Source organism: Oenanthe melanoleuca, chromosome 13, assembly GCF_029582105.1.
Source record: "Oenanthe melanoleuca isolate GR-GAL-2019-014 chromosome 13, OMel1.0, whole genome shotgun sequence".
Taxonomy (NCBI): Eukaryota; Metazoa; Chordata; class Aves; order Passeriformes; family Muscicapidae; genus Oenanthe; species Oenanthe melanoleuca.
In genome coordinates, this window is record NC_079347.1 from 3,908,858 (window position 1) to 4,049,326 (window position 140,469).

At 47.0% G+C, this 140,469-nt stretch overlaps 5 protein-coding genes across 11 annotated transcripts in view; 3 read left to right on the top strand and 2 right to left on the bottom strand.

Moving 5' to 3' along the window:
- The window catches only part of IL12B (interleukin 12B), a 9,628-nt gene extending 2,361 nt beyond the window's left edge, over positions 1–7,267 (top strand). Inside the window, exons 2-7 of the mRNA XM_056502459.1 lie at positions 718–802; positions 2,347–2,622; positions 3,231–3,348; positions 4,301–4,494; positions 5,144–5,289; positions 7,145–7,267. Of these exons, the coding sequence (XP_056358434.1) occupies positions 718–802; positions 2,347–2,622; positions 3,231–3,348; positions 4,301–4,494; positions 5,144–5,289; positions 7,145–7,267 (942 nt within the window). The remainder of the gene's footprint in view (positions 1–717; positions 803–2,346; positions 2,623–3,230; positions 3,349–4,300; positions 4,495–5,143; positions 5,290–7,144) is intronic.
- Positions 7,268–15,166: 7,899 nt separating this feature from the next.
- Positions 15,167–19,857, top strand: LOC130258762 (ovomucoid-like). The gene is made up of 4 exons (XM_056502435.1): positions 15,167–15,256; positions 17,234–17,265; positions 17,940–18,067; positions 18,801–19,857. Exons 1-4 carry the CDS (start codon positions 15,202–15,204, stop codon positions 18,844–18,846), a joined length of 261 nt encoding a protein of 86 aa, XP_056358410.1. The 5' UTR covers positions 15,167–15,201; the 3' UTR covers positions 18,847–19,857.
- Positions 19,858–24,296: 4,439 nt separating this feature from the next.
- On the top strand, positions 24,297–43,379 carry FBXO38 (F-box protein 38). 5 transcript variants are annotated; one of them, XM_056502243.1, is made up of 22 exons: positions 24,297–24,379; positions 26,469–26,610; positions 27,571–27,704; positions 29,396–29,559; positions 29,898–30,063; positions 30,384–30,521; positions 30,788–30,925; positions 31,258–31,351; positions 31,600–31,730; positions 31,991–32,161; positions 32,390–32,532; positions 33,385–33,607; positions 33,949–34,065; positions 34,798–34,977; positions 35,730–36,419; positions 37,960–38,060; positions 38,222–38,324; positions 39,247–39,413; positions 40,454–40,599; positions 41,306–41,409; positions 41,605–41,718; positions 42,734–43,379. In XM_056502243.1, the coding sequence occupies exons 2-22, from the start codon at positions 26,483–26,485 to the stop codon at positions 42,910–42,912; spliced, it is 3,531 nt and encodes a 1,176-aa protein (XP_056358218.1). In that variant the 5' UTR covers positions 24,297–24,379; positions 26,469–26,482; the 3' UTR covers positions 42,913–43,379. The 5 variants fall into 5 exon arrangements, with proteins under 5 accessions (XP_056358218.1, XP_056358220.1, XP_056358219.1 ...); XM_056502245.1 differs by lacking the exon at positions 42,734–43,379 and adding an exon at positions 42,605–42,721; XM_056502244.1 differs by having other exon boundaries at positions 24,314–24,379; positions 26,466–26,610.
- A 6,597-nt stretch (positions 43,380–49,976) lies between these two features.
- HTR4 (5-hydroxytryptamine receptor 4) lies at positions 49,977–112,191 on the bottom strand. Its single transcript, XM_056502248.1, has 7 exons — positions 111,814–112,191; positions 92,458–92,539; positions 81,909–82,034; positions 80,231–80,431; positions 72,602–72,755; positions 70,793–71,631; positions 49,977–50,138 (listed from the first exon to the last, which is right to left on the bottom strand). The coding sequence occupies exons 2-7, from the start codon at positions 92,481–92,483 to the stop codon at positions 50,117–50,119; spliced, it is 1,368 nt and encodes a 455-aa protein (XP_056358223.1). The 5' UTR covers positions 92,484–92,539; positions 111,814–112,191; the 3' UTR covers positions 49,977–50,116.
- A 13,872-nt stretch (positions 112,192–126,063) lies between these two features.
- The window catches only part of SLC26A2 (solute carrier family 26 member 2), a 16,305-nt gene continuing 1,899 nt past the window's right edge, over positions 126,064–140,469 (bottom strand). For 2 of the 3 annotated variants that reach the window (XM_056502439.1, XM_056502436.1), the window contains exons 3-4: positions 136,409–137,032; positions 126,064–133,582 (exon numbers count right to left, since the gene is read on the bottom strand). In XM_056502439.1, coding sequence (XP_056358414.1) covers positions 132,092–133,582; positions 136,409–137,020 — 2,103 coding nt within the window. In that variant the 5' untranslated portion in view covers positions 137,021–137,032 and the 3' untranslated portion in view covers positions 126,064–132,091. Of the gene's footprint in view, positions 133,583–136,408; positions 137,033–140,272 lie in introns of all 3 variants that reach the window. The other variant, XM_056502438.1, reaches the window with a different exon arrangement.

Here is a 140,469-nt window from a genome sequence, read left to right on the forward strand (position 1 = left end):
TTTGATGGAACTGCTGCTGAGGCTTTGTGGGGTGGAACTTGATGCCCATTGATCCTTTAGTGCCCTGGTCAGGGGGAATTGTGGAACCACTGAGGACCAGCCCAGACTCACTCACACAATTCCCTCTTATTTAATTGTTAATATTTATATTCTTTATACTTTTGATTCAATAACCAAACACTTGTGACCTGCACTGCAAGATTTTTTATTTAGCTAAAAACTACTACTTGAAATGATGAAGAAGGAAGAAGAAGGAGGAAAGAGACAATGCCCAAGAATGTTCATCTTGTCTCATACCTATTACTAGATTCTAAAACTTTAAATTTAATTTTTTTTAAATTCTAACTACACACTTGTGGTTTTAATTTTATCACTCAAATTTGGAAGGTTTCTTTAAGGCTTCAAGTCCAAAGCAGTGTTCCTTTGGGGTTAGTGTCAGAAAGCACAGAAAGTACAAAACTCCCAGGCTTTTGGGTTTCAACACCTTCCCTAAAAATGCCTTGGGGTGAGAATCCCAAGTGGATCAAAATCACGGCTCCAGCTCCAGCACAAAGCTGAGATTCCACTTTTCTGGAGCCCCAGAGTTCCCAGGATGGGAGGATGTTCCTCAGCTCACTGGGACTGATTTTGTGTCCTTGTCACCCTGATTTTGGAGCACATTCAGCCAACCTCAGCCAAGTTTAATAAGGTTTTGTTTTGTTTTTTTTTTCCCTACAGATGTCTCATCTCCTCTGTGCCTTACTGTCCTTGCTTTCCTTTGCTGCCCTGCTGGAAAGTGCCCAGTGGAAACTGCAGGAAAATGGTAAGGAAGTCTCAGATTTTTGGAATTATTATTGTTAATTTAATTTAATTTGTTGTAATTTGTTAACTCCAGCATCCTAGGCCAAGGCTGTATGTTTATTTGTATGACAATAATTATTGGAACTAATTGAAAAATATTTAAAAGTACTAAAATGTCATCCAACAGCATATTTGCAATATTTGCATTAGCAACTGTTTTATTTCCTATTTCTTCTCCTTGTGTTCAAAGTCTCAGTCTCAGCCTGGATGCAAAAACTGACTTAGGGAACAGCCCTAAAAATACAAGGGAAGAATTAACTGTGAACAAGAAAATATGTTTCTGAATATATATAAACTAGAAATAGTTTATCAATTTCTCTGGTAAAGAACTTAAATGTCAATCCATTTGTAAAAATGCAGGGTAGGTAATAAACAATTCTTTTGAATAATTTATCTGAAAATTGGGCTAAATTCAGATTGTCCACTCTTTCAATGACTTTCCCCCATATCTTTACATTAAAAAGAATATTTATCATTTATCCTGGTGGTTCCCTGGGGGGGATTTAGTGCTGAGAACAGCAAATGTTTGTCAACACGGAGAGCAAACTTTGAGTTTGAAAATTCACCTTGCCTGTGTCCATGGGGAGTTTGGGAGATTCCAACCTTCCTAGGGCTGAGTGTTTCTTAGATCCCACATTTGACAATTTCTCTGTGTGGTGACTGGGATTGGGCAGAGCTGAGGAACTGAAGGGAGGGGCTCAGCCCAAGCTGCCCTGTCCCTGTCCTGTCCTTGTCCCTGACTGTCCCTGTCCCTGTCCCTGTCCCTGTCCTGTCCTTGTCCCTGTCCCTGTACCTGTCCCTGTCCTTGTCCCTGTCCCTGTCCTTGTCCCTGACTGTCCCTACCTGTCCCTGTCCTTGTCCCTGACTGTCCCTGACTGTCCCTGTCCTTGTCCTTGTCCCTGCCTGTCCCTGACTATCCCTGTCCTTGTCCCTGTCCTTGTCCCTGTCCCTGACCTTGTCCCTGACTGTCCCTGTCCTTGTCCTTGTCCCTGTCCCTGTCCCTGTCCCTGTCCTTGTCCCTGTCCCTGTCCCTGACTGTCCCTGTCCCTGTCTGTCCCTGTCCTTGTCCCTGTCCCTGTCTGTCCTTGTCCCTGTCCCTGTCCCTGTCCCTGTCCCTGACTGTCCCTGTCCCTGTCCCTGTCCTTGTCCCTGTCCCTGTCCTTGTCCCTGACTGTCCCTGACTGTCCCTGTCTGTCCCTGTCCCTGTCCCTGTCCCTGTCCTTGTCCCTGTCCCTGTCCCTGTCCCTGTCCCTGTCCCTGACTGTCCCTAACTGTCCCTGTCCCTGTCCCTGTCCCTGTGTCCCTGTCCCTGTCCCTGACTGTCCCTGTCCCTGACTGTCCCCCTGTCCCTCCCTGTCCCTGATTGTGTCCCCTGTCCCTGTCCCTGACTGTCCCCATGTCCCTGTCCCTGTCCCTGACTGTCCCAGTGTCCCTGTCCCTGCCTGTCCCTGTCCCTGTCCCTGTCTGTCCCTGTCCCCGTCCCTGATTTCCCTTTGCCACTCCCAGTGATTGTCATCGAGTCCCAGTGGGATGCCGAGGCCCCGGCCAGCACTGTGCAGCTCACCTGTGACAGCTCAGAGGAACAGGTCTACTGGGAGAAGGACTCAGAGTGGAAGCAGGAAGGGAAGACTCTGACTGCTGCAGTGAAGGAGTTCCCAGATGCTGGGAATTACAGCTGCCTGAGCCAGCAGAGCCACCGAGTGCTCAGCTCCCACCTGCTCCTCATCGCCAAAATCAACTCCCAGGGCCACATGCTGAGGTGGATCCTGAAAAGCTTCAAAGGTACAAAAATGCTGGGCTTGTCCCACCCAGCTTTGTGCAGGCTCTGGGAAATGTCCCTGCTAAGGGACTTCCTTCCAAAGCTTTGCTGCCAGGGGCAGAGCAGCACAGGAATTGGTGCCGTGGGATTTATTTGGGATTTATTTGGGATTTTCTGGGCTGACAGGGTGAGGGGTGGGAGGAGATGGTTTGGAAAGCCAGGGCTATGTGATGGGACCCAGGGAAGGGCTGGAGGTGTGCCAGGGGAGGTCAAGGGTGGATTTTGGGGAAGGTTCTGCCCAGGGAATGCCAGAGCCCCAGGGATGCCCAGGCTGGGACTGTTGGGTTGGACTCCACCATCCTTGAGGGTCAGGAGATTCCAGGATTCTGGGATTTGACAGAAACAGGCCTGACCCAGGTTTGTAGTGCTGCCATTTGGGCCTCTCCATTCAGGACTCACCCTGGGACAAGCCTGGGATGTTTTGCATTTTCTGCATGAACCTCACTCATCTGAGTTTGATATCTGAGTCCCTCCTGCTACTGCCAGGGAATTTATCAATTCCTTCTCTCTGCCCTGGCCATTGTGGCAAAGAAGAGTAAATAACTCCTGGTTTCTTTCTCTCCCTGCCTAGGGTCCAGTGAGACATTTTTGAAGTGTGAGGCAAAGAACTACTCTGGAATTTTCACATGTTCCTGGATGACAGAAAATACCAGCCCAAATGTGAAGTTCACCATCAGAAGCCTGAAAGGGTAAGACTTGCACTTCCCTTCACAGCCTCCCAGAGCCCTTGGGCTGCTCTGTGTAGAATTTCAGCTCTTAGGGACATGCAGGTGGGGGTGATCTCTTTTCCAAGTCTGAGCATCCCCAAAATGTTTTGAGTCATTACTGGGACAAAGTTCATTTAATGAGGGAAATTGCTCAGAAATGAATAAAGCCTTGAAAAAGGAATGAGTCCCAGCAGGCTGGAGAAGCCCCTGAGTAACTTGAGCAATAGCAGAACAGAGAGGAAGTGGAGCCAGAAGGCAGCAGAGCTCCCAGTGCAGAATGGAGTGGGAGGCTGCCCCACTGCAGAGCACGTGGCCCCTGCCCTGCCTTCCACAGGAGCCCTGCAGAACCTGCAGGGAAATGGGAGCTGGGAGCCCTGGGGGGATTCCCTGCCTCCCACTGCTCTGGGGGCTCCAGCAAAGGTCACTGCTAGAGGAGACACAGCTGCCCAGGGGCTCAGCTGGCTGAGAGCAAGCACAGAGTCAGCCTCAGCTGCTGCTCTGGCAGCTCTTGGTGTTGTTTCCCATAGAAACTTCTCAGCCCTCACTTCTTCAGCAAGGTTTGGGAGAGGGCAAAGCACAAAGGGGGAAACTGGAGCTTGCCATGGGATGGTGGGAATGAGAAATGAGATCCTGGTTTAGGTTTAAATATTAATTCCTTGAGCTGAGGCTGTGATTTGATTAATGACATGAACACATCCCACAGGGCTGGGAATGTGACAGCTCCCACTGACCCTTTCCTGCAGCAAAGTGCAGGGAAACCAGAACATTTCCCCAGTTGTGGTTATGGCAGCACATTCCCAGCACAGAGCAGCATTCCCAGCACAATCCAGCATTCCCAGCACAATCCAGCATTCCCAGCACAATCCAGCATTCCCAGCACAAACCAGCATTCCCAGTACAATCCAGCATTCCCAGAGCCTGTCCCCCCTCCCAGCCCCCAGGGGAACGTGTCCTGCAGCAGCCCCGTGGCTGTCACCAAGGGGGCCCTGAGCACCTACACAGCCCAGTGCCACCTGGAGAGCTTCTGTCCCTTTGCTGAGGAGCACCAGCCCGTCCACATCTTCCTGGAGGTGATTGACCTGGTGGAGTATGAGAACTACAGCACCAGCTTCTTCATCAGGGACATCAGTGAGTACCCGAGGGGGGCTGTCAGGGCTCTGCCAGCCCTGGGAGCCCCTGCCCTGGCTCTGAAAATGCCACCAAGCCCCAGGAACAGGCTGGGAGAGGATGGGGAAGTGAAGCAGCAGCAGCATCTTCCTGGCTTGTGACCTCCAGTGGCCCAAGCTCCTGAGTGTCCCCAGAGGATGGACAAGGGTGGGAAGGGCTCTGTGGGACAAGGCAGAGGATAAATAACCAGCAGAGCATTGCAGCAGTTCTGTCTGAGAACTGCTCCCCTCTCCCATTCCCACGTGGGCAGCCAGGGCAGGCTCATGGAAAGGGACAGGAACAATAACTCTGAGCTGGCACAGGAACATGAGGCACATCCCAATGAAACAGAGGTTTTCCTAAATGCATTCCTGGCCAGACATGCTGAAGATATTCCTGTGTGTCCAGCAGAGCCCTCTGCAACCCTCCAGGCCAAATAAAGAAGGATCTTGTCCAGACTGAGCCCAGGAATGTGCTTAATTCTCCATAAAAAAACACCCAAGGCAGTTACTACTACTCTCCTCTCTCCCCGGAGTCCCAAAGCTCATTCCCATAAAACCAGCAGCAGTAACACACCAGTACTGACATTAAATTGTTAATATGAATTAATTCTCTGTGTTTTCTCTTGCAGTAAAGCCTGACCCCCCCCAGTGCCAGTATGTGGCCACCAATGGAACAGTGACCTGGACATATCCCAGAACCTGGAGCACCCCAAACTCCTACTTCCCTTTGACTTTCAAGGTCAAAGTTAAAAGACCAAGGAAACACAGATACCAGGTAGAAACACAACACTTGAGGCACAATTTTCTTGCCTGAATAGTATAAATAATTAAAGTTTTGTATGCAAGAATAATGAAGTAAAATTTTAAAAAAATTAAAAATATGATGCTGAGCCCCAAAAGCAGCAAATTCTATCCTGGCAGGAAAAGCCTTTTCCAGGTCCATGAGCAGGAAGATCCCTGAGGTAACTGAGGACAGAAAATCCTGTCCAGCATTGCATAGCTGTGTTTACTAATTCATTAGGAGGCTGAGGAGGGCCTCATGTGGGAAAATCCCAATTTCCAAACCCAGAACCCCAGGATCTGTGACACAAATTTCCTTGTATGTTGTTCACAGCTCAGACTTTACAGGTGAATTGGAAAGAAGAGATCAGTCACTCACCTGGAAGCATTTCTATGGAGAGTCTGGTCTTTCCTCCTCAATTCCCAATTAATTTATGGGATTAATTAACTGTGTCAGGGTTCAATCTCCAATGTGTGTCCAAACTGGACACACAACTTGGCTTGGAAAAGAACTGGGAAAACCACAGAGCCCCAGAGCTGCCCTTCCCCACCCAGCTCTGAGGAAAGCAGACACATGGATTGCTTATCCCAGTTCTCCAGGGGATCAAACCAAAGGGAATGTTCCTGCTGGGAATGATCCAGCCAGGACCAGCAGATGGGGCTCAGTCCCTGATTTCAGCAGTGTTGGCTCCTCCACCCTTCAGGAGGAAATTCCAGGGCTGGGGATGCTCCCTGTGCCACCACAGCCCCCAGTGGGGATTTCAGATACTGAGCAGGAGCAGCTGCTGGGTTTTAGGGTTCCTGCTCTGGGAGAAGGAGGAAAAGGAAAAAAAAACAGCTAAACAAACAATCCCATTGTTTAATGAGGATTTAGATTTGGGGTTTGGGTCATTTAGAACACCAAGCTCAGTGGGGTTGGGTCATTTAGAACACCAAGCTCAGGGGGTTTGGGAAATTTAGAACACCAGGCTCAGTGGGTTTGGATCTCTTTGGACACCTCTCAGTGGGTTTGGGTCATTTACAGCACCAAGCTGAGTGGATTTGGGTTATTTAGAACACTCCTCTCAGTGGGTTTGGGTTATTTACATCCTCTGTGGGTTTGGATCCTTTTGGGACACCTCTCAGTGGGTTTGGATCCCTTTGGGCACCCCTCTCAGTGGGTTTGGGTTATTTAGAACACCTCTCTCAGTAGGTTTGGATCCCTTTGGACACCCCTCTCAGTGGGTTTGGGAAATTTAGAACATCTTTCTCTGTGGGTTTGGGTCCCTTTGGGACCCTCTCAGAGGGTTTGGGTTATTTAGAACACCTCTCTCAGTGGGTTTGGGTTATTTAGAACACCTTTCTCAGTGGGTTTGGGTCACTTTGGGACACCTCTCAGTGGGTTTGGGTTATTTAGAACACCTCTCTCAGAGGGTTTGGGTTATTTAGAACACCTCTCTCAGAGGGTTTGGGTTATTTAGAACACCTCTCTCAGAGGGTTTGGGTTATTTAGAACACCTTTCTCAGTGGGTTTGGGTCCCTTTGGACACCTCTCTGTGGGTTTGGGTCTCTTTGGCCATCTCTCTCAGTGGGTTTTGGTCACTTTGGGACACCTCTCAGTGGGTTTGGGTTATTTAGAACACCTCTCTCAGTGGGTTTGGGACCCTCTCAGTGGCACCTGAGCTCTCCATGTCCCTGCTGAGCTCAGCTTGTCCCAGCCCAGCACTGGGCGCAGCTGCAGCTTTGGCACAGCAGGCTGGGCTGGGGCTCAGTGCCCTCCCTGCTGCTGGGTGCTGCCCTGTGCCCCGTGCCCTGTTCCCTGTGCCCTGTGCCCCGTGCCCCGTGCCCTGAGGCAGCTGTCCTGTCCCCAGGTGCTCGACACTGAGGAGCAGTCCCTGCAGCTGGCAGCCCCCGGGCCGGCAGAGGTGTGGCTGCAGGCCCGGGACTGCTGCTACCTGTCCTCCTGGAGCGAGTGGTCCTCGCCCTGCAGGTAAGGACACACCTGGGAGGGGCAGCAGCTCCTGCCCTGGGGGAACGGGAGAATCCTGATGTCAGTCGATGTGTAAATGGAATTTCTGACATGTTATTTACAGATAACCAGCGCTCCTAGAGAAAGCAAAGAATGAATTAGCACAAGGACAGAAGAACAATTAGAAGGGAAGTTTCCATTTGAGATTCTTAAGAAGCCATAACTTATTTTTTTATTGCAACACTTGAATGTGGTGCTGATTTTGGCAGCTCCTAAATTCCCCAGATTCAAGTTAACGCTTTTAGCATCCATTTTATGTTACATTAACCTGGTTTTGACAGGTTGCTGGCAGCTATTACTGTATGTCCTGCATATTATTATACTGCCTTAATTTATTTCTTATTTATTTGTTATTTATTTATATTTATATTTATTTATATATTTATATATTTATATATTTATATATTTATATATTTATATATTTATATATTCAGTATTATATTTTTATTTATTTATTTATGTATTTATTTATGTATGTATGTATTTATTTATTTATTTATTGAGACTTGCAAGGCCAGTGGATGGCAGCTGCTGTTCAAACCACTGCATGTGATAATTTATTTGGAGAGTCCCTGAGAGAACTGCTCAGATATTCCATTATTTAATGGTTTAATTATTTGTATTTATTTCTGTGGGTCTGTGCAAGCACACAGAGCCTTGGCTGCCTGAGCAGCTGGGTGTGGTGTGTCCAGCCATCCTCATCCTCCAGGATATTGGAGTAAAGAAAGAATTTGTTTCTTTAATATTTATTTGTATTTATTTTTGTGGGTCCGTGCAAGCACACAAAGCCTTGGCTGCCTGAGCAGCTGGGTGTGTCCAGGCCACCCTCATCCTCCAGGATATTGCAGTAAAAGGAATTGCAGAGCCTGGGGGTGTTTGCCCTGTGTCAGCTCTCTGTGCCCACAGCTGCTGATGCCCAGCTGAGAACAGTCCCTGAGAGGTGCATGGAGCTGACTGGGAGCACTGGGAGCACTGGGAGCACTGGGAGCACTGGGAGCACTGGTGTGGAGGCAGCTCTGAGCCTCCTCTCCTCCCTCAGGAACATTTCAGGATCTGGGAGCCAGGAGCTGCATTTATCACCTTCCCTCCTTCCACTCCTGGACCCTTTTTCTGTGATCCAGGGAATTTCCATGTGCCCAGGGACCCCCCAAGGGTCCCAGGGCAGCTGGAATTGCACCCCCAGTGCATCAAATCCCCCTGGGAACTGGGCTGATGGGAACATTGATGATCCCATGAAATCAGACTTTTGGAACAGAGATTTTTATAGCCCAGGTGTTCCCCAGCTGTGTTGGTGCATTCACAGAACCTCAGGGAAATCCTCCTGCTCTGGGCTCTGGGAGGAAGCAGAAGCACGAGTTGAAAACTTATTTTTCATGGCATCTTGGAGTTGTTTGGGTTGAAAGGACCTTAAAGCTCAAGTGTTCCAGCCCTGCCATGGGCAGGGACACCTCCCCTGTCCCAGGTGCTCAGAGCTCCCTCCAGCCTGGCCCTGGGCACTGCCAGGGATGGGTCCTTTGTCAAACACTGAGCCTTGACTCCCAGAAAGGCAAAATACTCTGAAATAACTTTGAGGCTTCAGGCCTCAACCTCTGATACAGAATCACTGACATTCATTTCATTGCAACCGTGCTTCCTTTTTCCCAGTCCTAGTGATGGGTGGTAATTTAAGATATTTAAACATTAGAATGTGTGAAATATCTGATATTTCAGAAAACTGCTGATTATTTATTTACAAGTCCTGTATTTATTAATATTAAGTTTGCATGTCTTACTTTTGGCTATAAAGGCAACTTGTGTGCTTGTTTACAAAGGAGCAAATTATAAATATACCTGAAAAAAAAGAAAATTTGGTTTATTTGTGACCTTTTAAGAATGGTTTGTGTCACTCTTCACTTTTGTACCAGAGGATCAGACACTATTTGTCTCAATGTCTGCAGAGCAAATTAATTATTATTAATTACTAATACTAAATTCCCAGCCTGTAAAACTGCACTCAGCCAAGGGATCAGGATCTGCTGAGCCCTGTCCTGCAGGACAGGAGAACTCTGGGGCTCTTTGTGGTCTCAGCTTTGAGCTGAACCCACCTGAGCCCGACCTTGGGGGCTCTGAGGTTCCTCCCTGGGTTCAGAGGCCACAGAACCTTCCTGAACCTCGGGGTTTAAACCTTGAAATCCCTGAAACCTCTCCTGAGCTTGGGCCCAGCCCAGTCTCCACCCTTGGAATATTCAGCCACATTTTGTATCCTGACAAAGCTGAAATTGTTCTTTGCCTTCAAAACTGTCACAATGGCATAAAATGAGAGAAGCCTCCCCACAGGACTCCTGCTGTGGGCTGGGAGCATCCACTGGGGGAAGCCAGGCTGAGTTTATTCAGGAAATAACAAAGCTCAGCTCTGCCCCTTTCTCTGCAGGAATCACTTCACTGTCAGCTGGCTGCTCTCTGAAGGTGGCTTTGATCCCCAATTTTCCATTTCCGTGGATCCAAGTGCCTGTGAATGTCTCCTCTGGGAATTGTCAGGCTCCCACCTCTGTCTACGTTGGATAAAAACCAAAAAATATTCACTGTGGTGGCTGCACACACACAGATCACTTTCTAACCTGCTCCATCCATCCAAGACCATCAGAATTGAGGTGCCAGGCAGTCCTTGGGCTTCTCTTCCTTCATTCCCCTCCTTGTAGCACTGTAAATAATCTGGAAACCTCTGCATAAATGTCAAATGCACAGACGCAGGCAGCACAATGTCCAAAATCCCACCCTCCCCCAAAAAACCCCTTTTAGATTGCAAAATCCAAGCTTCTGACATAAAATTTCAGATCCAATTTATTCCTGAGAGAGGAGAGTTGTTGACTGTATAAACCCAAGGTTTTTCTCTGCTGGGTTTGCTCCTTTTCCCACGGTTTCCTGGGAAGGGGCAGCTCCTGCAGCTTTCTGCTCATCCCCATCACTCAAGCCCTGGCTTTGGGCTCTGCCACCACACCTGCTGAAATCTGCTCTGAGCAGAGCCTGACTAATTCCCCCCGGGGTTTCTGTGGGTGCTGCTCAGCCCCAGCAGTGCCTGACACAAATTCTGTGTCTCTAATGAGGCACTAATTGGTCGCTGCAGGATTTGCTGCTCTCCAAGAGCCCCTGGAGCTGGGCAAGCAGGCACTTGCTGAGAGCAGAAGGGGGAGAAGCTGCTGGTTAATCAGGGTTTGGGGAGAACACAGATTTCAGGTCCAAATGTTTCATATCCACCCCTTCTCCAGCTGATCCTCCTCCCACCCCTCTTTGTCACAAGCTGCAGCTTCTCTTTTAGAAAAGTTTTTATTTTTAATGAAGGGAAAACCAGTGCACGTCCTCCAGCCTTGTGAGCCATGAAAAAACGTTTCTTGAAATGTCACTTGGATTGACTTTGGTGTGACAGAAAAGTCCAAACACCTGGAAACTGCATCTTAGGGCGATTTCAAACCAGTCCTATTCAAAGCCGTTGAGTGGAGGTGTTAAGCTATTAATGCTTTGTTTTTGTGAGGAATCGACTCAGAACCATCAATGGTCTGACACTGAGGAATCAAAGGAACCCGGAGCTGCCTGCAGGAACCACTCCTGGCACTGAGCCCCGAGGAGATCAGGAGGCACAGAGGAAAACAAAGATCAGCTCCAGCCTTTGCACAGCCTGTTGGGTTTATTTTTAATTTCTGGAACAACACACGAGACCTTCAGCAGGGCTCTGGCCTGGCCTGGCACCTGCAGTGCTGAGGAAAGGATGCTCTGATCTCCCAGGGGTGGAAAACAGGGAACCCATTCCTGGAGAGGCACCTGGGACAGAGGCTGGACAGAGGTAAAGGAATAAAGCAGGGATTTATTAAAATAATATAAAAAATAATAATATCCTTCAAAGGATTCACCTTGGGCAGTGCAAGAGCCTGGCTGAGATTACACTCAGGATGGACCCAAGGCAGGAGTTTCACACTTTTATCAGCTTTGGTCCATTCCCACATTGGGTTCATTGTCCAATCCCAGCTCCAGGTTCTGCAGTCCCACCCTCCCAGATTCTCTCCTCAATTCTCTCTCTTTGCACTTTTTGGGGCTGGAAAAGGATTGTTGTGTGTGGCTGAGCTGGGAGGAGAACTTGTGACACTTTCTATGGAGTTCAGAGTTTATCCTAACTCAGTGCAGAGCCTGGGAAACACAAAAGCTCAAACTGGAGGCATCACCACCTTCCCCAGGCAAAGAGCCAAAGGTTTGAACAAAGCAGCTCTTGCTTCTCCAGCCCTGCGTTGAGCAAGACTTCAAACCCTGATGCTTTAATTGCAGCTGGGTGGACAACCCTGAGGCACCCACCCTCCTGGGCCTGGGGATGAAAACACCTCGGATCCCAGGGAGGGGAGGTCCCACAGCAGTGACAAAGAGCATTTTTCACCTTTTCCAGGTGTTGTTCATCAGCTCTGTGGATGCCCTGCCTGGGAGGCTCTCCACGGATGAGTGGGAGCAGGTTCCTCCTCTGGAATGCAGCCAGGGAACATCCTCCCATGCACCTGACTAATGACCTGCTGCTGCAGCATTTTTGGCATCCCAGTGGTGCTACAAGAAAGGCTCCAAAACCAAAAGCAATCGAAAATTTGGAATAAATTATAATTGGGGAATTTTTCTTGCCCTCAGAAAAATGCACACTAGTATTTTACCACATGTGACACCATGGAATTGCTCTTTCATCTTCAAAAGATCAACTTGGAGGGATAAAAATTTGGGAAAACACCAAGATATAATGGCAAAGGTGGAAAACTATGGGAGTTCTACAATTAATTTACAGGTACTCATGGGTTTGCTGATGAGGTGAACACTGCACTCACAAATCTTCAATGTAAACTATTTATTTACCATATTTACCCCACATTTCAGCAGGAGTTCAGCAATTAGGCCAATCACTGACTAAATTTGGGAAGCAGCTGCTCCTGTACACATCCAAACATTCATTTTCCAATGAACTTCTTTTTTCCACAGGAGCTCCAATCACTCCCTTGTGCTACTTTACCTTTGTTTGTTTTATCAAATGTTAATTTATGAGGACAAAGACTCCACCAGAACCATGAAAATGCCAGCAATGCCCTCCTGGGAATGGCAGAACCAGTTCCATGGGATGGCCCACGGAGGTCACCTGCCCACGCCCTCCGTGGCCCCTTCAGACCCATTTCTGATATCTGAGTGATCTCTGGATAACCTGTCCCTGTGGCTGCCTCCTCTCGTTGTGAAATTTGTTTTGCTCCCATCTAATTGGGATTTCTCTCCCTGCAATTTGCTGTTCCCTCTTCCTTTCACTCTGCAGCTGCGGGAGGGCTCTGGCTCCCATTGTCTCGGTCCCTCTCCAAACAGAACCAGATTTTCTCCCAAATTTTCCTTCATGTTTCACCCCCCTCAAGCCTTGGTGCTCCCTCCCTGGTTCTGATCCAGCATTTCAGTGCCTTTCCCTGCCAGGGAGCCCAGAACTGTCCCAAACAGCAGCTCCAGCCTCACCAGTGGCACCTTGGGAATCATGGGCTGAAATTCAAGGGCAGAGCTGGAAAATCTTCCTGAGATTCCAGAGAGAGGGATGGGATGGGATGGGATGGGATGGGATGGGATGGGATGGGATGGGATGGGATGGGATGGGATGGGATGGGATGGGATGGGATGGGATGGGATGGGATGGGATGGGATGGGATGATGCTGGGGATACTGGGAGCACTGGGAGCGCTCGGAACACTGGGAGCACTGGGAACACTGGGAGCACTGGGAACACTGAGAACACTGGGAGCACTGGGAACACTGGGAGCACTGAGAACACTGGGAGCACTGGGAGCTCTGAGAACACTGGGAGCACTGGGAACACTGGGAACACTGGTAACACTGGGAACATTGGGAGCACTGGGAGCACTGGGAGCACTGGGAGCACTGGGAGCTCTGGACCCTTTCCAGTGCTTTTTCCTCATTCCAGGCTCAGGAAGCAGCAGCAGGTGCTGGCTGCAGTTTGACAGTGCCAGGACATCCCCAGAGCTCTGTGTGCTCACAGCTCTTCAGATCAGGAGGAACTTCCTGAATGTTTTGGGTTTTGCTCCTGTTGCCCAATTGCTCATAATTGTCCTTCAACCTGGGACGTGTCCTGAATCCTCCCCACGAGTTCCTGCATGTTCCTTGCCAGGCTTTTCTCCAAAAACCTTCCCAGAACACAAAGTCACCCACAGCCCCAAGCAGGGCATCCAGACCAACCCCAGTGCAAACCCCACCTGCCTTCTGTCCCCTCAGCCCCACAGAACAGATCTCCAAATTGAGGAAAAAGAACAAAAAATAGAACAAAAACACTGAAGGGCATTCAAAAGATAAAATTTCAAGCCTCCAGCTCCAACCAGATCTTTGCCCATCCTGGAACTTGGATTTGATGGCATTTATGTTTTTCACCCTGTTAAGTGATGAGAAATGAAACATTTATTAATCACCTATGTTTTTTAGAGACAAAATTATTTATAATTTGGGATGAGTTAGAGGGGCCCAAGGCTCACCTGACCTATTGAAATCTTTACTGCAGGAGCTTTCAGGCCCTTTTTTTATTGGAATGAGCACCTCTGACCCCAGTCCTGCACAGGGAGAATGCCCTGGGCTACCCTGCAGTGAGGGAAGGTGACCACTGAAATACTGGGAACTGTGCTGCTGTGCAGGGATTTTTCCTGTTTAGGTTGTAAATCACTGAGATAAGGCAGTTCTGGAAGGATGGGCTGAAACCAAACTATCACCTCCAAACTCCACATCACTCTGGATTTATGAGATCAGAGTGTCCCATTGGGACTCCCCCATGGCTCTGTGATAAAAAACAGAAATTGCTGCTTTTTGGTTAAGTCACCAACAAATGCAGGATTTGTTTAAGGAATCCCTCCTGTTGTGCTGGAACAGGGAAATGGGAGCAGAGGGGCAGGCAAAGGAATCCCCTGTGCCCATGGCTGGGCAGGAACTCAGGGGATGCTCAGGGGCTGGGAACTCGTCTCTGGTCTTGGCCAGGCAGTGCTGGGGGTGTCTTGGCTGCTCCTCTCCCAAAACATTGGTTCTGATCCCAAAATGGGCACATTTAAAAGGAAAAGGAACCCTGGGGTGTCTTGGCTGCTCCTCTCCCAAACCATTGGGTCTGATCCCAAACTGGGCACAACTGAAAGGAAAAGGAACATTGAGGTGTCTTGACTGCTCCTCTCCCAAAATATTGGTTCTGATCCCAAACTGGGCACAATTGAAAGGAAAAGGAACCCTGGGGTGTCTTGACTGCTCCTCTCCCAAACCATTGGGTCTGATCCTAAACTGGGCACAACTGAAAGGAAAAGGACCCCTGGGGGATGCTCTGGGCTGGCTGTGAAGGGCCCCAAGCAGAACCCAGATTTCCCAGAGCAGCTGAAGGGCTCAGTGATGCCCTTTTGCTCTGACTAAACTGTGAAGAGAACTTGCCAACACTTTATATAAAGCTCAGAGTCACACAATGCAGTGCAGAGCCTGGAAAATATCAAACTTAAGGCATGATTTGTGCATGGCCACAACCAGCTCAGCCCCCAGCACAGCTCAGGACCAGCTCCAAATGCCCAAAATAAGAAGAATTAAGCCCTGATGGGATGGAGATTTTGGCTCCCTGGGAATCCCTGTGGCAGCAGCAGCAGGCAGCCTGAGTCAGAGCTGCTGCTGGGCTGGAACAGTTAATCAGGCTGGGCTTGCGGAACAATCCCTGCTCCATCAGCACTGGGACACGCAGCCCTGCCCCGTGTCCTGAGCAGGACAATCCCATTGACTCTGCCCTGGGCAACTCCTTCCCAGTCACCTGCACTGGGATTTCATCACCTGCTGCTATAAATCTGCCATGGCCTCGCTGAGGGAGCAGAGCTGGCCCTGGCACAGCCCAGCCCAGCGTTGGCCATGAAGGTCTCGGGCACCCTGCTGCTCCTGGCGCTGGCAGCTCTGAGCTTGGCACGTGAGTAACCCTGGGGAGTTCTGCACAGACTCTGGGAGCTCCTCAGGGGCTTCCTGCACTGGGTGGGAGGGAGAAAATGGGATTTTCTATTGAAAATTCTGGTATTTATCACTGTAAGAGTTTAGTTCCCAGCTGGGGCTGGGTGGAACTCAGAGCTGGGTTCTGTGACCTCAGAACCTCTCCTGGTTTCATCTATTTATTTTTAAATTTCCATCTGAGAAGGGAGCTGGGAGCTGGTGAAATCCTTCCCCTGCCCAACTGACCAAGCAGGGACACCTGATGATGCTCAGGCCACATAAAACATCTTTTTAATCCTATTTTTCCATGCTGCAGAGAGATTTGAGGAACAGGTTGGTATAAAAAACAATTTCTTCAGCCTTTACTTGGCAATTTTATTGTTACTTAAAACTTGCAGTAAAAATATTTTTTTAGAGAAAAATAAGTGCACTTAAAATTACTGAAAGACTCCACACCCCTGCAGGCTGTATAGAAGTTTAAAAGCATTATGGACATTAAAGAAGCAAAATAATAAAAATGTTAAATGCAAAATTATGAAACAAAAAAATCTTTTGAGTAGCTCTGAAAAGGTTGCTTTGAAATTTGTCTCAACCCCAAAATTCTCATGAAAAGCAGCAGTTTAAATGAAATGTGATGGAAGGAATCCGTTCAGTGTTTCATTACCTGCAGGAAAAGAAATAATTATTAAATATTCCTTCCATGAGAATTCCAGGAAATCTCTTCTTTGAACTTTCTGGTTTATCTTGTCTGCTTGAAAACTTGATGAATCAGCACTTTCTGAGCCACACCTTTTTTGCATTCACTCCCGTGTGCAGAGTGGCTCCTAAAAAGTTACCAGAGGAAAAAAAAAACACCTGAAAGTTTGGGGGGAAGTGGAATAAATCAAATCCAGCTCCAGAATAATGAAATCTCATCAAACCTCTGGTGACAGAGGTGGAAACTTGACCTGGAGCTTTATTTCTGCTCATTTTCTTTATGCTGAACAACTGTATTGGATGTGAGGATGTAAACAGGTTTATGAAAGGAGGTTTTAGTGGAAAGTTTAACATTTGAAGACCAAAAAAAAATCCAAATTTATTCCAAAAGACAAATGCTAGAGCTCTGCTCCAGAACACATCTGGAAAGTTTAACCATTAAAGATCCAATAAATCCAAATTTAATCCAGAAAAGAAGAGCTGGAGCTCTGCCCCAGAACACTTTCCTGCTCCTCTGCACAGAAATCTCTCCCTGGTGCCTTTTAGCTGCTGGGTGAGATTCTGGCACAGCAGAGGGACAAACACATTCCTGAAGAAAGTCAGAAATGTGTCAGCAGCTGGAGCCAGGCCAGGCAGTGATTACTTTGTGGGAGGTGTAATTAGATTTGTTTGGGAGCAGCTCCTTGAAGCCCCACCTGGGGCCAGGGCTCTGCTGGGGAGGAATGTGGGAAAAGAGGAACCAGCTTAAAATCCACATTGAAACAGGGGAACACTTCCTAAAGTGGGATTATGAGCTAATGTTTGTTAGATTTTAACTGACAAATTATTGACATTTTTGACAGAAACCCCAAATATAAAAGGGACCTGTGGTTTGCTCACAGCCACACTCAGCCCTTGATAAACTCAGGAATTAAACCCCAGCAATGCTCAAGCACCAGCTAATCCCGGGCATTAAAAATAAAACAATATAAGGAACATTAAATAGAATATTGGCTGCTGGCTTGTCAATGGTTTGTGGTGAACAATGGAACAATGGCTGCTCCAAGAGGTGACAGAAGTTTCCAAGGTAAATAAAGCACCAAAATCCACCTGGTCAGTAAGTTCTGACACCTCATGAGCCCTGCAGAGCTCTGGCAGGATTGACACTGCAGGAGGTGAATGGCAATTGAAAAGGGAAAAGATTCAGAGCTGCTGAGTGCAGCCATCCTGCTTTGCACCCTGTGTTCATTAACTCTGAGTTTTCATTTTCTCTTTTGTCACTCAGTTTCCACCACACATGCTGCCACCCACAATGAGGTGAGTCCTTGCTTTTCTCCTGGACAAAAAGATAAAATATATTAAATACATAAAATAAAAATACATTAAAATAAATAAATAAGTATGCAATATTATAATATAATGATAAATAAAAGTGCATTAAAATACATAATATAATTATAACATAACATGAGGTCAGAAAATAAACTTTAATTTAATGTTGCTAATTTAAATGTTGAACTTTAATTAAATGCTGCCAATTTATTGAGATTTCAGTGAAAATTCCTGAGTCTGGGATATGGAGTTTCCATAGAGTTCCCCTGACAACTTCCAGATGTTCTCACCTGTTTGCCATTCTGGGCAAGAAATTGGGCAAGGACAAATTTTAAGCCAGAGAAATCTAGATTAAAAAAAAAAAATTATTTGATGATGACCCTATAAGGCTTTTAGATCCTAAATCAGGTACCTGGATAATTTTAATTCTTTCTGGAGTCAATGTCTGGAAGAAATGAGGCACTAAGGAATAAAAATCCAGGAAAGCCCTGGCAGGATGGGTAGTGGTGGGGAGAGAAAATTCACCCACACTCAGAGCTGTGCAGAATCTGGGAAATAGAAAAGCTGAAACTTCAGGCATCAAAAACATGCCCCAAAATTGGAGCTGCTGGTTATTTCTGTGAATGGAGGAGTGGGACTCAAGGCTGCCCTGCTTGCAGGTGGACTGCAGCGAGTACAGGAGGCTGGAGAGGGGGAGGCCCATTTACTGTGAGAGGCTCTACCAACCCTTCTGTGGCTCTGATGGCAAAACCTACAACAACAAATGTTCCTTCTGCAAGGCTGTGCTGTGAGTACTGCCATGGGCTGGGTTAGCTGGGATTTCCACTCCACAAAATTAATGGGATTTTTTTGGGTTGTTACTTCTCTGCTCCTTCACCTTCCCACAATAATTGTTCCTCCCATTGATAAAGTCCAACTGATCTAAAAAACAAAATATGGTGATATTTGGCAGGAATATCACTGGCAGAAACCATAAAATAGGGAGTTAAAAAATGGCCCAGATATTCAGGTCTGAACTTCCTATTCCTGCAGGAATTGTGAAGTTGGACACTAAAAAATTGCTTGGATATTTGTGTGAGCAGCTTCCTATTCCTGCAGGAATAAAATAGGAAACTAAAAAATGACCCAAATAATTGTGTGAGGAACTTACAGCAGGCACTGCAAAGTTGGACACTACAAAATTATTCCTATTTGTGTGAAGAACTTGATGCAGGCACTGTCACTAAAAAATGACCCTGGTATTTGTGTGAGCAGCTTCCCATTCCAGCAGAAACTGCAAATTTGGATGGGGAAGAGTCCAATGAGCAACACAAGCCTGAAAAATCAACTGCACCCAAAAATTCAGAAGTGGTACTGGCAATATCTTGGGTTTATGGACAAAAATTCATCATTTTGCAAGGAAAGATCATGAATGGCCTCATGCCTGCTGTGAATGTTTATGGTGTCTCCTCTGCTAGCAAAGGGTTTCAGGGGATTTTGGTGCACCAGGTGAAGCTTTCTGTCCATTCCTTTCCTTGCAGGAGGAGCAGAGGGGCCCTGCACATGAAGCAGGCAGGAGCCTGCTGAGGGAGCTCTGCAGAGAACAGCTCCCACTGCTCCATTCCTGAATTCCATCCCTCCATCCTGCAGAGAACAGCTCCCACTGCTCCATTCCTGAATTCCATCATCCTGCAGAGAACAGCTCCCACTGCCCCATTCCTGAATTCCCTCCCTCCATCCTGCAGAGAACAGCTCCCACTGCTCCATTCCTGAATTCCATCCCTCCATCCTGCTGAGAGCAGCTCCCACTGCCCCATTCCTGAATTCCTCCATCCTGCAGAGAACAGCTCCCACTGCTCCATTCCTGAATTCCATCCCTCCATCCTGCAGAGAACAGCTCCCACTGCCCCATTCCCAAATTCCATCCCTCCATCCTGCAGAGAACAGCTCCCACTGCTCCATTCCCAAATTCCATCCCTCCATCCTGCAGAGAACAGCTCCCACTGCCCCATTCCTGAATTCCATCATCCTGCAGAGAACAGCTCCCACTGCTCCATTCCTGAATTCCATCCCTCCATCCTGCTGAGAGCAGCTCCCACTGCCCCATTCCCGAATTCCATCCCTCCATCCTGCAGAGAACAGCTCCCACTGCCCATTCCCAAATTCCATCCCTTCATCCTGCTGAGAGCAGCTCCCACTGCCCCATTCCTGAATTCCTCCATCCTGCAGAGAACAGCTCCCACTGCCCCATTCCCAAATTCCCTCCTGCCATTGGCACTCCTGTTCTTGCACCAAAACTGCTCCTGTTGCTTTACACCAGCCCTTCTTTAGAATTTTCTCTCCATGGCTGAAGTCCAAATCCTCTGACAATGCCCCAAATCTCTCCCCCTTGTTGATGAAATGTTTTCTTTCCTTTACCCAGAAACTTTTCCCCAAATGGTTCAGGTTTCCCTGGCAGAGCTTTGACTCTCCCAGTTTTGTAGGTGAATTTTAAATGTTTGTTTTTCATCCCCCTCTGTACAATTCTGGTTCCTGTATGTTGTTCAGTTATTCATTGTGCTTGTTTATTAAAATAAACCTTCACTCTTTTTTTTTTTGTCCATGGTGAACTTTCTAGAGAATTTGTTGCATCCATTACTAACAAGTATTTCCCAAATTACAGAGAACTGTGGTGGAGCAGTGGCTGAATCCTGAGGCAAAAATCCAAAGCCTGGGATACAAAAGTTGTATCCCACTACATGCGATACTGAATTTACCTCCCAGTCTGGGTCTTTTTTTGCTTTAAATGAGACAAATCTGGTAAAATGTAGAAGTCTGTTAAATCCTTATTTAAATGTGAACATTCATTAATCTTTTCACTTGACAAATTTCAGAATTTAAAGAAGTTGATGTCCTGCTCTTACACCCTTATTATCTTCCCTGCTACACTAATTTGTGTCTTTTACTCAATACTGGTCATGGGAATGTATTTTCCCAGAATTAAAATTGTGAATGGCTGCCCTTACTGAGCTTCCAGGAGGAAAATTTTGGAACAGCTGGACACAGAACAAATCCAGCCCTTTCCTGAATTCTGTTTATGTGAAAACCAGGTCCCAGCAATTGGGCAGCAGGAATGAAAATGAGGAAGGTAATATAAAAGTTCAGGTAATAGAAAAGTTCCTTGTAGCTCAGAGGCTTCAACCTACAGAAGTTCCTAGAACAGATCAAAAAGATAAAAATGAGAAAACAAAGATCAAATTGAGAAAACAAAGGCAAACTCTGAGGTTTCATCCAGTCAGAAAATCCAAATTTGTGGATCTTTGCTGCCTTCCAGCCTCAGGGGATGTTCCCACCCTGGTTGGGGTGTTTAATGGGCTGTGCTTCTGCACCAAACCTAAAACAGCAAATTTCTCATGCAGCCCCAGGAGTGACTCAAGAACCTGCAAGTCAGAGATCTGAAGCACACCCCTGCATTTCCCCTGGGCCTGCAGCCTGTCCCTGACCATTTCTGACTGGAATGACTGGGGCAGGAGCAGCTGGACACTTTCCCACGTGGCTGCTTCTCCTCAGAGCTGGGGGATGAGAGGGAGGCACAGCAGCTCCTGCCACATACCAGGGCAGAGAACATCATTTGCAAATTGCTGCCAATGACACCTGAGGAAAATGCTGAAGTGGCTGGACAGGCTGGACAGTCGAGTCTGGGGGATGGAAAAATGGGGAAGGGAAAATGAGCAGAGCCTGGGTGAGCTGATGGAACAGGCTCAGATTCTGTGAGACAGAAAATAAAATATTGGTGTGGAATAGGAAAACAGAAGAGTTCTTGCACTCAGGGAAGGTTAGAGTGCAAAACTCTGCACTGGAAAGGTGAATCTTTATATCTGAGCTATTTACATGTGAATGACAAGGAAGGGTTTTCCTGAGGTCTCACAAAATATTTTCTTCATTCCAAGACAAGAGGTCATGAAATCCAGACCTGGAAAACAGACAAAAGCCAGTGCTAGAATTAACCTGGCTGGGGTTAAACCATGGCACCTGAGGGGTTTGGGTACTCAGAGATTAAAGCTCTTAAAAGCTTTTATTTGGAAATGTTGAGATTTTTCTCCCTGTTTCTTGTGTAATTAATGGTCATCAGGAGTGTCCCAGGCCAGGCTGGAGGGAGCTCTGGGCACTGCCCATGGCAGGGGCTGGAAGGAGATCTCTGAGTCCCTTCCAACCCAAACCATTCCATGATTTATGATCACTTGGCATGGAGAACATTCATCCCCTCAGAAGATAAAAGCTTAAAAACATCTCTTAGGGACAATGCAAAGTATATGGGGTTCAAATTTTTTGGTTTTTAAAGGAAGTCATTAATTCCCTCAGGCCTTTTATTTTTGTTTTATTTTGTTTTTTTTCAGTAATACCTGTGTTAGAGAACCAAGATTATGAAATCTCCCTAAAATATAAACTGTGTATGTCCAAATAGCTTCCACCAGCTGTACATGAGAAAGAAATGCAATGTGCTCTTTTATTCTGCAGCTGGTCAAGACCAGAACAGAATTTTTACTGATGACTGTTCAGCATCTCTGATTTCTGATTGGCTTTTAGTTCAGATATCCTTGGGTGCCTCAAATCCTAAATTTTCCCCCAGTGGAGGGATAGAGAAATGGAACAATCCAAAAACCTTCAAAGGTTCACATCCAGCTGATCTATGGGATAAATCACAGGGTTTCTGTTGAGGAAAACCAGGGTGGTTTTGGTTTCTGTTCTCTCTCTTGCAGCCACTTCACCATTCACATTCTCTGACTGCTTCAGTGACAGCTCAAGCCCAAGGCCCTGCCCAAATTCCTTAATTCCATTTAGTGTCCTTTAGACAACCTCCTGTGTCCCTGTGTCCCTGCCTGGGGAGGGAGGGCAGGACCAGCTCTGCTGCACCTCGACCTGCTCCTCCCAACAAACCTCACTTGGCTCATTTTTGGGTCTAGTTTTTGGGTGTTCTGTTGTTTTTGAGCTGTCACAGGTTGGATTCGGTGATCTCTGAGGCCTTTCCCAAGCTCAGTGATGCTGTTGGCACATCCAAAATCCACAGGGATTGCCAAGAATTTATTTATTTATTCCTACCCCAACACAGAGTGTTGTGGGTTCCTGAATCACTGAACCAGCAGCCGAGTCCTTGCATGTTGTCATTCACAAAAAATCACTCACAAACAGCCTGCTGGGTGATGAACCAGCCTTGTTACCAATCCTTGGGGTTTGTGTGAAACATGACCTTAAAATATTGAGGAAATTGTGATTTCTGCTGGGATCCACCCAAACACAGTGTGATAATTGATAAAAGATTTGTGTTAATCATAAAAGTATTGGGATTTGTATAAACCAGAATACTTAGGTCTGAATGAAGAATGACACTAAAGAAAGGAAAACATATGATTAAATAATTTTAAATCCTCCTGTTATGAATATGATATTTCTAAATAAGTTGTATCTATTGACAGCTTGCAAACAAGGCTTTCACAGATTCTGCAAGGCCCAACAGATCCTGCAAAATCAGATTTCTGCCTTTGTGTGATCAGTTGTAACCTATCCCTGAGACCAGACTGCCTGACTTCTGTCATTTATCTACCAAGAGCAGAGGTTATCCATGGGACTTGACAAATTGTCTAGAGACTCACATCATCCAGCCATCCCACTGACCACCACTGCTCACCTGGCAGAATAATAACATAAAAAAAAAAAAAAAAAAAAAAAAAAAAAAAAATAAAAAATTGATGCCTATAAGGAAACCATGCTGTAAAAGGGAGCTGCAAACCAAAGTCTGGTGGAGCATGGAGTGGGCTGTGACCTCCCATGTATCCCCAGCACTGCTTGCTCTGGCTATATAAAATAAAGCAATATAAATTTTGCTGAGTGCTGAGACTTTTATTTCTCATTTATAACAACAGTGATTAAAAACATGGTTTAAGTACAGCCCTGCACAATACTGTAAGTACACGTGGGAGGCAGCTGGCAGGACCTTTGGGGCCAGGGTATGGGAAAAATCACTTTTAAAGCTCCCAGAGAGCATCCAAAGGAGGGACACGGGGTTGGGGAGGAGACCCAGGGGAGGCTCCTTGGGCTCTGCAGCTCCAATCGCTGGGACACGGACAGTGACAGGGACAGCACCAGGGAAGGGCTGGAGCTGGGCCAGGTTTGGGTTGGATTTTGGGAAAGGTTCATCCCCCAGAGGTGCTGGCACTGCCCAGGCTCCCCAGGGAATGCCAGAGCTCCAGCAGTGTTTGGACACCGCTCCAGGGTGGGATTTTGGGGCTGATCACGGAATGGTTTGGGCTGAAGGACCTTAAAACCAATCTCATCCCGCCCGTGCCTGGGCAGGGAAACCTCCCTCCTGTGTGTTCCCGTCGCTCGGCACAGCTGTGACTGTGACTGCGGGCTGCCATAACGCTTTTATTGCACTCCATCCGTCCCGCCGTGCGCGCAGCCTCCTCACAGACTCAGCCCCCTCACACCCCTCAGCGCCCTCACAGCCCTCAGCCCACTCACACCCCTCAGCCCACTCACAGCCCTCAGCCCACTCACACCCCTCACACCCCTCAGCGCCCTCACAGCCCTCAGCCCCCTCACACCCCTCAGCGCCCTCAGCCCCCTCACACCCCTCAGCCCCCTCACACCCCTCACACCCCTCAGCACCCTCAGCCCACTCACACCCCTCAGCACCCTCACACCCCTCAGCGCCCTCACACCCCTCAGCGCCCTCACAGCCCTCAGCGCCCTCACAGCCCTCAGCCCCCTCACACCCCTCAGCGCCCTCACAGCCCTCAGCCCACTCACACCCCTCAGCGCCCTCACACCCCTCAGCACCCTCACAACCCTCAGCCCACTCACAGCCCTCAGCCCCCTCACACCCCTCACAGCCCTCAGCCCACTCACACCCCTCAGCGCCCTCACAGCCCTCAGCCCCCTCACACCCCTCACACCCCTCAGCGCCCTCAGCGCCGCCCTCAGGCCGGCGGGGCGGGGCCGGCGGGGCGGGGTCGGGGGCGGGGCCGGCGCGCGGGCGGAAGCGGAAGCGGAAGCGGCGCTGGCGGAAGGGGCCGCGCAGGAAGCGGGGCCGGGGCTCCCCGGCGGCCACAGCGGGGCGAGGGCGGCGAGGGGAGCGCGGCAGGTGAGGGGACAGGGGACGGGGACGGTGACGGTGACACAGACGGGGACATGGGCGGGGACGCGGCTGGCTCAGCCCCCGGGGCGGCGGGGCACGCAGCCGGAGCTGCCGCTCCCTCCTTGTGCCGACGCCGCTGTCACAGGCCCCGCGGGCCCCGTGAGTGCCTGTGGGCAGAGCTGCTTTCCCTTCGCTTACCTCGCCACAAATCGCCGCGTCCTCGCCTTTTCCCTCCGCTTGGGCAGCGCCCCTCTGGATCCGGCCCTTGCCGGGCCCTCCCTGGCTGCTCCCGCCGCCTTCTCCCTCATTTTGCGTTCCTGCCGAGTCCCCCCATGGCTTTTAAAGCTTTTTGAGGTCCGTGGGGTGTTTATTCATCCAGAATAGAGCACATCGAGCTGTTGTTTCATTGCCGGGAATTAACTGAACTGGGGGCCGCAAAATCCCATTTGCTTTAATGAACATATCAAACTCCTTTTGCTGTGGAAATCTATTTTTTATTTTTAAATAGGGTCAGCTCGCTGATTTAGAATGAGGTGTTAAAGCTGTGCTCATTAGCTCAAAATAACGCCAGGAGGAGCTTTTATTGTGCAGAAAGTGCAGACTCATAGAGACAAATCCTGCTTTTCCCCCTTCATGGCAGGGCTGGGTTGTTCTCGTTGGAATTGTGTCTTACAGGATTTTTCTTGCTTTGCTTGTTAATATTTGTATTTCTCGTTAATATTTGTATTTCTCCTGCCTTTTGTCCCAGTCCTTTTGCTGTTCTCTTTGCTGCTGGATTGTGCCCAGCACGTGGCTGTGCCAGTCTGGAAGTTTGGAGCTTGTGTTGCAATCCTCTGTTCAAATTGAGTTATTTCAGGTGACTGGAATCGATGTTTTCCTTGGGATTCAGTCTATAAATAATTAATTTTGGGCTTGATAAGGTTGATCACCCCAAACTGAGCCCTTGCAGCCTGTCCCTAAAAGAACAACAAACACAGGGCCTCACTCCTGGCTGGAGAATTTCCCCAATCCAGAGGAGCAGAGATCCATTCAGACAATAAATCCAAGTGGGGATTTATTGATTAAATATCCCCCTTTCAAATGAAATCATGGTAACATGCAGTTAGTAACTCAAAATGCACCCAAAATGTGTGGAACCACGTATTTTGCAGTAATTAGATGACAGTGAAGCTGTCAGTATTTCACATTTTGGCATCACAGGGAGGCTGAAACAGGCCTTGCTGAAAGCTTTTCCAAAATTTGCTTTTTTTTAACCAGCTGTTTTTCCTCAATCCACTGAATTTTGGCTTCCAACCTGATAAACTCAGCTGGTGATGCTCTGCCCTCCTCATTCTTGCTCTTGTGCTAGAATAAAAGAAATCTTTGGCAGGCACAGTTGTGAAAGGATCTCTCAGCATCTGTAGAAGGTGATTTTCTGTCAGCATTGAGTTCATCTCTGTTTTAGTCTCTTTTTTGTTGCCTCTCACGATAAGTGTGGGTGTTTTTTCACAAAGCTTTGTGAGTGCAGTGCCTGGGTGTGCTCAGTGTGGAGGTCACAGTTCAGGGAGGAGCAGAGCATCCTGCACCTGCTGTCAGACAATGACTCCCACTTTTTCCATGGCTTTGGTCTTTTACTCAGCAACCTGAATATTTTACTTGGTGTTCTCACCTCAAAGAGGAGCTGGTTTGAGGGTTTTTAATGGGACATTTTTGGGGAGTGATCAGCAGGAGCCCATTTTTTCAAAAAAGAAAAATAATTTTTCTTCTGGATAGACTTTGGACTTTTGTGCTGGAGTGTTGTAGTTGGTGCTGAGCTGGTGATCTCTGCACAACTTCCCTGTGACTGTCTTGATCTCAGGGTGGGATCTCTGCAGGTTTTTTATTCATAAAAAGAACTGATCTGTGGTTAAACCTGTGGTGATTTTTCTTCATCACTCCCCCCGCTGACAGCGTCTGTCTGGTTTATCTGATAATCCTCAGGTTCTGTCTGAGCCCTTCTGTCTAATCAAACCACAGCTTGTTTTTTGCAGTTGAACTGCTGTCCCCTCCTCTGCTGTGTCCCTTTTGTGTTTCAGTTGCCCTGAATTTCATAACTGTGCCCATTTCCTCCCAGCAGAGCTCGGTGCAGAGATGGGGCCCCGGCGGAAAACTGTGAAAGCGAGTGTAGCCAGCAGGGAAGGGGCAGAGTCTACCAAAGCTGAGGAGCCAAAAGATTACATGAACCAACTCTCTCATGAAGTGCTTTGCCACATCTTTAGGTGAGCAGCCTGGCAGAAATCAATTTAGTGCTTATTATTTTAGAGTTATGGATTTTTTTTTCTCCAACGTGACATTAAAGGGTGGATGTACCATGAATGGGCTGGTGGATAAAAAGGGATGACAAATGTTTCTTTCAGTCTCCAAAATTCATTTGGCAACTGAAAATTAATTTATGTGTGTGTCATGAATGTCAGAATGAAGAAGAAATAAATAAGTGATGTAATTTTGTTATAAGTACTGATTTTAGAGCAGAAATGCACTTTGGGTAGGGCACAGTTGAGGTGATTGTTTGGGAATTGTGGCATCTGCAGAAGGGATGTGGGATGAGGATGTGACCTCCCCTACAGCAAAGTCCTTCTCCCAGATGTTCACTCAGTCCTATTACCCAAAACATAATAATTTGTTCATACATAATGAGTTCTTGGAAAACAGCAGCTCTCCAAAATATTTGGAAAAATTGAGCTGCAGTATGTGCTAGAAAATGAATGTAACCTAATCAAACCTATTGAGGCAAATGGCTTGGTCAGCAGGGTTTGGGTTGGTTTAAATTAACTTTAAGGAAGGAATTGTTCTCTGGGAGGGTGGGCAGGGCTGGCACAGGTGCCCAGAGCAGCTGTGGCTGCCCCTGATCCCTGGCAGTGCCCAAGGCCAGGCTGGGAGCAGTGGGACAGTGGGAGGTGTCCCTGGCATGGCAGGGGTGGCACTGGGTGGGAATGAAGGATTTAGGATTTAACCCAAACATTCTGTGATTTACTAGAAAACCAAACCATCTGTGAATTTGTGTGAATGTTCCATATTCAGTGTCAGAAACTGCTGAGTCACTCTGCTTAGCAAAACTCTGTGTTTAAGGAGAGCCTGATGAACGAGCACCGTGCAGTGCTGGAAATGCAGCCAGCTGTGTGCCAGCTGTGTGCCAGCTGCAGCTGTGCTGGAGCAGGGGCTGCTCTTGCTGTCCCCAGGTACCTGCCCCTGCAGGACATCATGTGCATGGAGTGCCTGTCCCGGAAGCTGAAGGAGGCGGTGACGCTGTACCTGCGCGTGGTCAAGGTGGTGGATCTGTGTGCGGGGCGTTGGTGGGAGTACATGCCCACAGGTGAGAGCACAGGGGCACAGGTGGGAGTACATGCCCACAGGTGAGAGCACAGGGGCACAGGTGGGAGTACATGCCCACAGGTGGGAGTACATGCCCACAGGTGAGAGCACAGGGGCACAGGTGGGAGTACATGCCCACAGGTGAGAGCACAGGGGCACAGGTGGGAGTACATGCCCACAGGTGAGAGCACAGGGACACAGGTGGGAGTACATGCCCACAGGTGAGAGCACAGGGGCACAGGTGGGAGTACATGCCCACAGGTGAGAGCACAGGGGCACAGGTGGGAGTACATGCCCACAGGTGAGAGCACAGGGGCACAGGTGAGAGCACAGGGGCACAGATGAGAGCACAGGGGCACAGGTGGGAGTGCATGCCCACAGGTGAGAGCACAGGGGCACAGGTGGGAGTACCTGCCCACAGGTGAGAGCACAGGGGCACAGGTGGGAGTACATGCCCACAGGTGAGAGTGCAGGGGCACAGGTGGGAGTACATGCCCACAGGTGAGAGTGCAGGGTCACAGGTGAGAGCGCAGGGACACAGGTGGGAGTACATGCCCACAGGTGAGAGCACAGGGGCACAGGTGGGAGTACATGCCCACAGGTGAGAGCACAGGGGCACAGGTGAGAGCACAGGGTCACAGGTGAGCTGCTCCTGCCTCTACCTGTGCACAACAACCTGGCATTGCCTGCATGGTGCCTTCCTTTGCCTTGAGAAGTGGCTTTGCCAAGTTCTGTCTGTGTGTAGATACAAATTTGGGGTGTTGCTCTGTTAGGTCATAGGTTGGACTTGATGCTCTCAAAGGTCTTTTCCAGCCCAGTTCATTCTGGGATTCTGAGCTCTGTAGCCACCTGCAATACAGTCTGTGTTTGTCTGAGTGTTGGGAGGCAGATTATCCAGGGGGTTATGCCATGAAGAGGCTGTGTGCATGCAGGCAGCAAAAAATACAATGGAGTGAGAGAGCAGCTCATCTGCCAGCACTTACCAATGTAAGGATAAGTTTTGATGTCACACCTCGAGCCTCCTGCAGGTCAATAGATAAATTTGTCAGTCTGGGTGAACCCTGTGAGTACCAGGATTTCAGCTGGGTTTAAATTGCACTGCTGGCATTTGGTGGGGACACAGCTAAAATGAGTGAGTTCTGAAAAGGAGAGGATTTACAAATTGACTATGGCTGGTATTGAGCAGGTGTTTAGAACTAACCTAAAACTGGTGTAAATACAAGTAACTTACCCAGTTAAAATACTTTTTATGTGCTGTCTTTGACTAGAATAAAATTCTTTTGCTTTAAGAAACCGTCCTGTTTTTGTGAGAAATGTGAGCTGTGGTGAATAGTGAAGTGAAATAAAGGGATCCTGCTGGGACTTTTTTGAGCCATGGAGTTGATAAATGGAATTCCAGGAAAAAATAGACCCACAAAGCTTCATGTGAGGAGGGAGAGAGCACAGTGAACCCTGCAGCCATGCAGCTCCTCTGAAGGAAACCTGTAGCAAACCTGCAGATTCAAGGCACAGGAGTGTTTAGGTCAGGATTTCTAGAATGTGGAAGTAAAACACAAGCTGTTGCTTCACCAAATGCATCTTTTCAACATCACAGAACTTGTACTGCCACATAAAGAGAGAAGTGTTTGGCTTTCCCTTCCCAGCTGAGTGTCTGCTGCCACACCAATACCAAATGTGTTGTTGTTGTCTTAGGTTTCACTGATTCCAGCTTCCTAACGCTGCTGAGGAAGATGCCAGACATTGAACAACTTTATGGTCTTCATCCCAGGTATCTGGAAAGGCGCCGAGTCCGTGGCCACGAAGCTTTCAGCATTCCTGGAGTTTTAGAGGCTTTGCAGGCCTGTCCAAATTTGCTGGTGAGTGGCTGGACTTGGGAGAGAAGCTCCTTCAGCACTGTTCAAAATGTGTGGCAGGGACTTGGTGCTTCCAGGGCTTTGGTTTAGGCCTGGCTGCACAGGGAGGAGTTCATTGTGACCCTGTTTGCTAATGACAGCTATTTTTAGTTGCACCAAGGGGAATCCCAGGTGCTCTTAAACCCAGCAAGGAATTAAAGCTCTGATCCCTCTGCTTTGAAAAAGACAAGTCTTGCTAGAACTGCAAAGTGAAATAACGTTGCATTCTGTAGTTTACATGGTTAAGAGGATGTTGTTGTTGAACTGGTGTTAGAGCATTTGCTTTGCTTCCTTTTATCCAGGGTGTTGAGACCTCTCATTTAGAGCTGGTGGAAGCTATTTGGACATACATGCCCCAAGTCCACATTTTAGGGAAGTTTCGTAATCGTAATGGTGCTTTTCCAATTCCTCCTGAGAACAAGCTGAAAATTCCTATAGGAGCTAAAATTCAGACTTTGCACTTAGTAGGTGAGTGTGGTCGTGGTGAAGGAGTTGGCTTCAACACAGGTGGATTTAAAGGCTTTGAAACTCTGCAGATTTGTAACTCTTTGGAGGAGAGGGAGTTTGGGCTGTGGCATCTTGGAGATCTTAGTTGGATATTTGATAGCAGGTGCAGAGGGCAAGTTCTAAAGAATTCTTGACAAACCAAGGTGAAGAACTTGTGTTCACAGCTTTTCTCAGCCACAAAGCACAGAAAAGCTTCCTTTTGAAAGCCAGGAATTTGTCATGCAGAGGATTGGTTTGAAGCTTGTTTAAAATGTTTGTTTGTTTTGTTTATGTATTATTAGGGGTGAATGTCCCTGAGATTCCTTGTATCCCAATGCTGAGGCACCTTTATTTGAAGTGGGTGAGACTCACCAAACCACAGCCTTTTAAAGATTTCCTTTGTATCAGCTTACGGGCTTTTGTCATGAGGAACTGTGCTGGTAAGAGGGATTCTTCTGTCTGGAGGGGATGGTAGAGCATGGAGGAAATCTGGTTCTGTTAAAGTCTTGAAATTCCACATTCTGAGAGCAGCCCTTGTTTGATTTGTGGTGTTGGACAGAAATCTCTCCCTGTCCTGTCCCTTCCTTGGTGTGGTTCTGTTGAAGCTGCTCTAGAGGGATATTGTGGGTGTGTTTTAGTTCTCCCATGGGGTAATGCAGGGAGAAGTGAACAATCTGCTCTCTCTTTCTGGCCTTGTTGTGTGCAGGACCCACAAACTCTCTGAAGTATGTTCCCCTGGTGACAGGCCTGGCTTCTGCCAGGAATCTGGAGCACTTGGAACTGGTCCGTGTTCCATTTCTTGGAGGACTTATCCAGCACGTGGTAGAAGACAGCTGGAGATCAGGTGAGAAACTCCTAATCCCTCATACCTGAATAAAAATCAATCAGTCGAAGCTTCAGCAAATTCTGGGGCGGTTGTGTCTGTAGAATATTCTTTTTTGAGTATTTGGAACTATGCTCATAGTATTAAATATGTTCTGTATTGGGTATAATTTATATTATATAATGCAATTAACTCTTAATGAGCTGCATTTATTGATGAGCAGAACCAGATTGGAAGAGTTGGGTGCAAATATTTGCTAAGAAAGGTCAAGACAGCACTGGTGAAAATATGTGGGGCTGAGGGCTGTGATGTGGGGCTGAAGTGTAAGAAGGGTGGTTTTTCTTTTTTGCCAGGTGGTTTCAGGAATTTGCACACTATAGTTCTGGGAGCTTGCAAGAATGCACTTGAAGTGGATCTTGGCTACCTCATCATAACTGCTGCACGAAGGTACCTCTATTCAGATCTCTCTTTGCTTCTCCTTATTCAAAATCAATGTCTTAAAAATGGCATCCAAGAGACAGAACACCATCAGAGCTTAAGGAATGCACATAAAAACTTTACATAACAAGATTAAAATAACTGCAAGTACCCTCTGAGTCCTGCCAGATTCTGTTTTATTAGAACAGGGCACCTTTTTGGGTGTTTTCTGTGTTTTGGGCTGAATTCTGACAGGAGCAATTCTGAATTCCCTGCAGATTGCACGAAGTGCGGATCCAGCCTTCCTTGACCAAAGATGGTGTTTTTTCTGCTTTGAAGATGGCTGAACTGGAATTCCCACAGTTTGAAACTCTTCACCTAGGCTACGTTGATGAGTTTTTACTACAGTGTATGACACTTTTTATATCCATAAAAAACATAAGGATCTCAGAAATTGCTGTGTTTTCTATCGTGTTCTCCATGATTAATAAGAATATTAACGTTGCACGTATTGAGGCTGCTGATCTCATACATCCAAATCTGATTTTCCTCCCTCCCTGAAACTGGGAAAGCTGAGCTTTATTAAAGGAATGATCTGACCAATAAGGAGTTAGAAAATCCTGCTATAAAAGGCAAATTTACTGCTGTGTCTGCTCCTCTCTTTTCTAGGTAAAATGACGAGTACGGACTTGGTGAGGTACGGCTTGGCTGATGTGGTTGAAAACCCAGGAATTATTACAGATATTGGTATGAAAGCTGTAAATGAAGTTTTTTCTTTCATCAAGTATCTGGTCATTTACAACTGCCCACATCTACATAACCCAAATAATTGGATCACAGGTATTGCACACCTTTGAAATTTCAGAGCTATTATATCAATTTCTGTGCTAAACCAGAATTTCTCTGCTCTAGTACTGCTTGTTCTGTTGTTAGTAAGTACAGTAGATGATGCTTGCTTTGGGGCCATGGTGATGCTGGGAACAGGATGGAGATCCAGAGGAGGAAAAGGGGGTGATGAAGGAGGAGTGAGGTGGGAATCCCTCAGGAATCCCTCTCTTGTGTTCCCAGACCACTCGAGGTGGAGCCGCCTGGTTGACCTGACCCTGGTGAGGTGCCACGCCATCAAGCTGGACTCCTTCAGTCAGTTCATCGAGTTACTGCCCAGCTTGGAGTTCATTTCTCTGGACCAGATGTTCAGAGAGCCTCCAAAGGTAAATTCCAGAGAATGGTTTGGCTTTTTCTCATTGCCAGGATTTGTACTTGTTTCCATTTCGTTGGCAATCCAGTGTGCTCTTCTCAAAGTTGTCACTAATTGAAGAGATTGGGAATAAATTACTTTGGTTTGCAGTAGCTTTTAGCATGATGTGCTGGGGAGAGTGATCCTGCTTCTGCAAATGGGAGCAGTGGCAAGGAATCAACATGTGACCAGAAAATAAAACTCACTGATTCTGTTGAAAGTAAAACTCACTGGTTCTCTCAAGGTCTCTGCTGATATTTCACTGTGCTGCTGCTTTTTATATTTAGACCTCTCTTTACAATACCAAGAGGTTTTTATTATTTTTTTGCTGGCTGAAATGGGGGTAGTGTTTCCCTTCTGAAGTGCTTTCAAAGCTCAGGAATTTTATTTCTTCACATTGTCCCCTCCCACACTGTAACACAAATCCTTGGTAAGCTGCTGGCAGGCAATGAAAAGTATAAAACCTGCTGCTTTGGTCATTAATGGCTTAATTAATGACCAATTTACCTTTACCTCGAGGCTGCTGTGTGCTGGGAGGACTCTGATCTGCTGTTTGAATCCATGTCATTACCCCACAGCAAACAAATAGATTAACACAATTAATAGATTCAAATGAAGCTTTGAGGACTTTTATTAGGAGTTTAACAATGTAGGTTCTGGGTTGCCAGCCTGAAGATGCATCTCTGCAGTCAGGAAATCTGAGGGACAGTTCCCCTGGTTTTTGTGCTATCCCAGACAATTTCAGCAGAGTGGTTTCCTGGTGCCTTTAGGGAATGTTGAGATAACAAGTCCACGTTTTCAAATCTGAATTCCTCTTTGTTTCTAGGGTTGTGCTCGTGTGGGCCTAAGTGCAGGCACAGGAATTGGGGTCTCCTCTGCCCTGGTGAGCAATCAGAACTCCAACAATGACAATGACAACAACAACAACCACCAGAACAACAACAACCCCAACATCCACCACAACAACCACCAGCACCCCAACGAGCAGAACGAGGAGAACGAGCTGCAGCAGGAGGGCCCTGCTGAGGAGCAGCAGATTGGGGCAGAGGGTAATTCTGGGGATCTTTGGGGGGGGATTTGCAGCTCAGGGTAATTCTGGGGGAGCATTTTTGGGGGGGATTTTATCTGCATTTCCACTCACATGGGCTCCAGGTAAAGATAGGAATATACATTGAAAACTTGTTGCTCTTTCAGCTCCTGGTGTGGAGCTTTTCTGAGTGAACTAAACCCCAGGAGTTAGGCTGGGCTTTGGCTACAGAGATGTAGAAAATCTGAGAGACTTTGTGCAGCCCAGAGGCTCACCAAGGGAATCAAGGCAGTTATTATTTATTTTTCTTGGGACTGTTTGAGGGCTCTGCTCATTCTGTTTCCTGTTCCTTGCCCTTCACAGCCCTGAATGAGATGGAGGAGGTGGCACAGGAGGAGGGGGAGGCTGCTGGGCAGGGCCAGGACGAGCTGCCAGCTCCCAGCCAGGCTGTTCCCATGGAGGTGGATGAGGAGCAAGCAGGTAACTGGGTTTGGGAAGAAATCACCTCCTGCTATCTCCCTGAGGGATTTATTTTCCACTGTAAGTCTGGTTTTGGATGTTTTGCTTCAGCTGGGTTGTCTGATTCTGAATAATGATGTTAGCACAGCTTAGTGCTGTGAGGGAATTTATTCTGTGTTACAGCCAGAGTGAGGGAATTTATTCTGTATTACAGCCAGAGTGAGGGAATTTATTCTGTGTTGCAGCCCAGAGCTTTCTTTGCATATGAGGGAAATACCTTGACCTTAAAGCCTGATTTTTGTGCTCAAGATAATAAAAGTCAGAAGGCCTGAATGAACTTGTCCTGTTGCTCTGTTCATGGCCTTTGTTCTTTTGCTGCAGCACTTGGGTTGTTTTTTTTTTCTCAAGCCAGCACAACTTGCTCCAGTGTTAATTTAATTTGTGTCAGTGACACAAGGCAGTCTTGATTTCTTTTATTGCCACTTTATGCTGGACAATATAATTTCCTACTGAATATCCCAACATGAAGTAACACTCCATTGTGCCACTCCTCCCCTTCCAAACCAGAAGGTTTAATGCTGCAGTATTCTGCTCTTCTCCCATTTAGATTTTAATGAGAGACCCACAGACTGGGTGGCTAAATTTACTCCAATTAATTCCTTACCAGTTTTTCAAGCAGAGCTAAAAAGTTTTCAGCCCTTTAATCAGTGCTTGGTTAATTTTTACATGAAATATTGATATTCTCCTTCTCAGGACCAAGTGGAATTCAACCTGTTGTAAAAGCAGCTCCTATTACCATCCATGATTCAGACAGTGAGGATGAGGAGGAAAACATGAGCACTTCCAGAGTCTGCATCTCCAGCAGCATTGCACAGAGTTACTCAGATGGGGAGGAGAAGAGCAGGGATCCAGTGGAAACCAGGGAACCTTCAGGTGGGCAACATTCATTCTTGAAAAATCTTGAGACATTCTTCAGTCCTTCCATGTGGTGCAGGTTCATTTCTGGCTTATTTTGAATGTAGAATGGAGGTGTAAGGACATATTTTTGGCTCTAATCACTGGTCTTGTGCAGAAACACAAATGGTGGTGCTGCACTGATCAGAAACTTGCAGCTTCTCTTTGGGATTCCCAAGTGGACAGAATTTATCAGGCCTATGAGCCCACAGTGTGGATGTCAGATCTGGTTTCAGGGGGGAAAGAATCTGTGTTGGGAGGGAATTTGCATCAACTTTTGTACTGCCAGTGTTTTCAGTTTGAGGCTTGGGGTATTGCAATGAGCTGAAAGGATTAAAACAAATTCAGGGGGAATTCCTGCATGGAAAGGATACTCAGGCACTGGAACTGCCCAGGGAGGGTTGGATCCCCATGAGGTGGCCCTCAAGGCAGACTATTCTGTATTCTTTGATTCTGTTATCACTGTGCCTTTCCTATTGTGCCTTTCCTACTGTGCCTGTGTGAGCAGTGAGCTGCTCGGGGACAGTTTGGGATTTTTGTGTGGCAAACACACAGCACATCACTCCAAAAATAGCTGCAAGGTGTTACAAAGATGCAGCAGCAGCTGCAAATACTAATAATTCCCATTCCTGGGGGGATTGCCCCTGGCCTCTGGGCTGCCCTGTGTTTTCAGCAGCACACTCAGGTCTGTTGGAGGTTTCTCACTGCTGTCCCTCCCTTCCCTCCTGCAGTGAGCGGCAAAGGCAAGACCCCCCTGAGGAAGAGATGCAGCACCAGCCATGGGGGCCAGGCCAAGCAGTTCCCCCTGGAGGAGAGCAGCTGTGAGAAGGGCTGCCAGGTGACCAGTGAGCAGATCAAAGCTGACATGAAAGCAGCCAGTGACATGCCTGAGAGGAGCAAGAGCAAGGATTCCTACGGCAGCTGCAGCAGCGCCCCGGCATCCGCGGCAGCACCCAGCTCCTGCAGCACTGCTGCTCCCAGCCCTGACTGTGCCCAGGCAGCCCAGAGCCCCTCTGCAGGCAGCAGCCCAGCAGCTGGGGAGCAGTGCAGGCAGTGTGGCTGCTCTCCCTGCAGGAGGGATGGCTGCAGCCAGAGGCAGCCCGAGGAGAGCTCGGTGTGCTCGCGCTGCTCCTCCCGCGCCCGGCAGCGCAGGACGAGCGGGGGCCGTGCTGGGGACAGCCCCTCCACCAGTGGAGCCTGCAGGGACGGGCCAGACTTTGCACTGAGGACACTGCCAGACTGTGGGGCTGCAGGAGAGCCTGGGGATCACAGGACTAGTGGGAGTGCCTGTGGGGCTGGCAGCCAGGAGCAGAGCACGCAGCCCCCGGGCTGGGAGCTGGACTGCAAGGAGGAGTATCCCCGGAGACCCCTGACCAGGGCCAGGAGCAGGCTGTCCCACGTGCCTCTGGTGTCAGAGCCAGGTAGGATTCACAGCCTGGAAGGGCTGAGTGTGTGCACTGCTGCCATGAGCTCCCCCAGGGAGCAGCTTCTCAATCAGGGATTTAAACCCGAGTGGTTTGTAAGAGCTTGATGGGACAAAGGTGCCATCACCAGGTAAAATCAGATTTCTCTCAAAGTGCCACTGATTTTTTTCCTTTATGAAGCTCTTTGTTTGTGTTCTCCATACATTCTAACCAATACTTGCTTTACTCCTTTGAAAATGCAATTTTTTTTGTAGCCCTGCCTGCCTGTGAAGGCTGTGATTCATTGAAACAGAAGCTGTCTCTCAATTAAAATCCTCCCTGCAAAGGCAGCAGCTACACTTAGATCTGAACAAGAAGGCAAAGGTTACAACTGGTGCTTTATCAACCAATAAAGTCATAATTACAATTGAGCCAGGCTTTTGGACCTGCACTTCCAAGCTTTCAGCAGGATGATCAAACTTACTGAGAATTGTCCTTCATGCTTCACATTATTGTTTTGTTCATCTGACATAAAATAAAACCCCTGAAGGGCTGGAATGAAGGGAGAAAACAACAGATGAGAGGGGAACTTGCTGTTTCTTTCAAATATACTTGGTTTCCAAAATAATCATCTTAGTCTGGCACAACCTCACATATCCAGGATTCCTTACTGGAAATATCTGGCAGGTAAAATGAGGCTGAAAGTTGAAATGTGCTGCTTACCCAACTGAGAGTGTTTGTTGGGGAGCAAATTCCTGCCTCAAACACTTCATATCCTGGTGTTTTTCCAGTTTATTTAATGCTCCCAAGTGTGAACAAAACCTAAATCACCTCACATGTTCTGCAGGTAGAAGCAGCTCTGTTTTCAAGAAGAGATCTTGCTGTTAAATTTAAAATGTCTGGTTTCTACCTTAGGACCAGTAATTAAATGGGGATCTTTGTGCACATGCCACATGTTTTAATAAAGAAAGCTTAGTTTTAGTAAAACAATTTCTCATTTTGATCTGTTAATGACAGAAAATTAATTCTAGGGTGGTTTTTTTTTTCTCTTCCTGTTGGAAATAATTCTTGTGGTGATTTCTTTTCAAAGACTCATCTGCTAAATCAAGGAGGAATTTGAGGTCCCTGGTGGAGCTTGGGGACATTAAAGGATTTTATACCTGGGTATCCTTTGCAATATTAGGAAAAACTTTGTGACAGTTACAAAGAACAGATTTTCCAGAAGTTTGAGATAATTTCTACTATTTAAACACTAAAGCTATTTTGGGTCTTGTATTTGGCAAGGATGTTCTGTTTCCTGCAGAGATACAAGTGTAACCTAACCATGAATCTTTTCTTCTCCTGGCTCCACATCTTTCTGTGATGTAGGTTCAGCATTCCTGGGTTTACACCTATAAAATTATTTATTTGGAATAATTCTGAGCACAAAGCTGACTGTGGGATTTGAGCAAGGAGAGATTTGCAGGTGTTTGGATTTACCTGTGTAGGAAAAGCTGTCATGGAGCAAAGATTTTTATGCTGACATGGAGCAGAGATTTTTCCATGTTTTTGTTTCCAGAAGTAGCAAAGCCAAAGCCAAGGCAAACCACCAAGAGGAAAAGGACAGCTGACAAATCCACCAGTACCAGTGACCCTGTGATTGAGGATGACCATGTTCAGGTGAGGGCTTTTCCTTCCCTCCCTGCAGCTTTAGCACCATGAACACCTGCTGGGAACTGAAGCTGTAGTATATTAATAACATCTTCTTGTATCTTATAAAATTCAATTTATTTTCTTTCATTTTTACCCTTTCACACATTTTTTTTTTCCATTTTCCACAGGTACTGACTTTGAAATCCAAAAACCTCGTAGGAATCACACTGACCAACTGTGGAATAACAGATTTGGTGCTGAAAGACTGCCCCAAAATGATGTTCATCCATGGTATGTGCTTCATGTCAGGGCTGCCTCCTCCCTCTGCCATTCTTGGGAATTCCTGAAAGAATTCAAGTCAGGCCACTGCTCATTTTGTATTCATCAGCTGCATTGCTGATGAACTAGAACTCCAAATATTGCTGCTTCCCACTCTGAATGGCTCTTATAACAGCTTTAATAAAGATTAATATCTGAAAATCAACAGCTGAAATGATCTGACAATTAGGGAGATGAGATGTTTATTGAAGAGTGGTAATGCAGTAATTAGAAGTTGATGAAATGAGTTTGAGTACCTTGTTTTTCTCTCATTTCTTCATTCTCCCATAGGGGTTTTAGCTGACAGGGTGATACTTTTGCTCCTTGACATGATAAAAATCTGTTCTCAGTGATTAGGTTGCATTGGTTTCACGTGGCAGGGTGTGACAGCTCCTGGATTGGGTCATTTATTCACCATTTAAATGAAGACTTCTTCTGACATGAGATCTGTCTGCTTAGCAGAAATAAAGGAATTATTTCTTTATTCCAGGATACTTAGAATACACATTGATTTTGAAGGAAATTTGGATGACATGAGCAGTGTTGCTAGAAAGGAGCCAATTTTATTTTTTATTTTATTGTGTGGCTTCCCACTCCTCTGTGTTTGAGCTGATTTTGGAAGTTGTGGCAGTCCACAGCCTATTTCAGTGAAAGGAAACAGAGGGAGGAAAAGGTTATTAGATGAAATTTGACATGACCTTTTAAAAGCCCACTTCTGGCAAGGTCGCAGCTGAAAAGTTTGATTATGATAATATGGGAAAAATGAGGATCTGGACTATATCTGATACACTTATGACATCTTTGGGTACTTCTCTTGCTTGTTTGCCTTCTTTTGAACCTGCCAGCCTTGAAATTCTCTGACAGATGCCCCTGAGGTTTTTTCTTTCTTTTCCAGCTACAAGGTGCCGTGTGCTGAAGCACCTGAAGGTGGAGAACGCCCCCGTCGTGAATCGCTTCGACTACGCCCAGTGCAAGAAGCTGAACATGGATCAGGTCCTGGATCAGATCCTCAGGATGCCCCCAGAGAGGAACAGGATCATTTACCTTCGTCCCATGCAGCAGGTGCAGAGCCAGCCTGGATCCTCTGGGAGCACAGCTGGGCCAGGAAATGTTCCAGCAGCAGCACTCTGAAATTTGGATGTAAAGCCCAGCAAGGCTTTCATTGCAGAATCTGCTGCTTGGATTTGAAGATGGATGAAATATTAAAATTCACTATCTCCAGTAGTCATTGCATTAGAAAATATTGTAAACTGCACTCTTAAATGTGCAGGACTTAATATCCATATAATATCCATATAATATCCATATAATATCCATAGCATAAACAGAACAGGTGATTGGGATACAAGCATCATAAAGTCACCCTGGGACAGATGCCTTGAGTTCATTTCAAACTGAGTAACTCAGGCTGTCAGGACCTGGGTGCTCCTTGAATCTGTGTGTGAGCAGAGCATGGATCTGAAATCCTGAGCCCATGTCCTGTTAGATTGAGGAACAGCAGAGTTTGGGATGCTGAAGTGTTGCAGGGCACTGGTGGGACTGGGAGCCACCCTCTCCTCCCCCAGGCTGTGCAGGAGCTGGAAGCAGGGACATTGAGGGACTTGTTTAAATCATCTGATGAGGATTTATGAGGGTCTCATTTGAGATCTGAAAGGTTGGGAATGTTGGACTTTATCCCTCTGTGGTGCTGCTCCTCTCCTGCTTTCCTGTCTTGGTTTGCCAACAAGGGAGTGTTGATTGTACATAAAATCCATAAAATCAGCTTTGCTTTGAAACCACATCTCTTAAAGAACAGTGGTAAAAATATTAGATGGGAATAAAACCCTGAATCACTGATCCCCTCCTGGTAACAAAAATTCTGAGCAATGAATGGAGTTTTAGACCAATCTGTAATCAGAAATTAGACATTTCCCATCCAATTCCAGTACTCAAGAAGATAAATTGGCAGAGCTGCCCTGAGGAAGTTTCACTCCCCTCACTCCTGTATTCATTTGTGTTGTTAAAGTTCTCCCTCCTTGCTGCATTTCCCGGGGATTTGCTCCTTATCTGTTTGCTCTCACCCCACCCCAGAGTTTGTGGTGCTCACAAGCCTTTATCCCCAGGTGGACACTCTGACTCTGGAGCAGAAGATCTTCAGTGGTCCCTACCCCTACCACATCTGCATCATCCACGAGTTCAGCAACCCCCCCAACGTCAGGAACAAGGTGCGGGTGCGGAGCTGGATGGACACCATAGCCAACATCAACCAGTGAGTGCTGAGCCCTGCCTGGGCATTTCCTCCAGGGACCTGCCAAGCTGTCCTGGAGCAGCTGCAGCTCCAGACTTGCTCTGCTCTGTCACCCACATTAAAAAAAAAAAAATCAGTTTGAAAAAAAATTGAAGGTTGAATTCTGGGTGGCGCAGTGTAAATTCAGTGTCAAGATTTCTTAGTAAGATTTGAATAAGATTGTATCTTTTTATAAGATTTTATAATATAAAATATTGTTTTATCTAATATATAACAGCCTGTAAACCCATATGGAAAATCCTGTAAATTCTCCAGCAATAACCTTCACATTCCTCCAGCAGTAATGCATTGAAGTTGTTGGAATAGTTTGGAAATGTCTTCAAATCTGAAAACAAGTTATTTTTAAAAGAGTGATTTGCTTCAAGAGATGTGTTGGTTTGTTGGTTTCTGTAGAAGGTGATGCTCAGTCAGGATCAGCTCCTGACAGCTGCCAGCAGCAGGGACTTGTGTCCAGTGGGTCTCATCCAGCAGTTCTAAACTGTCCCTGCTGGCTGTGGGTGCTCTCCAGGTGAAGGGATGGATGCTGGGTTGGTGTGAGGCTCTTGGGGCAGTTTTTCCATGGATTCAGGCTCATTAAAGGGAAGATCATATATTAGGATTTCCCATTTGATTTTTCTCCCTCCCAGCTCCCCATTTCCTGCTGTAACCTCTCCCTCCTTCTCCCCAGAGAGCTGATTAAATACGAGTTCTTCCCTGAGGCCACCAGGACTGAGGAGGACCTGAAGAAATACCCCAAGTACCCCTGGGGCAGGGACATTTACACCCTGGAAGGTGAGAATTTTTGGGGAGCTGAGAACTCCTGCTCAGCCTTGCTAGGAGGAGCAGCTTTGCATCATTGCCAGAGACATGGAGAACATTCCTTGGGAGGAGATGGGGAAACTCAGCTTGGGGGGGATAAATGAGCAGGGATTTGAGGGGGGCTGGGGTGGTGTTTCCTCCCTGGCTCCTTACCCTGTCCCTCCCCAGGCATTGTGGATGGTGCTCCCTACTCCATGATCACTGACTTCCCCTGGCTGAGGTCCCTGAGGACAGCAGAGCCCAACAGCTACGCCAGATACGACTTTGAGGATGATGAGAGGAGTGAGTAACTCAGCTCCTTCCCTCAACTTGCTTTTTTGGCAGTGCATCCCTTTCTTTTTCACTTTTCTGTTCCTTAGGCTGCTTTTGGTAGATCTCTTGTTAAGGTAGGTTGGAGAGAAGTGAGAAAACTCACAGAAATTTGATACAAAAGTTAAAAACTGGACTTGTAAACTCTGGAATGGAGAAGGATGTGGGTTAGAATTGATTGGTAGGCAGTGCACAGGGCTCAGTTAAAAACCTTGCGTGGCAGCAGAGAAAAATTCTGAGTTAAGGTTGAATGGCTGAATGTCAAACACCCAGCCATAACAACCTTTGCTTTATTGTCTATCTCTTACTGTCTTTTATTAAAGACAATAAATTTAATAATAATAATTGAATAATTTAAGTTTAAAATGCCCCCAGCAATGAGCTCTTTCCCTTGCTCTTTGCCCAGCCACCATCTATACCCTGAGGAGGAGGGGTCTTTTATTAAAGACAATAAATTTGAATAATAATATAATAATAATAATAATAATAGTAATAGAATTGAATAATATATTGAATAATTGAAATAATTGAATAATTGAAATATAAAAAGCACTCAGAAGTGAGCTCTTTCCCCTTGCTGTTTGCCCAGCCACCATCTATATCCCGATGAGGAAGGGTCTTTTATTAAAGACAATAAATTTGAATTTAATAGTAATAATGGAATAACTGAAGTTTAAAATGCACTCAGAAGTGAGCTCTTTCCCTTGCTGTTTATTTAATAGTAATAATTGAATAATTGAAGTTTAACATGCCCCCAGCAGTGAGCTCTTTCCCTTGCTGTTTATTTAATAATAATAATAGAATAATTGAAGTTTAACATGCCCCCAGCAGTGAGCTCTTTCCCTTGCTGTTTGCCCAGCCACCATCTATGCCCCGAGGAGGAAGGGTCTTTTATTAAAGACAATAAATTTGAATTTAATAGTAATAATTGAATAATAGAAACATAAGATGCCCCCAGCAGTGAGCTGTTTCCCTACTCTTTGCCCAGCCACCATCTATGCCCCCAGGAGGAAGGGGCAGCTCTCAGCTGACATCTGCATGGAGACCATCGGCGAGGAGATCTCGGAGCTGCGCCAGGTCAGGCGGGGGGTGTTCCAGAGGGTCGTGGCCATCTTCATCCACTACTGTGATGTCAATGGGGAGCCTGTGGAGGATGACTACATCTGAGGGCTGCCCTTCCTCCCACCCCTGGCACTGCTGGCCAAGAAAAAGCAGGATTTTTTTTATTTTTTATTATTTTTTTCTCCAAATGCAAAGCATTTCCCACCAGGACGCCCTCGGCTCTGCCTGTGGCCAGGAGGATGTAGTTAAATGTAAAATGGAAAGTACAAATTGTATACTAAGAGTTGTACATAGAGGAAACAAACAAACAAACAAAAAACTTCCTAATACTGAGACTTTATTTCATATGTTTATACAATTTAATTTAAGTTCCATTTTAATGAAGGCCAATAATTAGGAATGGGGAAGAAGATCTGAACTTTTCAGCCCATACAATTCATAGCAGTATTTTTTTTTCCTTATAAACAACAATTCCATTTGCTGTGTTCAAAAGAGTCATCAGAGTCTCTTTTAATCTGTGCCTTTTTCTTGAGCATTTAAGAGTCCAGTCTGAGTAAACCTGTTGAGCACAATCTTGGTGTCTTGTGTGCATTTTTGGAAGGGTCAGAATATTCTCCAGCTGCTGCAAAGAAGGCCAGAAGCAAAAAAAAACAAAATAAAGAAGAGAATTTGGTGATCTGTGGTACTTTCTAGAGGTATTCAACCCATTTTTTGGGGGTAAGGAAGCCCCCATGTTTAGCACCTTGGAAGCAGAATGTTCTCAAGCATTTTGTACTGTTAGATTTCATTGTCATGGTGTGTTTGACTCTGTACTGTGGAAATCAAGTTGCTGATTGTTGGTTGGAACAGAAATCTGCCCATTGCAGCTGGCTGGAAGCTGAGGGGATGTGGCAGCACTGGGAGCTCTGGGGCTCTGCTCACCCCTCAGTGCACATTTCCCACATGGCCACTAAAAACTGCTGCTCTTTGCCCCAGAAATGTTGTGTTATGGATGGAAAGGTGCTCCCAGTGCCCACTGGTGTTTGCTGGGTTTGCTGCCAGTGCAGTGTAAGATGCAGATTTTGGGGTGGCACTCCCAGAGTGCCCAGGGCTGCAGACCTTGCACAGGCAAATTCCCAGCCCTGGCCTGGCCTCTCATGCTTGTTTCAAATTACCAGCCTAAAAAATGACATTTCCTGAGGTAAAAGCTCTACAGTTCAGACTACTTTGGCCAATTTTGCCCATCATCCTGATGTGACTCTGAATTTGGGGTGAATGTGGCTAATGGGGATTTCTGGGATGTTTAGCTCTGTAAAATTGAGGTGAAGCTGCTCCACACAGCAAAGCCAGTGCTGGTTTTCTCAGTGGGGATTCTTGGGATAATGTGAAACTAGAAATCCCTGGGGTAAGAGGAGGAGGTTGGTGCCTAATGGGAGCTTTTCCTCCTGGAGGTGGAGCACTAAGCAGAGAATGTGAATGTTACTGCATTTGCTGTACTGCAGGATCACAGTCAATGGTTTATTATAACTCTTATATTTAATTAACCATGGATAATGTATTCAATGATTCTCAGCCAAAACAATTGTGACCCTTTCTAGAAGTGTTTCAAGTCCTCTGAGTCATTGATTCTGTCAGATTTGCCATTTTAGTCCAGAAAATGTTACTGAGTTTCTGGAGTGTTGCACCACATCTCCAGCTGGTATCTCCTCACTCCAGCCTTTTGCAGAAGTATTTACACAAATAAAGTGTTTGTTTATATTCAGTATTTCTGGAAGCTGAACCTTGCAGTACTTTTGACCTCTGAAATGTGACACCCATTTTCCACCAGAGCCTGAGTCCATCTCCTGAGGGCCCAGAGGGGAGGGAGGGGCTGGGACCTGCCAGGGGTTTGATTTTTTTGGGTCTGAGCTTCCTCCTCTCTCCATTTCATGGCTGTTTTGTGACTTTAATTCAATCACCATGGCAGGGAGAGTTTCCCTGGCTCTGCCCATTCAGCTTTCCTTGGAGCATCCCAGATGTTTCTGTGCCAGGCTTCCCTTCCCTGCTGTCCCTGCAGCTGAGGGGACACTGCAATTCCAGTGGAATTCCAGCAAGCTGGGATCCATTCACAGCCCCCTAAAACCAGATGTTTGCAGCTGGGGATCACAGGAAGCTTTGCTGGAGTTCAGGGGCAGCCTGGCAAACATTTGAGCTGCAAGGTAAAGAGATGATCAAGGAAACTGTGACTGCATCACCTCTGTGCCCTGCTTCCCTCCTGGATGGATTCTGGGGAAACTTGGAGCAGGAGTTTCTGCCCTGGGTCAGCCCTGACTCAGCAGCACTGGGTAAGTGAAATCTTGGCTGGGTTTGTGTCCCTCTGGGCAGGTGCACAGTGAGGGGCTCCTCTTGCAGCCCCTGAGGAGAAATGAGCTCTGGCAGGTCCTGGAAAAGGCAGGAGGTGATTCCAGTGACTGGGAGGTGAGTCTGGCATGGCTTTGGATCTGCTTTTCCCTCAGCTCCTCCTGGAAAAGGGTGCAGAGCCCAGCTGGGAGAGGCTCAGGTGCCTGGAAATGTCATCTAGGCAAACAGAGAGGGCACAGCCTCCTGTGCACTGGGCATTGCTTTTCCCTCATTCAGGAGAAAGGCAAAATCAGTGCTTGGGTTTCAAAGGGGAAAGGATTTTGGAAGTGCTTTTGTCTGAGGAGAAGCTGTGAGGAGTGATGGAGGCAGGAATGTGGGTCCTGCTCTCTCTCCAGGCTGTGCAGGGTGAGGAGCAGCTGCAGCCTCTCCTTGCCCAGGATTTGCACTTTTAGCTCCCAGTTCAGCAATTCCAGCTTAACCCCAAGGTGTGACAGGGGCACCAGTGCCCATCACTGGAGAGCTCCCTTCACTCCTCACCCCTGGGTGTTGGCAGGAGATAAACTGGGCATTTATTCAGGAGGATTTACACAAAAACTGAAAGAACTAAAACCTTTGGTATGTTTTTATTGAGTCTGTATTGTAAGAAACCAACAGATTTCTTGCCTTTTGGCCTGGGAGTGCTGAGATGGTTCAGGAGCTCCAGTGTGGAGAAAAAGGAAATCCTAAAGTGGGGAAGGTTCCAGCTGGTACAGAATGGAAATGCTGTGGTGGCTGCAGCACTCCCAGAGCTGGCTGGGAATGACTCAGTCCTGTGGGGGCTGCCTGCTCCTGCTTTTCCTCTGTGCATGGACACGATCTGGGCCCCTCTGGCTGGTTCTGTGCACCTTGTTAAGTCAGGCTGACACAAGGAGGTGCCTTAAATACCTCCTGATTCTGCCTCCTGCTGAGCAGAGCCAGCTGGGAGTGAATTCCACCCTGGGAGCCACAAACTTGGGCTGAGATGAGCTTTAGGCTGAGGTGAGCTTTAGGCTGAAGATACCTGTTGGTAATCCCTCAATTGAGAGGCATTTGGAAATGTAAAAATTGCATTTATGTACCTAATACAGTATTGGTGATTATTCACAGCCATTCTGAGCATCATTTACCTCTCAGCTCTGCAAGTTTTACCTCCCTTGTGCAGGTTTTCAGTGGCACATCCTCAGTGTCCATCCTGAAGTGTCCTTTGGTAGAACAGGCACCCCTGGAGGAGCAGAGTTTGCCAAAAAAGTCTCTGGACAAGGGATCCACACTGCTCACCATGCAGGACAGACCCTTGGTTTCCATTTCTCCATTTGGGGGTTCTGATCCCATCAGCAGCTCCACAGGGCCCTGGGAGCCCTCCCAGGATTAATCCAGAATAAATCAGAGCTGGGAATGAATGAAGCTGAGTGGGGCAGAATTTCTGTGAGCAGGGGACAGTGAGGGGCAGGGCAGGGACTGTCCCCTGTGCTGGCACTGCTGAGGGACCCCAGGGGTGCCCAGGTCTGTCCTCAGGGCAGGAGGGACCTGGAGGGGCTGGAGCTTGTCCAGGGAAGGGGCTCAGCTGGAGCAGAGGAGGCTCAGGGGGGCTGGAGGCTCTGCACAACTCCCTGGGCAGTTCCAACCCCTGGGCACCCTTTCCATGCAGAAATTCCTGCTGCTGTCCACCCTGAGCCTGTTCCCTCTCCTCCTGTCCCTGGGAGAAATCCCAAATCCCCCTGGCAGGGAGGAAGAGCAAAGAGGGGCAGATCCCCTCCCTGTCCCAGCTCCTGGAGCCCCCAGGGGCAGCTGGGGGTGGAATTTGAATGCAAACTGCACCAGAAACGAGCCTGAGCTGGAGTTCACTGCCATGTCCAGAGAGTTTTTATTTTCAGGAACAGCCACTGCAGAACATCACTGAGCACAGCAAGGACTGGCACCAGCAGCCAGGATGGGCACAAAGTGCTCAGGGAGGCCACAGGAGCAGCCAGGGCTCCAGAGTGGGGCTTCCCATGAGACACTCCTCACCCAGGGAAGTTCTGCCACCCTTGGTGCACAGAGGCACTGCTGGGGGATTAGAGGTGACACATTTGTGCCTGGAATTCCATCAAGGGCAGGGGAGCCTTTCCCACTGTTGCCCATTTTGGCTGCTGAGCCACTGCTCCCATTGACAGAGCCTTGGGAATGTTGTCCCTGGGGAAATGGGGAGTTTATTTTAAATTAAAAAGAGATTTTTTTCCTAATGCACATAAAAATAAAGGAGAAATCAACACCTGGAGGACAAAGCAGAACTCCAAACCCCTCCCTGTGGCTTCCCTGTGCTGCTGGTTCCATCTCACTCCAGGAAATTTCACACCAAGATTTTGATGCCCTTCAATGGGGACAGAGAAAAGGTTTTTTTTTTGTTGTTTTTTTTTTTTAGGATTTCTTTAGGAAATTTGAAACTTGAGGTGAAACCAAGCCAAGCTGTTCTGCAGCCTTGTGTGCCCAAAGCCCAACAAAACCCCTGTGGGCACTTCCAGAGGGGCAGGATCACAGGACTGAAGCAGCCCTGGATGGATTTTTCCCAAACTTTCAATAATGGCTTTTTTTCACTCACTGTTCTGGTGTCAAAAGTTTTTGTTTTTTAATTTTTTTTTTTTTTTTTTTTTTTGGAAATCAAACCCTCTAAAACCAGGTCCTTGCCAACCAGGTCCCAGTGATGAACCAGGAGCACCTTCCACCACAAACATCAATAATTTGTTTTTTTCCAACACCAATTTTCTACCTTGATCTTCCAATTGGGGCTGTTTCTGCCCAGTGTCCTCCTGAATCCTAAAGGAAAAGGAAGTGAAGCTTTATCAGTGATTTGCTGTGGAAGAAGTATTTCAAAAAGTCAGACACCATGGCCAGGAAGCCACTTGTTCTTCTCATGCACAAAATTTCTCCTACTGAGCAACATTTTTGTTTGTTCCAAGCAGGATTTGTCTGTTTACAGTAAATACCTGTCACATAGCAACAGAAATATTACTAAATAATAATACATAGAATGTTAAGCTCCTTGGTCTAGAAGCTTTTAATGAAAAAAACCCACATGTTCCTGATAAAAAATAATAAATAATGTCAGCTTTTCTTTGTACATTAAAAATACCTGTCCATGGTTACACGCTGTGACAAATACCATTTTATTTTCTAGGCTCAGGGTGGCATCTCTGGGGCAGATCTTCACCTAAAAAGGCTTGAGGCCTCCATCCTGCATGAGAATCCTTTTCCCAGGTTTGTGGAGTTGGGAGCCTTGCCCTCCCTTTCCATGCAAAGGCAGAAGCAGCTCAGAGGAACGTGGGGACACTGACATGCAGAGGCAGCTGAGGATGAGATCTTTGCAATGCTGAGACTGGAAAACTTCTTGCCTCAACTGGAAGAGACCAGCAACAAATAGAAAAAGAAAGGTGGCAAAGAGAAGTAGAAGTCTCTCTTCCAAGTGTAGCTAGAAAAGGGTTTGTGTGGTTTGTTTTCCAAGGTGGCACTTGGTGATCCACTCCAGACCAGCTCTGGCTCCTTCCTGCTGCCTCAGGGTGCCCAAAGTTTGCTGAGGGGAGGGGTGGGGACAGCTCTGGGCTCCAGGGCACATCCATCCCCTGGGAATGGTCTGAGCTGGGCCATCCCTGCTGCTCCCTTTGGACTCTCCAAACCACAACCAAAGCGTTTCCAGAGCAGGGAGGCTGAGGCAGCAGCTGCTGCTCGGGCTGATCCCGAGGGAACAAACATTTCCTCTCGTTTTCCTGCAGAAAACCCAGTGCTGTTCCTCCCCTGGCTGCAGGCAGGAGCTGCAGGGATGGAGCAGCTCAGAGCCACCCTGAGAGCCCCGGGGCAGGGGAGCAGAGCTGGGGAGGAGCAGCAGGGAAGGAGCAGCAGGAAAAGGAGCAGCAGGAAAAGGAGCAGCAGGAAAAGGAGCAGCAGGGAAGGAGCAGCAGGAGCCCCTGCACGGGGGGTTTGGAGCTGTTTTGTGTCCTGCCTGTCCTGGAGCAGGTTTGGCACAGCTGTGCTCCAGCTGTTCCTGCAGGGACAGGGACAGGGACAGGGACAGCAGTGCTGACCCTCCCCAGCTCCCACAGCTGCACATTCTGGGAATTCACTGCAGGAGGCACCACAGTGCAGGTGGATGAATGTTGGAGTCCTTGGGGTATCCTGGAGGGATCTGCTCTTCCTCTGCTGGCCCAGGACTAGAAACAGGACTCTTGGGATTCGGGGTCAGGGTGGATGGGAAGCTTCTCTTGTTCCTGGTGGTGCCCATTGTGTAAAACCTTGTACCTGGGAGGGGGAACACAAACCTTTGTCAGTGCCACATGCCAAACTGATGGAAAACAAGATCTTGCACAGCCCAAAGTGTATTTAACAAAGTGATTCTTCCAAATATCCAGATCCCACGTTAAAAAGTGTGAATCCCTGCTTTGCTCAGTGACAGGGAATGAAATCTTCAGTTTGGAGCAGCCAAAGCAATCCCTGGACAGCAGGAAGCTGCTGGGTCTCATGTCTGGGTGAGCTGCCCTGCCTGGCTCTGGATGTCCTGCAGGAGCCCCCCAGGCTGGTGCTGCTGCCAGCAGGGCCAGGGCACTGAAATGTGCAGATGCTTCCCTCAAACACCCCTTGGAACTGCAAGGATCAGGAATTTGAAACTCCAGCAGGCTGATGTCAGAAACAAGGAGAGACGTTCTGCAGCTCACACTGAACAGGAGGGACAGCAGAGCTGGGGCTGGTGGGGGGCTCAGACAGGGACACTGGGGGACACCAGAGGCTGTGGCACAGATGGGACAGGGAGGACACAGAGGGGACAGCCCCTGCTGCAGCAGGACATGGACAGGGATCCAAACCTTCCTCCGTGTTCTGCGGGTCCCCCAGTGGAGCCAGAGCAGCAAGAGCAGCGGTGCCAGGGGCTGGTGGAGCTCATTAAGCTAAGGAGGAGTCACTAAGGTGTCCTGGGGCACAAAGGGTCTGTCAGCCTCTGGCAGGGAGGTCAACACTTCCAGCTGTTCACCCTGTGGGGAAAGAGCAGGGGTGGGACAGAGGAAAGAGCATCCCTCAGCTCGGGGCTGGCTCAGTGTCACACAGATTGTACTGATATATCAATTTATGTTATAACCAATTCCATCCCTGCCTTTAGCAAATATTGAAATGGATGCTGTCTGCATAATGTTGGGAAAATCTGCTGTATGGATATAGTTTCTTTTAGTTCTGCTGTCAACAAAACTTAAAAATAGTGTGATAAATATTTTTCTTGGACTGTCACGTGGTGATGTGAAAAGCTTTTGTTCATGTAATAACTCAGAGAATGGTAAAAAAATAATCAGGAAATTCTTCACATTCTTGGATTATCAGTGATGGACAGAAGTCCAGGGAAGGGATTTATTGATCTCCAACAAGATGGAGCCACAAGAAAAAAAAGAGAAAAGTGATTTACAGGTTGGAGGGGATGATTTTGAATAATTCATGAAGGTCTATGAATATGCAACAGGCTGGTGCATTTAAAGAAGTGTGTTCTGAGTTAGTGTGTGCACTTATTGTCTTTGCCTCCTTTTTGTTTTTTTTTTATTAAACCTTTTTAAATTTACCAGGAAAGCAAACCTCGTTTTTCACACTCAGGTACTGCCACACCATCCCTAAAATATTCCCAACATCTGCAGGAATCAGGCAGGGGCATCCTCTGCTGCCAGATTTGTGTTCCATGGGGTTTCCCTGCCAGCTGTGGGGCTGGGATTGCACAGCCCTGAAAATTCACCTCATTTCCCAGGTGCTAGAAGAGTTTTCAGAGAAAAGGCTCAGCTGGAGCACACCTGCTGTGCCCCAGGGCTGTGCCAAGGATTTATTATCATTGATTTATCCTCCAGTGCAAGCAGCACTGGAACCTCCCTGTGTGGGCTGAGAGAGCAGCCAGGTAGGTGTGAGACATTCATAAACCTGAGGGAGCTGGAATTTGTGTGCAGGGAAAAAAAAAAACAAACATTAAACACATAAATAAATTACCTAAAGCAAATTAATTGTGCTGTTTCCCTTCCTTTGGGTGTTGTAAATGACAATATTATATTGGTTTCCACATTTGTGTATCAGCCTTTGCAAGTTATTATTAACCACAAAGATTTTGGTGTAGTAGAGTTTGTAATTCCTTTTAACTGGCTTTTGGTAGAGTGTAATCTGTCAATTTATGTATGTATGTTTATATCTAGCTTATATAAATAGTAGTGAGATAAATAAATATATTATATCCTAGGCCTTAGCTTAATATTAAATAGAAATTATGTAATTTTAATGGAAGGAAGGAAGGAAGGAAGGAAGGAAGGAAGGAAGGAAGGAAGGAAGGAAGGAAGGAAGGAAGGAAGGAAGGAAGGAAAAATCCTTTTATTTGTGTAACTAACTCAAATAAAAGTGTGAAATAGCTGAGCTCACATTTGTGAACTATCTTATCTGAATGATAACAGTGGCAAAACCCAGGACAACAAGAGAAAAAATTACTGGTTCTCCATTATCAGGGAGTGTAAAAACAACAGAAGGGAGCTTGGAGGAGAAATAAAATATATTGATTTAATCCCCAGGATGGCATGCAGACAAGTCAAAAGTTAAAACCAAGCAAAAGAACTGCTAGAACATCTAGAGTCAAGAATATTTAAATATCTGTGACCCTCATGAACATACATTTAACCAATATAATGAAAAAATAGATTTAAAAATTGTTTTAAGCTAACAGGTGTTTCTGGCAGTAACCAGGCTCCCCAGCACTGGTTACTGTCCCTTTTATCCCTTATTAAACTTTAAAAATAAAATAAAAAAAATTAAAGGTGTCACTGGGTGCACAAATTAAATTTGAGTTTAGAAGTTTAGACATGAACTAGACAAAAAGCTGCTAAGCACCAACTTTCTCTGTATTTATTATTTCTCTGTATTTATTATTTCTCTGTATTTATATTATAATTTTTGTATTATAAATGCAAACCAGTTGCTGACAGACCCCCTGAGAATCAAACCCAGGTATCAAATTCACTGCAGTTCTGCAGTTCTGAGCTCTTCCCTTGGCTTTCCTCATCCTCCAAACTTCTCCACTTGCAGATGTTTTCCCCATTTCTCATCAAGTCTTTGACTCCTTGTGAGATTAAAAAAAAAGAAGAAAAAAGCAGAAAGGAGCAAACTCCAATGGATGTTTAGTGCCCTATGCTGCTTTTATCAGGGACTCCCCACTGTGCTACTGAAATTTTGGGAGTGAACATTCCCTGCCTGGGTCTTTATTTTCTCCTTTTCCACTTGCTGAAGCCCAGCTCCAAAGGAAACACTTTAAAACATTTTTCTTCCTTCATGTACAACCAGAAACTGCCCAGGAAGAGCCACCACCCCACCTGGAATAATTTCCAAGGGAAAGGCAAGCAGCTGGTGATGGCTCCCACTGGATCCCAAATCTTTTGTGATTTGCAGGAAAGATTTGCTGGAAAACAAGGATGGAATTCTGGAAAATGGGATGAACTGGGAAGGTTTGCATTTGGCTTGGGCAGGATCCTGTTTTCAAGAATGTATTTTTATATCATTTTTCTCCTCAACACATAAAGCAGTGGGATGTAAAGAGGTTTTGAGGTAAAAGTTTAAATTTAAATGGAGCTGAGCTTCCAAACTGAATGAAGGATTTAAACTTTTCTAAGATTTGACAATTGTGTTGCTCCACAATTTATCTCTCCCTGCATTTCCCTTTCTCTCCCAGAGAGATTTCCTTCTGGAATATTTGCTGCATCTTCACCCTCAATGTCATGTCCACTCCCCAAAGTTCTGCTGCTTCCAGAACAAATAATTGCTCAGAAATGGGGACTGTGCTGAACAATCACTTGGCAGAGGTTGTTTTAGTGAGCACAGCACTGAAATCAGCCTTGCACCATCTGCTCAGCTCCAGAATTATAAATTCTGCATTAGAACACAACAGAATTCATCAACCACTCTAAAGTGAGGGGGGAGAGCAGCTTCAGCTGATTTTTGTGATTTATCCAGCCTGGGCTGGATCTGCTCTGTTCCATTCCCATGTCAGGAATGGGTGGAAAAGTCTTTTTTATTTCTGTTTTATTATTTTTATTTCTGGGTTTTATTTCTGCTCCCCCACAGCAGCCACAAACCCCCAGGAAGTGCAGGAGGGGTCTGGGTGAAACCATGAATTCCCCAGGCTGGAAGCAGCAGGAAAATCCCACAGATGGAATTCCAGGAATGAAACCTGAGCCTGTTCCCCAGGACATCAGGAAGGTCCCCCCCAGTATCTCACTGGAAAGGTTCTTTGGATGTTTTTGGAAAACTGGGAGATGCTGGGAATCAGAGAAGTGAGAAGAGTGTGACACAAAATCCAAGGATCTCTGCAATTCCCTGTTTTAATCTGTGATTTTTTCCCAATAATCCTCAAATCTGAACTACACCAAATGTCAGAAAGAACTGAGAACAAAATGCATTGTTCCATTTCCATCTTCTGCTGAAAAAATGAGTTCACAGAGTCCAAATTAAATGGAATTTCACAAAACATTTCCTTTAAATGCAGCTGCATATGGAACTTGTACAAATGAGAGCAGAATTATCCTTTTCTCAGCATCCCAGGTTCACAGAGTCCAGAAAATGAAAAAATTCCCAGTAACTGTCACCTCTGGGCTGAATTTGTCCAGTTCCCATCCCTACACTGAAGTTCTGCACTTGGCCATCAGCATAAAATCATTAGAGCAGGGTAAGAATAAATTGAATTATCCCATTACAGCCCAAGAGTGAAACCCCAGATCTTGGGAAAACGTTGGGATTGCTGAATTATTTACATGGCTCTGACAGCAATGTTGATTTTAGAGTCCTTTGTAGTCAAATCTAAACACAAATCTCTCTCTGTCTCATGACAAGTGTTTATTTTCCCACTCCTGAGCAGTTAAGCTGAATCTCTTAATTATCTGTAAATCAAATAATGCTGTTCTGACCCTCATCATTCTTTGCTAAATATCAGGCAGAGGTTTTAGAAAACATCTGTCTCCAGCCCACCTCCCCCAGCTTTCAGTGTGTTTTGTAGGATTTCTGCAGAAACACAGATTTAAAATTAGCAGTTCTCAAGGAAGCAAAGCCATTAAATAAGAGAAACATTAAAAAAAAAAGATAAAGAAGAAATTTTTTTTCTTTTCTCTGACAAATCTCAGAATGCAAAGCAAGCATCTCCCAATATGTTTGTGTCTTTCCTTTTTTTCCCCATTGCTCCATTATCCTTTTTTTTTTTTTTTTTTTTTTTTTTTTATTTCTGGCAAACCAAGACCAAACCCCCTCCAGCCCCTTTATTTTCTGTGTTTGCAGGAGCTGTGGAACTTTTTCAAGGAGGATGTTTAGAAGTTCAGGCAAATAATAACCTGAAACAGGATCTTGAGATGAGCTGTTCAAGCCCCTCAGCATCTGCTTCCCTTTGGTTTTTTCCTGCTGAATTTGACCCAAATTTTATTTCCTGGGACTGCAGGTGCTCATTTCCATCTCCCTTTTTTATTCTCTTTATTGCCAGGCTCTGTTAATTAATTTCTCTGTGGCTCTGTCCAATCCTCCCCACAATTGCTGAATTTGATCATTTTCCCCTTTTCCTTTCAGCTGCTCCACCTGAATAATGTTTACAACATTCCCCATTTTCCACTGCAGGATATTTTGCTCAACTTCCAGCTAAAAACTTTGGAATTTGGGTGTTATGAACCCAAATTTGTGCTGGAAATCACCAGATGCACACATCAGCCAGGAGGGACATTTTAACACTGCAGAAATTGATTTTTCCACAACAGAAACAGCAATTTGGGGCACCAAAGGACAAAAATGAAACAAATTTCAAAGCCAGCGAGGAGCTCCTTGTTTTTAGGGAGTGAAATTAATTTGCTAATTATAAACAAATAAAGGAGTAAACAAATGGGAGAGGCCACTGGGGGATGTGGGCACGAGGAGCCCTTTCCCCTTTTGCTCCCATTAACTCCCCATTTCCACTTCCCTCTCGTTAATGGGAAGCTTGGCTCCCCATTACAGGCTCTAATTAGCTGCAGATTTTGGCCTCCAGTTCGGTTTTTGCACCGTAATTAATGCAAGAGTCACCAGAGCCCCAGATCTGATAATGAGCAGAGCACTTGGAAATGCTGAGACACATCAGGAACACAGAGCATCCCAGATGGGATGGCTCAGAACTGCTTTAAGTGCTTCAATTAATGAAACACAAGCAGGATCAATTAATAATATCCAAATGGAAGATAAAATAATAGTCAAATGGAAGATAATTATATTTTTGTGGGTTTTTAATTTTTTTTTTTTTTTTAATGGAGGGCTCAGCACTGGTGCAATTAAATCTTTTATCTGCTGGGGGAAAAAAAATAAAAAAAAAAATCTACATTTGTTAAAGCTGTGGAGTGAAACTTGGAGCTGTTCAGTGGAGTTCAGGTTTTGGGCAGAATTCCAGAATTTCAGGTGGGAAAAGCTTTCCCAGCCCATGGAGTCCAAGCTGTGCCCCATCCCCAGCCCAGAGCATCTCCAGCAGCTCCAGGGATGGGGATCCAAACCTCCCTCCCAGTATTTCCCTCTGGGAATGGGTGGCTTTTCTCCACTGAAATGTCCAGTAGAAAAATGGAATTACAGCTCGTTGGAATTTGGCAAAAAAACCCCAAAATTCCCCTTCTTTCCCTGCTCTGTGGGGGAACAGCAGAGCTTTTTTTTGGTTTTTTTAGGTGTCAAAACCAGATTTTCTCCCAAGTTTGATAACAAAAGTCTGGCATGTGCACATTGTTCCTGTCACTTCTTTGGGTTTTTTTCCTCAGGAGCAAATGCCACCAACTCCCCCAGAGCAGCTGGGGCTGCCTCCCACCCTCCAGAGTGAGGAACAGGGAATGGCTCATCCAGCCCTCCCTGCCTTTTGTCCATGCAAAATCCACACCCCTGTGTCCTGGGAAATGCAAAATCCACACCCCTGTGACCTGGGAAATGCAAAATACACACCCCTGTGACCTGGGAAAATCAAAATCCACACCTCTGTGTCCTGGGAAAATCAAAATCCACACCCCTGTGTCCTGGCAAAATTAAAATCCACATCTCTGTGTCCTGGGAAATGTAAAATCCACACCTCTGTGTCCTGGCAAAATCAAAATCCACATCCCTGTGTCCTGGGAAATTCTTGACAGCCCCAAGGTGCTGTTGGGAAGCTGTTCTTGCCTTAAGGTATCTGATTTAAGGGCTGAAAATTGTATTTTCTTGTAATGGAGTAATGACATAAAAATGAAATTTCAGTTAAATAATAGTCAATTAAAAACCTGTTAAATTTAATAAGAAAAAAAAAATAAAATTAACAATAAATATCCTCTAAAATAAATGTCTTTAACATCTCAACTAGGACCTGTTGTAGGTTAAGCTCAGTAAATTTCATCAACTTTAATTAAAGTTTATTTGGCTGCCTTTCCTCAGGTCTCCATCAAACAAACACCAAGTTCCACCACGTTGCCTTCAGTGAGTTCCTTCTCCCCTTTCCTCCTCCATCCAGATTTCCCAATTAATGTTGCTGTGATGTGATTAAAGCAGCACATTCCTGGTCTGGCCTTTCTCCCTCCCAACCCACTGGGTGTGAATTTGCAAAGCTTCATCCAGGATATTGTGAACAATATTAATTAATGGTGAGCTGTGCATCTCTGATCAGGATTAAATGTCACACCACAGATGGGGCCATTGGCACTGGCAGCTTCAGCTGAACAAAACCTCCAGATTCTCCCTCAAAATCTTTGTCTGGGCAGAGCAGGCTGGGATTTCAGAGCCCTGAGCACCAGGAATTTTCTGCCTCTCTTTGCTGGGGGATTTCTCCTCCTTTTGAGCCTGTTCAGAGCTCCCAAGCCAAGGAGCACATATTGAGTCTGTTCTTCTGTTCCTCCCCTGTTCCCCCCTGTTCCCAGGAAGGATGATGCTCCCCTTGCTCATCCCCTTCCCTGCCAGGAGCTCTCCCAGCAGGGTCACATCCTCTCCAGGAAGGAGCTTTTTACATTTTATTCTTGGCCATTCCTCCTTAACAAATCCATTATTAATCTCTCTGATGGCTTTTCCCTCCTCCTTAGCAATGATTTAAACATCCAAGAAGAAATCTGCAGTGCAGAAATCAATTAATATTTACACCTGAAGTGCTGCTGTACTATTTTCATTGAGTACAACAGATGTGATCTGGATTTTTTCAACATCACCTTCACTTGCATTAAAGCAGCAACTTCCATCAGGGAATTTTCTGAGTTTTCTGAAAGAAGTGGGAGCTGCTGCTTCATTTTGTTGGGATTCAGAGCTGCTCTGTCCCATTTCTGCCCCCAAACCCTGAGCTGGTGCTGCTCTCCCACACCTCAGCTCTCCAGGAGTTGTTCCTGGCAGCCCCTGCTCCCTCTGAGGAAAACATTTTTTTAAAATATTTTTTCCTCTGAGCATCCTAATGAGCAGAATCTCAAACCTCCTGAAAGGTGCCCAAAAGAAAAATGTCAAGCTCAACATTTGAATGTGCAATGTCCATGGTAAGGAGAGGCAGAAATTGGAATATAAGGCAATAATAAAGTTATAATAATATATAAAATATAATCTATATTATATAATATATATATTATATATATTATATAATACAAGATATAATACATAATAAATAAATAAAATTTATAATATATAAATATATAATATATAGTACACATTATATATTATACATTATATATTATATATATAATAGATAATATATAAAATAGATTATATATATAGTATATACATTTATTCTATTATAATATCTTTATAATCTTATGTTAGCTTATTCTATTATAATACTTTCTGGGGAGGATGAGGGGAAGCCAAAAAACAAGGGACCATAATCAAGCAGATATTTATTTATTTTCTGATGGGTTTGTTTTTGTTTTTTTTTTTTTTTTTTACTCAGAGTAAAACCAGCTCTCAGCAGCTCCTTTTGAGATCATCCCTTACAGAAATTCCCTGCAGCCTGGGACACACCATGAAGAGTTCCAGTGATCAGTGAATGGATTTTGAGCACAGGAGGAGGCAACACCTTGTGTGCAAACCCTTCACCCCCAATCCCTGCTGGTCAGGTTATTTCTGTTATTTTTTGGGTTTTTTTCTGCTCTTTCTGCAGCTCTGAGTGTCTTTCAGAGCCACCTGTGAGACCCCAGCTGTCCCTTATTTTACACTTTGCCAGGGAATTTCAAGTCCAAACTTCTGAAGGTTGTTGCCAGCCCTTGGTTTGCTGCTCCAGAGGAGTGGCACAGCCCATAAATCTCTGCCCTGGTCCCTGCTTTGGTGAATAAAATCTGCTCAGATTGATGTTTGCTCCTTCCTGAGGAAAAGCAAAGCAGTGCTACATGTGGCAAATGGAACAGAAAATTGCTTTTCACCCCTCGAGTTTCCACCAGAACTGACTGAAGTTTGGGCTCTCCTACAACAGTAACTGGCCTCACAAAATAAACCAAATTTTTATCCCAAATCTTTGTGTTATGTTGACACAACCAAAGGTGTGCTTTGCCCCATCACTGAGCAAATGCTCCCAACTGGATTCTGGGGAGGATCTGAGCAGCCCCTGGATCCCTGCAAGTGTCCCAGGCCAGGCTGGAGCTTGGAGCAGCCTGGGGCAGTGCAAGGTTTGGGGTGGATCTGGATCAGGTTTAAGGTCCCTTTAACCCAAACCCTTCTGGGATTCTGAGGAATGAAGAGCACACTGCTGCCTCAGAGAGGGAGTGAAGGAAATCTCATGTTTATTTTGGCAGAGCTTTACCTGTGCTGCAGAACCTGCAGAAACCCAGTTCCTCCCTCCTCCCAGGTCACAGCATCCTGTGTCTGGCCAGGAGAATGGGGCTAAACCCAAGCCTTGAAAAAACTTGGCTGAAAAACCATTTCTGAGCCCAGCATCCCACCCCTGTGCTGAGCCAGTCCTCAATTGCTCCCTTTCCTCCTCTCCAGCTGTAACTCATGTTGCTTAATTAATCTTAATTAAGTGTTGTGGGCATCTCTGGAGCTCAGTTCTCTCTTTATTTAATTACACTAACACACCATATAATGGTCTCTGTTTGATGGGATGTTTTGCACAAGAGTTTAATCTGAGCTGAAGGAATTAATTAGTTCTTAGAATGTCTGCAGAGGTAAACTGTGGGTTTGTCACTGGGCTCTCCAGTGAGCAGAATCTGCCCCTGGCATTGCACACCTTGAGGCAGAAACACATTTCCCCTTGCTGGGGCTCTCAGATCCCTGTGGGATCCTCTGGAGCAGGAGCCAGACTCATGGGAGACAGAGATTTGGGATTTGTTGTGAGTTCTCAGCTTGTTCTTGTTCCAAAAGCTTCACCCCTGTGCCCTGGCCCCTCTGCATCCCCAGGGTCTGATCCAGCCCCAAAAGGGATCAGCTGCCCAGGGAATGGGAATTCCAGCAGGAAATCCTCTGTTTGCCAGGGTTTTGTAGGAACAGGGAATTCCCTCCCCTGCCTGGACCTTGGCATATCCACACTGATTTCCCTGCAGCTGCTGGGCCTCCTCCTCTTCTCTGCCAAAAAGAAGCTGGGATGGCAAAATTCAGAACATGGCAGGAAAACCCTTGGAACAAAGACAAAGGGGAGCAGGGACTGTCCTCAGGGCTCCTGATGCTCCTGTTGTGCTTGACAGCTCCACTTGTGATGATTTTGTCACCAGGATCTTCTCTCCAGCTGTGATTCCTTTGGGAATGCAGCACAGGAGCTCCACATCCCAAGGATGGGCTGTTCCCACTCACCCATGTCCAAACTCTCTGTAAAAGCACAATTCTTCCCACAGACAGACCAGCACAGCCTCACTGGTTTTCTCCCAACATTTCCATGAACTTTCTGCTTCTTCTTGGTCCCAGCAGGGAGCTCTGGATGCATCAGCAAATCCTGCTGGGGTTTGGGGCTAGGAGAGCTGGTGATTGAGGGAGACCCAAGCACTGAGAGCCAGTTTCATCCATCCTGGAGGAGCAGTTGCAGGTGGGCCAGGCCCTCCCAAGCGCTGCGGGCATCCAGTGCTTATGGCAGAACCATTCCCAGAGCTATGACAATGACACTGTTAACAGCTCTGGGAATGGCACTGCCATCGGCACCACGGCAAGGAACAGCAGGGAGGAGCAGCTGCGGCTCAGGAATCCCTGGAATCTCAAGGAAAAGGTCCCACTGAGGTGTCTGGAGAAGCCTTCAGAGGTGCTGGCTCCAATTCCTGCTGCTTGGAGCACAGAGCACACACACACGTGTGGCTGCTTCCTCTTTTACCCTGGGGTTTTACTGGAGAAAAAAAAAATCCTCTCTCTTTTCCCTGATTCTTCCCTGATTTCCCCCATGGCAGGTTTGCTCTCCTTCCTTGGGATCCAAGCCAGGAATCTGCACAGCCCTGGAGTTCATTGCTGCTGGAGAAGAGCAGGTGGAACTCACAGGCACAGGCTGCACCTGCTGAGCAAATTGCCACGAATCCACTTGGTATTTATTAATTAATTAATTAATTAATTAATCCTGGAGCAGGCTGCTAATGAAGCTCTGATCCTGGCCAGGCTGGGTATTTCCATTGCTTCTTTGACAGCATTCCTCAAAACTGAAGGATTTATGCTTTGGAAAATTGGGCAGCTCTGGTTTCTGCTGCTGAAATCTCTTTCCAAGACATCTCTGGTACCACCACAGCCACAACTCCCACCAGGGATCACCCACCACACCAAGGAGTTGTTAATGTAGGAAAAACAGACAAAAAGGAGTTTTCCTTCTCATTCCAGGCACATCCTGCAGCCTCCAAGGATGAGTGTGGGGAAAGGTTTGAGTTCCAAGTTGAAAACATTTTTCTGGTGCCTGAAGTGTTTCAATCAGTGTTCCTACAACAGGCATTGACAACTTCTCTCTCAGGGCTTCTAAGCCTCAAAAAAATCCCAGCATGATCTCCAATAACTTTTCTGCAGCCTCACCGAGGATCTCATCAATAACAACTGTGACAAAATCAGCTGGGAACATAAACAAGAACAAAGAGAGGAGCAGAAGAACAAGAAGCAGTTTAATTACCCCAGTTCTGCCCCTATACCAGGGAAAGCTGGCCCAGAGCAGGGAAGGGGCTGCCCAGGGCAGCTTTTTCCAGGGATTTTGGATTTTTTTTGTCCTTGCTCTTTGTTGGTTTCTCAGCCTGAGCTACTTTTGCTGCTGTCCTGACCTTGAGGGAGGTGTTTGTCTCTTTGACCAGGGAAGTGTAAAATCCTACCAGACCAGGTGGGAAAGGGTTTGTAACTATTTTGCACAGATGTGCTGGACAATCAGGACTCCTCTCTGTGCCCAGCAGAACGAGGAGAGAGTGTTATGTCCAAGGGTCACAGGGTTTGGCAGCAGCTCAGCTTGGATTGCTCCAGGCAGGGGCAACAACTGCACTGGAGAGCAGAGAGAGCAGCACACCCAGCAGATCCTGTTTGCAGCCTCTCCCCAGTGCAGCTTTTTGGGAAAATTGCAGCCAGATGGGTCACAATGAAGGGATGGGCACAGGGATGGGAGCACAAACACTCACATGAGGACATCTCACAGACACCTGACACGAAGGAGTGAAGGAATAACAGCTGGAATTGGGACCTTTGAGTGCTCAGAGAAACCTCAGACCCCAAAATGTGAAGAATCCTGAAGTGTCCAAGGTTGGACAGGAGGTGCAATAACCTGGGGCAGTGGAGGGTGCCCACGGGGTGGAAGAGCTGTGAGATCCCTTCCAACCCAAACATTCTGTGACTGTCTCCTCCATCCCTGGCAGGGATGGTGCCAGCTCTCCTGAGTGCCTGGGAGCTCTGCAGAGCAGATTGAGCCCGAGCACAGCTCTGCCTCCCAGGGACCTGCCTGAGGAAACTCCAGATGGAGGGAGCAGAAACTGCCCTGAACTCTGCTGGCATAAAGCAACTGCTGAAATCTGGGAGCCTAATGAGGAATAAACAAAGCACTGAAGGGAAAAGGAGAGGAACCCCCTGGCTGCCCCAGATCTGGTGGGGTAATTGCAGCTTCAGTGGGGTCTGGGGCTGCAGGGGGAGGGATGGGGACCTGGGGTTTTCCCTGTGTCCTGCCATCCCAGTTCCCAGACAGGGATGCTGTCACTGTCACCTCCAGGATTTTCTGAGCCCTGCTCCTTTCCCCTGCCTTTGTTCCAAATACATTTTTGAGGAGGAAGCCAATTCCACACTTATCCCAACTTCAGCCAGGTCCAACCTGGCCTTGGACACTTCCAGGGATGCAGGGTCTCCCCACCCTCACAGGGAAGAATTTTTCCCAATACCCAGACTCTCTGTATCCTGCTTTTCTCTGTGTGCTGCCCACTGAGGAGACCCTGCAGAGCTGCACCCTCATCCTTGGAGTGAGAACACCCATCCCAAAGGGGAAAATCCCAGTTAGCCAGAGAATCCTGCAGCCAGAGCCCACTCCCAGTGTCCTGTCAGACACCCCCATTCCCCTGGGGCTGCTGCCTCCACCCCACAAACCTTCAGCTATAAATAAAGGAGGGCCAGTGGGTTGCAATAACAGTGAACACAGAGCTGCAGTAATAAAAGAAGGGACTTACAGAGCATGGTCATGGCTAGACAGGAGCTGGTCTGCTGCAGAAGAGCAGGAGGAGCTTGGAGACAGAGGAACAGCCACTTTTAGTGCAGGAGGGAGCAAAGACAGACACAGTGAGGGAGTTAAGGGGGGGAAAAGGAAAAAACACAGCGCTGGTTAATTGGGAAACAGCCCCACATCAAACACTGAGCAGTCAATGGCATCAGTCAGAGCTACACCCCAAACCTCCCACTAAAAGGAGCCTGATTTTCACTCAGAACCATCTGAGCCATCAGCTGGAGCCCTTTTTCCATAAACCATTCTGGGAATAATTCTGCTCTTCAAGAAAATCCTGTTCTTATCTCCCCACAGGGTTTTAGGCAGGAATTCTCTGCTGAGCCTGTTTTCTAAAACCTCTTCAGCATTGCTCTGGAAGGGATTTGGGAGCTGGGTATTGCCTTCCTCCCAGTCATCCATGAGTCCCAACCACCCCTTTGGGCTGAGGATTCTCTCTGGAGGAAACCACATCTGGCTCTTAAACCAAAGCCCAGGGAGTTGTAACTTGGCCACTTGATTTGTCCCCATGATTTTAGCAGCCATGCTCACTGCTGATAAATCTGATTTATGGAGCCAATGCAGAGCTGCTGGATATCCCTGGCTGGTGATCCTGGAGTCTTTTGACAGCTCCTGCTGGAAATGCTGGGTTGGGTTTCTAAGTACAGGTGGGAGAGCAAAGCTGAGCTCCCTGCCTTAGCCTGCAGTTACCACTTAATCTTTGCCAGAGTTGGAACTGTGCCTGGCTGCAAGGATGAGCTCCAAAATCCCCCTCTGGGGGCTGCTGGTTCCTCAGCAATCCCCTGAAGTGTAACAGAGAATTCCAGGGGTTCCCAAAACACTGAGCAGCAACCCCTCCCTCATCCTGAGCCAACAAGAGCCTGAAAGAATGGATGTGGAAAAGAAAATTCTCCCATAAAACAGCAGTCCTGGATTGGAAGAAATCAAATTCTGAGCATCTACAATTCCTCAGAGTTAAACAACTTTCCTTATGTCATGGGAGGATAAGAATTATCCCTTAATTAATAAATTAATTAATTGTCCCTTAGCTGAAACAGGAGCTTGGAACCCCTGTGTGTGTCCTGTGCCTGCAGACAGGAGTGCTCAGGAGGGAGGGAGAAGGGCAGGGAGCTCCAGGAGAGCCCAGCAACAATTCCAAGGTGAGCCAAATCTTCCCAGGCTGACACATGTGAAGCCAAGCATAGAGGGAAAGAGGGTTTTGAGGAAATTAATTTAGCTTGCAGCTTATTGTAAAGGATTTTATGGGCTTGTTTTAAAATTTATCAAGGACAAAGATCCTTGCAAAAACTTGGTTTGTCACTGAAGTGCATCATTCATCTCCTTGAGCTCTGTGAGCTGCTGTTTTATGGGGTTCCCTCACAGGGTAGAACCATGGAATATCCTGAGTTCCCCCAGGATCATCCAGGCCAATCCCAGCCTGGCATCCCTGGCACTGCTGCCCATCCCCTGGGCATCCTGGGCAGTGCCCAGCACCTCTGGGGGAAGAACCTTTCCCCAAATCCATCCCAAATCCCCCTGGCACAGCTCCAGCCCTTCCCTGGTGCTGCCACTGTCACAGGTCAGAGATCCTGGCTTTCCCCACTCCCCCAGAGGCTGAGCAGGGCTGTGCCCAGGGATGGATTTCCAGGGATGCCCAGGCAGGATAAAACATCCCCACCTTCCCCCTGAGCTGTGCTGGCTCTGTGGAGCTCAGCTCTTGGAAGATTTCCTGGCAGCACTCGTGGAAGTGTCACTCCTAATTGCTTTCCTGCCTGTGGAGCAGCTGCTTTGTGCAGTTCTTGTCTCAAATGTTAGATCCAAGTGTTATGAAGTGCTTTCAGTGCTAATAAATACCAACCCTGGTGCTAGAAAAGCCTGTCACAAAAGCAGCAGAGGGCATGAATCTCCCTGAATGCATTAATGTGCCTTTAATACATCAGTGAAAGCTGGGCCTGTTCCTGTGCACTGACAGATCAATCAGTGATAAAGTTACTCATAGATAACATTAATATCAGGCACGACCAGTTTCTTGATTTTTCTTTGCTTTTGTACCCGAGTTTGCCTGTTTGGCTCTGCTCTGTTTCATGGAGCTTTGTAAAGGGACAAATCCATATTGTTTCCTTCAATTCTTAAATCAATCTCCACAATATATTGCTGGGCATGGCACTTAAACTGTTGTTTATGTGTTTTTCCCAGAAGTGGTTTCAGTGGTAGAAAAAGCACTGCCAGGACTCAGAGCAAGGAATTTTTAGATTTCATTTTGAGAGAGAAAATGATTTCAGAGCAGGAAAACGCTCCTGTGTGGATGTCACATTGTTTGGGCTGTGACATCACATCAAGGCAAAGTATAAAAAAAAAATAAATAAATAATGGCAGGAGCTGCCCAGGGAGGTTTGGGCTCCCATCCCTGGAGGAGTCCAAGGAATTGCTGGGCTGGGGACAGGGTGGGATTGGACTCAGTGACCCTGGAGGGCTTTTCCAGCCTCAGCAATTCACACAAACACTTCTCAGATAAATCACAGAACTCTTTGGTGCCACGTGCTCTGCAGCTCCTGAAGTGCTTTGATGGCTCAGTGGGACGACACAAATTAACAGCCTCATTAACAACCCTCCTGCCAAATCTTCAGGAGCATCTCAGTGACAGTGTCAGACACAATCCACGCTCCAGGGACGTGATTGGCTTTGAAACCCCTGCCAAGGCAGCTGAACCAAGCCAGATGGGAATTCTGACTTCTCAGAGGGGAAACAGCAGCAGAGAGAGGGAGGAATTCCAGAGGAGCCTCAGCAATTCCCATTCCCAGCCCTGCAAGGAGAAGTCATCCAGCCAAACCTATTCTGTGCAAAACTCATTTCAGACCTGTGCCTGGAACGTGTCTGTGTCCTCTGGAATCCAATCCCAGGGTAGGAGTCCCTGGGGAGCTCCCAAACTGCTCCTAAATCTGGTTACCTGCATTTAAATGTCCTTTTCTATGTCTGTCATGGCCACAGAACAAGAGATGAGTGCAGCAGTGAGGGCTGGAAACCATCAGCTCCTGCAGGAACAGCCTCAGCCAGCTGGACTCCATGGGGATGGGATCCTGCAGGGCAGGATGCAATTCCCACATTCCAGGTTTCCCATTCAAGGTGCACTGAGCAGCACATGGGGCAAGGATCACCTTTGCTCTGCCCAACAAACCCAACCAAACCCTCAAAATGCCATTTTTCTGTTTTGAAATGGAACGTTGAAGGTGGAAAGGCAGCTCAGAGCTGCCCAGGGCTGGGATAATGGGAAGGACCCCAAAATGGCAAATTGTTAAAAAGCAATCAAATCACAACAGATGTGCTGAAAGTTCTTGACTCCTTCCTGGAAATACCAAATTTCTGGCCAATTTATCTCGGGAATAACAAGGTTTTCTCTCCCACACACACTCCAAAAGCCTTAAAAGAAATTTTAAGGCAGCACCAGGGAAGCTTTTCCACATTGTGAGTTTATAATGCTTAAATAAATTCTCCTCTAGCAATCAGAAAGGAAGAGAATTATTGGAAGGAAGAACAAAGAAGTGAACCTAAAATTAAAATGCACTTACACAATTAGCTCTGAGATTGAGATAGTGCTGCCCTGAGGAAGGGCAGAACATGACAATAATTGCTGAGGTTTCTATAGAATTTCTAACCCCAAGGCATGTGGAGCTCTTTGCACATGCTGATTTGCATTGTCTGAGAACATTTTGCTGATAAACCAAATTAATCTCTGGAGAGGAGAGAACCAACCCCAACACATTCAAAGGTCAGTTGGAACATAAGGCAAGTAGGTGGAGAGCAAATTTCTACCCATAATTGAGTTTATTCAGGTACCAAAATTAGTTTTAAACCCTGTTTTGGACCTCTGGAAGGAGTGGAGAGACTGGCAAAGGACTGGGGGTTGGATTCAATATGTGCTGTGCTGTGAGGGATGTCTGGGTTTTATCTAAATGCAATTATTTAATTAATATTAATTGCCACTCAAGTGGGAAGTTCCCACCAGTTTTGCAGTGTGCCAGGAGGAGCTGCCAGGCATTGCAGTGCAGGGAATGTGGGGCTGTGCTCTCATAAATCCCAAATTCCAGCTGCAAGGCTCATCCTGCCTCCCAAGCACAGCTGCCCTCATTGCCCAAAGCATGCAATTAAAAACAGGCAAAGATTTCATCACATTTCAGTCATGCAAAGCTCAAGGTGCTCTGCAGAGCCTCAGTGTCCCCACCAGACACAAATTAATGCAGAACTTCTGAATCTTGTACCAGGCCAAATAATAAAAATGGATTTAGCCACACTGTGTTCTCTCTTTCCAACACCCAGGCACATTGACAGAGGTGATTTTTTGAAAATTGAAGGAAACTCTGGCATTTTAAAACTCAAATCCCCTCTCTCTCCTTTGCAGGAAATGAGAGAGAGATCTTGATTTCACTCAGCACAAAGACAAGAAAAGCTCTGCTCCCTCAGGTGAGGCGTTTTTGGACAAGGCTTCAGCAGAGTCCTGCTCTTTGGGGAGCAGGTTTGGGGGAAGGAGGCTCCTCTGACACAGCTGAGAGTTTGGGCTTTGAGGAGCCCCCACATTCCTAAACCTGAGGGTTCCTCTGCTCTGGGGTCCTGCAGCAGATCCCAAACCTGCCCTGACTCACCCAAATGAGCTCTGGGGGTCTCAGGGATTGTCACATCAAGGCTGGCACTGATGCCAAGCTGGAGAACCACACCAGGGAAGTTGGAACAAAAGTTTGGCTGTAAATATTGGCAAAACTTCATTAAAAAATTAAGAAAGCTCCTCCAAGAAATGACAAAACTCTTTTTTATATTTTTTTTTTATTTTTTTTAAGTTGTTATTGAATCTAATCATCCCCTGTGTTTTTAGAATCCCATTCCAGGTTGGCAGCTAATGAAATTTAGGTGAAAACCAAATTACCTCTTGACTATTTAACAATATTAGCATTTCCAGGCAGCAATCAGATCCCCTCAGCCTGGGCTTGGTCTGGAGCCACTTCTGCTGGCACAGGGAGCTGAAACCTCTGGGGTGGAAAACTCTCTTGAGCAACCTCTGGCTGCCCTGCCCTGGGCAAAACAAATGAAATATCACTGAAATCACCAGTTTTAAATGCTCATCATTTGCTCAGGAACTTCCAAAAAAAGGATTTGGTGGGAATGTGTTTTATCAGCACCTTGGTAAAGGGGAAAAAAAATCTCTCCTGGTGCCATAAATAAAGGAACAGCACAAACCCCACAGCTCTGCAGGTTCCACCAGCACAAAAATCCACACTTGCCTCCAAAATGCCTCCAGAAATTCCCAAATTTCTCTGCAAATCCCGTGTGAGACAGGGAGTGCTGGGGAATGGAGGGAAGGGCAGAGCAAGCTTAAATAACCCAGTGGGGCTCATGAACTGGGATTGGAGAAACCAGAACCTGTCAGAGCTCTGGTTCACCTCCAGGAGCATTAAAATCCCCAGCAGGCAGAAATTCTAACCCTTTCCACCCTCCCAGGTGAGATGGGATGGGATGGGATGGGATCACTGCCCCACCCCCAGCACCACCCTGTGCTGTGGGGGAATCCTGGCTGGGAGCCACACATCCCAAACCATTCAAAAAACATCCCAAATCATCTGAAAAACATCCCAAATAATTCAAAAAGCTACCACAAACCATCCAAAAAAACATTTCAAACCATTCAAAAAATGTCCCAAACTATTCAATAAACGACCACAAACCATTCAAAAACCCAAATCATTCTGTGATCACTCTTCCTTTTGCTCCACAGCAGCTCTGACCTCTTTCCTACAACCAGCAGGGATTTATTTTTGTTCCAGTGGATCCATGGAGCTGTTAAACCTCCAAAAACTGAGTTGCTGCACTCCTGCTCCTGGGCAGCAGGGAACACTGGGGCTCACTGCAGTTCCAACCCCCAAGGTGCTTCTTTCTGGCTTTTCCCTCTTTGTTTCTTTCAAGAGAAAAATCAGGATGTGTTTTCTTTTGGAGAAATCCAATCGACATTTGGAGACCTCTCAGTGCTGGAAAATGAGTGGTAAATAAACCTCTCACTAGAGCTTTTCCTGAAGAGACCAGGGCAGTGCTCTGAGCACTTCTGGGTGGAAATGGGAACAACCAGAGTGACCTCCCTGACCCAGATGTTCCAGAGTTTGTCTGTTCTAGTTATTGCTCAGACATATTTCACCCAAAGTCATTTCTTTGCTGTGGTAACATTCCCCAACTTGTTTTATCCAGGAATTCCAGCAATGCTGAGCTGGCTCCCCATCCACTTGTGCAGTGCAAGAGTTCAGTGGTTGATGGAGGCAGGAGTTTGTTGGTTTGTGTTGAATAAATATCTACTCATGACAGAAGAAATGCAAACGATCTGTTTCAAGGGGAACACAGCATTTTTGGGATGATTTTGGCTTTTCTCAGTCTGGTGTTGCTCAGAGCCCTGAACACCCAGAAATCCCCATCTATTTACAGTTCATTACTGTGCTAATTTTTCTCAGAGCTGAGGTCTGTCCCTCTTGTCCCTGCTCTCCCTGACAGGGGACAAAAAGCAGCTGTAAAATCCACTGGCACGACTTCCCCATCTGCACAAATTTTTGGCCAGGAAGAAGCAACTTTGGGGTTGGAAAAGTGTCTGATCCATCTCCCACCCAACTTCTGCCTCTCCCAGCTCTTTCCTGGGCACACCTCTGGACAAACTGCACATTCCTGTTCCCTACAACCCCAGGCTGCCCCTGCACCCTCAGGATTGCTTCTGCCCTATCCCTTTCTAAGCATTTCTACCACCAAGTCATTGCAAAGTGAAAGAATCCTGTACAAACTCCTCTTGCTGGTGGCTACAGGCTGATGCCTTAAGTTTCAGCTTTTATAGTTTTTACATTCTGCACTGCATTAGGATAAACTCTGAACTCCACATAAAGTGTCACAAGTTCTCCTTCCAGTCACACACAGCAATCCTTTCCCAGCCCCAAAAAGTGCAAACAGAGAGAACTGAGGAGAGAATCTGGGAGGGTGGGACTGCAGAACCTGGAGCTGGGATTGGACAATGAACCCAATGTGGGAATGGACCAAAACTGATAAAAGTGTGAAACTCCTGCCTTGGGTCCATCCTGGGTGTAACCTCAGCCAGGCTCTTGCATTGCCCAAGGTGAATCCTTTGAATAAATCCCTATTTTATCCCTTTAACTCTGCCTGTCCCGTGTCCCAGGTGCCTCTCCAGAGGCAGCACTTGTGGGGAATAAAATTCCCAGATGCAAGTTCTTCCCTACAAGGTGTCTACCCAGATGTTGATGTTTGTGTTGAAGTGTGTCTACCCAGTTGACTGTAATTGATGTTTGTGTTGACTATTTGTTGTTTATGTTTTATTTCTTTGTAAATTGTCAATGCTCCTGCCTGTCTCAGTATCTACTCTTGTATCCATGCCCAGCTCCACTGTCTCCTCCAAAATGTTGTGTGACAGCAAGTGCTCATGAGATACCATTCATTGCTAAAAACCCCCAAAAACAACGAGCCAATATAACATCTAAGACTAAAAAATGGCACTCCCAGGTGGGGAAAACCTGAAGAAGATGAAATCACCAACCAGAGCTGTGGACACTGCTGAAGGCCTAGGCACATTTTAGCCAGGCCTTTTTCTCAAGTTCTAAGTCTTTTTCAGGCCATGAAACTGTCTCAGCCTCAGCTAAGATTTTTCCCAAGCTAAAAACTCCTTCTTTACTGTAAACACAAGGCAAAGAATCCTAACAAGAGATGGACACCTGCCAGATCCCTGAGAAAACCAGGGACAAGAAGTGTCTCCTTCTCTGACCAATGATCTGTCTGTATTTTGTTTTGCACAACTGCCTTATTTAAGGCAATGACTTCCTTCAATAAATTGCTCTTTCCTGCACCAAGCAAGAAAAGTGTCTTGTTGCTGAATGTTTAAGCCACTCCTCAAATCTTTCACAGCACCTTGTCACCATGATGTAACAACACTGTAATGACACCCTTAGAGCAAGAGCCAGGAAAAGCTTTCCTGAGCACTCCCACAAGGAAACCCCACCCAGAGCTGATTTCCCGGACAGACCTTGAAGAAGGAGCAGCTCTGCTGTCCCATTCCCCCCCAGCACTCACCTCAGCACGTGCGTGGAGCCGTTGATGGTGGTGGTGGAGCAGGGCACGCTCTGGCCCAGCACCGAGGGCCGGCGGTAGCGCTCGTCGCCGCAGCAGAGGATGATGAGGAAGGCACGTCTGAAAGCCTTGTTGAGGAAGGCGTAGAGGAAAGGGTTCAGGCCCGAGTTGATGTAGCCCAGCCACAGGAAGGCCGTCCACAGCTTGCCGGGCACCGTGTAGTTTATGAAGGGATCCACAATGTTGGTGACGAAGAACGGGGCCCAGCAGAGGCAGAAGCAGCCCATGATGATGCACAGGGTCTTGGCAGCTTTGGTCTCGGTTTTCATGCGGTGGGAGCTGTGCTGGTCCTGGAAATTCTGCCGTGACTCCCGTGGCTCCTGGAAATTCTGCCGTGGCTCCTGGAAATTCTGCTGTGGCTCCTGGAGGTGCTGCTGTGACTCCTGTGGGTTCTGCTGTGGCTCCTGGATGTTCTTCCGTGGCTCCTGGAGTTTCTGCCATGGCTCCTGCAGGTGCTGCCGTGGCTGCTGCAGGTGCTGCCGTGGTTCCTGGAGGTGCTGCCGTGGTTCCTGCAGGTGTTGCCGTGGCTCCTGCAGGTGCTGCCGTGGTTCCTGGGTGTTCTTCCGTGGCTCCCGTGGCTCCTGGGGGTTCCCTGCCCGCTGCAGCAGCCGGATCTGCCGCGCGTGCGCCCGCGCCGTCACGTAGATGCGGTGGTAGGCCAGCACCATCAGCAGGAAGGGGATGTAAAAAGCCACCACGGAGCAGGTGATGGCGTAGGGTTTGTTCACCATGAAGATGCAGTAGGTGGAGTTGGAGGCTTTGTTGAATTGTCTTTGCTGGATCTGGGGTGTGGAGAGGAGGATAAGGTGAGGAAGGAGGGATAAAGAGGGAATCAGAGAATGGGTTGGTGCCTTGGGTTGCAATACAGGATGTGACCAGAAATGTGTGTTCTGTCACCATCTGTTAAACCAGGTAGGGCAGTGATTTCCTTATCTCTGTGGGAGATATTCCCTGCTAATGGGCCATCTTTAAACCAGCTGGGCAATCATCTTTATCTTCCCACAGCCCATCCTCCCTCCAGGAGATATCTCCTGTTCATGGCCACTGAGTCCCAGGCCATGACTGATAAAATTCCATCATCCCACTGGGAGATGCTCCAGCCAGGGGAGGAGCCAAGCCTTTCCTACCCAGATAAAAACTGAGATTTGGGACACCAAGGAACCTTCTTTCCACTGGATTCCAGAGGAAAGCCAGACCTTTCCCCATCATCCCTGGAGCTTCAGAGGAAACTGCACCTTCTCCAGGAGCACTGCTCCAGCTGAACCACATCTGCCCCTGCAGGAGGATGCAGCCACCATTGAATGGGACTGTGCCAACACCCTGACTGACTGACGGGTGTCAGCTTGGATTCTGACTCTGGCAGGGTTGGGATTGTTCTGTGTAATACTGCATTTCTATTTTAATTTTCCTAGTAAAGAACTGTTATTCCTGATTCCCATCTCTTTGCCTGAGAGCCCCTTAATTTCAAAATTATAATAATAATTAGGAGGGAGGGGGTTTCCATTCTCCATTCCAAAGAGAAGCTCCTGCCTTTATTGACAGACACCTGTCCTCCAAACCAGGACAGTTGGTTTGGGAGGGACCTTCAAGATGATCTCATGTCACCCCCTGTCATGGGCAGGGACACCTTCCACTAGACCAGGGTGCTCCAAGCCTGGAAATTTCTCCTTCTTTTTTCCCTTTCCCTGAAAAATTGCTTTTTAAAGAACACCCAGCACCTGTACACTGGATTGTCCCTCCTTGGCTACTCACCAGATCAATGATGCCAATGCTGTTCCAGCCTTGCATGATAGGGAGGAAAGAAATAAAGGAGGGGATGACCCAGCAGCCTCCCAGCATGGCAGCGATGCGCAGCGGGGTCATCTTGTTCCTGTACACCAGGGGCTGGCAGCAGATGGCATAGTACCTGCAGGGCACACAAACACCAGAGGACACTTCCAAACCTGCCACAAATTCCATTGCAAAGCCCTTTCTCCTGCCTCTGAAAGCAGAGGGAAAAGGGGAGTCTGTAGCCTGCTTCCTTTTGGCTTTTCACGCAGGCTTTGGGATATTTTCACGGTGGGTTGCAAGGAAAAGCCAGAATTTTCTGCTTTCCAGCCAGGAGAATGAGGCACAGGTAAATGTGGGTTGTCTGAGATGCAGGGCAAGGGAGATTCTATATTCAGCCCCCAAGGATGTCCTCACTCTCCAAGGAATATTTCTTTTTATTTTTCTTTTTCTATTTTTTTTCTTTCTTTTTTATTTTTTTTTTTTTTTCTTTTTCTTTTCTTTTTTCTTTTTCTTTTTTTCTTTTTCTTTTTTCTTTTCGCCTTGGCTGAATTTCCTACCTGCACTGGACATTTATTTTGACAAGGCTGCAAAAGCTTTTACCATAAATTAACAAAGTCTCCCAAAGCTGTGAAAATGTCAGTAAAATGAAGTGTGTTTTTCCATTTCCCAGGAATCCACCTCTTTTCCAGCTGGGCTTTAACCTTCCCAAGGACAGGGCAAAGGTGTCTTTGGGATGTGGCCTGAACTCTCCTTCCTCCTCTTGATCCATTCAAAATACCCCAGTACAACAGTCCCTGTTACTAAAATACTTATGACCTAAAAATATCTTTCCAAAGAGATAAAAAATCAAATTTTCTGTTTGCTTGATCCCTGTGCCACCCCCTGCAGGTGGATCTCTCCATCAGGAAGGGGTAGCAAAGCTAAAACTGGAAATCTCTGGCTCTGAAATTATGATTTATTCCTAGGAAGACCAGATCAGCAAATACCCAGTTGCAGACTTTCAGTGGTCCTCACCTGACAATCAGTCTCAAGTTCCCAATAAAATATTTTTTACTCTTTAGATTTTTGGATTTCAGCACACTCTGTAAAAAAATTTATCAGGTCAGCAGAACCATGAATTAAGGAATTAAATTAGCAAGGACATGTGTGTGTATTAAAGAGCTGCTCTTCGAGATTTGAGTAGGAACCAAGAGCTTTGTCCTAAACAGGCACAAAAATATAAGAATATCCATTTTTTCCTAAGACTTTTTTTTTTTTAAAGTCATGTGGAGTCAACTGAATTGCTTTATTTTGATAAATCAGATGATATATTCCACACAGAGGCTTGAAATAATATCAAAGTGTCAAAAGAAAACATTTCTTAAAAGTCTCTTTGAAACAAGATTCAAAATGTCACAGGGGAAAAACGCTGAAACAGGCATTCAACTCCTGCAATTTGATAATTCCTCCCTTCTCTGCTTCCCTGTGTGCATGAAAAATCAGCCTGTTCCTCTGGAAAGCTGCACTTCCAAAGAAACAGGGTTTGCCAAGAGCTGCTCTTTTAGACCTTGGGTGAAAAGTTCCTCTGGTGGAGCTCCAGCTCTCCTGGGGCTGATCCCTGTCCCAGGAAATTCATTTTGAATTCCAACAGGAATTTTTGGGATGTTTACTGGGACAGAGGGAGCTCCCCTGACTCTCAACACAAAGGATCTATATTTAAAAACATATTTAATTGTTTGTTATCTCAAAGTCACCCACTGAAAGTGCTGGACATCAAAGCCAAGTCACGAGAGATTCCATTTTTCTGCAGAAGGGCAAAAGAAGAAATCCAATAAATAAAAGGACAAAACCAGCCAAGAGAGCAGCTCCCCTTTGACCAGTTGGATAAGCAAACAGGAAGATAAAACCACTGTACACTGCTAATTAACTGCAGCAGGAAAACAATTCTTGCAGCAGTTTGAGTGATCACATTTCTCTGCTCCTCTCTCTGTGCAGCCAAAAGAATTACCCTGAATTGTTCCTGCTATTAGAGGCCATTAGAGTAAAAATCATGCCTGTAAAAATGACACCTTAAGCTCCCATTTTTCTTCCCTCCTGGTGATTCAGCAGCAATTTTCCTCCACTTTCACGTCAAAGGATTTTATTTTATTTCATTTTCGCTGCTGCTGCTAGCAGAACTTCCCCCTGCTCAGAGTGGAGCTGGGCTCCTCCTGTCACTGTTTTGGGTGACAAAGTGCCCTGAGCAGGTGTGGGTGACAATTGTGTGATGGGGAGGGAGGCAGGGGAGCCCAGCAGGGTTTCCATGGCAGGAAACAGGTCACAGACAGCTGAGGGTGCCACCAGCAGGCCTGGCAGCCACAGCTCCTGCAGGAGATGATGATTTATCAATGTGCTGAGCATTTAAACAGCAATTCATTCACTGGGAGAAAAGCAATTCTATCTGAGAGATTATCAATAGTTCTAGTCAGAGGCTGGAATAAAGACATGCTCTGTATTTGTGCTTCATTCCAAGCCAGAATTGTTTTCCTGGCTCACCAGGGATATCAGCTGTGTGCTGCTGTGGCAGTGTGATGGATGAACAGAAAATGCAATACATACACATGATTAATAGCATGTCCAGGCCCAATTAAATATTAATTCTCTCTATTATCAGTCAAGTTCCTTGCAAATGTTCACTTCCCTGTTACCCACAGCAGAGCAGCTGATGTGAAACCTCCTCTCCTCTGCAGTGACATTCTCCACTGAAGGGGAAACACAGGAATCCCTTCCTGGAGCTGCAGCTCTTCCAATAAAGCAAAGGTTATTCTAATACTTCTCCTTGTCCTTATCAGACATTTGCCACAGGAATGAATCAAGTGCTAACATTTGGTTATGGCTGAAAAGGAGAAATCCATCATTTCTCTGGCATTATGGCTCTTCTGGCTGCTGCAGAAACCACAGAATCACCTTAAAAATCATTTAATCCCACCCCAGCCATTGCAGGGACACCTTCCACTGTCCAAGCCCAGCTGTGGGCCATGGCAAGGAATTATTTATTTATCCAAACACCTCCCCACTCCCATGGCTGTGGAAAAGCTGCCCTGGAGCTCTCAGCCCCTGCCCAAACCCTGGTGATGCTCTGACCACAGCCCTGCTCCTTCCTTGCCTCCTGGGCACTGCAGAAATGGAATTATTGAGCTGCAGGAGATCATTCCTTGCTCTTGGAGAGAAATTCAAGCAAGTTTGCAGTGGAATTTGGAGCTGGGAGCCTGTAGGCACCACCCTGCAAGGAGCTCTTTAGCTCTCACAGACAGACAAATCCACCCCCAGCCTTATTAACAGCCTGGCTCTGGGGGTGGCCCACGCTTCAAAGCTTTTGGTGTCATGTGCATATGGAAAATGATGTACAGAGCATATGCTGGATCATCACTGGGGCCAGGATGAGACACAGAACACTCACTGAGCACTCACACTGAGTAATGTACCACCCCTCCTTAAATCATCCTGCAAAAAAAAAGCCAAAAGGCAGGAAAATTGGAAAAAAAAAAAAGAAGAAAAAAGGATGGGAAAACTGGAAAAGAAGAAGCCAAAAGATAGGAAAATTGGGAAAAAGAAGACAAAAGGATGGGAAAACTGAAAAAAAAATAAAATACCCAAGGATGGGAAAACAGAGGGTGCTGCTGGCTGTCTCCCAAAGTTAGGGTGCAAGAGCCAAGCCCTCTGTCACTGGGAGTTACTGTCCTTGTCCTTGTCCCTCAGGGAATCCACACTGGGACAAAGTCTCCAACTGAGCCCTGACCAAGTGATGAACCTAAGGAGCCACAATTTCAATTTATTTGTGCCTGTGGGAAATTAATCCAACACTACTGTTGCTGATATCTCAGTGAAAACAGGTTCTGGCCTCTGTGTAACCAGATTTTAATATTTTTTTTGGAAAGAACAGCTCTTTCTCTTTTCCTTTTCCCCACTGAGCAAATAAGCTTTGGGCTCTCTTGTGCCAAAGAAAACAAAGTTCTGCACCGTTGGTCCAGAAAAAGAAAATGTCCTAAAATGATTATATCTAACAAAATTAAATTCTTATTAGAAAAACAACAGCCTGCTGGTGTTGAGATAATTACACAGAGAAAAATGCAAAAGAGAACAGTTAATTGGAGCTGGATAAATTTAGCAGGGAACACAAACAAATGTATGTTGCCAAATGGAGATGAGGGGGCTCCCCCATGGTCCCTGTGAGGATGAGGTGTGTGCAGGATCTTTGGCAGCAAGGGTGGCAAAATAAATGAAATATTTCTGGAGGGTTTGCAAAGATGAATAAAGGACAGAGCATCCTTCAGCCTGAGCTGTGGCCATCTGCTCTGGGATTTTCCTTAATGCTCTGGGACCTGGATTCTGCCAAGCCTGGGATGGTTTTTCTGTCACCTCTCACACCTCAGGGACAGGTTCCAGCTGTTCCTGCTGCCTCTCTGCTCTCCCACCCGAGATCAGGTGAAACAGGGAATTTACAGCCTGGGCACAACTGCAGGATTTGGCATTTGGGGCATTTAATCAGGCTGTAACCAGGAATTTCTGACAGCTATGAAAAGTTTAACCATTCTCCCAAATAACAAATTCCCCTGGCCCTGCACAGCCAAGGGGACACTGCTGGGCACAGGGGGCTCCTGCCAGGCTGGGACAGCACCCTGGGCACCCAACCCTGGCCTGGGCACCCTTTGGGCACCATCCAGCCCCCGTGATGCCAGGGAAGGGGATGAGCAGGGGCAGCAGTGCCCAGAGTCCCTGGCACAGGATGTCACCACAGGAGCCTTCCCAGCACCACCTCTCCCCCGGGGCTGTGCTAATTTTGCTGCCTGGACAGTCCATTAATGGGAATTAATGTTTGCAAACAGCACGAGGAGATCTGCCAGAGCTCTGCTCTGCTCAGGCTGCATCTGCCAGGTTTAGGCCTGGCTTAGCAGGGATTTAGGGCTGGGCCTGAATGTAGGATCAGTTTGGGATCAGAGGACACACTCAGGGCTGGTTTTGGGGTGCAAATGTGTGAAACAGCCCAGCAAACAGAGCAGCCACAGCACACAGCCTTGGGGGGATCTCCCTGGGCTGGAGGATGCTCCAGCTGCAGCAAGAGGTGCCAGATGTGCACCCAAACCCAAACCCAAACCCAAACCCAAACCCAAACCCAAACCCAAACCGACATTTGGGAGCCTGTTTGTCCCTCTGCTGTTTTCCCCACCCTCCCCCCAAAAGACTTTGAGCAGTAATTGCATTGCAAATTGGACTGCAAATATTGGAGAAGAAAATTGCCTCTCCTGACAGGTTTGCTGTATTCAGAGACTCCATCAGAGCTCCTGGGTCTGTTTATCTGCAGTGCAATTATTTTTTATTGCACTGGCACAAGGAATGGACATGCATGCATGAAACATGCAATAAATAAATATTTCAAGGGTAAATATCTCTAATGTATTAGAATATCAAAGAGATTTAAAAAATATATAAAAATCATAAGGCAGTGGCAGCAAATTTGGGATTCAGAGACGCCTGAGGTACCTTTGCTACCTTGGAAAATCCCTTTTCCAGCTGAGACTGACAGAGGCTCTCTGCAGTTCTTTTCTCCCTGTGTCTGAGCAGTAAAATCAGTTCATAACTGGTGATTTCTCCAGATTTTCTCCAATGCCTCTGAGAATTCAAACCTCAGTGCTTGTTTCCTTCTTTTCCAGAGGCAGAAATGGAAATAGGTACAAGGCATTATCAGATAAAAGTCTTTTCAAGCAACACTTTGTGAATATGTTGAAGGGAATGACTTCCCAAAGGGAGTCTTTAGGATTGGATTAACCACCCAGTTTTCTTAAAAAACAACCAAACATTAAAACTCACACCTGCATGCCCTGAAATAAAACAGAAGGCAGGAAATAGATCACAAAAAAAAAATCCCAACTAGAAGCAGCACACTCCCATAAATTCTGAATGGACACAAGAGCAAACAGCTGAAAAAATTGAATTAAGCCCTGGGAAGGAAGCAGGGCTGCCCCTGCAGCCCAGGCAGGGATCGATGCTGGGCTGAGTCATCCTTCCCTCCACAAAAAACTCTCATTCATCCACCTGCTCTGCCCTTCTGGGGTCATCCACCACCTTCTCCTCATCTATTCTGGCCCCTTCATGCTGTTCTCAATCACTGTGGAAAAAACCAGCCCCCAAGGCAACTAAAAAATGTCAGAGAAATTCAAGTTTCTGCCAAGGGCTGAGGTGGAGCATCAGCTGGTGTCCCAGGATTTTGGGACAGTGGGGACAGGCACAGGAGCTCAGGACATGGGGCAGGACAAAGGGAGATCCCATTTCCATTCCCTCCTTAATTAAGAGCCTGGAGAATCCAACCCCAGCGTTTCAGAGAGCAAGGTCACAGTGCCCAACATCTGCTTTCCTGGCAACTGGCTCAGAGGGGCAATTTCTCGATGGTTTGAAGATAATGAGCAAAATTCCCATTTGTGCTCCAGGCACCCAAACTTGCAGATAAGGACAGGAGTGTGGCTGTGGGATGGCAGCTTCTCCCTGGATAAAAAACTGCCCTGCTGGTGCCCTGCCTGCCACCCCACAGCATCCTGCCCATCAATGCTGAGGTTAAGCAACTTTTTTTTTTTGAGGTCTGGCTGCACTCAGAGTCTGGAGATATTGAAATGCCACATATTTAAATATCAGCTGTCACAATAAGAAGAATAATTATGGTTATTTTGGCCCTGTTAGCAATACTAAGTATCAGTGTTTTTAAAGGTATTGAAATCTGCATACAGAGCTCAAAAGAACCAAAAACACAAACAAAAAAACCCCACAAAAACAAGAAGAAGAAACAAAAAACCCAAACAAACAAATAAATCCCCACCTCTAAATATAAGAAGAGCCAAAATGTTTTCTATTTAGTGTTTATCTTGTGAAAAATTCTTATAGAAGTTCTGCCATTTACCCTGAAATCTGCAGACAGTCCAACAGATTTGCTCTCCATAAATTGTTGAGGCTTTGGGCTTTATTTTTAAGTGGCAAGAAAAGTTGGAAAGTTTTTAGGATCTCCTAGGCTGGAAAAGACCTTCAGGATTATCCTGTGCCCAATCCCCACCTTGTCCCCAGAGCACTGAGTGCCACCTGCAGGGATGGGGATCCAAACCTCCAATTCCAATTCCAATTTCCAATTTCCAATTCCAATTCCAGTTCCAATTCCAATTTCCAATTCCAATTTCCAATTTCCAATTTCCAATTCCAATTCCAGTTCCAGTTCCAATCCCTGAGCACCTTTTCCATGGGGAAATTCCTGCTGCTGTCCACCCTGGCCCAGCCTGGGTTTCCTCCCCTCCTGTCCCTGTTCCCTGGAGCAGAGGAATATCTGGCACAGCTCAGGTGTCTTTTTCTCCCCCAAAGAAGGAACAGAACCTCAGAACCACACCTGGCCAGTGCTGCCAACAGAGCTGTGCACAGAACAACCCAACAAACCTCAAATTTCAAATTTCCATCCCAAATTCCTCTGGCCTCACTCATCAGGCTCCTCTCTGAGGCTCACCCCCTGGCAGAGATTTATTGCTCTGCCATTCCAGGCAGGTCCAGCTTTGCCCTGTGGCACTCAGGAGAGCCCAGAGCACAGCAGGGACTCCAGCAGTGCCAGTGCCCAGCCCCTACCTGTCCAGGGAGATGCAGCAGAGGTGCAGGATGGAGGCTGTGGTGAGCAGCACGTCCAGGGATGTCCTCACCAGGCAGAACATCTCCCCATAGACCCAGTTGTCCTGAACCAGCTCCATGGCTCCAAAGGGCATCACCAGCACCGACACCAGCAGGTCAGCAAAGGCCAGGGAGACAATGAAATAGTTGGTCTTGATTTTCCTGCAAGGCAGACACAGGATCAGGGTGGGTTCAGCAGCAGCCTCCTCACATGGGCACAGATTCCAGCTTGGATTTGGGTTTAATTGGCTCTGTCACAATAAAAGCTCCTCTCACTTTATATGGCCACCCCTTCTGGTTTTTAAAGCTAAATATCCAGCATTTTCCTGGCCTAAACACATCTTTGTGCTCACCCAGAGGGGGTAAATGGATGCTCACAAGCCTCTGCCTCACAGCTTGCACTGGAGACTCTGGGGTGGAGGAGGGAGATTTTATTTTAACTTGTAAATGGAGAAAATCCTTCTAGAAAGCACTGAGAATAATCTAGACTGAAGCTGTAATTTTAACTTGAAGAGTACTTTTTAAATCACAACAATAAAATAGAATTAAATCCATTAAAAATCCCACGCAGCACACAAAGAGAGGCTGTAAAAAAGTCTCTCTTTCCTCTTAGGGCTGGGCTGAAAACTCCCAGGGTTAGCAGGAATTATGCCTGTGACCCCCTCAAATCATGGGCTTTTCTAGAAAAATTTTTTACACTGAGAACTTTTCTGCTTTTCTCTAAAATTCTTTTACACTGAGAACTTTTCTGCTTTGCACTCATGTGTCTGCTTTTCTCTAAAAATTTTTACACTGAGAATTTTTCTACACTTACATGTTTTCGGCACTGAAAGGACGAGAATGGGAATTCCAATGGGATGAAGGGAGGGCAGAGTGGGTGTGTTGGGTTGGTGTGGCCAGAAATGTGAATTCTGTCCCATCTGGGTGGGGCAGTGCCCCTGATCTCCTGGCACACATTATCTGCTCATGGGCCATCTTTAAACCAGCTGGGCAATCATCTTTATCTTCCCACAGCCCATCCTCCCTCCAGGAGATATCTCCTGTTCATGGCCACTGAGTCCCAGGGCATGGCTGATAAAATTCCATCATCCCACTGGGAGATGCTCCAGCCAGGGGAGGAGCCAAGCCTTTCCTACCCAGATAAAAACTGAGATTTGGGACACCAAGGAACCTTCTTTCCACTGGATTCCAGAGGAAAACCAGACCTTTCCACATCATCCCTGGAGCTTCAGAGGAAACTGCACCTTCTCCAGGAGCACTGCTCCAGCTGAACCACATCTGCCCCTGCAGGAGGATGCAGCCACCATTGAATGGGACTGTGCCAACACCCTGACTGACTGACGGGTGTCAGCTTGGATTCTGACTCTGGCAGGGCTGGGATTGTTCTGTGTAATACTGCATTGCTATTTTAATTTTCCTAGTAAAGAACTGTTATCCCTAATTCCCATATCTTTGCCTGAGAGCCCCTTAATTTCAAATTTATAATAATTAGGAGGGAGGGGGTTTACATTCTCCATTCCAAAGAGAAGCTCCTGCCTTTACTGTTCTCCAAGCCAGGACAGTGTGTTCTCCCTTTGGCAGTCCCTCAGGAGGGGCTCTGTCCCCTTTTTGTCCCCACGTGGCACCTGGGGGGGCTCACCTGAGCTGCCTGTCCCGGCACACGGCCACCATGACCAGCAGGTTGCCCAGGATGGCCATGAGGATGACGGCGGAGATGAAGGAGAGCAGCAGCACCTTCCCCGCCACGCCGGAGCCCTCCCTGGAACTGGGAGAGACAAAGGGCTGAAAATCCAGCCAACAAAACTCACTCTCACACAATTTTAAATGTTTCATAAGGGATAAAAGGGGACAGTAAAGTGCTGGCTTAAAAAAAAAAAATTCATATTGTCACAATTGTTAAAATGGTGAAAATGTTGTAGAAATTTTCCTCAGATGTTCTTTCACTGCACTGAGCAGATGCAGATTTATGAGTATTGTACACACTCAAATATTCCCTTTTCTTTTACATGTTCTGGGAATTCTTTACTTTTGTTCCACTCCTGTTCTATGGTGCAATAGTGTAGGTTTGATTTTTGGGAGTCGTGTCAGTGATTTCCTCACAATGTTTATGCCACTTTTTCACTCTATATGTAATTTTTTCACAACATTTATGCCATTTTTTCACTATATATATATATATCATTTCCTCACAATGTTTCTGCCATTTCCTCACAATATAAATGTAATTTCCTCACAATGCATATGCCATTTCCTGACAATGTATATTCCATTTTTTTACAACATTTATGCCATTTCCTCACAACATTTATGCCATTTTTCTCACAACATTGATGCCATTTCCTCACAATTAAAACCAGTGAATTATTAATAATGGTAGAACTCTTTTTCACATCATTTTTAATGTTATCTCTGTGGTTCCTTCAATATTATCTTATCATACAGACAGTTTTAGCTATTTCTACAAACTTAAGTCATTCTCACTATTGTCATCAATTAAAAAATTAAAGTATCCTGCAAAAGCTAAAATTACATAGTCTCTATTTGAATATTTTACAAAGCCTAAATTACAATATGTGTTTATCACACTCATAATAAATGAGATACACACAGCCAGGGCATTGGCCACAAAAGCTGACAAATTATCTATATCAAAACCAGTCCAAAAGCAGTTATACTGATTATATTTATAAAATATAATATTCCAAATGTAATATTTTGTAATTGTACTACATCAAAATCCTTGTGATTAATAATAGTTTGCAAGAGTTAATACATAACAACAAAAACCAACAACTACTGGAACCCTGAAAAATGAAAATTTTAGATTTTCTGTGCTAACAAACACTGACCCCCAAGAAAAAACAACTTTTAACCTGAAGCTGGAAAAAGCTTCCAAAATTAAATAACAGAACTAGAATGATGAGAGTGTGATTTAAATAGAAGTGTGCAATATCACATAGCAGAAAACTAAAAATGCAATTGTTTAAAATCTAATATATAGAAATAAAATAGAATTTTAAGGTGGAAGTTTCACCCTCACACAAACATTTTACACCTTGAATTTTGAAATCTCCAGAATGTTTTGCCTTTTTCTCTCTTCCCTTCACTCTATGAAAATCAAAGCAGTCTGGCTTTTCTTTTTTTTAGGGAAAATAAATAATTTTTTTCTAAGTGCACAATTTCCCCCAACTCTGAGATCAATAATTTCTTTCAGTAAATGAAGAGGAAGAAAAGAAAAAGGAAAAATAACACAAAACCCTCCACAAAAATGTCAGAAATTTAAATGTCAAAAATTTAAAATCTGCATTTCCACAAATAATTTGCTGTTTCAAAGAAAAGTTTTTAAATTTTATTTTTCAGAGCTTGCAAGGAAGGCAACACCCAGCATGCAATAAATTCCTCAAAAACCTGGTTTGATTACAAAATCTGGAATTATTTTTCCCCTAAAGCCATTTCTAATGATAAATCCTGAATAAACCACCTGCTTGTGTGACATCACAGCAGCACACAGGGGAAAACCCCTGCTGAGAGCACAGAACTGTAACAGGAAGAATAAAATAAAATAAAATAAAATAAAATAAAATAAAATAAAATAAAATAAAATAAAATAAAATAAAATAAAATAAAATAAAATAAAATAAAATAGAAAATAAAATAGAAAATAAAAATAAAATAAAAAATAAAAATAAAATAAAATAAAATAGAAAATAAAATAGAAAATAAAACAAAATAAAACAGAAAATAAAATAGAAAGTAAAATAGAAAATTAAAATAAAATAAAATAAAATAAAATAAAATAAAATAAAATAAAATAAAATAGAAAAAAATAAAATAAAATAAAATAAAATAAAATAAAATAAAATAAAATAAAATAAAATAAAATAAAATAAAATAAAATAAAATAAAATAAAATAAAATAAAATAAAATAAAATAAAATAAAATAAAATAAAATAAATAAAATGCTTGGAGGGCAGAGCAGCTGAGCTGGTACGAGGATGGCCCAGTTTGGACTGGAAGGGATAACTCTGCCTGCACAGGGGACCTGCAGCATCCCCAGGGATTGCAGGGAACATTCCCCAACAAGGGATGAGTTCTTCAGCCTTGCTGAAAATTAAAAATTCTGAGTAGTGGCAGCCTCAGAAAGTTTTTTCATTGAACAGTGCCCTGGGGTGTGGGGAGTACAAGGAAGGGTTGGTTTGTTCTGCAGCCAGGGTTTTCCCCTCTAACTCTGTATTTCATAACCACAGATAATCTGTCCTTGGCCTTTCCTGCTTCCCTGATTATTCCTGGGCATTAAAAGAATCATTAAGCACCTAAAACTCACGATAAGCTATTTTATCAGCAAACCTGTCTCAGTACAGAGACATGGGAATAGGGAAGGGGTGATTGATCTCTGCCTTTCCAGCACTAATCCAGAAACATTTAATTCCCTTTAATGCCTTTAAATGCTGCCCTGCTTCACTTCAGCCCGTGCAGATGGCAGGACAGCTCTGATTCCAGTCAATTATGTCCTTCCCTTCTGTTTTCTGAAATGAATTAAAGTATTGACAAGCCAGGAATAAACAGCATTCCACGTATCAAAATAACTCTGTCACATGATTCATTTATTTGAGTGTTTAAAAAAAAAACAACAAACAAATAGTGGTGGTGGGGTGGGAGGGAAGGGATGAGGTTTTCTCTCCTTTTGTGCTGGTTTGGAACAAAACTGCTGAAAACATCAGCAAGGCTGCAGCTCCTCTCCATGAACCTGCCAGAGGCTGAGAAGCTGCAGAGAATGAAGTGTGAGGCAGCTGATAGCTCTGATTAAAGCCAGTTGTCAGGATGGAGGAAGAAGACAGGGATGGGAATGTTTTAGAAATTGTTGTGTGTGGGCAGGAGCAGTCACTGCGTGCTGGGAGCGCTCCCCAGTTTGGGAATGGTTTGGGAATGGTTTGGGAATGGTTTGGGAATGGTTTGGGAATGGTTTGGGAACGGTTTGGGGACTGGGACCTGCTGGAGCTGCCAGACACGAGGTGACCTCAGGACACACCAGACCCTGCTCCCAGCTCAGCCTCTGGGAGTGGATTTTGGAATATCCTGAGCTGGGAGGGACCCACAGCATCATTCAGTGCCCCCAAATCCCACCCTGGAGTGCAGCATCCACCCAAACACTGCTGGAGCTCTGGCATTCCATGGGGAGCCTGGGCAGTGCCAGCACCTCTGGGGGAAGAACCTTTCCCAAAATCCAACCCAAACCTGGCCCAGCTCCAGCCCTTCCCTGGTGCTGTCCCTGTCACTGTCACACGGATTGGAGCTGCAGAGCCCAAGGAGCCTCCCCTGGGTCTCAGACCCTTCCCCACCCCTGTGTCCCTTTTTGGGGGGGCTCTCCCAAGCTTCAGAGATATTTGTGGTGCCTAAACTGTCCCCAGGGCTGGAGGTGCCAAACCCAGGAGCCCCCTGAGCTCTCTGTGCTGCCCACTCAGCTGGGAGCAGCAGCAGCAGAAGAACTTCTCCTTTGCTCAGTGGAAATTGGATCTGAGGCTCAAAACTCATCCAGGACAATGAGATCCTTTAATTTTCATGGTCTGAGCCAGAGAGCCAGGCAGGAGTTTGCACTTGGGGAATGAGGGAGGAGCTCTGGGCTGTCCTGAAGGGATGGGCTGGTCCAGCTGCCACCTCTGTGCCCATCCTGCAGGGCAGGGAGAGCCCTGGCTCTGCTCTGTGCCCATCCTGCAGGGCAGGACAGAGCCTGGCTCTGCTCTGTGCCCATCCTGCAGGGCAGGACAGAGCCCTGGCTCTGCTCTGTGCCCATCCTGCAGGGCAGGACAGAGCCCTGGCTCTGCTCTGTGCCATCCTGCAGGGCAGGACAGAGCCTGGCTCTGCTCTGTGCCCACCCTGCAGGGCAGGACAGAGCCTGGGTCTGCTCTGTGCCCATCCTGCAGGGCAGGGAGAGCCCTGGCACTGCTCTGTGCCCATCCTGCAGGACAGAGCCTGGCTCTGCTCTGTGCCCATCCTGCAGGGCAGGGAGAGCCCTGGCACTGCTCTGTGCCCATCCTGCAGGACAGAGCCTGGCACTGCTCTGTGCCCATCCTGCAGGACAGAGCCCTGGCTCTGCTCTGTGCCCATCCTGCAGGGCAGGGAGAGCCCTGGCTCTGCTCTGTGCCCACCCTGCAGGGCAGGACAGAGCCTGGCTCTGCTCTGTGCCCATCCTGCAGGACAGAGCCTGGCTCTGCTCTGTGCCCATCCTGCAGGGCAGAGCCTGGCACTGCTCTGTGCCCATCCTGCAGGACAGAGCCTGGCTCTGCTCTGTGCCCATCCTGCAGGGCAGGACAGAGCCTGGCACTGCTCTGTGCCCATCCTGCAGGACAGAGCCTGGCTCTGCTCTGTGCCCATCCTGCAGGGCAGGACAGAGCCTGGCTCTGCTCTGTGCCCATCCTGCAGGGCAGAGCCCTGGCTCTGCTCTGTGCCCACCCTGCAGGACAGAGCCTGGCACTGCTCTGCCCATCCTGCAGGGCAGGACAGAGCCTGGCTCTGCTCTGTGCCCATCCTGCAGGGCAGGACAGAGCCTGGCTCTGCTCTGTGCCCATCCTGCAGGGCAGGACAGAGCCTGGCTCTGCTCTGTGCCAGGCAGCAGATCAGGAGTTACATAATTCACACCCACACACGAGCAGATATCGCTGCAGGGCTGATGTGTGTGAGCACAATCCTCCAAACCCATTAGACTGTCACCTAAAATACAGGCTAAAATTAACTTATGGAATCAGCAGGAGATTAAGATCACAGTATTTACACTGAGCAAAGGCAGCTGCTGCAAATACTTTGTTCTGCATCCTCTAACAACTTCCACAGAGCCTTGTGCCCCCCAAACCCCACCCTGACCCCTCCACCTGGGCTCTGCAGCACCTTGCATTGCTCTTGTTGCCTTGGACTATATTTGCAACTCTTCAAACCTTAATCCAGCTGTCCCCTTTATGTGCTGAACATTCCCATTTGATTTTCACACCAACACTTTGGGATGTGCAGCACAGGAGGGGCTGGAGCTGCTGGAGAGCTGGGATCCTGTGCAGAGTATTTTATTGGAGTTATCAAACTCCACAACAATGAAAAACCCAAATCTCTGACCCAGGCAGGGATTTAGACTCACTACACAGCAGAGATGTGGCAACAATCATTTCTCCTTTGGAAATGCTGAATAAAACCCAAGATCAAACACATGTTTAATCAGAAGTGTTTTGATCAGTTATTAATTAGAATTGCTCCTCCAGAGGTCCATGGCCTCACCCAAACCACTCAGCAGTTCAGTGGTGAACAGAGGATGGTGAAGGAAGCAGAATAGCACTCCTGACTTTAGCTGTACATCCCACAATCAGAATGTGATTATCCCCTGTTTTCTAGGGGGCTCTTGCCTCCCTCCTGTCACACACAAGGCTGAATGTTCAGCAACAAACACAGAGCTCCTCATTTCCAATATTTAAACAATTGCCATTAATTTCCCTTCCATATTCCCTGAAGGCAGAGCCCAGGGTGTACTCCTGCACAGGAATATTGGTAATTTTGCTACTGCATAGAATGATTTTGCCTCCCAGAGACATCACCATTACAACTCAAGTTTTGTCTCAGGAGTTCAGAAACAGGATGGGACTGGATGCAGATCCATGACACAGAGTGGGAAAAGGAAGGTTCAGGCTCATACCAAACATACTCTGAGTGCCCAGACTCCTCACAGATCTGAGAAATTGAGAATTATTGCCTCCTGCAATAACCAGGTGCAGAACTGGGAGCACAGAGCCCACAACTCTTCAGGAGCTGTGCTGCTGCTCCTGGGCTCAAAGCATTTATTGCACCTTTTCCTGTAAAAATTCCCCCAAAATAAGCCCTGCCCTATGCCCAGAGGTCTGGTACCTCTTACCAAACCCCCTCTCAGCATTCTCATTCTGACTTCTCTTTCTCAAACCTTTGTTCCCATCTTTGCCCAAAGCCCAGAACTTGCAAGATGCTCAGATCAGAAACCATGAAGGTCCTGCTCTGCTTTTTCAAACAATATCTGCAGTCAGGAAAACATTGTTAAATGAGAGGCATTTAGTCAGGAAGGGTCCTGGTGTTAAAATACCCAGGCTGTGCCTGTTTACACCCTGGTCAGCAAATGACAAATACAGCTGTTGGCTGTTTAATTTCTAATATTTCCTGGAGAGTTTCCCACTTTCAAGCCTCCAGAGGAATGAAAAAGCTCCTTGCAGTCACCTCTGCTAATGGAAGACTTGGCACAGACAGAGAGTTCTGGAACACATTTTATTTGAGACCCACCCCAGACCCCCTGTGTGACTCTAAGCCACACACAAAAAAACCAAAAAAACAAAACAAAAAAAAAAACAAAAAAAAAAAAAAACAAAAAAACAAAAAAAAAAAAAAAAAAAAAAACAAAAAAAAAAAAAACCAAAAAAAACAAAAAAAAAAAAAAAACCAAAAAACAATCCCCAGCTAATTTTGAGCTTGGCTATAAAAATTATAGTTTGTTAAAGATAATTCCAGAGGTGGCAGCCAGAACCCTCCCAGGGCCTGGTGCTCACAGCTCATTTTTATGGCCCTCACTGGTGGGGAGGCTCCAGACAGGTGTCCTGTCTGAGCAAGGACGTGGAATGTCCTTGGTTCAGGAGCAGAGCTCTTAAATTCCTCGTTTTACTTCAACCTCCTCCTCCAGCCCCAGACAAGTGCTTGCTCTGAACACTCTCACAGAGCCCTCACCACATTTCTCACCCCAAATAAACAGAGGAGGTCAAGGAGCTTTGAGGAGGGGAAGTGCTCAGACGGAGCCCAGACACCACCCAGGAGTCAGGAGCAGCACATTTCTGTGCCTGGGATGTCTGGGGTTTGTTAATTGTGTTTAATTTGGGCTGGGCAGGAGCTCCCAGAGGAACAAACCCCTGATTCCCAAATCCCTGGACAGCCCCTCCTGGGGAACAGGGCAGTGCAAACTTGGGGACAAATGGAATTTTGCCAGCCTGATGCTGAGGCTCAGCCCTGCAAAGTCAAGGAAGGTGTTGTGGAAAGCCCCAAGCTCTGCTGCTGCCCTGGACAAAAGCAATAAGGTCCAGCCCAGGATATCCCAGTTTTTAGGATGATTTTCACATCCTTCCACAGCCTTTTCCCCCTCTGTGCAGAGACACTGATGCTAAAAATATGATGCAAGACGTTAAAAAGTTCATTTTTGTGGCCCAGCTTTTAATTCATGGGCACAGATTGCTCTGATAAAAGCAGATGAAGCCTCAGAGAGGCCTGACCTCCTGTGGGCTGAGCACAAACACAAATAGGAGCTGCCCCTCTGCACTCTCCAAGTTTATTTTAATAATTTATTATAAAATATCTCATTTATTTCCAGAGTCTGTGTGTCTCCCTTGCTCCACAGCTGCCATCAGAGAGCACACTATTAATTTGCAGAAGCTGGAGCCAGGCTTAAAATCTCCATTAATTAAGTGTTGGCGGAGGTGTTTGGAAAGATGTTCCCATAAATACAGTGCTTTAAAGTGTTTCCCTAGAAACTGAGAAAAGAGTTGAACAATATGAAAAATACCCAGGCTGATGACTCCCCCGTGGAGCAGTGCCTGGGCTAAAGGGAAAGAACTTTTTTCCCCAAGATTTTTTTTGGCTACTGGAAATTTTTGTCAAATGTACAATTTAAATCTCTTTTTCATTCCTTGTTTCCCTGTGCCCAGATCCCAAATTCCCCCATCTGTCCCCTCCTGTCAGGGAGTTGTGCAGAGCCAGAAATTCCCCCTGAGCCTCCTTTTCTCCTCTGAGCCCCTTCCCAGCTCCCTCAGCCCCTCCTGGCTCCAGCCCCTTCCCATCCCAGGTGGAGGAGACAGGGTTTGGTAGGAAATTTCCTCAATCAGTTCATTAATCTCTGCAGATTAAATCCCCTTCTGGGTGGATGCTGCTGCTGTCACAGGATTAGAGTTGATCTTCCCTTGGAAAGAGAAGGAGGAAGGAGCTCCAGGCTGATTGTGGCTGTTAAATGACTTTTTACAGCCTGTTATTTCTCACCTAAACAGAAGTGTGACCAAAGGACTTGAGATAAACGATGGTTTAATGACTCCAGGAGTAGAAACTGGAGAGGTTTTGCAAAGAGCTTGTGTACACAAGAACAAACACTTGTATTGCAACCTGCTGGAGCATCCTGGGCTGTTTGCTTTCCATGAATCCTACAGAGCACAAACTCTTCCCTAAATCCTTCCATTTCCCACACTCTGGGTGATTTTGGTGCCTGTTTGGCTGCACCCACTCAGCCCAGCCCTTGTCCCCCCATGAGTGGCTGGGAGTGCCCTGAGCCAGGGGATGAGGCACAGCCCAGCACTGGGGTGGGGTTGGGGTCCTGTCTGTCCCTCTGGGACTCTTGTTCCAGGCTTGGATGGGGACAGGAGATCGAGGACCTTCCCTGCCTGCTCCTGCCTGAGCCCAGCACCAGCAGCCAAACCCATCCCAGAGCCAAACCCATCCCAAAACTGAGCCCGCCCCAAAACCAGCCACCAACAGCTCCAGTGATCCACAGGGAGAAGCCAGCACAGCAAACTCCAGGATTTGGGACTCCTCAAACCCAAAATTCCCCCCCAGGGGCAGGATGGAGCTTGGAATTCAGGACCCTGCCTCTGCACCAGGGCTTTGGGTTAAAAAATGGGATTTTTCCTTTGCTTCAAAACAAACACAACCAATCCACCCCATCTGATTCCTTGTTCCCTCAGCCTGCTGCTCATTCCTCAAAGTCAAGAGAAGATTAATGAGCCCCACACAGAACTGCTGGAGGGCTCTGCACTTTCCAAGCCACAAAAACACCTTCAGCAACAAAGTGAGAAAAGTAAAGCTGATAGAGCCAAGTTGGGAAGCAATTAACATCAATCTAAAATTCAGCTGCTTTGGGGGCTCAGCTTAAAAATAAAAAGCAATTACAGCTGTGGCAAACTGAAGGAATACATTGGTTTTTCAGAGTTTAGCAAAGGGAGTCTGCCTTCACCAGCAGCTACTAAACTAAAAGGGTTTTTTTGTTTCTGTCTCCCACACCTGAGGAAGCAAAAATCCTTTATTGAGTGTGAAGCACTCAGGACAATACTTGGGGCAAAACTCCCAAAATCTACCTGGAACAAAATTTCAATCAATAATTTGCTCATGGGAAACCCCACTACGAAAATCCATGAAGGGGACAGAGCAGTTCTGGAATTTTATTTGAATAAAGATGGGGGGAAAATGTGTGGGGGGAAAAGGCAGGGGTAAAAAGGATGGGGAAAAGGCAGGAAAAAAGGGTGGGGGGAAAGAGTGGGGAAAAGGGGAGTGGGAAAAAAAGGGATGGGGAAAATAAGGAAAAAGGCGGGAAAAATCAGGCGGGAAAAATCAGGCAGGAAAAATCAGGCGGGAAAAATCAGGCGGGAAAGGGGGTGGAGAAAAAAGGGGTGGGGAAAATAAAAGGGGTGGGGAAAAAAGGGGGTGGGGAAATTGGGGAAAAGGTGGGTTGTGACCAAGTGGGCTGGGAAATTTGGGGGGAAAAGGTGGGAAAAACCAGGTGGGGGAGTGGGAAAGGCAGGAACACAGAGAGCTGGGAATGCTCTGTAGGGAGATGATGGGAAAGTCTGGGAAGGTTTTCATGGCCTTTCAAGGCATGGCACAATTGTAACTTGCACTGGCAGAGGCAGAGTTTGGCCTCTCTGGACTGCTGGAACCAATTTGAGGTTTTCATTTCAAACCCCTTGACAGGATCTCATTAACCTGCTGCCTGTAATAAATGTACCAATAACAATCGCCGAGTCACGTGAAATTAAAAAAATCCAATAAAATATAAATAGGAAATACTCGTGGGTCATTTCTTTTCCTACTCTGGAATTCGAGAAAATGAGGTCTGCCACCTCCCTCGGGCTGTGATGAATGCAAGTTCCCAACTGAACTGTCAAAATTTTCCAGGAATGTCTCTCCAACATCACGTTGCAACCTTTTCAAAATTCATAACATTTTCTGCTGTAAAGAAATCCTTGACTTGTCTAGGCCACATTTTGACACTTTTCAAATACCAGGGTGATGCCACGTCCTCAGAGAACTCCAGGAAGCCCAAACCTGCTGTGTGAGCAGAGACTTTTATCTGCAGGCAAAGGGAAAATGCCACCCTGCAGCTTTACAGATGAATTGTAGGGTCACAGCTCAGGGGCTGCAGGAGCCAAATCCTTCCTCCTACCTCACATTCACATCAAGTTCTTCCATCACAGGCAACAGGCACAGGGAGCTGGGGGTTCAGTGTCCATAGAACAGACCTCATCCTGCAGTGGAGACAGAAATACAGGGATTAGTTCCAGCATCTCCCAGAAATGCAGATTTACTGCAGGATCCAAGCCAGGTGCCCTTGGTTTTTTGGGCACCCACCAGATCATGTCCAGCTGCTTTAGAGCAGCACTTCCAGTGGTTTTTTTTCCACCAGGCATCTTTCCAGCTCTTCCCCCAGCCTGGCTTTTCCCATTCCAAATTACCTGCACACCTGCAAGACTTCCCCAGGAACTTCCCAACTCTGAAAGCTACAAAAAGGAGTTTGAATGGAGCCAAACTGAAGAAAGTTTGCAAAGCCCAGGTGGGAAAACACAAGCAAGAAGGCTTGGTAAATTAGTTTCTGTTTTTACACAAAACTAAAACATTGACTTACCACTAAATTAAACCAGGTTTCCTGTGACACTCTATTGTGCAGCCTTATGAATACTTAATAGCAGTGCTGTAATTACCAAGAACTAAATGCTTTGCAGCTTGAGTTAAAATAAATGTTCTTACTTCCAGCACCACTAAGTGATGTAAATATTAATGGAGTTTTTAACTCTATCAAAATTCCATCCTGACTCCAAAGAAATGAATGCACCATCTTAATAATGTGCTTGTGCATTTGCTGCTGCTAATCCAGTGGAAAAAATAGGCTCAGTTTCAGAGCACTTGAGGCTGTTGATTACCCCTTGTGCTGTCTCTAGGGAGCCAGGGATAAAGCCACTGAAAATGCCAACCCAGATGCAAATAATGCCATTGTGGTGACTTGGATTCCAAGGAAAATCAGAATAAAACTGCCTCAGCCTTCCCAGACACCGATGGCAGGTTTGCAATGCCAATGAGCTCCCCTCTCCCCAGACCTGTGCCACCAGGAGTAATTCAGGGTGTGTGTGTCAGGCAGCATCTTGCAAGGAAAAATTGCTGTGCAAAGGATATTTTTTATCAAAAAGGCAGAGTTTGGCTGGACCCTGTTTGCAGCTTCAGCTGGTGATTCTTTGGGCACTCTGGGATCTGCTGATTCAAAACCTGCTGCTTTATTTGCAAATAAAACCTGCTTTATTTACAAATAAAAGGGGGAGAGGTCTGGAGATTCACCTGTGTGTCCCTGAGACCTGATCCCCAACTTGAATTTGGAGGGAAAACCCAAAAATCCACTGCCCTGTGCTCCTGCTCTGGGGCTCTTCCATAGGATAAAATATCTGGCACAGTTTCACTCTTTGAGATACCAGCATGAAATTAATTCTGATTTCTCCTGCAAAACGGATTAAAAACTTCTCAGTGATTTTGTATGTTAGAGTTCCAGTTAGGGGGAATCTTTCTTCCTTTGTTCTTCTGGGAAAAATGTAATTTTAGTGTGCACTGGGGTTACACAGGATCTGCACCATCTTGCTATCATGGAGATTTCTACAAGAACTGAAACCTTCTATATAGGAGAAAAAAAAATAATTCCAAAATGGAAAAAAAAAATCTTCACAAACAGACAAAACTCCTCCAAAAGGAAAGGCAATGTGGGAACTGGTGGCACTGGAGAATTCAGGAATGATCCAGCTGAGCTCAGCTCCCTCACCTGGCACCCCTGACCTCCCTCTGCCCCTTCTCCTCCTCATCTCCACGGGGAAATGGGAAAACCCAGGGAGGACAGGGATAAATGGCTCGGATTTAAGGCATGAACAGAGATTTCAGAGCCATGAGGGCTGGCTGGTGGCCAGCAGAGACTCCCCAGCCTCACCTGCTCAGGTGTGCCCAGGGGAGATGGAAATGCCCCCCCAGCAGCGGCCACAGCACCTTCCCTGCCAGCCCTGAGCCCCTGGCACCTTCTCCATCCCATTTCTTTTCATCCCACTCGCTCCCATCAGGTTCCATCGCTGAGCTGGTGGCAGCAGCAGCTGAGTCACCGTGAGGAGCTGCCACCCCCATTTCCTCAGAGCCCCTTTCCCTGCAGGCAGATCCCCACTGTCCTCCTGCTCACAGGGCTGGGTCGAGCCAGAGCCAGGGCTGCACCGGCTCCGGAGGCAGGGATCCCTCCGGGAAAGGAGAGCGCTGATGCCACAATTAACACCTGGACGGCAGGCGGCAGCTTTCCCAGGAGTCATTTTCTTCCACATCCTTTCCCCTTGCGTGTGAGCCAAACACTTTTTTCCTTTGAACACAACAAGATTCCTTACCTGGGACTGGGATTCTTCCTCAGCCAAGGATGAGACCCTGTATTCCCCACAGACCCTCGGCTGCTGAATGAACTCTGATTAAATCCATGCATCCAACTCCATTAAACACAAACCTTTCCCACACGAGACTCAGGCTGGACCCAGCTGTGCCTGAACTCCACCAGGGGTTTAGAGAGCAGAGGGCTCCTCCCTGAACCTCACAACTCAGTGGGAAGCTCTCCCTTTGATTCCTCCCTCCTTATTTTGGAGTAAATAATTTGTAAATCATTCTAGATCAATCCTAACTCTCTTTTCCTTTGTATTTTCCCTGCCTGTAGTAAGGAACAGAGTGAACCTTGCCATTGAACTTTAAGTCACACTTTTACAACATCCTATTAAAACTCCTTCTGCCAATACCTTTGGAGTGATCAAAGTTACCCATTTGTGACACTCTGTGCTGCACCACAGAGCAGGGAGGGGGATGTAAAAATAAACTAAATTCAGTTTCTGCGTGTCTCATGCTCTCAGTGAACAACTGGACTTATCACTGAGTGACTTTGTTCTTCTCTTTGTAAGGCAAAAAAAAAACCCTTTATAATAATCCTTTAATATCCCTGTAATAATCCTTAATAATCCTTTGCCAGAGCACAGGGTGGTGTGCAGTGATGGTTGCTTTCAGTGCAGTTTTCTGACAAACACTCATTTTTTATGGGGTAACACAGAGCAAAAGATGTTTAGAAACTGTTTAGCCTTCCCCTGGAAATTGCTGTCCCCCTCAGTCAGGAGTTCTGGGAAGTGCAGGGAATCATTTAGTTCCCATCCAGTGTGTGATTCCAGCAGAATTCCTCTCACATAAATAAAGGCTCCATCTAAAGCTGATTTCAAATGGCTCCTCACTTTCTGTAGTGAACATCTCCTAAACTGAAGCTGAGGTTGAATAAAAAAAGATCTGTTGCTCGATTCCCTCCACATTTCACCTTTGGGGGGGTGATTTTCCTCATAGCTCCATCACTGTCAGAGAAAAAGGATTTGGTAGCAGAGGTTAACTGGACCAGATGTTCCAGCCCACGTTAAACTGATATTTTTGAAGTGAGAGTCACCTCAATCCAAAGACAATTTCTTGCTCATCACTGCAAAACCCTCCAAGTGCTGTAAGAGAATATCCTGCCCATGACAACACTTGAGGAACAGGAAATATCAGAGTGATTCATCTTGTTCACTCCCAGATAAAATGACTTTATTTCCAGCCATTTCTGCCAAAGGCACTGCCCCCTCCCACAGCACCTGCTGCCTTCCCTGTCACTGCTGCCTCTGTTCTCCCCATGAAGGACAAAGCTGATAAGAAGTCCCTCAGTTGTCAGCAGAGATTGCTGGGCTGATTTTAACCCAGCATCACTCCAGCAGGTTCAGATGGAGCGCTTTGCTTAACAGAGAAATTAAAAGAGAGATGTGACACATCCCAAAAAATAAAATGGAGTCCAGCTTGAAACAGAGACACTGAAGAAATGTCTTTATATTTCAAAAGCTCTTTAAGGGAATCTCTGGCTTGCCCACCCAAACCACAGGCAGTGGTTTAGGTTTAAACTTGAGTTTAGGGCTGGTGTTCCCAAGGGATGCAGTGGTGCCTAAGTGCCAGCAGCCTTTGCTTGGTGCCCTCTGTGCCTCACAGCAGGTCCTTCTGTCAATATTAAGGTTTAAATTTCATCCTTGAGCACCGAAATAGCCCCACAGACAGCACAGGGCTGCTCCCCAGGAAAGGGCACTGCCCTCCTGCATCAAATATTTACAGCAGCCAAGCTCATGGGCTGCTCAAGGGTGACTTTGGTCCAGAGCTCAGACATCTGCAGCAGATCTTTGCCTGTGCCAGCTCTGTTTGTGTGCAGCTGTAAAACCTGCTGGGATCTTGGCTGTGACAGGGGCACGATGAGGTTCCACAGCTCGCTGCTCTCACCTGCAGCAGCTGCTGCCAGCTCTGCTCTGCAAACCTCAGCCTGGGGAACACCCCACGGGGCAGCCTGGCTCTCCAGAGCACCAAAACTGCACTAAGAGATGTCATTAAAACTAATTGAAGAGGGATGGGTGAGTCCTTTGTGAATTAAAACCAATTGAAGAGGGATGGGTGAGTCCTTTGTGAATTTAAACTAATTGAAGAGGGTCCTGAGCCCTTTCTCACCACCCCTGTCTGATCTGTGCAGGGCTGCCGTGCTCCCTCTCTACTCACACATCATCAGAATCATCATCACACACCATCATATTCCTCAGAACTTACTTCTTCCCTCCTAAAAACACCTTCCAGCTTTTCTCCTCCCACCAGCACCAGGGTGTGGAAAGTGCTGTCCCAGGAAGGCACCAGCTGTTCTTTCTGTGCCAAGTTAAATTGTTTGTTTGCACCAGCTGGAAGTGCTGGTGAGTATGGGAATCCCTCAGCTTTGCCATGGGGGTTGGAGGAGTTTTGGGGTGCCCCTGGGATCCCTGTGCCTGGATCCTCCCTTTCACTGAGTCTCTGGTGATTGTTTGGGAATCATCCCAGGGATTCCTGGCGTCACTCCAAAGGACATTTCAACACATTCTCACCTTTGTCACCCGTTTCTGTCCCTCCCTTGGGTCCCTGTCCTGCCTGCAAACCCCCCAGAGCAGCTCTGCATCACCCAGGCCCAGGAGGGGAGAAGAGGCAGAGAATTCCTCACTGCAGAGAGGATTTACCCACAGCACCAGGGATGGCTCTGATGCCTCCAGTTTGAGCTTTTATATTCCCAGACTCTGCACTGCATTAGGATAAACTCTGAACTCCATAGAAAGTGTCACAAGTTCTCCTCCCAGCTCAGCCACACACAACAATCCTTTCCCAGCCCCAAAAAGTGCAAACAGAGAGAATTGAGGAGAGGATCTGGGAGGGTGGGACTGCAGAACCTGGAGCTGGGATTGGACAATGAACCCAATGTGGGAATGGACCAAAACTGATAAAAGTGTGAAACTCCTGCCTTGGGTCCATCCTGAGTGTAACCTCAGCCAGGCTCTTGCACTGCCCAAGGTGAATCCTTTGATGGATATTATTATTTTATATTATTATTTTAATAGATCCCTGGTTTATTCCTTTACCTCTGCCTGTCCTGTGTTCCAGGGAGTCTCTCTGGGCACCAGCAGGAGCTCAGTTTGTGTTCCCTGCCCTGTTTCCTGCACAGGTTTCTGTGCTGCACTCCCTCTGCTCCCATCTGGAGCTCAGGCACAACCACAGCTTTATTCAAGTGCTGGAATTAAACCCCTCTGGTTTCTTTTTATTGCTGCCATAAGCTGGGCTTGGAGGCTGTGAAACACAAGCAGGAAATCAGCTCCTGCTTTGAAGCCCAGTGCCAAGAGCCAGTTTATGGTTGTGCAGCTGGACTTCAGCAGGAACAGGAGGATCTCCTGCCCTGGGTGTCTTTTCTTGCTCTAATTACTCCTGTGGGACTCTGAGAAATCGCTGGGGTTGTGCTGGATTGCAGCTCCACAGAGGGTTTGGGTAGATAAAAATCTCCTGGGAGAAGAGAAGAGAAGAGAAGAGAAGAGAAGAGAAGAGAAGAGAAGAGAAGAGAAGAGAAGAGAAGAGAAGAGAAGAGAAGAGAAGAGAAGAGAAGAGAAGAGAAGAGAAGAGAAGAGAAGAGAAGAGAAGAGAAGAGAAGAGAAGAGAAGAGAAGAGAACCAGGTCACAAACCTGCAGCCCTCAAACCCTGGGCAGGCTCAGGGCTGTGCAAAAATGCAGAAGAAAAATGCACCCAAAAATACAGAAAAAAGAGAAGCTGGGAGCTGTGGATTTATGGTAAAAGTTTAGGAATTATCAGAAAGCAGTAAGAGCTGCAGAAGAGCTTGATTTTGAACATATTGGTAAAAAAAAATAATTAAAATGAGGCTGATCAGGTGGAAAATATTGGTGATGATTAAGTTGATTTAAGAAAAACAACACAACAAATAAACACTTCAAAAGTTGGACTCAACGATCTTGAAGGTCTTTTCCTACCTGAAGTGATTTATTTTGGACCCTATTAAATGGTGATGTTTCCATCCCCACAGATTAATCAGCACTTACTAATGCTGGTCACTTAGCAAGTCCAGGTAATGGCATCTTTGTCTTTAAAAAGAGTTTTAAAGAGCTGGGAAAAGAAATTCACACATGGTTGGTCTTGATTTCCAGTAAACTTGGACAATCAGGTTTAAGAAAACAAGAATATCAATATTTTGAAAGAATAAAGAGAATAATCTTGGTAATTATAAATCTATCCATTCAAGACTGCTCTCCAGCACCATAATAAAATAGCTCCTAAAAATACAACTCATCAGGAATTAGAGATGGGGAATAGAATTTGGTAAATCAGTAGGAATTAGAGGAAAATAAATTTACCTTCTTGATATTTTCAGTGCTAATCAACAACAGCAGTGATGTAATAAATTGTTGTGACTGGAAAGGTGAGTTGGCACAGCAGGGGCTGTACCCAGAGGGGTTTATCAGCATTTTCCTGCCACCTCCAGGCACTGATTGCAGCCCTTCATTCCTCAAACACAGCAAACCATGCCCTGGGGGTTCAGCTTTACCTGATCCAGGTGTGCCTCTCCAAGGAGGAGAAACCTCAGACAACAGAATCGTGGAGATTTGGTTCTTAAAGCAGCAGGAAAATGGGAAAAAACCCCGAGTAAAACAAAACCTGTGCTTGAGGAGCAGAACTTTCCTCTCCCCCTCCTGCCCCGGGAGAGAGCAGAACTCCTTTGGGGTTTCAGACTCTCTCAGATGAGATTTAATTAATCAGGAGAGTAAAAGCTGCTGGGAGCTTTGGGTCAAGATTTCCCTTTTTGAGAGCCCTTAATTGCTGTAAAATTGGGATGAAGGAGGCACAGGGATCCTGGGCAGCTCTGACTTTTCTTCCCAAACTAATCCCAGCTCGTCCCAGACACTCAGGGAGAATCAATCCCAATTCCACCAGGTTCTCTAATTACAGCCCGAGCTGCTAATGAGTGCTTGATTAACCCACTGCTGCTGCTTTATCACGCTAAATAAATAATTTCCACTCTCCTCTGGTGCTGTTTGCAGAGCTCATTTCCCATCCAGAGCTTAGTGCCAGCCCTTACCCAGGTGTGAAAACCTCACACCTGGAATGGGGAGGAATTTCTGCATGGAAAAGGTGAATAAACCCTGCCAGGGGCTTCTCATTCTCCCCACCCCAGCAGGGCTGACTGCCCCTCTCCATTCCCTTCTGAAATTATCAAAAAGAATCTTCTAAAAACCATCCTGAAAGCATTTTGCAGTTCCCTTGTTGCTCCTGAGGAGAAATTTCCACTTTTCATTCCCATGCACAAATAAACTCTGACTTTCTGCTCTTCCAGCCACCACGAACATCCCAGCAAATAAATTGGTGAGAAATCCCGTGGGAAAGCAGATTTTTAACTGAATATTTGACATCAGTTTTTAATTAGTTCTGAATTTACAGTGGCAACGATTAGCAATGAAAACCTGATTTGGTCCCTAAGATAATTCAACAGGACAAAAATATCAACATTCTGTGACTTTTATGTCCCTTGGAACTGAACAGAAACAGCTGCAGCATCAGCAACCAAGAAATTGCAATGACACAAATTAGCACAGAAAAAAAAATAAAATCTGAATGTTGTCAGGGTCTGTGATTGGTATTTCTTAATCTAAAATTCATCTGCATCTAAAAACATCCATTATAAAGATCAGTATCCAGGTATTTCTAGAGTTCTCAGGAGTGAGATGTTCCTTTTTCTGGAGCTCACCTGGCTGGGGTGTGTTCCTAAATGAGTGTGGAGGCTGCAGCTTGCCCAGGCTGCAGGGATTTATGGATGGGATGCTCTGGGGTCTTTAACAACAAAATTTTTGGTCCCAAGCAGGTAAAGCAGCTTAAGAAAAACCTGAAATTTCTGTGAAAAATGTGATGTACAAGTTTGTTCTTTGTGGATTCATTTGGGGCAGGAGCTTCTGCTGGCCAGGAAGGCTGGAAATCCTCTGAATTCAAGGTTCTTTGGGGCATTTTTCACCAAAATTCCTTTATTTTCACCTGCTGAAGCTCCTGCTCTCAATTCTGATCGTGCATCAGCTGAGCCTGAGCGTGCCCAGCCCCAAACAACTGCAGAGCCTCCAAATTGTGCCACAGAAAAGCAAAACTTGGCAACATTTTCCAGCCAAGAGTTGCAGAAGGGAACTCACCCCTTGCCCAGCACAGCTCTAGAATTTTTTTCCTCCTTTCCAGGCTCCCACTGGCAGCACAGGGATGTGTGGGGACTGCACAGCACCTCTGCAAATTGTGCAGCTGTTTACAAAAAAACCCAAAAATGGCTTTAAAACTGTGATTTCCCTCTCCCTCTCTGGATCACAGGGGTGGAGGAGGAGCTGCAGCCTACAGATGCAGTTTGAGGCTGCTTTTAAAAACTTCCATGTGGGTGTTTGCCAAAAAAGCTTTTTTTTTTTTTTTTTTTATATTTTATTTTCTCCCCTGCTAGTGAAACAACTGACTTTTCTTCATATTTACACAGTCCCTCAGAAAGCAAATGAAAAACTCCTCCTGAGGAGTTGCAAAGTATTAAATTAGCCAAAAGTAAATGTTATTTTTGGAAAACGAGCTCCAGGTGTGGCTGCCAGGCTCCTTCCACCCAAAGCTGCAGCGTTTGAGGGAACAAAAGAGGCAGGACATGACAAAATGTCACTGCTATTGGAATAAAAACAGAATTACTCTCAAGTAAAAGCTGCTTGCATTTCACCTGGATGCTGGCAAGGAAATCAGGGGGGCTCTCAGTCCCCCCAAGCCAAGGGAGTCACTTCAGTCACTCACAATGAATAATTTATAATTTTGGGGTTTTTTTTCATTTCTATTTTTCATTTTTGCTCTCCCTGATCCCTCCACACGCTTTTACCATCCCATACTTGTCTGCCTTGAGTTTCTTTTACCCTGAAATCCTCTGACTCCAGCAGAGCTGCATTTTTAGTGGGTCCTAACTTACCCTTTAAAGAAATTATTCCTTTGAGGAATAAAACACCCACCTTAACTAGAGTTGATTCTCCCACTGCATTAATTCTATTAATTAATTCTATTTCCTTCACTCCAATTAAATATAATTTCTACCAGCACAAGAGATCCAGCTCACTGTGGCCAGATCCTTTAGGAATTAAAGGTAGCTCAGATTTTGGAGTGCAAATTTATTGATTTTTATCACAAGAGGAGTTGCTGCCTGCCTTGAAAGAAACTCCACCATCCTCAGCTGCCTCTGGGAGCTGCTGCAGACAGAATACAATTCCAAATAGCAGTGATAAAGGATAAATAATCATTAAAAAAGGTTTGGTTTACAGCTGAGGCTGGGAAGGGCCAGGCAAGGTCACAGAGCCTGCAGCGGGCTGTAAAAGTTAAATGTGGATTTATCAGGATTGGATCCTCTGCAATAAACCTGCCTGCACACCTGACCTGCCTGACATCTTTCCTAATACCCCAACAGATGCACAGAAGCATTTTGTAGGGTTTGGCACAAACTGCTCAAGGTCACTGCAGGCAGAGCTGGGTGAATTTTCACTGGCATGAGAACGTGGATGGAGAATTTGTGAATTTCTTGTTCTGTGTCCTGCTGGGATTTGGGACCTCGGCCTGCATCCATCCTCCCCTGCACCTGGAAATCCCAGATGTGGTGGCAGCGCTGGAACTGACCTCCCCAAACCATTTCTGCACTGTCTGGTGCAGCCCTGCTCCTCCTCCTCCTCCTCCTCCTCCTCCTTCTCCTCCTCCTGTTTCTCTTGCTCCTGCTCCTTCTTCTCCTCCTCCTCTTCCTTCTTCTCCTTTTCCTCCTCCTTCTCCTTTTATTCCTCCTGCTCCTCTTCTTCCTCCTTCTCCTTCTCCTCCTCTTCCTCCTCCTTCTTCTCCTCCTCCTGTTTCTCTTGCTCCTGCTCCTTCTTTTCCTCCTCCTTCTCCTCCTCCAGCTCCTCCTCCTCTTCCTTCTCCTTTTCCTCCTCCTTCTCCTTTTATTTCTCCTGCTCCTCTTCTTCTTCCTCCTCCTTCTTCTTTTTCTTTTCCTCCTCCTCCTCCTCCTCTTTCTTCTCCTTTTCCTCCTCCTCCTCCTCCTATTTCTTCTTCTCCTTTTCCTCCTCCTCCTCCTCCTCTTTCTTCTTCTCCTTTTCCTCCTCCTCCTGCTCCTTTTTCTTCTCTTTTTCCTGCTCCTCCTTCTCCTTCACTTTTTTTTTCCCTTCTCTTCTTTCTCCTCTTCCTTCTCCTGGCTGAGCCCCCCGAGCCTTTCCCTTACCCAGAGCTGCCTTGGAGCTTTCCAGCACCCCTGAGAGGTTGCTGTGTTTTCTGAGGTGTGCACAGGCTGTGCAGAGCACCGGGGGCTCTGATCTCAGATCCCCTCTGCAGGGCCGGGCTTTGCTGTGCTCCCAGCAGGGTTTATCCTGCTCCAGGCTGAAGGCACAGCTCCCTTCATGTTCTCCATCCATCTGCTCCCCTTGGCTGCCTCAGCACATCCCACTGCTACAAACCTTCCTCACCCACAGCAGCGGACACTGAATTGTCTCTTTGCCCTGCTCTGGGTGGTGCAGAGGTGAAGCTTGAGCAGAAATCACTGCCCAGGGCAGGCAGGGACACCCAGCTCCAGGGGCTGGCTCAATTCCCTGGAAACTGCTCCCTCCAGGAATTCAGGCAGCAATCAGATGTTCCCCCACCCTGCTTTCCACCAGGAATTGGGATGGGGTCAGGGAAGGGGCAGGGCTGAGATGTGAGGAGGGGACGGATCCAGCTCAGAGGAGGAACTGACGTTGCAGATTTTGCCCTGCTCATTTTACAGTAAATAAAGAATTAAGGAAGATTGCTGGAAATGTGTCCATTCAGGCAGCAGCTGAATTTCCTGTGAATTGCTTTGGGGGGAGGAGAAGAGTGGAGCCATCACAAGGAGCAGTGAGTGACTGTGGGAGCCCAGAGCCTCACTCTGCACGTGTGTGCCAATGATAGAAACAGAGCTGTGCTCTCACAAAAACCCCTCTTACTGAATGAGGGTGAGCATGAAAAATAAATCCATCTCCCAGGGAGACAGAGAGTGCCAAGTCATTTAGCAGGGAATTGTTTTGGAAGTTGGAGCAGCCCCAGTTCTCCCAGTGGCTCCCACTGCCCTGGCACTGGAGCCAGCTGAGCACAGGGTGAGGAATTGCATGGAAAGGACCAGCCCAAACCACAGAAATATGGGATGCTTGGGGTTGGAAGGACCTCAGAACTCATCTATTCCACCCCTGCCATGGCAGGGACACCTTCCACTGTCCCAGGTGCTCCAAACCCATCCAGCCTGGCCTTGGGCACTGCCAGGGGCAGCCACAGCTGCTCTGAGCACCCTGTGCCAGCCCTGCCACCCTCCCAGGGAGGAATGTCCTCCCAAAATCCCATCTCAACCCACTCTCTGCCAGCTGAAGCCATTCCCTGTGCCCTGGCTCTTGTAAAAAATCCCATCAGATTAACCCCATCCTGTGCCAAGCCTGGCCTTGTTCCTGCTCCTCCCTGGGCTCACAGGGAGGGGAAGCTGCTGGGAAACCAGGAGATATTTGGATTTTCATCCTGGATGCACTTGGGAAGAGGGAAGGAGAGCCTGTGCTAACGTCACAGCTCTCAAAGCCAGCCAGGGCAACCAGCAAGAAGTGGCTCTGAACAGGGAAGCAGGAAGCCCTGAGCTGACACAATCACCTGCCCTGTTATCTGAACCTTTGGTTTATTATGTTTAACCAGGCTTTTGATCTAAAGGAAGAACATCCCAAGAGAAAACAGCACCAAAATCTTTTGTCAGCAGCAACTCTGCAGATCCAATAAAGCCTCAGAACAGCATCAGGATCCAGCAAACAGCTTTTCTCTGAGATCTTGGCTTTTTCTCAGAAAACCACATTGCACTGAAATCAGACTTTCCCAACAGGAAGTTTCCATTTGCCACTTAAAAAACCAATTCACTACCAAGAAAATGTGTCATGCAGTTGTTCCAGCTCTGTATTTCTTCTCAGGGCTGGAGCAGATTCTGAGGCCATGGAGAGAAGACTCAGATGGAGGAGAAGGCCTGGCAGAGACCCTGAGGAGCTGTTTCAACAGAGCCAGCAATATTTTAACCTGCTGTGGATGACATTTGGAGATGGAGATTCCACATCCTCCTTATGCACTCTCCCAGGGGAAGCACATGCAGGGATTTTTTTAGGCTCTCTCCTCAACCTTCCCTGCTGTGTTTTATTGCTGTGACTTCCTTTCCTGCCCTCGACAGCCTTGGTTTATTCCTCTTGCTGCAGGCACTGGCTCAGAGCCCCCTGCCCCAGCTCTGCTCGTTCCTGGGAGCTCCCAGATCCCTCCTGTGGCTTTCCTGAGGTGCAAAGCTGAAAAGAGCACTGGGAGGGGGGATCCCACCCTGCTGCTCCCATCCCACCCTCTGCAGGAGCACTGCTGCTGCCTTTGCTCTCCTCCAGCATTACCTGGGGGGTTTGGTGATTCCCAGTTTTCTGTGTGTGATTTCCATGTCCTTTTCCATGCAGTTTCTGCCTAACTGATGGAATCACAGAATATTTGGGTTGGAAGGGAGTTAAAACCCACTCAGTGCCAACCCTGCCATGGCAGGGACACCTTCCCCTGTCCAAGCCTCATCCAGCCTGGCCTTGGACATTCCAGGGATCCAGGGGCAGCCACAGCTGCTCTGGGCACCTGTGCCAGGGCCTCAGCATCCCCACAGGCAGAACAATCCCAATTCTCTCAGCCTTTCCCACCCCCCTTGGCCTTTTCTCCATCCCCTCCTCGCACAGGCAGTGATTCCTGCCTTGGCACAGCTCCATCCTCACCAGCTCCATGAATTTCCCTGTGAAGATCCTTCCCAGGGATGGACACAGCCCCACAGGAAGGTCTCTGCAGGGACACTGGGATTTTGCACTGATCCATCTCCCTGGTTTCTCTATGGGGGAAGGCTGACCCCAAATCCTCTGAGTTCCTGACATGGACATCTCTGTCCCTGGGGATGGCAGCTTGTCCCAGCATGTGGCACAGTGCCCTCCTGCAGGTTCCATGGTGGATGAGAGAATTCCAGAGAGTGCATCCCACTGCAGAGGCCATCCCACATTCCTCTCCATCTATTTCCTGCTGTCATTTTTAGCTGGGTTTTGTTAAGTCTCCATCACCTAAAAATGCTTCCATGTGCCAGGATTGGAGCTTTCAGTCTCTTCTGTGTTGCCTATTTTTGGATCCTTGGTCTGGGCTCTCCTTGCTGATTTATTTTTGTGTGTTTGTTTTTAAATAAACAAAAGCTGGAACAGTGAATGTCTGGGCACCCAGAGAGTGGTGAGGGATCAGATGTTTGCTAAAGAGGAGGGATGTGGAAAAGAAAGGAATTGCCTGGGAAACACTGCAGAGGCAGAAGACCTCAGCTCATCTGTCAGGAGGGAATTCTTGGGATGCAAACAGAGGGAAACATTAATCCAAACCAGAATTAATCTGCTGCCACCATCAGCATTATTGCTAATAACAGGCAGTGGGGTGTGCTCCCAGCCCTTCCTCATTGCCAGAATTCCTGGCAGCAGGAATTCCTGGCTGCTGGAAACCCTTCCTCTGCTCCAAGCTTTCCTTCTCTGAACTAAGATTTCCCCTGGCACTCCCATCTTACAGATATTTGTGCTCACACAGCCCTGACCTCACCCCAGACTGCTCCCCACAAATCAACAACCCAGATTTCTCCTCCCTTTTAGCATTTAAGTGGTGAATGGCTGTTCCATGGAGCAGGGAAATCCTGAGCTGAATGGGCAGAAGGAAATCCCTTCTCCCTCCAGCTCCCCATCCCCTGGTTATGTTTTAATCATCCTGCTCTCTGTATTTTATTAAAAGCAAACACAAGTGCAGGAGGGCTGCTTGTTTTCCTCCCTGAGCTGCAATAGAAGGGATCTGATCAATAAAACAGCTCAGCCAAGCAGAGCCCCTGGAAATCTGGGCACTCATAAAAGGCATCTCTGCAATTAGCTTTTATCAGCTCTGTGATTTTCTGCTGACCCAGGAGGAGAAGCCCAGACCAGGGAGGAGATGCTGGCTCTGCACTTCCCTGTGCCCCTGTGCCACAGGACAGGTTGTTCAGGAAGATTTTGGGGCTGAATTTCCTGTTTCTGAGGGTGGATCCATGTGCAGCATGGAAGTCAGAGAGGGGATGAAGGCAAAGAGGAGGAGGAGGAGGGAGAGGGAATTTCATTTTCCACAGCCCAGGCTCCTGGTGCTGGCACAGAGGCCAGCAGGACCTGTTCCACTGTCAAATTTCAGTTTATGCCCCTGAATGCCTGGCCAGCCTGGAGGTTTGGTGGTAGCTCAGCAGATATTCCTTGCAGGGTTCACTCTGACTCTGCCTTCTCCTGTTTTGACTCTTGCACCCACAAAGCAGCTACTGGCACAACATTCTGCTGGTTTTTAACACCCCTGGAAGATGTTTTCCCTCCATCCTTAACCCCCTGCTCATTACTAATTCACAGATTCCTTTAGCCTCCCTTATCAGACACCTACATGTTCTAATTCCTAATTTATATTCATTGCTGCAACTTTCCCTTATTTTTCTGGGGATGGTGTTGATTTGGTTTGGGTTTCTACTTTATTTCCCTTTTCCCCTTCTCTGCTGAATGATAAAAATTTTGCTTGGCAGTTTTTCCTGTTAGGGAAAACATGTTTTTGTAACAATCCCATGGAGGGCCCATGGAGAAGAAACACATTCCAGTGCTTTGGCTGATCTAAAACCAGCCCTGAGTTCTGGCAGACAGAGCTCTGAGAGAGGTTTTAATGGTGGCAGCTGTGACTCCAGTGAGGTTAAAGCAGCCATAAAGAGCCAGATCACCACAAACATCCTCCTCACACTTTTCTGGAACCAGCCTGGCTCTCACCTCACCAATAGTTTCACTACAAGGTCCCAGCTGAGGAGCCCCAAAAAAGCCAGGACACCTCAGAACAGCTTCTGGCATGATGAGCAGGGAAGGGCTCAGCTGCATCCTTCAAGTTTTCCCAGGAAAATCTCTGAGAAAAGTTTAACTGTGACATTCCTGATGTTAAAGCAGCCCTGGTTCACCACAAAACAGGGGATTCATGAGGCCAAATTAACCCTTCAGCACCTGGAAAAGGTGCTGGGAGCTTTCCATGGGTGCTGGGAGAGCTGGCAGGGATAATGGGGAATTTTACTCATTTTGAGGAGTCCCAGGCATAAAGCTCAGGCAGAGCTCAGTGTGGACACTGCAGGCACAAAGAAAAGAGAGGAGGGGGTGGTTTGGGGTTTGTCTGGGAAGGAGCAGTGCCTGGCCCAGGGAGCTGCTGGGGCAGGACTTGTCTGTGCCCCCCAAACCAAACAGGGAAAGTCCAAGTGAATCTGAGCCCTGCAGGTGGGTCCAGCCTGAGCTGGGACAGAGCCCTGGAGCCAGCCAGGGGGGCAGTGGGTGCAGCTGGAGTGGGATCTCACCCAGCTGGATTTCAGAGCTGTTGAGTCTGTGCAAAGCTCCCTGATCTCAAGCACAAGTGTGGGGGTGAGAACCTTTGGAGATGCAGGAGGTGAGGGCAGGGTGGAGGAGGGATGGGATTCACTGGAGGCAGGGCTCTGAGCTGCTCAGGGAAATCAGAACCCACGAGAGAATCGTCTCCCTGCCCAGCTTGGTGCAGCAGGTCCAGCTGCCAGCCAAAGCCAGGCTCTGGAAAACCCACCAGACCATGCCCAAAACACCCAACACCACCCACAAAGTGGCTTTTCACCCTCATCTGCCCCTGCCAGGCTGCTGGCAGGACCCAGGGGTGACTCTGGAGCAGCTGCCATCCCCTGAGCAGCCCCTGCAGCTCCAGCGATTTTCTCTCATTGTTTCCCTAATCACATCAAATCCCCAAGTCCCAGTTGTGTTCCTGCAGAGTAATTTGCTTTCCCCAGTCTCTGCCTGTGCCCCACGTCTGCAGCCACTCCTCAGGGCTGAGGGCAGCCTGAATTAGATTATGGGCTCTAATAAAAATTAGTCTAATGGAATTACACAACAAGACCAGATGAAAAGCAGCTGCTTTGCAAATCCTGGGCTTGGGCTGGTGTGAGCTGAGGGAACAATCATGGATCATCCCTTTCCCATCTCCTGCCCCACACATCCACCCTCTGCCTCAGCTGAGGTAACATCTCCCTGACAAATAATAATGTAATAAAGGTAATTCCACAAAAAATGCACCAGGAGAGCAGGGAATGCCAGGAAACAGAAGTGCAAGGAATTAAATGCAAAAGCCATGATGCACCTTCCCCCCTTTTCCACAAACTCACCACGATGAGTTTTTCACACTCTGCTTCCTCCAGGAATCAACCAGATTTACAAAGAAACATTGGTACCATTTAATTGGGTGTATTGGTCTTTTTAGAAAGATTTTTTTGAGACACTACTTAAGGAATGAGGCACAGGAATCAGAACAGGAGACAGTCTCTAACTTGACACTCATCAGTGTCTTTTTCTGCAAATGGGCCAGGAAAGCCCTACGTGGATATTAATTAATTAATTAATTAGTAGTGTTCCCATGAGAGATTTTCTTTAACCCCCAGAACTTGGCACTGTCAGCCACAGGTTCTCAGGATTTACAAACATTCACTGCAGTCACAGAATCCCAAATCCCAGAATCATTTGGGTGGGAAAAGCCCTCCCAGCCCATGGAGTCCAGGCTGTGTCCCATGCCCAGTCCTGAGCACACCCAGGAATTCCTTTCACTCCAGGGATGGGATCCAACCCTCCCTGGGCAGTTCCATCCCTGAGCTCCCTTTCCATGCAGAAATTCCTGCTGTGCCCACCCTGAGCCTCCCTGCCCAGCTGAGTCCTTGTGGATCCCCAGCAGCTGCAGCCAGAGGGGCTCCTCAGTGAAATAACTCAGATTATTTCCATTTGTGCCTCTGTGCACAAACCCTGCCCTGCATCCTCTGTCCCACGTGCAGCTGCATCTCCCTGAATCCACCTGGGAACTCCTTCCAAAAGTTCCAGGTATTTCCCACCCAAAGCACCCAGCCCTGTTCTGGCAGGCACCCATCCCTTGCTCTTTGTCCTGCCTCAAACTTGCTGGAATAGCTGGAAAAGAGGAGCAAACATGGGAAATCTGAGGCGTGGCAGCTGGCTGCAGAGGATGGAGAGGAGGGGGAGAAGCAGAAGCACTGCTGGCACTTGCAGGAGCACAGTTGGCACCGAGGAGCTGAATCTATGATTTGGAGACTTCCTAGAAGGCCTTAATGAGCCAGAGCACTCTGACTTTTACATCAGTGTTTACAGAGTCCTGGGCAAACTCAACTGCTGCTGTCAGAGCCTGCTTGGGAAATAAACACACCTTGGTGTAGAGGGAGTTATCTGAGCACCTCAGGCTGCCTCGTGTTTGTCTTTCAACGGGCAGTGCTGGCAGAGGGAAGGGGCAGAGGGAAGAGGGAAGGTCCCAGAGCAGAGGAAGCTGCTGCTGCTGCTCCTTGCCCATCTCAGCAGCCCCATTCCTGTGGGAATGCTCCCATCCCTGGGGCTCTTCCCCAAGGAGTGGCACTGCTCAGCTGCTGAGAGGGACCTCAGCAGACCATCCATGGCTCCCTTACACCGACAAAACACAAATCATCTCCTACAAAGCTCCACCCTGCCTTGGTCGAGCTAAACCAGCCAACTGCAGTAACAGGGGACAGAGAAAAGTCACCCTCCTTCAAGAAACACTGGGCAATATTCCCAGGATTTTGGTTTTGAGAAGAAATGAAGTCATGGTGACATCACACATTTCAAAGCACTCTCCAGGCTGTCTGGGAGCCTGGAGCTGGCAAACCAGGGCTTGGCTCCTTCCTCACTGCCCTCAAGCAGCACTAGCCTGCAGCTGGGTAATTGCTTTAACTACTCACCCTTCTGTCAAGTTTCTGGGGGTGAAGTTTGTTCTGGAGCAAGGGGAGATGCCTCAGGGGGCTGAGGAATGACACTGCTCTCTCAGTCCCAGCACAGCTCTGTCTGTCCTGGACTCAGATCCACCCACTGGCTCCACTCCCAGCCCCTGGATCAAAGCACCCAGGCTTGAGCAGGGCTCGTGTGAGCTTCTCTCGCTCTGGAGTAATTCCGAGCAAGCCCCAGCAGCAGTGAAACGCTTTAACCTGGGTGACACGGGCTTGGAACGGATACAGAGCCCGGGGAGCTCCGGAGCCTCTGCACTCTGGACCCGGGGACACAACGGGCACAGCACAGAGCTGGAAAACACCTTCCCTCACCACAGCCACAGAGCTGCCAAGGCTGGAAAACCCCTCCGGGATCCTCGAGTCCAACCATCCCCAGCACTGCCAAGGCCACCACTGAACTGTCCCCACGTGTCACAGCTGTCCCCAAGCGCCACAACCCGCCCGTCCCTGAACTTTGCCAGGCACAGCCATTCATCCTCGCTTAAGAGAAGTTTCCCACTCGTGCAGAGCCCGCCGAGCCTCCCCTCCCGGTGATTTCCCGTGCCAGGGGCTCCTGCTCTCTGCCAGCCTCAGTCCCGTCCTCCTGCGGGTCAGTGCTGCCCAGTTTGTGCCCAGTTTGTGCCCAATTTGTGCCCACAGGAGCCGCACATCCCGCTCGCTGCCACCTTCACCTGTGCGACCGCACACGCACCAACCTTCCCTCGCTCCTCCGAGCGCTCCGGGCTCTGCTGCGCGCCGGGGACAGCGGGGACCGAACATGGGGGACACCTGGCACTAAACACCGGGGACACCGGGCACTGAACACGATGGGGACACCGAGCACTGCACATGGGGGACACCTGGCACTAAACACGATGGGGACACCGGGCACTGAAAACGATGGGGACACCGGGCAATAAACACGATGGGGACACCGGGTACCGAACACGGGGGACACCGGGCATCGCACACGGGGCACCGGGCACCGAACATGGGGAACATCGGGCACCGCACATGGGGGACACCGGGCACTGAGCACGATGGGGACACCTGGCACTAAACATGGGGGACACCGAGCTCCGTGTCCAAGGGTTTCCTTGCTGCCCGGGGGACGCCGAGCACCCGGTGGGAGATACCGGGCACCGCAGCCGCATCCCCCCCGCCTCTGCCAGCCTCTCCCAGGGCGAGGAGGGCGAACAGCGGGTTTGCCCCCATCCCCACCGGACCCTCCACCCACGCCGCTCCCTCCGCCGCCTCCTGCTCACCGTGGCCGGGGCAGAGCCCCGCGGAGCCCGGCGCGGCTCCCCCGGCGCTGCCGCTCATCCTGCCGGCCGGGACGGTGTCCGGGTGCTGGATGCGGTGTCCTGCTCAGCTGCGGGATGCTGTGCGTCCTGCCCAGGTGCTGGATGCGGTGTGTCCCCGCCCAGCTGCGGGATGCGGTGTTTCCTTCCCTCCCAGCTGCGGGATGCGGTGTCTCTGCCCGCCCAGGTGCGGGATGCTGTGTGTCCTGCTCAGCTGCGGGATGCGGTGTTTCTTCCCTCCCAGGTGTGGGATGCGGTGTCTCTGCCCGCCCAGGTGCGGGATGCTGTGAGTCCCTCCCAGGTGCGGGACGCGGTGTTTCCTTCCCTCCCAGGTGCGGGACGCGATTTGTCTGCCCGCCCAGGTGCGGGATGCGGAGTTTCCTGCCCGTCCAGGTGCGGGATGCTGTGTGTCCTTCCCAGGTGTAGGATGCGGTGTCTCTTCCCTCCCAGGTGCGGGATGCCGTGTGTCCCGCCCAGGTGGGGGATGCGGTGTGTCCCTCCCAGGTGCGGGATGCGGCGTTTCCTTCCCGCCCAGATGCTGGATGCGGTGTCTCTGCCCTCCCAGGTGAGGGATGCTGTGTGTCCTGCTCAGCTGCGGGATGCGGTGTTTCTTCCCTCCCAGCTGCGGGATGCGGTGTCTCTGCCCGCCCAGGTGCGGGATGCCGTGTGTCCCTCCCAGGTGCGGATGCGGGGCTGCGCTCCCGCCCGTGGCTCCTCCCCGCACGGAGAGCGGGGGATGCCCGGCCCTGTCCCCGCCCCGCTGGGGGAAAACCGGGGCCGCTCCCCCCGGGAAAGCGGCCCCGAGCTCGGCCCGTGTGCCCCCGGAGCCGTGTGAGCGCGGTGCCCCTCTCCCTTTATCCCGGTGAATTCCTCGCTTTCGGAGCAGCTTCAGGGATCGGTGGTTTGCTTTGGTTCGGCTGCTTGCGTGCAGGAGGGAAGTGGAGCGAGCCCATCTTGCTATAACTTGCTCGATAGGAACTGCTTTTTAAAGATCCGAGGGGTTTTGGCAAGGACCTTTCAATGGATTTGTCAAAACAAACAAAAAAATTGGCGGCGTTTCCAAGCACGCTGCAAAGGCTTTTTCAGTCGCAGCATCAGTCCAGCTCCCCTGACATTATTGGAGCTTTGGCAGCTGAAATCTGGCCCTGATATCCTTAGCAAAGCTCAGTCTTGGCAGAGCAGGACACCACAAGCAGCTCATCAGCTGAACTTTTAAAATACCCACTGAAAAGTCCGACTGAGCACAAACCCAGGATGTGAGCAGCTCCAGGTGTGGTCACCTCCACCTCTCACTTCTCCAGCTGCAGTTTGGGGGTTTCAAGCTCCAGTGCCTTTGTCCAGTCACTGAGATCTTCAGGCTGGGATTTCTCAGAGCAGAACTTCTCTGGATTCACAGGGAGACCCAGAGCACGCTCGGGGTCAGAGAAGTAATTTGGTTTTTGGAGTATTTCCATGCCCTTTAATCACAGCTGAGGTCCTTGGATTCACAGGGAAACCCAGAGCACAGGGTCAGAGTTCAGAGAAGTCTCAGGTTCAGAGAAGTAATTTGGTTTTGGAGCATTTCCATGCCCTTTAATCACAGCTGAGGTCCTTGCCCCTGGAAAAGGGACATCCCCAATTGTGTGTGGATGCAGGAGAAACCAGAGCACCCACAGAACTGCAATATCTGCTGCTTGCCAACAAAATAGATTAAAATAGTAAATGTATATTAAACATATTATCAACTTCTTGATAGGATTCATTTTTTTAAGATCTGGTGGGTTTTGGCAAAGATTTTTCAGTGATTTTCTCAAAAATTTGGTGGTGTTTTCAGGCAGTGCAGGCAAACACCACCCAGGCTGCCAGGCTCACGTGTGCTGTGTGTGTTTGTCCATCACTATAGAAACTGAAAGACAGAATAAAAAATAACATTAACAAGAGTAAAACACATCCAATCCACAAGAAACGTGTCACAATTGGGATTTTATCAGACTCAAAGGAGCAAAACCAAAGTGAATGAATCTGGTCTGGGTGGAGCTATTCAAGAGTTTCTAAAACAATTTTGGTTTGCCTTCATTTTCCTCTCCATGGTGCTGATGTGAGTTTTTTTGGACGTTATTAGTATTTACTAATAGTAGACACTAGTGGTAGCTACTCACTAGTGCAGCCTGAGCTTCATGCTGAATTTATATGTAAATATATGTGGAGCAAACGATTGTAATTCTTCTTGGCAAATCTGAGTGCTCAGAGCAGCTCCTCACCTGCCTTCCAAGGTGCTCCAGGATCTCCAGCAGCAGCTCCTCAAGGGGAAAAATGGCACAAAAGAGAAAAATCAGAGTGAAGCCCTGAGCCCAGCCCATCCTGAGTCTGCAGGAGGGGGAGAACTGAGGATAAATGAGTTTGTCGGTGTTTGAGCGGGGTGGGGGCCAGCAGTGCTCTGGGGAGGGTTAAAGGTGCTCTGGGAGGGGATTTGGTGCCTGGAGAAGGCTGAGCCCACCCCCTTCCACCCTGGCTGTTCTGAGCCTGAACCGTGCTGAGCCAGTGCTGGACCGTGTTCCACCTCTCAGTGCAGGTTCCTCTGCAGGATTAGAAGTTTATTCCACCTGAACGAGGTGCCTAAAAAAATGGAATTAAATTTTTAAACTGTAAAATTGGAAAGGATTAGAGAGGGAGATAAAGCACTGGGGTTTTTTGTGGTTTTATTCTGTTTTTCCTCCCCTCCTCCTTTTCTTCCTGCTCTGACAATGATGAATCCCAAGATCTGGTTGGGAAAGAGAGTGGCTGAGTGATTCATCGGGACTGAATCACGGTCACTCTGCAGAGGAATTCTCTGCCGCAGCTGTGGCTCCATCCCTGCTCGGGATCCTGCTGCAGCTCCAGGAGCAGAGAGGGGCAGGGAGCAGCTCTGCTGTGCTCTCAGCACGCCCTGCTCTGCTTTGCCCACGTGGGAGGGATTTCATCCAAAACAGAGCTGAATAAACCGAATTTCTGAGGGTTTTACCCACTGCTGGATCACGCAGCCTCCCACTCCCCTGGGAAAGAACTTTCCTTCTATTCCATTTTAAATGCAAGTTTCCCCCGTTCTCTCAGAGATCCCCCCACAATCCTGGGATACAGCAGCAACTGGCACCCAGGGCTGAGCTGGACAGCGGGGATGCAGCAGCTGAATTCCTGGGATTCCCAGGGGTTGGGTTTTCTGAGGCACATCAGAGGAGAGGAGCAGAAAAATCCTGGTCTGCAGCTGATTTCCAGCATCAGCTGGGTCGATGCTTGTCCTTCCACGGGATTTTGTCTCTCTGCTGTCACCACCTCCCCTCCTCACATTATTCACACCCAGAACACCCTGCATTGCAGGAATCCACATTCCCAGAGTCCTGGTGAAAGTGCTCAGCCAAGCCAAGGTGGGAGCAGTTCAAAGCTGAAAGGATCAGAAAGAAGAGAGTCACCCTGGTGATTCCTGAGCAGACAGGTTTTTAAATAATCCAACTCTGCCATCTGTGGTAGGAGCTCTCCCTGTTTGCAGAGCACTCAGATCTATTCCCCACATGTTATTTATAGCAGACACAAATCTAAAACCCAGTTTAGGGCAGGTCTGACTTTAAAGCAGAGCATCTGGATCATTTTCACCAGTGTAACTATCACTGTTCGTAATGCAGACTTTGTTAGTTCAGCTTCCACTGGAGGGGCACAGAATTATTTTACAGCCATTGAAAGATCCTCTCAGAGTGACCCTTACAGATATTTATTATCTCAGGACTGAAGGTGGAATCAAAGCAACCATGCCAGCATCATCTGGAGAGTCAGAGCTGGAGGAAATCCCACATCTACAATGGCTGGAAACTCCTGAACAATCCCTCAGAAATTTAATGAGACTCCTGGGGCAGCTCCTCTGAGCCATCTCAATCTCTGGAGGCCACAGAAGTGTGACAGGACTTTCCATCATTTTCTTTTGGGTTTTTTTTCCTTAAAAATCAGATCAGGCTGTGTGTGATTCCATGTGATGCAATCCCACATTTCCACTCAGATCAGGCTGTGTGTGATTCCATGTGAGTGTAATTCTGTGTGAATGCTGACAACTGATGTGGCTGTGAATAACAGAGCTGAGTGAATCATTCATCATGGATTATTGAGAGGATTAATTTTACCTCTTTTTCTGCTCTCAGGATGCCCACAAGCCCTCCCTGAATTTATTTTCCCCCTTTTTTACGGAACATTTCTGGAGACAAAGTAGATCAAAGCCCAGTAATTTTTCTCCTCGTTGCTGGGCTCATGAGCTGGTTGCTGTCAGGTTAACCCTTGCAGACCCTCCCTGCTGCCATCACACCGGGTTTGCACATCAGCTCTTCTCCAGACAGGACCCCCCAGCTCTGTGGGTGGCATTTCAGTGTCCCCTCCCTGGGCGTGGCTCCCCTCAGCCACCCGGCCCCACACGGATAATTTGGGATGATTCCCCCCGAGCAGGGCAGGGATCGCTCCTTGGAGATGCTGCACACCCTGCAGGGGCCCGAGGCTGCTGTTTCCATGGCAGCACATCGCTGATTCCACTTGGAGCAGCCCCAGGATTGAGCACAAACCAAAATAAAGCTGCACAGAGACTCCTCCCTCCCCACCCTGGGCTTTGGGGACCCTCCACCCTGCTGGAAACCTCAGGCTGCTCCTGGGGCTGGGTGAGCACTGCCTGGGGTGCCTGGGGCTCCTGTGAGATCCAAAACTCCTTCCCCAAGTCCTTCACCTGCCTGGTGAGGCAACATCATTTCTGATTCTTAATCCCCCATTAAAAACCTTCAAAAGGAAAAAGGAGAGTTCTTCATTCAGAGCTGTTCAAAGAGATGGGAAGAGGCTGCAGGGGCTTTGCAAACCCTGCAGAGGTAAATCCAGCCCATGTCCAGGGCAGGGAGCCCAGGATGGAGTTTGCTCACACTCCTTTGATGTTTCCAGGATCTGCAGGACAGGAGTTAAACCCATAGCTTTGCATACAAGAATTGTGAAAATGTTATTGTGAAATAACAAATGAATTTTGTTGTTGTCCTAGCCACAGGTTTAAGTTTAATTTTTGAGACAGACACAGGGCTTTTCCCCTCTCTGGGGGATTTGCACAACCAGCCCTGGGTCCAATAAATGCAGAAGATAATTCAGTTTTCCCCCTTCCTATTGTGTTTTCCCTTCCAGGAAACAAACACCAGGAGCTCCCCATCCAAATGTAACTCACCTCTTGTGCCATGTTTAACCCTCAGCCATTTTCACACCTTCTTTCTGCAGTTTCCACCCTGATTTGGGCAAAATTCACAGCAACATGCACAAAGCCTTGAAGGGAAGGAGATTCTGCAGCTTCCTCAGATATTTTAGGCTGAAAGGGCACAGGAGGATGGGCTGGGCACAGGGTGGGGAGGGCTCAGCAAAAGAAATCACCTTTCACCAGCAGCAGCTGCTGGGCTTCCTCTCTGAGGCCACAAGAAAAAAAAAATGATAAAAAAAAGGAAAAAAAAATTAAAAAGAGAAAGAATTTGTTGTTTGTGGTCCAGTCACAGAGCCCAGGGTGGGGACAATGGACATCCTGTGGCAGGTGACACTCAGGTCACCAACAGCTCTGCCCTGCCCTGGCTGCTTTGGGGTTTCATCATTTTGGGGTGAAGCAGAGCTGCCCCATCCCCGTGTGATCCTGCCCTGAGCAGAGCAGGGACATCCCACTGCCAGTGTCACATTCACAGAAATACCTGGGAGAGCTCAAAGATCTGATTAAATGCCCTTTTCTTTAAAAAGGATAAATTGATTTAATATAGAAAACACAGATTCCTTGGTGAGGATGGTCTGAAGTAGAAACAACTTGGGGATGTCATATTCAGCACTTTTATTTCTGCTTTGCTTGGGTGAAATTTGGGATTGTTTTCCACTGCCTGCCTGGGAGCCTCAGCTGCTGCCAGGCCTGGCAGCTTTTCACAATGCATTTAATTTTTTATAGAAACCACAATTGTACCTGCTGAAACACTCCCCAGCCACCAAGGAAAGAAAACAAAAGAGACATTTTCTTCTTGTTGCACTCTTTTCTCAGCCTTTAGACTTTAAAAAGCACCTTTTCTGTGGCTCTTCTTCTATAACTATCTGGGTTATACATTTATTTTTTTTTTATTTTAAAGATGCACCAGCCATCTCCATGAGCTGTTGTGGTTTCCAAGAATTCAGGTAAATCTTAGAACTGTGAAACATGAAACCAAATTGCAGGATTTTTAAGAAATCATGGCACAAAACCCTCCGTATTTTGAATCATATTTTTAATCGTATTTTTAATCATATTTTAAATCATATTTTAACAACATTTTTAATCATAATTTTAATCAGTCCATGTCCTGCCCCTGTTTCCTCCATAAACTGAAATCTCCATAAACTCAAAAAGGAAAGCTTCCTCTCCCAATTAAATTAGTAAAAAGCTATTTTAAAAATAATAAACTAACTAAATTGTTTACTGTCTGTTTTCAGTGTGCAAAAAAAAAAAAAAAAAAAAAAAAAGTGTAAAAGAGGGGGGAGGAAAAGTAGTCTGAAGTTTTATTCTAAGTTGTTTTTTTCTGTAATTTCTAGTAATAAAGTTTCTCTTTGTACCATTTAAAGTTAATCCTGTTCTGCCCTCCTCCCAGTCCTGTCTCACACCAGATCCCAGAGCTGTTTTTCCAGGAGCACTGGCAGTGGGCAGAGCCCCTCCTGCAGCAGTCAGAGTCTTTGGGCTCTGCAGAGGGGAGGAAATCAGCTCCAGCCACGACCTTCACTCCTGCAGCCTCCCCTGGGGGAACATTTCAGAGCATCAAAAGCATCTCAGGCCGTCCAGCTGCTGCTGAGCCACAATTAACAGCTGCACTCTCAGCTCTGACTGTGGCTGACAAAGCCTCGGCAGCAAATCCTCTCTTGATCTCTCTGCTGGGGCATTTCTGGAGCCCCAGCCGGGCAGGGGGCACGGGGAGAGGAGGAGCTGCTGCCAGGGGGGATAACATTTCCTTTCCTCAGCCCCTGGGGAGCAGCTTTTGGCTGTGGGACCTTTCTCAGCCTTTAGATTTAAAAAAGCACCTTTTCTGTGGCTCTTTTTCCTATGTGTGTTATAATTTATTTTATTTAAAGACGCACCAGCCATCTCCATGAGCTGTTGTGGCTCCCAGGAGTTCAGGTACTTACCTGAAAACTCTAGAACTGTGAAACATGGAAAACAAACTGCAGGATTTTTAAGGGCAGCAGATGAGCAGAGCTCAGGTGGAACTGGAGCCCAGGGAGTGGCAGGTCCTGGGGCAGTTCCCAGCTGGAGTATTGGCACACAAAGGGTTTTTATCAGGCTGCTGTCCTCACCAGGAGCCCTCCCACCACCAGGAATTGCCCCTCCTGCTCTCATCTGCCTCCTCCAGGAGACCCCAGTGATGGAGGCCAGCCTGAGCTTCCACAGCTCTGATCATAAACTGACCTTGGATCCTTCATTTGTCCCTCCTCTGTAACATTTACAGCAAGTGATGTAAAAATAACAATTCTCCCTGGCAGAGTGTGGGGACAGGAGGAGCCCTGGGATCTCTGACTCCTGGGCTGGAAGGGGATGTGGAGCTGCTGGGATGGCAGAGCTGGGCCAGCAAGGGCTGCCAGAAGGATCCCAGGTGCTGGAGAGGACAGGGCAGGAGTTTATCAGCCCTGGAAGCTGCTGGGATCTCTGTGCCATGGTCCCACTGCAGGGCTGCAGGATCTGCTCTGGGCTGCACCAAGGAGTTACCAGCACTGGGTTTATTTCCTGCTGTGCCTTTATGACCCCACTGAGACTGTAAATGCCTCTGAAGCCCAAATAAAACAGTTTAATTTTCTCCATAAACAGGCTTGTAAAGCAATGCTGTTCAAAGGGGAAGGGTGGTCAGGTAACAGGAGTTTTTTACTGTCTGAAGTGCCCCATTCCTCTGTGTTGTGTGGCTGATTTAACTCCCTGGGGAGTTTCCTCCTGCTGGGATGGTCTGAGAGGATCCTTGGAAAGAGCTGCTGGGAGCTGCATCCACCCACACCTGGAGCACCTGAGCACAAACATCCATCCCTCCTGCAAGGAGATCTTTGGGCACAGCCTTGCCCCAAGGACTGCAAGCAGCCTGGCACAAAGTTTAAAATAAATTTTAAACCCATTTGAAATCATCTTTTTATCACAAAAAGGCATTTTCCTGAGCACAGCCACAGGATTCCTTCTCCACACACTTTATTTACAGCAATCTCCCATCCCTGGGATTCCAAACCACAATTCCCTGAAAAGAAAAGGATTTCTTTTGGGGGTGGGGATAGGATGATGCTCATGGTCCCTGCCATGGCAGGAGGGAATGGGACGAGTTTTGGGTCCCTGAACACGGCAGGGTCAGTGGGATCAGTTTTGGGGACAGGGTCAATGGGATGAATTTTGGGGTCCCGTTCATGGCAGGGTCAATGGGATGAATTTTGGGGTCCCTGTCCATGGCAGGGTCAATGGGATGAATTTTGGGGTCCCTGTCCATGGCAGGGTCAATGGGATGAATTTTGGGGTCCTTTCCCGAATTCCCGACAATTCCCGGCCCCACACGCGGCTCACCCGCGCCCTCCAGCGGCCACGCGGGGCAGCGCAGCTCCCGCGCCCTCCCCAAACTTCTTCCCAAATTCCACCTCCCGCCCCATGCCGAGCATCCTGTGGTGCTCAGCCCTCTCAAAATCCCGCTTCAGCTCCATCCCGAGCATCCTCCGGTACTCAACTCTCCCAAAATCCCGCTTCAGCCTCATCCCGAGCATCCTCCGGTGCTCAACTCTCCCCAAATTCCACCTCCCGCCGCATCCCGAGCATTCTCCGGTACCCAGCCCTCCCCAAATTCCACCTCCTGCCCCATCCTGAGCATTCTCCGGTGCTCAGCCCTCCCCAAATTCCACCTCCCGCCCCATCCCGAGCATCCTCCGGTACTCAACTCTCCCAAAATCCCGCTTCAGCTCCATCCCGAGCATCCTTCGGTGCTCAACTCTCCCCAAATTCCACTTCCCGCCCCATCCCGAGCATCCTCCGGTGCTCAGCCCTCCCCAAATTCCACCTCCTGCCCCATCCTCGTAGTCGTGGTGAGTCTCCTTCAGCACGGAGAGCCCCGCGGTGCCGATGAACTGAAATCAATCAAATAAAAGCGTTTACCACAAGGTTGATTTGTTTGTTGTCACTTATGAACCTGATTAACCACAAACCCCAAATCGGGGGCAGAGCTACAGAACCCCCCCGTGCTCCTTCCACATCCCTCTTGTCTTGAAACAGAAACTTCACTAAATTTCACTGAAACTTCACTGAATTGCACTGAAATTAAAACTTTTCAAGAACTCTGACTGCTGCCAAGACCCGGCTTCTTAGGCAAAAACTTATTTTGGAAATGTCAACATATTCCAAGGGATACTTTAGGAATCGAGGTAGGTAAGGGAGATAACTTGCAAATTAATTTTTCCTTCAATATGACATGATTTTAAATTGCTTTAGTGGCTTGCATCAAGCAGGGGCTCCTGTGCAGAATGAAACCACCCTGCTTTTCCAGGCTGGTTAATCAGGGATGCCTTCCAGAGCTACTCCAAGATTTTTCAGTCAAAATGCAGCTGCAACAAAACACCTTTTTGTGATAACTGAATAACAGAGAGAGAAAAACACTGCTGAGGGGACAGCCAGAGTGGCTGGGTGGTTTGGAACTTGTAATACTGAACAAGTTCAAGCCATGAACCAGCAGAAAAAATATAAATACATATATAAAATAATATATATATAAATATATTTTTATATTATATAAATTATATATATATATTTAGCTGTTTTTCTGCATATTTTGCTGTTCCTTCACACACTTAGCTGTTTTTCTGTATATTTCTCAGTTTAGACCAAGTGGTTTTTCAAGTGACCTTTCAAGGTCACTGAAACATAAATTGTATTAAATCAAGAGAGAAGAAGCTGAAAACCAGAATATTGAGATTAGAAAACACAAGATCAAAGTGGGCAGCCACCAATCATCACACCTGAGGAGCTCGTGCAAGGTGTGTGAACAGCGTGAAACACCAACCAAAAAATGGGTGATCACATGGACAGTGGTCTTAGAATGTAAAATTAAAGCTAAAAAGTAAACAATAAATCATCTTCTGCATAACCATGTTAATTTGCTGTCCCAAGTGCTGTTTCTCCTGCAGGAGCTGAGGATGAGGAGAGATCCCATTCCCCTGCACACGTCACCAGTTCTTGCCTCTGGCTGGGTGTTTCCTCAGCACCTGGAGCTGCCCTGGGGACAGAGCTGTGCCCAGCTCAAAGCTCCCCCTGGGCAGAGGAAAAAGAAAACCTGGCCCAGGTGAAACCTCCCCTGGGCTCTGAGCTGCTGAGCCGAGCCTTGTCCCTTTATCTCGGGGCAGCCACCGAGCAGAGCAGTGTTTGGGAAACAAACTCCATTCTGAGAGGGGATTTTGGCTGACAGCTTGTTCTGGACACCCAGAGTGATTGAAGGGGCTCAGGGAAAGAGGATTGCTCAGACCTGGAGAAGTGTTTGCTAAACAAGGGGAGGATGGAAGGAACCTCCCTGAGCCCAGCGAGCTCAGGTCCTGCTGGGCTTCTCTGCTCAGGTTTTCATCTCTGTGCCAAAAAGAAGCAAAGCTCATTCCAGAATGATTTTCCTTTCCTGGCAGCTTTTCCTCCACAGAGACTCTGCAAAGCTGAGAACAAAGCTGTGGAGACACAGGGAGACAGCAGAACTTTGGATGTGTCACACCTGCCCAATTTTGCAGAACATTTTTGAGACCAGCAAACACAACAAGGGGTTTTGCTGTGCTGAAACACAGCTGGGAAAAGAGCAGGGCTGGATTATTTGGTAGGTAAAGGTGAGCAATTGCAGCAGCAGCAGCCAGGAAAAAAGGATTGTTCATCACCCTGAGTGGAAAGAACAGCCCCATAAATACCAGCTGGAGCTGCTGTGCCCTTGTAGCTGTGCCAAGAGCCTCCACCAGACCTCTCAGCACACACTCCCCCTCCCCTGGCTCTGCCTCCTCCTTCCCAGCTCATTTCCACTGAGCTGGCCCAGATTTTGCTGGATGTGCCGTGCCCTGTGCAGCTGGGTAAATTCCTGCCACACACCTTGGCTTTTCCTGGAGAAAATGCTGCTCAGCATTCAGGGAGCTGGAGTGGGGCTGGAATCCCCACAAGGTTTGGATGGAGAGGCTGGGGAGACACCCTGAGGGAAGGGAATTGGGAAAGCAGCATCCTGAGCTGCATTTATCTCATCAGGGGAAGTCTGGATGGCAGTAATTAGGAGTAAATAAAGAAGAAACATCCGTGTTCTCTGGCAGCAGGAGAAAATGAGAGCACATGGTAGGGAGGCAGCTGCTCAGTGCTTTTATCTATTTATATCAATTCTTTTCTTCTCTGCCATTCCTCCTCAGCTCATGTATTTTCAGGTGCATCGTTGAGAGTTCCTTTTCCCCTCCCCTGCTCTCAGTTACAGACTGTCCTTCCTTGGCCTTGTCCTGAAAAGATGATCCCTTCAGACACTTTGTTCCTAGTCACAGCTCATTCTGTGCCTTGACCTGGATGATGTGATCTCTGCTCACTCATTTTCCTTTTTCCATCCTCCTCCCTAGCAAATGACCCAAATTTCCATTTTCTCTATGAATTCTTCATCTTGAAATTCACTGGAGGAGTGATGAGTCAGGCACTGAAGAGCTGGCCAGGCTGGAATTTTGTCTGATTGTTCCTTGGGATGAAACACAGCTGAGCACAGCCCATCTTTGGGTTTGAACTCATTTAGGAAGATCCAGATCTCTGCCCTGTCCACCACAAAATGAGGTGAAGCACTTTTTCCACGTGTGGGAGGATTTTGGTTACCTTCAGCCTCCAGCCACTGCCTGCTGCTGCTTTTCCTCCCAAATCCCATCATTTATATATTCTGGAATTCTTTTATTTGTTCAGATTTCCTTTATGCCCTGACAGAGCTCTGCTCTTCCTCCTCTCTGAGGTTTCTGCCTCCAAACCTTCCCTGCCATCCTCCCCTAGAACTTTTTTTTCCCTTTTCTTATGTTCAAAGTCCCAGTTGCTCTTGCATACTCAGATAATAAATATCTATTTAAATATATTTCATAGTTTTCTTTAAAATATTCCATGCTTTTTGCTGGTTTCCCTGCTGGTTTCCCCTTGAGTCTGGTTCTCTGTGCTGGAAATTCTGGCTGTGGGCACTGAGGCCACCCCATGTCCTCCATCCCAGCAGAGGGGCTGTAAAAACACCCTGGGTGACACTTTGGACATCTCTGGAATTCCTTTTTCTGGATGAGATGAGGCAAGGGCAGAAAACACTAAAGCTTCACAAATTTCTTCAAATTAAAAAAATTTGCTGTGGGAAAGAAAAAGCCACCAGGGGAACTTCAGGTGACCTTGAGCCAGCCAGGGCTGTGCTGCCTCCCCCACACAAGGTCAGCACAGCTGAAACAAGTTTGTTTCCAAAAGCATCTTCAAGGCTTTTTTTTTTTTTTTTTTTTATTATTGCCACTACAAACTCACTCCAAGCTCAGCTCCTGGGCTGCACAGATGGTTTTGGACAATGCAGGTGGGGACAGGACCCTAACTCTGCCCCTCTGCTTTCCAGAGCATGAAATCCAAATATTTTATCCCTGGCATGGTGTGGGAGCAGTTTGACACCCATTTATTCACAGCCAGGTGAGCAACAGAGCAGTGCCAAGGTACAGGAAATGCAGGAGTGGCACTTTTAGCTAAAAGTTAGCAAAAATCATTTTCTAGGATTTCTGGGATTGTTATCCAGGCTTTTTGCAACAGGTAAATGCAGCAAATTGAAGTTTGTGCTGCTGAGTGAATGCACCCCTTTTGTTTTATAGGATAAGTTGGCATTGGAACAGATTTAACTGCACTGCACAAAGGGGCTTGATTTGCTTTAAGGTTTTAAATAAATTTGTGGCTATTTGGCTTCTGGAAGTCCCTCAGGTCAAGGCTGCACCCATGACTCAGATCACAATTTTTATTTAAAAAAGAAAGGAAGTGAGCCAGGTGAAGGTGCCAGTTTAAGAGATACACATTTCCTTACCTTCAGAGGGGGGTCTGACAGTATTTTTGGATGGCTGCTGGTTCAGCTTCACTTGAAATGCATTTACTGCAAAACATCAACTTTTTTAGGGGGAAAACAAAGAAAATGAGACAATCCCAGAACTGGTGCCACTGCTGAGATGGAGCTGGGGGGTCCCACAAGCCAGGATTGGTTAATCCCAGGTAAGGCAGAGGCTGGAGCAGCTCAGGTGGAGCTCCCAGCTGTGAGCCAGGCTGCTGCTGCAGGCTCTGCTTGCTCCCTGCTCCTCAGAGGAACCTCCTGCAGCCATTCCCTCAACTCCTTCCACTCTGCTGGCACCAGCACAGGAGCTGCAGCCTGTGCACAGGTCCCCTGAGGTAAAAGGCATCTCAGGTAAAAGCTGAGCCCAGGAAAGTCTTTTCCATCACTCAAGGACATGTTTGCAGACATAATGTCACAGGAACTGCCCTGAGCTGCCCTCACAGGTTTTTCTGGCTCTTACTGGTCATGACCTGAGCATGTCACAGGAACTGGGATGGAGTCACAGAATCAAAGGGAAGGGACCCACAAGGACCATCAGAGTCCAGCCCAAAATCCCAGCCTGGGCATCCCTGGGAGTGCAGCATCCATCCAAACACTGCTGGAGCTCTGGCATTCCCTGGGGAGCCTGGGCAGTGCCAGCACCTCTGGGGGAAGAACCTTTCCCAAAACCCACCCTGACCCTCCTGGCACAGCTTGATTTATCTCCAGGAGCACTGAAACCCATGGCAGCAATTGTGCAGGGCTGAGGATGTAACACCAGGGGCTGTAACTGCACCTGAAGTGCAAGGGGCACCAAACCTGGCAAATCCCACACTCAGGAGCTCAGCCCTGCCCATTCCCACACTCAGGAGCTCAGTCCTGCCCATTCCCACACTCAGGAGCTCAGTCCTGCCCATTCCCACACTCAGGAGCTCAGTCCTGCCCATTCCCACTCTCAGGAGCTCAGTGCTGCCCATTCCCACACTCAGGAGCTCAGTCCTGCCCATTCCCACTCTCAGGAGCTCAGTGCTGCCCATTCCCACACTCAGCTCAGTCCTGCCCCTCTCTGCTGTGCCCTGAGCTCTGGGGTGGCTCTGCAGGAGCAGGAGGTGACACCAGTGACCAACCTCACCCATCCCGTGATAAAGGATTTATCTGACAACAAAAAAACAAAAAACAAACATAAATCTCATCTTTTAATTGTGCTGAAGAAATCCCAGTGATTTTACCAGATTGGACAGAAAGTTCTCATGCTAACAAATCTCCAGTGACAAAAAGGCACAAGAAAAGTTACAAATAACAATGGATACAGCTCAGACAGACAGGGCAGGGAGAGCACAGCCAGGCACAGGATGGACACAGAACACAAAATCAAATTTGCCTTACAAACATTGGTATAAAGTGATCTTTTCTGTACACTACACAATTTCCCCACATTTTTCCCCCAAAACACATAAATTATTTTGTAAACAGGCCAGATGTGCTGACCAATGGGATGAGTCCAGTCCTGAGGTCCTGTTTGGTTAAACTGCTTCTCCAACAAAGCCCAGGCACATTTTGTCATTTTATTTATTCTGCAGAAGATTATTCACAACAGTCTAAAATTATTCTGAATTTTCAATTATTAAAAAATTGTATCCCAGAATGTACCAAGAACATACTAGAGATGGTCAGGAACACAAAATTAAAGACTCAAAGCATTGTGTGCTTGTCATAAAAAATGAGATTTAACCTCTCCTTAACCATGTTTGAATTGCATTTCAAATACACATAAAATTTACTTCTTTAAGTAAAAAATCAGATATAAAAAATTGGACCCAAGTTCAACAAAATGTTTCCTACCTACCTGTGGAATCTTTAGATCACCTGGGAGCTGGACTAAGTGCTGTCAGAGCTGGGATTCAAATATTTAAGCATGGAAATGGAAAATTGCTTCTCCATCCAATGCTGAAATATTTAATTAATTTGCACATCAAAGAATAACATTATGCCTTAGCTTATAGAATCTCTAGAAAATAAAATAGACAGGTACTAATTATGCTATGAACTAAATATATATATATTAAATATTTGCCATTTTACTTAAGCAGAAGCCTTGCTTTTAGCACTGAAGGGAAAAGCAAGGCTCAGAATTATTTCCACCTCAGATAGATTTGACTGAAATTGTAAAGATCAGGTTGATTTTCACAGGGGTAGCTGATCCTCCAAAGGCTTATAAAGATGATGTAATTAACTCCTGGGATTTAACGAGGTCATTCCCAGTGCAATCCCTTCTAGTGTGGAGAATTCCACCAATTTTGGAGTTCCACCAATTTTGGAGTCCCACAACATCATCCTACACCAGCAGAACAAACTCAGCCACACCAATATGAAGCCCCAGCATGGCAAGGGCAGCACAGGAATATTTGCATCCCAGCTTCATCAGCTTAGCCATGTCCACGAAAAAAATAAATTAAAATGTCAATTACTTCAAGCATTTAATCACTTTTCCAAAGCAGGTGGGAAAAACCCAACCCATAAGAGAAGATAATGCCCTGAAACAGATTTTTGCTTGAAGAAAGAAATATTTCTTTTGCTTGGCAAAAGAAATAAGCAGAGATAAAAGGGTGGCTGAGATTTCTCCCAGCAGGGAGCACCTTCCTCTGCTGGCCTGGCCAGGGCAGCCAGGTTGGACTGAGATCAAAATGAGACAAAAATAAATAACCATAAACCCAGGAATCCCTGATTTCCACACAGGCAGCTCAGCACAGGGGCTGGTGCCACACTCACACAAATCACAGAAATCACAGAAATTCCACAATGAAGACACCAAATCACAGAAATGAAGACACCTCCAGGTTCAGCTCCACAAATCCTCTGCCAGCCCAAACCAGACTGAGGCCCCAGGGCTCTGGGGTTGTTTTACACTCACTTTATTATTCAGGAGCTTTGACTTTATCTAGAGATCATGAAAACTGAGCAGCAGGTCACATGGAACACCAACACACAATTTCTCCTGTTTACAGTCAATATTCAGTGTCTTGAGGCAAAACAAATTGGCAAATTGCAAATTGCACATTTGCAGTAACACCAGGGGCTGGAGGCTGGTCCTGCAGGGTTTGGAGCTGCAGTGGCTCAAAGGGAATCAGCATCACTAAATCCCAGCTTGGCTATGTCAGTGTAAACCCAAAACAAACCCTGTGCCCTCTGCAGTGCCTGCCCCTGCCTTGGGAAGTGGACTGAAAATGGTTTTCGTGTCAAAACACTCAGACAAGTGAAACGTTTCTCAGACACCACAGCAGAGGGAAAACAGAGCCTGGCACTGAGCAGGAGAGTGCTGAAAACATTTCCAGTACAGCTGAGTGCTCATTTCCATAATGCTCTGTTGTGGTCGTTAATGAACGTGCTAATGATCTCTTAATTCTTCCTTCAGACTGATAATTGCTGATTAGGACATTTGGGAGTAGATTGAACTGATTTATACCAGCTCCCAGTCTGGACTGGGGCTCTGAAGTTGTACCTGGGAGGAACATCCCTGCTCCAGACTGAGGGAAAACCCAAATCCAATCATTCTGAGGGGCCCCTTTCCCATAGTTTACAATTTCAGGGGATGAGGGAAAGCTGAAGAAGCAGTGAGAATGGCAGATTTCACCTTTAAAAACCTGGCAAAAAAAAAAAACTTAAAAAAAACCCCCTAAAAAACGTGGCACTGTTCATTTAAAACAACAGAAGGCAGGAGAGCCCTTGTCAGGACAGGACAGGAATATCAAAAAACATAAATGGAGATATTCAGCTGCTGCATGCATCACACAGCAGCAAAATAAATAAATACATGGAATTCCTTCATAAAACAAATGCTTTAGAGGAAAAGTTTCCAATCAGTGATCCCCAATTCCCAAAGATAAAATTGGATTGCTTTGAAGAGTCCATAAAGAAATGCAAGCAAAAAGTGCTGCTTGTCAGTAGGCTCAAATCAGATTCTGCTAAAAAAACTATTCCAGGTCTAAAAGAAAAGGGCTGAAACCCACTGTTCTAAGAAATTCCAGCCATAATAAGCTTTAATCTCCAGTTAATTCCCAAGAACTCCCTATTGCATGAACTCTCTAGCAAATGGCATTTATTCCCTTTTAGCCAGGGCAGTGTGCATTAATAGATACTTATCAATGCTATGACCCCTGGATGTTATTTTAAATAAGAACATTAAAATATTTCTTTTGGTTGCCTGCCTGCTTTTGCTGTTGCATTTTAATAGTTTTTGTGTTTTGCTTGAAATGGAATTTGGAGGCTGCACAAACAGCACTGAGGCCAAATGCAACGTGCTCCAGGTAACCTTCAGCACATCTTTTAGATATAATCTGATTTCATTACCTGAAAAACCATTTAATGGCTCTTTTATTGTGCTTTAATGTAAATAAATAGCCAAGAGCCACAAATACACATCCCACTGATCCTTTTTGGAGTTAACATTGCTATTCCTCCCTTCCTGGCACAGGTAGGAATGGATTTGCAAAACCATCTTTTAATAAATAAAGGTTTGGAATTTGGTTACTGTGCATGGTCACAGGTGAAAAAATCTCCACCTGGGCAGCATGGAAAGAACATGGGAGAGAGGGAAAGAGGATGGAATCACCCAGAGCAGTTTTTATTTGACTTTTGTAGCAGCTCCTTCCTCCTCTGTGTCCTCTCATAGCTCAGGGCAAAGGGTGAGAACAAGCAGCTGCAGCAAGGCAGGAACATTTGCAATAAAAAATAAAATAAAATAAAAGATTTGTGCTGTCCTTTGTCATCAGCATTTTCAGTGCTCCTAGCTCTGCTGTTCTGTGGCAAAATAGGAGTTAAAAAATCAGCATTTTAAAACTGCTTTTGTTCAAAGTTCCAGAGATTCTTTCTGATCATGTGAACAAATTGTGCTGCAAAGGGGACGTGGCACTGCCATCCCTGTGGGGACAAACCAACCCAGGGGATCTGAGTGGCACCTCCTCACAAATCAGGCTTGGTTAAAAATTTAAATACAACCTAAAAATATAACCCTAAAAACTGAAATGCAACCTAAAAAAATAACCCTACAAACTGAAATGCAATCTAAAAATATAACCCTAAAAACTGAAATGCAACCTAAAATTGCAGGTTTACAATTTTAAAATTGTTAAATTTTAAATTTAAAAATATAATCCTAAAAATTTAATAATAATATAATTTTGTAGAGCTCAGCCCAAACCTCTCTGGCAATTCCAATTCAGTGATTACAACTCCCCAAACTGCACAAAGGATCCTCAGCCCAGAATAAAAATGTTCATGCAGGTTATGGCAGCAAAGGAAAAATTTGGCAGAATTTGGGATTTATCTCCTACTTGGGATTCATCTCCTATTTGGGATTTATCTCTATTTGGGATTTGTCTCTATTTTGGATTTATCTCTATTTGGGATTCATCTCCTATTTGGGATTTATCTCTATTTGGGATTTATCTCCTATTTGGGATTTATCTCCTATTTGGGATTCATCTCCTTCATAAAGGAGGCAGAACAGTATTTGTGGGGTTTGAATGCTGCAGACTTTTCTCAGAGGTTTCTCTCCTCACCAGGGCCAGTTCTAGCACAGGGGTATCAGTGAGGTTCTGCTTTTCCCTCACCTCCCCCAGTATTTCTGTGCTGCTCTGGTGTCCTAAAAAATGCAATGAGTTCAGTTAAAACAAAAATGACTCATCTTCCTGCTGCCTCATCCTTCTTTGAGGCTCCCAGGGTGATCCATGACATTCAACTTTCAAAGAAAGAAGAGAATAGTTACTGCTCCTTGCTCAGAAAAAAACCCCAAAAACCAACAAAACTCAATATATCTTCCTATTTAGTAAACATTTCACAATTCATATTGTATTTTATGCCTTTTTGGCTTCTAACTCATTATTTTTGAATGATTAAGGATGAGAATGTTGTTTGTACACAGCACCTTTCCCTTTTAAAAGCTGTGAAGCACCTGAAATTCAGACTGTAAACTCCTCTGGGAGGAAAGCACCCTCTTCCAGGGATGTGTGCTGTGTACAGCTGGGATTCAGGAAAAGTTGTTAATCCTTCAGTTCTGCCTTCACAATTGTTTTCTACTGCTGTGAGGAAAGAGAACCTCTTCCTCCCCTTGGATTTTAGCATGTGGAACAGGCACTCTTCACTTCCACATAATTTAAAATCAGAGTAAAAAGCTTTATTTACACTGAATAGGTAAAAAAAAAAAAAAAAAAAAAAAAAAAGTTCAGAAAAGAATTTTCCTGGCTTCTTTTCCAATGATCTGTGCACTCCCATTGCATAAAGTCCAGGACAGAGCAAAGGGTTTATAGCCAATAAATCCTGCATTCATGCACAAAGTCTGTGTGACATGGACACATCTGGGCAGATGTTGGATAATCTATTTGTCCCTTTTCACTTTGGTGCTTGTGATTCTCTCTGCCTGGTGTAAAAAACTCCCTAGAAGGGACTTTTTTTTTGGTTAAAATTAAAGCACTAGATATTTTCCATATCTATTGTTCTCAATTCTGAAGTGTTCCTAAATATTAGGAAAACAATTGACTGACCATAAGAAGGAATCAGACTTCTAAAGAGTCATCTATGAAAAAAAAAAAATCATTAAAATCAGGCTGGAGAGAATTTCCACGGGCACAGGCAGGTTTAGGCCTGTGGAGGAATGAGATAACCTTGCCCTTGTGGCCTGGCTGAATTAGGAGGCAGTGCCAAAACCTCTGGAGGTGAGAGGTGATGGTTAAAAGATATCCATTAAGATATTTTCCTGCATGTTCAGATTTGATTTCTCTATCTGAGATTCAGATTGCAAAATCAAACACTGCCCAGTAAAGACCAGGGCAAAGAGCTCCTGGCAGCCATTCCTTGGCACACACAAGGGTGTGGTGATGGAAAGCAAGGCCAGAATGAGGGATGAGAAATGAACTGCCTCATTCTTCAGCTGGACAGGACAAAATCCCCCCCTCATCCACAAGGACAGAGTTGTAACAAAGATTTGATCACTTAAGAGTGAAACTGAGACACAGAAAGCTCCAGAGAGGAGAATGAGATGAACAACAAAGTTCAGATTGGCAGAGTGGCCACAATGGAGGTAAGAACTCCCTTCCTTCAGCACCTGCTGTGGAATGAGTGCAGGTGAACCCAGGGAGGCACAGTCCCAGCCTGCCCTGTGCCTGTACACTCACACTGCCTGCCCAGGGTTTGTTCCAGCCTCCTCCCTAGCCCCGCTAGTTCTTGGCAGCACCGTGTGTGCCCAGGGCGAAGTCCACGGCCTGGTGCACGCTGTGGAAGAGCAGCTGCTCCTCGCCCTGCTGGCAGAAGTCCCCTCTGAGCAGGGAGCTCCTGACAGAGGGGCTGCACTGGGCCAGCAGCACACGGACGCCCACGTCCCCGTAGTCCCTGCGCACCTCCCGCAGCGTGCGGATGCCGGCCGTGTCCAGGAACTGCACGGCGCAGCAGTCGATCACTATGGTGTGAAACCCCACAGGCTCCGACCCCAAATCCACGGGGACGCTGCTCTGCTTCTCCCCAGACCCCGCCTCCTTCTCCTTGAGCATTCTCTTCTCCGCTTTCTTCCTGGCTGCCTTCACCCACAGGGGGTTGACCCCAGTTTGCTTGTAGAGGGAGGATTTGAAGCACTCCTTGTTGATGTAGTAGAGGGGGGCTTCAAATCGGAACACCACGACTCCAGGCTTGGTCTGCAGGTTCTTGTAGGCGGCCAGGGACTCGTAGGTCTCCGACTCGGCCGCCCAGCCCAGCAGCGGCGCCTGCGGGCGCTGCGTGCGGAAGATGACGCAGAGCATGGAGAAGCAGACCCCCACCAGCAGCCCGATCTCGGTGCTGACCAGCGCCGTGGCCGCCGCCGTCACCCCCCAGATCACCGTGTCCACCTTGCTCAGGCGCCACATCTTGGGCAGGTCCCTGAACTTGCGCAGGGCCCCGCGGAGGCTGACGACGGTGATGACGGCCAGGACGCATTTCTGCAGCGAGTAGAAGAGCGGCGCGATCACCAGCAGCACCAGCAGGATCACCACGCTGGTCACCAGCCCCGACACCTGCGTCCTGCAGCCCGTGGACTCCTTGACCAGGGTTTTGGCCAGGGCCGCGCTGGTGGTGAAGCAGTGGAAGAAGGAGGGGATGATGTTGCAGAAGCCGATGGCGTACATCTCCTGGTTGGCCCTCACGGCGTAGCCGTGCTTCTTGGCGAACATCTCCGAGAGCGAGACGGTGATGGCAAAGCCGATGATGGCGATGGGGATGGCATCCAGCGCCACGCTGGGCAGCAGGCTCCAGTCGGGGGGCCGGGGTGGCAGGAACCCCGTGGGGATGTGGCCCGAGATGCTGGAGCCGTAATTCTCCCGGAGCTTCCCGAAGTGAGACGCCAGAGTGGCCGCCACCACCACGAAGAGCTCCACTGGGATCGGAGCCTTGAGCCTGGACTTGAAGCGCTCGTTGAGCTCTTTGGCCGGGATGAGCACCAGGAAGCACAAGGAGCTGGTGATGAGGTCGCAGATGTTGGTCCTGTGGATATTCCTGAAGATGTTTATCCAGGTGCTGAGCAGGGAGCCGACGCCCCCGCTGCGGGGAATGTCCAGCCCCAGCAGGTACTTGACTTGTGAGGTCAGGACAGTGAAGGAGGCCCCGGTGACAAACCCACTGAGCAGAGAATCCGAGAGGTACACGGAGACAAAGCCCACCTGGAAAAAACCCATGGCCACCTGGAAGGGATCAAACACACACAACAGGTCAGGACACAAATCCCACGGATTTTACCAGCTGGGATAAAAACACCCAACATTGTGCACGGCCCTGGAGGATGAGGTGTGGTCTGGGCAGGGAGAAAAGTCTCCAGTTTTCAAACTAGACTTTCTGAGGGTCTTCATCCCCTCAACAAATGTTTATTGTTTGCTCTGCTAATCATCCTGGTGGGGAAAAAAGAAAAAAAAAAAAACCTAGGGAAAAAAGAAAAACTGAAACACTGTCTGCTTCTGCTGTTTCTCTTTCAGTTCCTCTAAACTCTGTGAACTTTGCAAGGATCTAAAACTTTTCTGGCAGCCTTTATCTGCCTTACACTGGAGTTCAGAGCCTGCAATAAAACCACAGGTTTTATTGTGGGTAACAACTGTCCTAACAGCTGTCCTCTGACTCAGAAAATCTGCAATCAGCTGCAAACTCTGCTGCAGGTAATATGAAATAGAGAAAACTGGGAACTCCATGAGAATCTCAAAGAATTACTGAAGAGAAGGCAGGTCTGGCAGCTGGACTGGCTGAGAGCTCACAGCTCTCAAAAAGGCTCCCTCATAGCCTTGATAATTTATTCAAAGTTGTTCTAAGTGTAAAACATTAATGATAAATAGCTTACCTAGTTGGGCTGTATTAACTGGTGGGAGAAGATTTGCTTTTTATGATTTGATTGTAAAGTTTCTGATACAAAGAATATGTGATTTTGGTTGAAAAAATAAATTTGAGGGTGTTGGCCTGTAGAGAATATACTTAATATTCACAGGGACAGAAGATAAACTAGTCTGATTTCTTCAGATAAAGAAACTTAACTGTATTTGTACTTGCAAAGAATAATAAGTGCAATTCACAACTCCAAATCTGCACCCATCCCACGGGGATGAAAGATGAAACCCAAAATTCAGTGTAGCCTGGGAGGCCCAGAATATTTCTGAAAAAACTTAACACAAAACTTGTAGTACAAAAAGTTCCAGGTTGTGTCCAAAACCTGTGTTTTAAAGTTTCACAAACATGTTTTGCTCCCCTCCCATACATTTTGATTGGTTGTCATCCTGGACAGATGAGAACAAATGAATGTGAACTCACAAACCCAAATACCACAGCTCTGCAGTACTGCTAAAAATAATCCCATTCTGGTTAATGAGTAAGACTAAAAACAAGGATACCTGCTTTAATTTAGGCAAGCAGTGAGTTCTAGGAAATGAAATGTATAAATATAAAATATATTGGATCCTGTCAGCAGAACCCTTTCCATGCAATTGCATTGTTTTGGCTTCAAATGGGCAAACAGCAAAGTTTTAAAAGCACATTTAGAAATAAAAGGAAGCTGGAGATACTTTTACTGTCCAGATTTTTCTTTGTTAAAGGCAAATGATTAAAGACTGGAATTAGGAGCTGGTACATCAGATTTTGGCCTGATGAAATGGGGTCTAATGCAAAAAAATGAAAATAAACAGAGTTTCAGCCACAGCAAGGAGGGTGATGAGCAAACCTTGAGAGCTGGAGGTGCAGGTCCTTACAAACCCCAAAAGAGAAACAATGAGGGCAGGAAAAGCTGTTAAAAAAAGGAGAGCACTCCCCAAAAGAGAAGCAAAGAGAAGCAGTGCAGGCAGGAAATGCTGTAAAAAAAGGGGGAGAGCACCCAGAGGAGTTTCCTGCAGCACAGTGACCTCCAGCCCTGAGGTGCAAGCCCAGCAGGATGGGGACATCTCCCACAGAAGAATTACAACTATTTGCACACCACACCTGCCTGTCTGCTGTAAAAAGATAAATCTTTAAAAAAATGGCCTTGTAAAATCAGGTTTTATTACTGTTTCAACTGAATTAAGTTAGCCTGTTGAGTTTCTATGAGAAACAAATTCTAGGAATGAAAATCAATTTGCATAACAATGTATTCTTGTGGAAAAAAAAACAAGTTGCAAGAATTCTATCTCATTAAAATCTGTGAAGAAAATATGCAAACTGTCTAAAAACAGTTTGATAGACATGTACAATAGACCTTACCAACCAATGAACTGAGTTTCACTAGATTACTAACCAAGCACATTCAAACACCTTCTAATGCCATATGAAAATGAACTATCCACAATAAAAAATAACTATTCTGCACAAAAAATCCCAGATGTTGTGTTGAGTCTTTATCTTCTTTTTGCCAGGGTCAGGATTAAATGTGCAAGATAATATTTCTTGCTTGTACTCAGATTTTTATTAGTTCTCATCTATTTTATAGTCTCACAAACTGTAAGTTCTACAGCACTTCAAGCTAACAAACTAAAAATGGAGCTCTCTCTCTCTCTCTGCAAGGCCTTTTAAGGATAAACCATCCAATTAAGAAATGACACTTAAATTATTTTTACTTTTAACTCATTAACAAACCACCCATGGCCCACAGTGCTGAATTTTCTATCCAGTTACACAATACCACCTAGACCCATGAAGGAGAAGGTGAAGAGGAAGGTGAAGAGGAAGGTGAAGAGGAAGGTGAAGAAGGTGAAGAAGAAGGTGAAGAGGAAGGTGAAGAAGAAGGTGAAGTAGGACAAACCTCTGCCCTAAAACCTCCATCTTGCTATATATATATTACTATATTCTAAGTTTTTGTGATATTACACACTTCTATTCAAACCACACACCCACAATCCCAGTTCTGTCACTCAATTTTGGAAGCTTCTCCACAGCCTCAGTGAAATGCAGTGTTCTCTTGGGGTCAGTGCTGTCAGCACAGAAAGTCTCAAATTCCCAGTGAGCAGGGCTCCAAGAGATGTCTGATCTCATTTCTGTCTCTCAGCTGAGCGTGCTGCCCTTACCTGGTAAACTCCAGAGATGAAGGTCATGGTGGCAGCCACGGCCATGGCGTAGCAGCTTTTGTCACAGAGTGGCTCTGTCCCGTTGCTGGAGCTGTTGCTGTCCCCTGGCAGGGCACTGAGCCCTGGCTGCAGCTCATAGCCAGCTCTCTCCACCTCCCTGTCCACCACCTGCCCCACCATCAGGCACACCACCCCGAAGATGCTGACAGAGATGTGGCGGGAGGTGCCGAAGATGCAGTAAATGATGCAGGAAAAAAAGGATGTGTACAGGCCATAAATGGGCTCCAGCCCTGCCAGCAGGGAGTAGGCAATGGACTGTGGCACCAGCAGCACCCCCACGATCACACCAGACATGACATCCCCCAGGAGATCCTCCCTGAGGTTGTATTTAGGAAGCCACTGTAAGATGGGGAAAAACCCCAAAATACAATCTTTAATTTTGGCTGGGGTGCAGCTGCAAGTTTTCTTTGCTTGCTTAACCAGCAAAGCCTTCATGTTCCTCTTCTTCTCTTGGGGTTCCAGAAATATTCTGTGATGGAAACTGCACTTGGCATCTTCTTCTGGCCCTTCCATCACTGCATGGATGTTGTTGGTCTCTGTCATTGCTGCCATCACCAGGAGTCACTGAAAACACAAAGACAAATCAAAAAATGAATGTACAATGTGAGACTTGCACATTTATAAAAAGCCAGGGCTGAAACTCTCAGCTCAGCAGAAAGCAAGCAATTCCCAAGCAAACTGGGAATGAGCCTCACCCTGGATCCTGTGAAGCAAGCAGTGACCTTTCCCAGGAGGGAAGCTGATACCTGTGGAACACACCTGCCCCTGGCAGGGTTGGGAAATGCACAAGAATGCAGCAGCTCTGCCTTCCTGGGAGGCTTCCTTGAGAAAATCCCTGCCTGCAGCCTGTTCCACCTTGCAAAGCCAGACAGAGGGGTTATTGTAGTGCCACAGCCACTCCAGTTCAACTGCTGAAAATTAACTGCAGGTAGGACATTTCCTGCAAAGCACAGCTCTTGTGGGTTGCTTTTTGGTTTTGTTTTTTTTTTTTTTAATGCAGTGATGCATGCCAAATACTGTAAAGGCTGTTTACCTAAGAAGTGGCTTTTTTACAGCCCATAACACGCTGTGAAAAAAAAGCCCTTCACACTTTGGAAAAGCTGGTTTTACAAGGAAATTGCACCTGATCAAAATATTGTACACAACTGGAAAACATATGAATGGACACAGTGATAGGTAGGTGGGACACTTCTGCTGGAACTGGTGCTCTAGTCCAAGCTGCCCACAGACAGTAAAGCAGGACAATTATACCAATAATTTAATACTGGGAAATATTGCCTGACTGGAAAAGGGCAAAATCTTGATGAGACAAACCCTAATGAAACTTGCAGCACTTACCTACTCTCCCACCTTCAGAAAACATCCAGAATTCTGCAGAAATTCTGGTACCAGTACCTGGTACCACCAGTACAAGGAGGCCATTTCAGCCAGGAACTGCTCTGGGGGGAGACCCAGCATGAGAACCCTGAGAATTGGCACTGCCAGGCTTCCCTTGCTGGCACTGCAGCCCCAGAGTGCCAAGGACAACATGGAATTTATGTGCTGCCCACATCTTCTCTGTGCAGTGCAAACATCAGCCAGACTACTGTCCATGGAATGTTCACTGCTGAATTAATTGCCCAATTAATTGTCCAATTGTCCTGAATTAATGGTACCAATTAATAAATTGCTCCTGGAACTGGCAGTGCTAAGGATGCCACTTGGGTCTGCCTCAGGATGTGCTCATTTAATCACCATTTCACAAGTAGCTAGAGCATCCCAGAACTGTGGAGTCATTCAGGTTGGAAAATCCCCCTGAGATCATCCAGTCCAACCACTGCCAGCAGTGCCAAGGTCCCCACTAACCCATGTCCCCAAGTGCCACATCTACATCTTTTAAATCCCTCCAGGGATGGGGACTCCAGCGCTTCCCTGGGCAGCTGTGCCAGGGCTGGTACAGAAATATTTCCTAATTAAAACTGGCACTGGGGGCACTGAGTGCCACCTCCAGAGGCACAGGAAGAATCAGGATTTTCAAATTAAGAAACTGTACAACAAGAAGGGGCATGTTCAAGATGACACAGTGATCACACCTGGGGGAGACCCCCACCCCTACCTTGCAGGTTTCCAATCTCACCCACCTGTACAGGACTGCAAAGTGTGCTCAGGGATGATTTACAGCCCTCACAACTCCCCTAAATACAGTGAGAACCAAGGGAGTATTACAAAAGTCTGTGTCAGCTCGACTTTGCAAAAGCACATTTTGGAGCTGTATTTGCTCAAGAAGTTTTATTTGTTTTACCAGCAGAGAGTCACAAATCAAAAGGCTTCTCACCCACCCAAAGCTCAGCAAATCAATACTGTAAAAGCTGAGGGGGGGAAAAAACAAATCAACCCAGACTAGTTTTTATGTGTAGCAATGAGTTTGTTTTCTAAGATTTTAGTAAAGATTTCAGTAGTGAAAATCCTGATTCCTTCTATCCCTTCTCCAAGACTTGCAGGCAGCTCACTCAAACCTGGGGATTTTCTTAAATGTGCCAAGACAAACCCCAGGGAGCTCAGTTTGGTGCTGCTGTAAAACATCTGCACGGGAGGGGGTGCCTGGGTTTCAGACAGTAGGGAAATGTTCTAAGCAAAAACCTTTTTGGCTCCAGAACTCTGAGCACACACTGGCTCTTTGTGCTGACTTGCATGACAGCTTTCTCTGGTGGCATGAAAAGGACCTTTCACCACACAGTCCCTGCCCCGTGCCATGTCAGGATAGTAGGAAATGACACAATTTCCAACACTCATTTCACCCTTTTCTGCCCCAAAGTGCTGCCCTGTATTAATTTAGTAACCGTTAGCCCAGGCTTGCCTAATAAAACTGGATTTTGTTCTTAAATATAAAAAAAACCAACTCTGAGAAAACCCCTTTGGTTCATGGTTTGGACACTGAAGGACATTCTGTACATTTAACTTGAAAAAGGAGCTGTTGGGTTGTTTTTATTCTGAAAGCTGCTATTTACAGACAACCTAGAATTCACTTTTATCACTCCTTTTGGCCTTTCAGGGGGTGTCTCATTACTACAAACTTCACTTAAGATAAAATAAAAAAAACCCTGCAAGACAGAGCTGAGGAATTTCCAGTATCTGTTATCAACTGACTGCCATAAAATAAAGATACAAGGAGGTCCTGCAGTCTCTAAAAGTCATCAGACCTCCAGACTATTTCTGGAGCCCATCTGGGCCCTTCTTTCTGACCCCATGATGTGGCAGCATCTGCCTGGCTTCTGTTTTTGGGGGAGCACTACCTGCAGCCCAGGGCTGGCTTGGACTTCATTTGTCTGTGGCAGATCAGAGTCACCTTGAGAATAAGAGAAAAATGGGTTGTGAAGCTCAATCACCTGCTGAAATAACTATTACAAAGTGAAACTTCAGATGTGAGCATTTCAGAATAGAAACTAAATTAAAATATTTTTTCTACAATAGCCATCTCAGTTTTCCTTAGTTTTCTGCATTTAAATTATCACTGTATGTGATCACCCCCCACCCTCATGTGCCCCTTGCTACACAGGAGAATTTACATGCACTAAAAAAATAAACCCATAATCAAAAAAAGCTGTGAACATTTTCTGGAGAATTGTAAAGGAGAAGCATGTGAATCAGAAATCCAAGTTCCACACAAGCTGAACCAGAGCTGGGCCCTTAGAAAATACCCCCCCTAAAAAAACCAGGAAAGCATAGCACAGTATTTTGGCAACTAAAAGACCTTTCCTTGTCTGACAATGGCTTTTTTAATTAATGTTTTTACAGTTGTGGAGCAATAAGGAAATTCAATATTACCCTGATAATACCCAGATAAGCAGGAACAACACTGCCTGCACCTCGGAATTTGACAAAATCCTCCAGCAAAACACTCAAGCCACAAACATTTACTTCCACAAAGGACTGGAAATAACACGAATAATGAAAACCAGGTTTAAGGAACACATGTGGAAGCAGAGCTGCCTCACTTTTGGCACAGTAACCAGCAGCCATCC

Coding starts and splice junctions, on each gene's coding strand:
- LOC130258762 (XM_056502435.1), top strand. CDS start 15,202: ATGAAGGTCTCGGGCACCCTGCTGCTCCTGGCGCTGGCAGCTCTGAGC. Junction 15,257..17,233: donor GGCAGCTCTGAGCTTGGCAC/GTGAGTAACCCT, acceptor TTTGTCACTCAG/TTTCCACCACACATGCTGCC. Junction 17,266..17,939: donor ATGCTGCCACCCACAATGAG/GTGAGTCCTTGC, acceptor CCCTGCTTGCAG/GTGGACTGCAGCGAGTACAG.
- FBXO38 (XM_056502243.1), top strand. CDS start 26,483: ATGGGGCCCCGGCGGAAAACTGTGAAAGCGAGTGTAGCCAGCAGGGAA. Junction 27,705..29,395: donor GTGGGAGTACATGCCCACAG/GTGAGAGCACAG, acceptor TTGTTGTCTTAG/GTTTCACTGATTCCAGCTTC. Junction 30,926..31,257: donor AGAAGACAGCTGGAGATCAG/GTGAGAAACTCC, acceptor CTTTTTTGCCAG/GTGGTTTCAGGAATTTGCAC.
- HTR4 (XM_056502248.1), bottom strand. CDS start 92,483: ATGGAAGAACTTGATGTGAATGTGAG. Junction 82,035..92,457: donor GAACTTGATGTGAATGTGAG/GTAGGAGGAAGG, acceptor TGTCTCTCCCAG/TTCCAGGGAGGGCTCCGGCG. Junction 50,139..70,792: donor GGCTCCACGCACGTGCTGAG/GTGAGTGCTGGG, acceptor CTTTCCCCACAG/GGTGAACAGCTGGAAGTGTT.